The sequence below is a fragment of the Aedes albopictus genome, chromosome 3 (genome assembly GCF_035046485.1).
Source record: "Aedes albopictus strain Foshan chromosome 3, AalbF5, whole genome shotgun sequence".
Classification (NCBI taxonomy): Eukaryota; Metazoa; Arthropoda; class Insecta; order Diptera; family Culicidae; genus Aedes; species Aedes albopictus.
Genome location: NC_085138.1, coordinates 326,596,612 through 326,740,790, shown reverse-complemented (window position 1 = coordinate 326,740,790; position 144,179 = coordinate 326,596,612). Strand labels below are relative to the sequence as shown.

At 41.9% G+C, this 144,179-nt stretch overlaps 3 protein-coding genes across 3 annotated transcripts; 2 read left to right on the top strand and 1 right to left on the bottom strand.

Annotated features, from left to right (window-relative positions):
• Positions 1-34,380: 34,380 nt before the first annotated feature.
• Positions 34,381-86,358, top strand: LOC109623393 (substance-K receptor). The gene is made up of 8 exons (XM_029865302.2): positions 34,381-35,245; positions 68,558-68,643; positions 68,761-69,112; positions 69,225-69,346; positions 76,746-76,978; positions 77,072-77,172; positions 77,298-77,388; positions 85,321-86,358. The coding sequence occupies exons 2-8, from the start codon at positions 68,559-68,561 to the stop codon at positions 85,975-85,977; spliced, it is 1,641 nt and encodes a 546-aa protein (XP_029721162.2). The 5' UTR covers positions 34,381-35,245; position 68,558; the 3' UTR covers positions 85,978-86,358.
• Positions 60,432-63,762, top strand: LOC134284222 (uncharacterized). Its single transcript, XM_062842862.1, has 2 exons — positions 60,432-63,628; positions 63,684-63,762. Exon 1 carries the CDS (start codon positions 60,438-60,440, stop codon positions 63,339-63,341), a length of 2,904 nt encoding a protein of 967 aa, XP_062698846.1. The 5' UTR covers positions 60,432-60,437; the 3' UTR covers positions 63,342-63,628; positions 63,684-63,762.
• Positions 86,359-98,361: 12,003 nt separating the features above from the next.
• LOC109426876 (fatty acyl-CoA reductase 2-like) lies at positions 98,362-142,120 on the bottom strand. Its single transcript, XM_062842863.1, has 7 exons — positions 141,683-142,120; positions 124,985-125,356; positions 124,736-124,892; positions 124,122-124,527; positions 114,237-114,356; positions 112,727-112,990; positions 98,362-98,739 (listed from the first exon to the last, which is right to left on the bottom strand). The coding sequence occupies exons 1-7, from the start codon at positions 141,977-141,979 to the stop codon at positions 98,619-98,621; spliced, it is 1,737 nt and encodes a 578-aa protein (XP_062698847.1). The 5' UTR covers positions 141,980-142,120; the 3' UTR covers positions 98,362-98,618.
• Positions 142,121-144,179: the final 2,059 nt, after the last annotated feature.

The window sequence follows — 144,179 nt, the reverse complement described above, 5'->3', positions numbered from 1 at the left end:
CCTTCCGTGGTCTTTCGTGGCTTTGAGCTCTGGAGCTATGAATTCGTCCTTAGAGATTGTTCATAAACTACATAAAGCCTGTATCCGCAATAAACGAGACATAGAAGTACGGCAGTAACTCTATACTGAATCAATGAAAATTGACCAAAAATTAACTGAGAACTCTTTGATGTATGTTTATTATATGTGCAAAATTTCATAAAAATCGATGCATTACTTTTAACTGTGGATGAGAAACAAATAGACGTGGTTTTTAAGATTTTGTACAATCATCACCCATTTTCATTCGCATACAAGATGGTTCTTATCCGCTACAATTCAAAGTTCTGATAAAATTATGAAATTTCGTGACCAGTTATGATACTTATAGAGACACTTTCTTGCAAAATTTCATCAACTTTTATTATTTGGATTGAAAAATACTGGTGTTGATAGGGGATAGTGTTAGTGAAAATGTTTCATGTTTTTCATGTGCAATGTTTGCCCATTCATAACTTTTGAATGTCTCTGCCAATTTTCATGAAATTTTCATAGAAGGTAGTTGATTATGTGTATATTATGTCTGCAAAATTTGATGATTATTGGTGTAATACTTTCAACAATACAATCGATACAATAAGGTCTACTCACTAATTGTTGCCTGAGAGGCTAAAATCACGGTCAGCCCCAATATATGTTTCGACTATAAAATTGTTGATAGTGCATCGATTTTTTTGAAATTTTGCCTATGCAAGTAAAGTAGATTGAGAGGTATCTGTTCAAAATTTCAGCCATTTTCTTTATCGAGTTCGAAAGTTACAGCGCTGACAAGCTAAACCAGGGGCTGTACAAAATTTAATTGCTCGCGTTTTACTTTTTCATTGCTACAACAAAAGGTACTTCACCGATTCACATGAAATTTTGCAGGTGAAATGAACACATCTTAAGATATTATCAGGCAAAATTTATGCAATTTTATTGTATCTGTTGCAGAATTACAGCCATATTTCTGTGTACCGATTATTGCGGATACAGGCTTTAGACCAAATTTTGATTATCTCTAACACCCCGCCTTCCCCGTTGAGCTATGAATCCTTCTGAAATGCCCAAATCCCCTAAACTACGCCTGAAGGAAGGCTTAACAGCTCCTTCAATCAATCTGAAACCCCTTTACCTGTAAACCTCTGAAACGCTCCCGATAACGCGCTAGAACTAGCGCTAGAATGCCTTTGAAGCTTACCCTGAAACCACTTCCTGCAATCCTCTTTTTAATTCATCGGAAATCCCGTTTAGCTCTCCTTTAGTACACGCAGAAAAATAAATTGTAAACACAATTAAATTCTAGTTCAAATCAACCGATTTTTAAGTTTACTATAGCGACAAACTGATTTATAGTTTAAACTGAACTGTTCTATTGTTTGATAATACAAATATTTTCATTTCTCGAAATTGTTGACAGTTTGTCAAAACAAACAGAGATGTGGTATTTTCAACATGAAATAATGGATTGATTCAAACGACTGCACTTTTGCCACTAACAAACCCGGAATGTGATTGTGTTGGTGACGGCAGCAGCTGCGTCAGTTCGGAAATCTATTTTTAGAGCGTCGGTAAGCGGATGGGGAGGAGAACGACTAAAAAAGCCAAAAATGGCGAAACCGATCAACTTTTTGTGGATGCTGTCGTGAGTACCTGCGCGTTATCCATCACGGCCAAAGCTGCACTTGGAAGTTGGCGTGATGGATTTACTACACCTTCTTCGTTGTGGCGATGTTGGGGTAAGCATTTTATAGATGTGTGAGTGCTTTCGGACCATGTTTATGGTTTTTATTTTGTTGAAACAAATGAAATTTTTGACATTATATGAAATGATGGTAATCGGTTGTTTATATCGATAAACACTAAATGAAAACAATTAAATATAACTTTGGAATAAGTAAATTCTCAGTTTGACAACCAACCATGCGTTTCATTGTTTTAAACAAGCGCCATTTTTCTGCGTGTATGAGGGTCATTTGCGATCCAAACCGCACACTACTTCAGGAGCTATACCTAACGTAATAGGAAGGTTAAACATCTCATGAAACGCCCTCGAACCTCTTCCTCTTAGGATCTACTGAAACTCCTTAAAAATTACTCAACCCCTTAGAAAAACTAAACTTAGTATGATAAAAAAATATATATAAAAGAACGACTTAATTATTAAAGAACCCCTAAAAAAACATCAAAATTCAAGAAGCAAATCTCGTTCTCGTGAACTAATAACCTAATCTATGCACACAATTCATGTTTTTATGATCTGTACACCCACGCTCAATGGTAGTTATGACAAGAGATTCCAGTGTACATAGTGTGTGGTGCGCTACATTTTGTGTCAACGGGACTAGGCTGTTACACTATGTTGTCGCCCAATGATACAGTTAATTCAAGACAATCATACAAGAGTGATAGTTATCGAGTGTCCACTTAAACGTAAGTGCAATAAGCTCGAGTTGTTACTACTTTCAAGCCCTAAATAACTTGAAAGCAATGAAATTTATACAAAAAACTGTATTCTTTTTCATCTCCGCGACAGCTTTCAACAAGACGTTTTATTCAAACAGACAAAAAATATCGGAAATATAAAAGGGACCAATTTATCGATTGATTGCATCCGAGATAAGCATTTTCTACTTAAGTTACCCCAGGCGAAAAGAAAAACATCGCGCTCCGATTCTCGTGTGTTAATCCGCATGGAAAACATTGCTCTTCGTCGTCGTCGCCGTCATTTGTTTACAAATCGTGGATGAGATCGTCTGTCTGCTCTCGCCGTTCCTTTCCGGTGGATTTTCTCCGTAGGACCGATAAAAGGAATAGGTACATCGTTCTGTTCGGATGCTGGCGTTTGGTTTTGCTATCGCGTAGTACCGTCCAATAGCCAGAGATGCCAGATTTAGATATTTGTCTGAAGTGTACGGATTTTCTTGGATTCGGAGATTATGCTCGAGTAGGGATCCGTCCACTAAATACTAGGCATCTTACTGAATGGCGCCTCCCACGTCAGATTGCAGGCTAATGTAGGGAAGGGAGAAAAAGTGACGATGCAATCGTCTTTCCACGGCAAACCGTGGAGTCCATTGCATTTGCGCAAGTGTATGTGGAAGTTGCACCGTTTGGGAAATGGTTGTTTGGCAAAGGTTCACGTTGGTGCGTGGATGCCGTTTGGAAATAGACTGTGGATTGAGATTACTGTGAAGCTGTCTCGCACAGTTCGCAGTTTCGACTGACTTGAATCTTTTATCATTGCAGATGTTCAATTCAACAATCTGGGACCTCTGCCGAAAATCAACCAGAGCAGGCATCGCCGCGGGCAAATATTGTCACGTTTGGTATTGTATAATGTATATTCTTGTTGTTCGAGCGTAAACAATTTTTAATTAGAGCTGCACTTCGATCAACATATGTAGATACACATAAGTTCACATCTTCGCAACACCACCGCGCGCATCCGAAGAGACCCTCATCGGCCTTTTGTCTGAGCAAACTAAAAAAAAGCAGATGCTGCCTCGTGTTGCTTGCATATCGTGAACAAAGCTTGACTGCTTGCTGGGTGGCGTCCTAATCGGCTTACGTTTGTTTGCTGATTAGTTCGAGAGTTTACTCTCGTTACCCGCGGACCGACCAACTTTGCCGGCAGCAAATACCGAAGCAGAAGCAGGCTTATTCAAAAACTAATTCACTGAAATAAACTCGACTGACATTATTGCAACACTGAGAGCTATAGCAGTCTATATCACTGGAGTCGGTTCAGGCCGGTGCCGAACGATAAAATCAATATTGTAAGCAATTAGAAACTGTATATCATCGCTCCGGATGGCAAGCTCGCGAACTGCCGCATGAGAATGCAATTAGAATTAAGACCGTGGTAATACGAATAAAGTGGATCGTTATACCGATGCGATGGGATTGGTTTGCTTGGTTGTGACTTTCCAACTCCGTTTGAGCTTTACTGATAATGTGAATTTAAGCGATATCTTCTTGTTTAAGGGATAGATAGAAAAAAAAAACATCAGTGTTTTCCAGTTAGCTTTGTATGTAAGGCTTTGGATCGACAATCCCATTCCAGTCGGGAACTTCTATCGTCTTCCCTTGGCATATTTGTATCATGGGGCTAGCTTCAAAGTACAAAAATTCATGCGATAGCAGGCAAGTAAAGCCCTTCAATTAATAACTATGGAAATGTTCAAAGAACACTAAGTTGTAGAGAAGCAGGCCAAGTTCCAATGTTTGATTTAATCTGGAACACAACTTCCCGGGCATGCCCAACTGTGGATGCCATGCGATCTACTATGTCTATTGCATGCAGCAGCCTTCTTGACGGATTTAACCTTCACGGATTGACACAAATCAATCACGTTTACAATCAGAATCGACGACTCTTAGATTTAGTTCTCGTGAACGATGCTGCCATCGGAAACTGTTCGCTTTATGAGGCACATGATCCCCTTTGCGCTCTGGATGAAAATCATCCTGCTCTGGAGCTTCACGCATATCTACCCAGGCTCCTAGAGTTTGACGATATCTCGCATCAACCCGAGTTTGACTTTCACAGAGCTGATTTTGACAGACTGAGCGAACAACTTCTTCGGTGTGATTGGCGAGTTCTGTTTGCGACAGATAACATCGATGATGCAGTAGATAGTTACACACGAATGATCGAAACCATATTGCCTGATTATGTTCCCTTGCGCAGACCAGCTTCAAAACCTCCGTGGGGTAATTTTCGCCTGAAAAACTTGAAACGTAAAAGGTCAAAGGCCCTTCGATATTACTGTAGATCTCGCTGTGTAGTGACCAAACAGACCCTAACAAGAGCAAGCAACGAATATCGTCTGTATAATAGGTTTCTCTATAAACGTTACACAAGGCGACTGCAAAGTAACTTCAGCAGAAACCCAAAACAATTTTGGAATTATGTAAAATCAAAACGCAACGAGACAGGCTTGCCCACAGAAATGTTCCTGGGATCATCGTATGCGTCTTCTGCTTCGGAAAAATGCAATCTCTTCGCTAGTCACTTCCAGGGGGCATTCAACGACAAAACAGCTACTGATTCTCAGATCGAAATCGCATGTAGAGATACTCCCCTTAATGTGTGTGAGCTTTCAGTCAACAACATAACTAGCAAGTTGCTTCTGCGATCAATAAAATGAAATACTCCACTGCCGCTAGCCCCGATGGCATTCCAGCTTGTGTACTGAAAAGATGCTGCAATGCTTTAAGCCCCGTATTAGCATCGCTCTTCAACATGTCTCTTCAGCAATGTCGGTTTCCGTCTAACTGGAAGCTCTCCATTATGTTTCCCGTGTATAAGAAAGGAGATAAAAGGTGTATTGAGAACTACCGCGGAATCACATCATTATGTGCCAGCTCGAAAGTTTTCGAAATCGTCGTCAAAGATATGCTGTTTGCTGCATGTAAACATTACATATGTACCTGCCAGCACGAATTCTATCCTAATAGATCTGTAGCGACGAATCTTGTCAATTTCGCTTCACACTGTATACGGACGACGGAAGATGGTCATCAAACTGATGCGATATATACTGATTTTAAATCTGCGTTCGATCGAGTGGACCACAGCATACTGTTGAAGCGACTAGAGCTTCTTGGCATGTCTTTAGACTCTATTTCTTGGTTGAGATCGTATTTGTCGAACCGGAAACTTTGTGTGGTGATTGGCTCGGAAACTTCAACTATATTTACTAATTTATCTGGCGTACCACAAGGAAGCAATCTCGGGCCGCTGCTGTTTTCACTTTTTATCAATGATCTGTCTCGTCTGTTACCTCCTGGATGCAAGCTTTTCTTTGCCGACGATTTAAAACTCTATATGACCATCAGAAGTTTAGATGATTGTCTAAGGTTACAGCATTTGATCAACACCTTTGCTAACTGGAGCTCTATCAACATGCTTACCTTGAGCATTAAGAAGTGCAATGTGATATCTTTTCATCGAAAACTCAAGCCGATAATCTACGATTACACCATAGATAATTTGAAATTAGAGCGCGTTAATCACGTACGCGATTTGGGTGTTTTATTGGACCCAGACTTCACCTTTCGGATCCACTTTGAAGATGTGATTTCGAAAGCGAATCGACAACTGGGGTTCATATTTAAAATCTGTGACGAGTTCAAGGATCCGGTGTGCCTACGTTCACTGTATGGCACCCTTGTGAGATCATTGCTGGAGTCTAATGTTGTCGTTTGGTGCCCATATCAGACAATTTGGATCAACAGAATTGAGGCAGTTCAAAGAAAATTGGTAAGACGTGCTCTTCGTTCCTTGCCTTGGCGTGATCCTGTAAACCTGCCACCGTACGAGCAGCGGTGCCGCCTTCTTGGTATTGATACCCTGGCCAGCCGGAGGTTTGCTCAACAAGCCGGATTTGCTGCGAAAATTCTGCTGGGAGAAATCGATTCACCTGAGATTTTATCGCGACTGAACATCTACGCACCCGAACGGACTCTACGACAGCGTAACTTCCTGACGACCGAAGGCAGCAACACGGTTTATGGCCAACATAGTCCGATTAGTGCCGTAACAACTGCATTCAATGAAGTATTCGATTTGTTCGACTTCAACCTGTCTGCTTAGGCATTCCAGCGAAAGGTTCAGCAGCGGAGGCATCGTGAGCTGTGATAGCATTATTCGACATTGGATGCAGCGAATTTGAATACAGGCGAGAATCTGTCCAAATATGTTAACGTAAAAAGCTTATCTACATACATGTTTTTTTATTTTTTTTATTTTCAGTAACTGCTTGAGTGACCTGTTGTTTGTAATGTTTTAATAGTATGAAATTGTTTGTATTATAATGTAGATCCTTGTAAGTCAATCTCTGTAATGTTTGTCGAAAAGATACGGGGTTTTTATGCCTTTTGGAGACTGGCAATCACTTTTCATGGCCAACTCCAGGAGGCTTTTCCCCACCAACTTCATTAAGACACGAGTCAGATGAAACGAATAAAGAATAAATAATGTGAACCCTCTTCTTCTTTTTGGCTCTACGTCCCCACTGGGACTTGGCCAGTCTCACTTCAACTTAGTGTTCTCTGAGCACTTCCACAATTATTAATTGAAGGGCTTTCTTTGCTTGCCGTTGCATGAATTTGTGTATATTGTGAGGCAAGTACAATGATACGCTATGCCCAGGGAGTCGAGAAAATTTTCCCGACCGGAAGGGAATCTAACCCACCATCTCTGGATTGGCGATCCATAGCCTTAATCACTACGCTTACTGGATACCTAATGGGAACCTAGGCCTATGAAATAGAAACCTATAGAAATTGCCTTTTCATTAATTTTGAGCTAGGGAAGATCTCTAACACCGGTACGGTACCGGCGGTACACGGTACAAGCTGGGGTGACTGCAGCAATCGGATGTCGACTAAGCATACGCACAGAACCTCGAGGTAACGTTGCAGAAGAGGGCGGAACAGCAGAAGAAGAAGGGTAAAGCGCACGTGGCGGAATCTGGTAGCGATGTGGCCTTCATGACGGTGGACGATGAACCAGCCGGAGGTGAATTCCGTTCTATCCTAGATAGGGGCTGTTCATAAACCATGTAGACCTAGTTTTGTCCACTACGAGCGATATTCCTCTCTTAACAACAAATTCACGAACCTCGTAAAGGCGAAGAAACATGGTTATTGGAGGAATTTTGTCAACAGTTTATCACGGGAGACGTCAATGGGGACTCTCTGCGCGTTCGGAAGATGAATGCGCAACGCGGTATCGGTTAACGAGGATCGGGAAAGCTCACCTCGATTGATTTCCGACTTCGCAAAGAAAGTCTGTCCGAATTTGATCCAAGTACAAGCGAGTATTCGTCAGCATCCACCCGAAAGGAATACGATGGACTCGCCCTTTTCGATGCTAGAATTCTCGCGCTTCTGTCATGTTAAAGCTCTGTCCCAGGAATGGATAGAATAAAGTTCAACTTGCTCAAAAGCCTCTCGGATGTCGCGAAGATTTTTTTCAATCTATTCTTGGAGAGCAACACTGTTCCGGATGACTAGAGACGAGAGAGGCTTATTGTCATCCAAAAGCCCGGGAAGTCCGCGTCGGATCACAACTCGTACCGTCCAATTGCGATGTTGTCGTGCCTATAGAAGCTTCTAGAGAAGATTCTCCATCGACTCGACTCGACGGTTTCCGCAGAGGCAAGGGTACGAGCGATTGTCTGGCGCTCAAAAAGAGCAAATAGACTCAGTATTTTTGGACATTGCGGACGATGCCGTGGTCTCCATCACCGGACCAGAGGCGGAAGATCTGCAAGGACCATTGTAAGATACCTTGGACAATTTGTCTGCTTGGGCTGTAAAGCTGGATATCGAATTCTCTTCGGAGAAACCTGAGTTAGTTATCTTTTCTAGGAAGCGTGACCCAGCTGATCTGGAGCTTCAATTCTTGGATAAGGAACTCACTCAAGCTCTTACACATATGTATCTAGGGGTTTGGTTCGACTCTAAAGGCACCTTGGGAAAGCACATTAATAATCTGTATCAGAAGTGCCAACAACGAATCAACTTCATTCGTACACTCACTGCAACATGGTGGGGCGCCCACCCGGAAGATCAGTCCGCCGCAAAAACACATATTTTAACATTTTTTTTTACAATTTTTCCGGGGCTTCATTTATGGCGTAATTAAACAAAGGAAAAGTGAGTTTAATATTGCTTTTTTTGCACCGTATTTGCCCCCCCTGCAGAATTTTTTTGTCACACCACAATATGTTCCCACCCGTTTCAGCATACATTGGTTCGTTTCGCTTCTAGAAATTTTAAGCGTCGGTTACACTTTTTGGGTAGTGCATGGAATAATCGGTTTGTTCACTTGCTAATTTTCTTGGTGTTTGACGTGTGAACAAATATTTTAGACGATTGAACATTTGCACGGTAATCTATAAAGCAAAGCAAGATGCAATACATGTATTCAAGGCGCATATTCTTCCCTAGCCGCTTTTACCTAATGTCCTTCACTTTTGCCCATCTGGACCACCGTGAACTTGGGGTTGACGTCGCATGGTCACATTGTCGCAATCTACACTCTACATACCAAACACCCGGCTTCTCCCATTGTCGGTGATTCCGGAAAGCCCTCGGAAACTCGCTGTTACAGGTATCAGGTATCAGCAGGCCGGCTAAAGAGGCACGTTATCCTCCATTTGGGACATTTGTGCCATCGCCAAAATAATAGCCTATTTCATCATCTACCTGAGGGAAAAGAAAGGAAATAAGCATAGGGATGGAGATAAGGACAGGTAGGAAAAAAGGAAAAGTACCCTGGAAGAGGATACTAACGAATAAGCGTACCACAACGGGTTCAAACAGCGCCCTGAAAAGGGCACTGTAATAACGCATAAAGCGAAAGAGAGCCTATAGCTCTTTACCACAGCGGGTTAAGAACCACAGAATGTCCTGAATATTCAGGTCTCTGAAGTCAGTTTCACTTAACCTTCCGTAACTCGCGCGGTTGACTACCTGCGTCAGCACCACGCTAATGCTGAGTACAAAAAGCGAGATTTTTTCAACGTGTTGTACAAAATACAACAGCGCGATCGCTCGAGGGTTAATAAGTGTTTACCGAATACTCGGAAACGCAGTTGCGCAAAAACTGGACAGTTACATATCAAATGATACGAAGTTCCATAGTCGGATTCACAGCTATCACATGCAAATGAATCAGTTTGCTGAATATTCGCCGTGTGATAGCTAAGGCGGCAGTGGCCAGTCAATGCTTTGACCAAAATGCTGCAATTCTTCTTTGACAGATTTGTTAGATACTTTGCCACCCTTGGAGATGGCTCAGTACAATACAATTTGGTTTGACGACATGACTCCAAACTATTCCAGTATTGTCTGTGTTGAGTAGCAGCCCAGGTGTGAATCTGAAGCTTTACCCAACACTTCGATATCGGAATAGCTGGCTCAGGGCCAATGAAGTCATGTGATGCTCCAGAGCGAGCTAACTCATCAGCCAATTCATTTCCAGCGATGGAAGAATGGCCAGGTACCCATACAAGGTGAACAGCGTTGGCTGAATTCAGCTCCTCGATTTGAGTTCGACAAGCGATAACTATCTTCGACCTTGAGTTGGCCGAAGCAAGTGCTTTAATAGCAGCCTGGTTATCTGAACAGAAGTATATTACTTTGTCTATTACGTGCTGCTGAAGTGCTGATTGCACTCCGCACATAAGAGCAAAGATTTCGGCCTGAAAAACGGTGCAGTGTCTACCAAGTGAATAAGACTGATGCAGCCTTAGCTCACAAGAATAAACACAAGCACCTGCTCGACCTTCGAGAAGGGAGCCATCAGTGTAACATACGATGCTGTCTGAAATATTTCTCTCCAGATAACCAGATGACCACTCTTCTCGGGAAGGGAATTTCGTGGAAAATGTCCTATATGGAAAATTACAAACAATTGTCCGTGTAGCCGGCTTAGAATAGCACTACGGATTACCTGTTCCGGGGGTAAAAGTCCACCAAACAGGTAACCCCAATCCAAGGTGTCAGGCTGAGGGATGAATGGTTGATGGAGCTTAAAATATGCTCGATCTTTAACGGAGCCCGCAGCGTGAGTAGATCGCCTTTTTGGGTTGCGTTGCGGTGAAAGATCTACCAAACCGAAATCTAGTGTCGTCCTATTTTTCAATTTTGAAATATGTGTTCTGGTAATTGAAGGCATTACAGTATTTAGTCCATTGCTACTGGCGTTGTGATGACTTCCAGTCTTTGAATAAAACTAAGTTTACCAACTTTACTTTGCATATAGTTGAAACCCTCACCATCTGAGGCTAAACTTAATGCAAAGGAAATCAAATTGGGTTAGGGATCTATGTATGTACTAACTCTTCGAAGACTGGAAAGTGCTAGTACGCAAGGAACATACTAGAATCCTTATTACTGAACACATGTTCCATTATTGGAATGGTATTGCTGCTAATGTTAAAACCCGGGTCTTCTTACTGGGAAGAATTTAGCGGTAAATAAGGGTGATGCTAGGGTTCCGATGCATGGCCAATTATCAGTGCTAAGGATACGGGTAATGTCACAATAGATCTAAAAACTGGTCGCAGTGACAGACCCGAACAGGAATAAATAATTAAAAAAAGATCACTTGGAGTAAGGACCACTTTGTCCCAATTCACCAAAAGTGGAAACAACTAGGTGTGTGTTGATCTGCGGTTCACAGGAGTTTCCTCTAGTAGACCGAGTACACGTAACCAGTAAGTGCAAAAAAGTGCTTCTTGTTTAAGATGAATGTGAAGTAAGGCAACGTCAAAAAGAACTTCGAGCGCTGCCGTGGGAGTTGAAGAGAACACTCCAGACATCGCCATTAGGTACATCCTTTGGAGATTGGTCTGACTTTGAATGGACCGTTCTCATTTCGCCCTTTTGTCGGCACACAAGACATCCATAGGCCAATATTGGCCGAACCAAAGTTGTGTAAATCCATTTGATATAGGGGAAATTACCTTTTCTCGGCCGTTTTGTTCTCTTCGTGTTTGGGGGTTTTTTGAAACCTATTGAACTCAGAGTTGGTCTCAAATCCTTCCCAACTAAGCTGAATTATATGGCCAACTTTCAGCCAATTTGGCTGATAAAAACCCCCCATGACGAAGAGAACAAACCTGCTGATAATACCCATTGTCACCCTACTTGGGTTTTAGATCCCAAGTTGTACCAAAGGATCGCCGGCGATGCCCGAAGGCCATACAAGCTTTCTTGATTTTGTACTCAATGTGAGGTGTCCAGGAAAGCTTGGAATCAAGAATAACTCCAACGTACTTTATCTGTTCAGTCACATCGATTTCAGAATCAAAGAGACGCAAAGGTCGAACGCCATTACGGTTTCGCCTTTCCGTGAAAAGAACAATGCAGTAACAAATTTTGAAAACAACGTATAATCAATGGTGTAGCATTGATTATACGTCGTTTTAAAAATTTGTTACTGAATGGATGTTTTACTCGGATTTACCGAAAGGCCATATTGGCGACACCAACCCTCAACTACCTGAAAGGCGGTTTGCATCAGGTTGAAAAGTGTGCTACATACCGACTAACAATGTTAGGTAGTCGTCGGCAAAACCATAAGTAGGAAAACCGCTATTTTTGAATTGAATCAATAGCGTATCCGCTACGAGATTCCACAAAAGTGGTGATAAGCCTCCCCCGCTATGTCGAGAAGAGATGTCAATTTTTGAGCATTGGATGAATCCAATTGGAAATCATTGGAGATATACCATGACTCCGTGCGGCTTCCAATATTGCAGCGAAAGGCACCCTCGATATCTAAGAAAACACCCAAACAAGATTGCTTTTGAGCGAATGCTTTCTCGTTATCGTAAACAACCTTGTGTAAAAGTGGATTGGGAGGGTTCGACTGAATGGGATAGTTATGCTACGTAACCGGCTAAGCAGTCTCTTGATGAAATCAAACGATGTTATTTGACTTTGCCCAACGTTTCGACCACTTTTTTGGTCTTCAGAAGACCAAACAAGTGGTCGAAACGTTGGGCAAAGTCAAATAACATCGTTTGATTTCATCAAGAGACTGCTTAGCCGGTTACGTAGCATAACTTGTGTAAAAGAGTCACAGTGGACTTAGTAGATTGGCAGGCATATTGGTTCATATGAGGAGGCACGTTAGCCAGATGAACATCACAAATGTGATGATCCACATTGCGTTCTAAGCGTTTCAGAAGAAAATGGGTCAAATTGATAGGTCTGAAACTCTTTGCTTCTGCATACGACGCACGACCCAGTTTCGGAATGAACTTTACAGTAATATCCCGCCAAGTTTTGGGAATATACCCTGTAGCAAAACTACAAACAAGTATTTTTTCTGGTAGGCCTTGCGAGCCGACCTGAAAGCCTCCGATCCAGCCGAACGTCGTCTGTCCCAACTCTTTCTACATTGTTTCCTGAGCTTCGGCAGATCCGAGTTCCGCTAAGGGGTTCACCTTGTGGTCTTCACAGACCGTAGAGGGCAAGCTTCTTAAAAAACTTCTATGACGAGGACGGTTGTAGTATCAACGACATCATCTTAATCACTTGAAGTATCAATAGATGGTGAGTATCCATGAAAATTGGCCATAATGAAGAGATCCCAGTTGGTTGACCGGGAATTCCTGAAACGCAAAGTTTGCGAAGTAACATTTAAGTGTTCAAAAAAGATGTAGCGATGATCAGATAAAGAATCTTCATCTGACATATGCCGATTGGTCAACTCGTGATCAATTCTGTTAGAGCAAAGCATTATGTCTAACACTTCATCTCTAGCAGATACAATGAAGGTTGGGCGGTTGCCAATGCTAAATAATCCAAGATCTGTACTACTTAAAAGAACTCCATCAAACTGGAACCTCTCAAGTTAATGTCTGAGCTGCGATATGGGAGCAATAAGCATCACTACCAACAATTAGCGCAAGGTCTTTGAAAGTGAAGTACGCGATGACTTGTTTGAAAGCATCTGTAGGGGATGGTTCGTCATGCGATAAATACACCGAACAATAGACGTATTTCCTGTTCAGATTTCCAACAGAAACATCAATTGTGATAGGACATACAGCTCTGGTGGTTTGTTCAGAGATGAGTGAATCAACGATTGCGCTGTTGATAAACACACAGGCTCGAGGCATGACACGCGAGATTGCCATTTCATTGTACTGAAAGTAGCAAACACCGGGTTCACAAGGTTTTCTAGATAGAAATGATCCTTACGGAAGTAAGAGTCTTAGACTAAGGCCACTTGGGCTGGACCATTTGGCATAAGTCTGCAAAGTTTGATCGTTGCTGTTCTTCTATGCTGTAGATGGATCTGAGTTATCCTAACCGTAGCCTCAACCTAACTAGGTAAGATTAAACTCTTTACAATCACAGCACAACAAAGAACAGCAACAATAAAACCAGATCAGTATTGTTTAAAAACCGCCAAAGGTGGGAAAACATAGAATGCACTGTGTAAATCGCATAATGCGAAACCATATAGGTGAAAATTAAAATAAACCAACAACATCTTCATAATCCGACCCTTATTTAGCCTCAAGTTTGAGACTAAAGAAGAGCAGATGATTGTCTCGGAGAAACACAAGGTACACTACGCCATTGTTCCGGTTAGCCCGGAAAGGGCAAAATACGGTGGAGGGCACCCTGGTACTCCACAGGCTGCGTTAGGTTTTTATTAGACACCCCTAGCCAATCATTCCTAGGCATGATAAGCATATAGCCGCATCCCACCATGAATTAAAGGTCACCTGTCAGAGGACTCTTACCACCGAAACAGGCGGCCCGTAGTGTTATTCTTAGAAAATTGAGACAATCGCTACCTACATTACACAGCTATCTAGGCTGATCGAGAAAAGAAGTTAATATTGTTGATTAACTTCATACGGGCTCGAACAGCCAGCGATTCCCCCATCGAAGTAAAAATGGCATTCAACGTGGAAGGTGGGTAGCTACATGCACAGTTCACAACGTGCTTCACGTACCAGGGCTATGCACGTTGAATTGTTGAATATGTATGACAGTTTCTGTAAATTCGTGGTTGCGAATCAATGGGAGAACCAGATACTGCATGATTTTGTAAACGTGGAACGCGGCAGAAGTTGAAGTACTATGTCGTTTCTTAAATGAAGCAATGTTGAATACAATTAATTACATGAATGAAAGTCTGAATGTCTGAGTTTATGAGGAAAACGGCTGTAAACAATGTGTAACATTCTTGTATAATGTACGCTGAACTTGAATGATTTCCCGAAAACAATTTGCTCAAGGACTTATTGACCGAACCTACCGCTGTGTAGTAGGGTGCGGATCCACTTGGGCTGGGACTGGTATAATAGGTCGTTTTCCGTTATAACTCAGCCGATATCAAACTAATTGACTATACATTTTGTACACGGCTTGATATTATAAGTATAAGTAAGAATATGTCAATTGCCTGAAACATGACTGCGTAACAGCTGCAAACTGCCCAAAATAGAAGCCCTCCCAAGATGGTTCCCCTTCCCTACATAAATTTCTTCCAAAAAATTTTCCTAATACACTCTACAAATCATAATTGAAGATCCCACCACTATCTTACTCCACTTTTACCCTTCACCTTGCCTGATGGAGACGCACCTTCCACACCCAACACTGTGAATGGGAAAATAAAGTGCAGCCTTCGCACCGTGACGGCCTGCTGTCGCCACCGTATCGGAAAAGCATACAGCAGTAAAGACCGCAAACTGTGCGTTTCACTATCCGAAAGACAAATATAGCTGTTAATTAGACAATGTTTATGTTAGTCCCGGTCTTCATCTCTCTCTCGCTGGTGCGCTACGACAACAAGCACAGTGTGCGTGCGTATACCATCTGTTCCGGTCAATTCCTAGTCTGGGTTTTGAAAAGATCCTATGGTTTTCTACAGATTTTAATGGTATCGGGTCGGAAAAAATTAAATGCGAATAGGAACGCAATGTGATTCAGTGCTTCAGAAGAATAAAGATTCTAAATTCTCGCCTTTTCTATAAATGATTCGAGCCTGTTGAGAATTGTTAGGATGTTTTGTCATGTTGACCTAGATATACTTTATTTCTTCAATGGCCACCCGAGATGGGTTTGGTTGCTGGTGGGGCTGCTAGCTGGTAAGAATACTGCGCCATTGATAGCAATGAGCAGATGTCCGAGACGAAGTCTCATTTTCAGAAGGATGATTGCACATTCAAATGCCATGTGTTTCAATATAGGTCTTGATGTTTAAACTAATAATTGAAACACGTTATTTCGTTAGGATATATAGAACTTCTGATGACAGTTCTTTTTACATCATTTTAATAAGCAAACGATTCAGTTCTCTCTTTCTATAAATGTTGGAATCAAATGAATACAAAGTTCAGGGATGAGAAATGGTTCTGTTCTCCTAATGTAGGATTTCCCACGAAAATGGCAACCTAAAGTAAAAGGAAGTGGGTGCGCACGATGACTGGTTGCGTGTTACGTTATCCGGTGGAAAAGGCTGTGAAAATAATTCTTATTGATATTAAAAGGATCACGCTCGATTTATAAAAACGTAATTTAAGCAAAAGCAAAAATCGAGAAAATTTTCATTGCAATATTTGCGATTTTCGATATTTTGGTTGCTAAAATGTTGACCCGATATCATTTTTTACACTGTTTTGTTTTCTTCTACACCTTTTTATATACTTTTCCATCCCAAAGTTAAAGATCTTATCATAAATATCATAGAGCAGATGCATTCATTTGAAATAAATTCAGCAAATTATAGTTCGAGCCTAGCCTTGTATTCAGCTCGAAAGCATCATTTCAATCATCTTCACCAAAACAACGTGCAACACGATGACCAAAAAAAAGGTGACAACTAAATACTCAATTAGCAGAATGTTAATCGATATCGATCCACACGCTTTTTTTTCAGAATTCTTCAGATGTGGATGAAATTTGTCACTTTCTTGTCCCATCAAACACGACACTCACTCGTGCCGCAAGCACGAAAGCGAGCATCATAATCGATAAATTTTGATCTGGTTCTGCTGTGCAGCAATCGGTAACATGTCCATGGGAATTGAATTAACCAATATTTTAATGTTGCTTCAACACCTGTCAATAGAATGCCTCCTGAAAACTGCTAGTACAAGTTTCGATGTGAAAATTTACGTTGAAGAGGATCATTGGCGTAGCTAGGGGGGTTCCAGAAGTGCCTGGCACCCCCTAGAACAAATTTGGCACCCCCTAGAAATTTTCCTTGTGCCACCTAAAATTTAAAACTTATCACAATAATTCTAATATTTTTAATGGTACATTTGAACAAAACTTAATCACACCCGGAAATACTTATATACCTGAACAATCAACAGACTTCTCCATGGATTAATCCAGTAATACCTCTATCTATTCTTACAGTGATTTCTCTAGGCTTCCTTTATGGATTCCTCCCGATATTTCTTCAATAAACTTCCCTTAGAATTCTCCAGGCAGTCCAGATCGGGTTGTACATACTTGAAATTTCTGCAAAGATTGGTCCAGCAACTTCTCCTAGGATTTCTTTGGCAATTCTTATTTTGATACTTCTCGGAATTCTTCTAGGGATTCCTCTAAAAATGTCTATTGGGATTCCTTCAGGAATCCCTGTTGGTATTATTCAACACTATCTTCCTGGGATTCTTTCAGAAATTCCTCCGGTGATTCTTCCAGAAATTCCTTCAGAAATTTTATTCAGAGATTCTTCCAGAAATTTCTCATGGAATTCCTCCAGGAGCTTATATTGGTCTTCCTCTGGGAATTGCGGCTAGGATTCCTAAAGCAACTCCTGCTGTGATTCTTCCAACAATTTCTCTTAGAAATCCTTCAAAAATTCTCACTGTGGTACCTTCAGGTATTCTACTAGGGAAGTTGTTCCGGAAATTCTTTCGAAAAACTTCCCTTCTTTTTCTAAAAATCCCTTCGATGATTCTTCCCTAATTTTTCTACAAATCCCTTCGATGATTCTTCCAGAGATTTCTTGAATGATTTATACAGGTCTTCCTCCAGAGGTTCTTCCAGAAATTCCACTGGGGATTTATCCAAAAACTTCTATTGGCCTTCCTCCATGAATTCCAGCTGGGAATCTTCAAGCAATTCTCATTAGAACTCTTTCAGAAATACTGGCATACTGCAATACATTTGAGAAATCTTTCTGAGATGCCCATAAATTCCAGAAATTCCTCTTGCAATTCCATCAGGGATTCCTCCATTATACTTCTACCAATTCTTTCCAGGAGAGCTCTAGGTATTCCTTCGAGAATTTATTAGGGGAACTTCTCTTAGGAAACCCGGGCATTCATGATTCTAGTATATCTGTAGAAATTATTTCTGTGATAGCTCCTGGAGCTCTAGGAATTCCTCCATATATTCCAGCTGGGATTACTCAAGCAATTCCTGCGGTTATTCCAGTTATTCTTCCTCCAGAAATTTAAACTGTGGTACTTCAGAAATTAATAACGGATTAATTACGGAAATTAATTACGGATTCTTCTAGAGCTTTCTCCTGGCTTTTTCTGGGATTTTTCCAGGCAAACTTCCTGGATTTCTTGCAGGAATTCCTTTGATTGTTCTACCACGGGTTTTCCAAGGACTCGTCCAGGAATTCCTTCATAGATTTTATCCAAAGATTCTTCCCGAAATTCCTTATGGAATTCCTGAAGAAACTCCTTTTGGCCTTCCTCCAAGAATACACCTTCTCCTGCGGTTCTTCCAGCAATTTCTCCAGAAATTTTTACTATGATATGCCCAGAAATTCTTCTAGTGATTCCTATACAAATTGATCCTAGCATTGTGCCTGGAAGTCTTCCGGGAAATCTTCCTGAGATTCCTTCAGGAATTCCTTCTGCGATTCCTTCAGGGCCTTCACAATAGATTCTTCAAGAATAGCTCTACCGGTTCTTGCAGGAACTTCTCTAGGTATTCCAAGGTTTTGATCTTTGGATTCCCCCAGGCATTCCTGATGGGGATTCTCTAGAAATTCCTGTTTAGTGTCCTCCAGCAATTCCTCCTAGGATTTTTGCTGAAATTTTCACAATGATACATCTCAGAATCCTTATAACACCTTCTGCTTTTTTTTCTGTGATTTCTTCAGAAGCTCTCCGCTGATTTTTATCCAAGAGATTTTATTCAAGCATTCTTTCATAAATTTCTCATGGGATTCCTCCAGGAATTTCTCTTGGTCTTCCTGCAAGAATTTGAGCTGGATTTCTCAAGCTATCCCTGCTGTAATTCTTCCAGCAATTCCTCCTAGGACTCCTCCATAAATTTTTACTGTAATACCTCCCGGAAATCTTCTAGGGATTCTTCTAAGAATTTCTCCAGGGATTTATTGAAAAACTTGCTGGGATTATTCAAGGCAATTTTCCTATGAGCTTTGCCTTCGGTGTATCCTCCTGGAGATCCTAAAGGATTTCATTTCTGGGATATCTCCAAATATTTATAATTGTTTCAGCAATGCCTCCTATGTCTCCTCCTAAAATTTTTGCTACGATACCTGCAGGAATTCCTCTAGGGATTTCTCCTGCCATTCTTGCTGGAATTCTTCTTGGCAGTTTTCCTAGGATACTTACAGAAATGTCATTGATTCTTCCAGGGGGTTTTCTAAAGACTCATCCAGGAATTCCTCTAGAGTTTTTATTCATGGATTACTCTAGAAATAATCATGGTATTACCCACGGAACTTCTCTTGGCCTTCTTCAAGGAATTCCAGCTGAAGGAAACTCAATATAAATCTCTTGAGGAGTCCCTAAACGAGTGTCGGGAATAGTAGGAATTTCAAGAGAAATGCTAGGAATGTACGAAAAACCTTGTAATTAATTAGAAAGCACAGAATGTTTCTAATTGACAAATTGAGAGATAAATAAAAAAACGCGTTCTGGTGGGATTTGAACTCACGACACCGTATTCGCTAGACCGCAGTATGGCTATTTCTTTGAGGGCATGATTGTTTTTTTTTTTAATTTCTGCGGTCGTTTCATTGGAATTGAATCAGCAGTTTCATTGAATTTTTTTTTTCTAGAATTTCAATGGCTATTCCTCTGAAATTATTTCAGCAATTTCTTTTTCAATTATTTTGCAAATTTCTCAGGCAATTTTATCGTGATTACTTTTGTTATTTTTATGATTTAATTGTAGTTATATTTATTGCTTCCGAAAATGGCTGAATTGGAAATTCAGAAATTCAAAACTGGGCTTGCACGAAGAAAGTCCTATGAAATTCACGAAAAACTTCCTGTCAAATTGCCGGATAATTTTCCATTACATTTGCCCTAGAACTTTCAAAGCAGTTGGCAAAATAATTCATATAAGAATTACAAGTAAAACTCCTGAATAAAATTTTAGGGCTTTTAAAAAAAATGGTCAAATCCAATCTCAAAATAAATTGCTGAAATATATTCTATAAAAATTTGTACAAACATTCACAAAACAATTTTCAAAAAAATTCTTCAAGAATTTCCCGAAATCATAAAAGGATTTTCTGAATAAAATTTAGAAACAATTCCAAAAGTAATTGCCGTAGCATCACTATGACAGAATTTTTAAAGAACCGACAACTTTTTTTCTTCAAATAAATTCTCGAAGGAAATCTTTGAAAAATTTGCCGAATCAATTTTCAAAGGAATTACCGAAGAAATTCCCAAATTAATAAACGGAGTTTTCAAAATTTCCAAAGGAATTGCTGATGAAATTCTCAAATAAATTTTCAACGCAAGTAACATCAGAATTGCCGAAGGTTATTACAATCGGAATTGCTGCAGGAATTCCTTACATAATTACTGAAGAATCCTAGAAGAAATTGTCTAAATAATTTTCATTAAAATTATTGAAGTAATTTATAGATAAACGAATTTCCGAAGGAGTTTTCGAAGGAATTGGCGAAGGAATACCGAATAGTATAGATAATGAAAGTCCAAAAAATCGACGATAATCCCAAAAAAATAGAATGACTTGCCGAAGACATTTCCAAGAAAAAATGTAAGGAAGTTCCCAGCGTCATTGTTGAATGAATTACAAAATAAAAGAATTCCCAAAAGAATTGCCTGAAGAGTAATTGAAGAATTATAAAAAGCAAATATCAATAGAATTGTTGACATAAACAAAACAATGCTTGAAAGACTACTAAAAAATTGGCGAAGCAACTCCCTAGAAAACATTGAACATGAAATAAACAAGCCAAATAAATTCCTAATGGAATTGCTGAAGAAATTTCCAAAGCAATTTTCGATGAAAGTTTTCAAAGGATGCGTGAAAGGTGTTCAGTATCAAATTCCAAACGTTTTACCAAAAAAATTCTTAAAGAAATTGCCGAAGGAGGTCCAAAGATATTACCGAAGATATTTGCCAAATCCAACAATTGCTGGGAGATTTGCAAAAGAAGACTTAATTGAAATAAATTGCAAAACAATTTCCAAATAAATTACCAGGAATATTCCCTGATTACCAAAACACAAATGTCTTGTATTATACGTACAAACCAGACACGATTATTCAAAATGTACGAAGCTGAAATTTTGACTGATTACAACAATGTTTGTTTTACGTAATAAAATTTTGAGCTTTATACACAACTCCTTCCACCAGATATATTAGACACATTCTACGGGCCCCGTATCATCAATACCAACTTTTCAAAGTTGAGTAATGACATATTTGACATTTTTATCACATTCTACATTACTTTTGTCATCCAAAAATGTATTCGACATGATATTAGTATGACAATAAATATAAATTGAACGACAATTAAGATTAACATTAAAATCGTGATTTTAAGTCTTTTAGGCACACTTTTCATCCAAACTAATGTATTTTAAACACCAACACACTGATTTTACAAAAGTATTCCATCATTTGTAGATAAATGTATGTAGATTTTTTAGCAAAAAAAGATTTTGAATCGGAAGACTTTACAACTTTGAAATATGGCTGATCATAGTATGGGTTTTTATTGCGTTGTAACGTCACGAAAAATCAACATTTTTAAATTTTATTCAAATACGGAAAACTTTACAAATATGAAATTTTGTATGCTCTTTGTACTCGAAAAGATCTTTCAAATGAGCTAAAAAAAAAAAAGAAAATCGGTTCACGGAAGCCTGAGTTTCACCTGGTTGAAGTTTGCGTTGTAACGTCACGAAAAAAAGTTCTGTGGAAAAGACCAAATCTTTCTGGCTTGGACGGCTTCTGAATTGGACAAACGTAGTTCTATATTCAAAACAGTTTCGTTCTCGTTGTGTATGAGCTCTTTTTCGAGATATCGTTTATAAATTGCGTACCATTGCCGACTAATAAACTACGTAGATTTTCGAAGAACGGGGGAGATGGTGTTTGGCCAAAATCTACGATGTAATTGTACTGCAATAATGTAAAACCTTTCAATCGTCATCTAATACCACTCAAACCGAAAATTTCTGTAATATGAGTGGCCAACAGGCGAAACACTGACGAAACTACAAAGTTATTGAGTTGGTCAAAGACTTACAGTTGATGGACAGTTTGATTTAAAATTCCACCAACAGGCGGCGCTAGAGAACTTACAAATTTTAAATTTCATACATCTCAGGATCCCTTTTACATAAAAATACGATTTCTTCGGTAACGTTGTTTGGTAAGTAAAGGACTTGCAGTTGATTTACCAATAGATGTGAGATTTTGCCATTAGAAGACGTTAGTTTCCATTTTGCAAAAGCAGGCAAGGGGTTAGAATTTCTTGAAAAGTATTCTACAAGCTGGAGATTTATTCACTTTGGACATATTGTATTCAAATCAAATTGTAATCAAAGATCAATATATAATTCTTAACTCTCAAAATTTAATTTGATTTGATTCAATTATTCCTTAGATATAAGAGTTAATAGAACACAGTCAAAAATATGATTCTGCTTAAAGCGCTCCATCTTTGTGTAGAGCTGACCAACCAAGTCCAAAATTGTAGAAATTACAGATAACAAGATGAGGAACTATTAGTCAAAATTTGAGAATTTTTGATATATTTTATAAAAAGTTACGGCTTGTTGAATGTGTTTTGGGTAATTATTAAAAGTGGCATGCCTTTGAAAATTTGCAACTGCTACTACTGTGTGGCAGAAATTAATACCATGCGGCTATTAAACTGAAAGTCTAGTGATCTACCAAACAACTTGAATGAAGCAACCATCTTTCCAATTAATCACGATCCTAAGATAAGTAAAACTAATAATGTGTATGCCCTCTAGCGCCTCCTAATCATACGACCCATCAATTGAAAGTTCTTGACCAGCCAAACAATTTTGTCGAGGACACCAACTGTCTAAATAGTTAGGATCTTGAAATATATGGGATGGAGATTACGTCAGTGTTACATCTATTTTTGATATAACATGAATCACCGACAAACAGACGTAACACCTACGAAATTGAAACTCATATATCTCGGGACTCTAATTACTTAAACTTTAGACTTTTAGAATGTTGATGTCTTTGGAAAAGTTGTTTATCTTGTCAAGAATTTTCAGTTTAAAGGCCGTTTGGTTCATGTTTCTAACTGACTAATGGTAGTTGAAATTTTGAAAAATAATGCACTTTATATTTATTCAAAAAATATTCAACATGTAACTTCTTATAATGTGTCCAAAGATTTTGCCAAAAAATAGTTGCTCAACTAATCAAAATTTGTTGAAAACTTTTTGGAAAATTCTAAACTATTGTAAACTTTTAATAAGCGTCGCCCAGTGTGTCTGAATCTCACATCAAATAGTAAATCAGATGTAAGTTTTTGACTTATCAAACAACTTTGCCAAAGACACTAACTCTCTAAGTAATTATGACTCTGACATATATAGGATGGATTTTTTTTGTCAGAATTAGGTCTATTTGTCTCTGGTTCACAGAAATTGATGCCCCTAAGTGGTATGCAGATCCTCAGGTATGTCTTTGGTTCAATAACTGCTCGCACATCTTAAAGCGTTTTTAATTGAATCAATGACATTGCATAAATTATTGAAAAAATGTTTAATTCGACGGCGTGATTAGTTTTATGCTGCAAAATCTAAATATTTGGCGGTGCGAAGTAATGACTATCAACGGTTTAGTCTTTGAAACAATATTAGATGAATATGGGTGGTACTAGGCCGAAGATGGGTACCATTAACCTTCATGAAGGAGTTTTCATACTGCTGATAGCAATAACTTGGCCCTCCGAGCCATTTATCACAAAACGGATTTTTAATAGAATAAAGTTGCTCTTGGAGCAGTAAAAATAAAGCAATAATATATTCACAAATGCGGACAATTTTGTCTGATTATTCTGATTCAAAAATGATGCGCATTTTTGTGACGTTACAACGCGAGCAGAACCCTGTTTGAAACTGAACGGGCGTTGTAACCTCACGAAATGTAAAAGTCGATTATCCAAAAACGAATCCGAAATGTATATGTTTTATTTCACTGCATTGAAGAACAAACCAATAAATTTCAATGGTGGGAGAAATTTTCAGTTTAAAATAAAAATCCGAGCAAATTTTTCAAGATGTTGGTTGCGCGGTAGAGGGGGTCGAATTCTAGCTCGTTGTAACGTCACGCTACAAATACGCATTTTAAACAAGATTTTCCAATGAAAACTAAATGTTAAATAGGTCAAACCTATCGGAAATTTTACAAGGAATCTGAATATGATAAAATATTTTGAGGTTTACAGTCGTTTTTATGAATTATAGTGAAAAGCCTGACTACGAATGCGTAGAAACGTTGTAACGTCACGGTAGAATGTGCCTTATCTCAACGGCGTGATGAGTTATATGCTGAAAATTTTAAATATCTGGCGGTGCGAAAGCGCGTTAGTCTTTGGAACAAACCTAGAAGAAGATGGGTGATACTAAACCAAAGATGGGTGCCGGTGTCATTAACCATCATGAAGGAGTATTCATACTATTGATAGCAATAACTTGGCCCTCCGAGCCATTTATCACAAAACGGATTTTCAATAGAATAAAGTTCCCTTTGCAGCAGTGAAGATAATGCAATGATATATTCACAAATTCGGGTAAATTTGGCTGATTATGCTGATTTTAACATGATGTGCATTTTCGTGACGTTACAACGCGAGCAGAACCCTGTTTGAAACTGAACGGGCGTTGTAACGTCACGAAATGTAAAAGTCGATTATTCAAAAACAAATCCGAAATTTAAATGTTTTATTCCATTGAATTGAAGAACAAACCAATAAATTTCAATGGTGGGAAAAAAATTCAGAATATCATAAAAATCCGAGCAGATTTTTTAAGATGTGGGTAGCGCGTTAGAGAGGGTCGGATTCCAGCGCGTTGTAACGTCACGCTACAAATACGCATTTTGAACACGTTTTTATAATGAAAACTAAATGTTCAATAGGTCAAATATATCAGAAATTTTACAAGGAATCCGAATATGAAAAAATATTTTGCGGTTTACGCTCGTTTTCATGAGTTATAGAGGAAAATCTGACTACGAATGCGTCAAAACGTTGTAACGTCACGGTAGAATGTGTCATTATGAATTAATTCGAAATCGTAATTTGGTGCGAGCGCCAGCATCCCGAAGAGAAAAATCGAAGTTTGCTCGCACTAAATTCCGGGTTTCAGTCCTGAATATGCAATTTTAAGTATTTATAACTCTTTCTTGTTCTTGAAAACTTTTTTTACAAAAAGGATGTCACAATGAATACAAGTTACATGCAAATTTGTGGATATTTTATGGTTTCAGAGATTTACACTTGCTCTGAAAATGTATTCTTACGGACCTGACTATTTTCAATCCACTAAACAAAGGGGTTGTCTCGATGATTGTTAAGTTCAAACTGAAAATTCAAATTCCATGTATTATACGCAATCAAGTTATCAAGTTTTCAAACCCCTCACATGGCGGGGAAAGTGTTAAATTTGTACAACGGTTCGAATTTAAAAAAAAGTGTTCTTTAAAACATAGTACGTTCAAATTTGCGGGCTATTTTTTTCGCTACGCAGTATATCATCATTTCATGAAAGAAATTGAGGATGGTTCAGTATATCCTTTTACGAAAAAGAAGCAAAACAACCTGGAAGCCACTGAAACTGGCACCCCCAAGGCACCCCCTAGGAAAAAATCCTAGATACGCCAATGAAGATGATATAGAATGGTCTCAGTAGTTCTAATTACAGACTGCATTGATTGTTTGACCCAATGCTACTTTATTGAAAAGTACAGTCAATCAAGCCTTGAACTAGTACTCAATAGTCCGATGTTTTGTACGTAAATTCTGTCCTCGATGACCTTTTCAAACATCTTCGTATGACAACCATGAATGTTGGCCAACAAAATGTTTGCTCTCTCCGTTAGCTACAATATCGTCGAACTACGTATCCTACAGATCAATCTAATCAAATTAGCACGATTCAAAAACCCTTCACAAACGATGACGAATAGTTTGCCCTCCACTAACGAAATATTGATGTTGTGGGCTTTGGGGCTGCCAAACGGCGAGATGACTACAAAGAAAGGAACGCTCAACTTTACCACGGTCATCACTGCTATTTTCCTCACGTTTCTATGAGCCAAACGAAGGCAGCAATCGACAAACAAGAACGATGCACACAGTTCATAGTGTAGTCTAGGTCGTCCGGACGTGGTGTATGTCTTCCACATACGTGTAGTTTCTGCCGGTGGTGGTCGGAATACAGCATGCAAACGGCAAATAGACATGGGGGAATAAAGAGGTAAATACCTTGGTGTGATGTTAACTATGCCTTTCACGTGGATCCAGTCGGATAGTACGTTCGATTAGATTATCACTACGAGTCGGGAGAATTGTCTACCACAAATGCACCTTCTGCACTATTTGGAATCGAGTGATACGGTTTGTTCGTAAACCCGTAAGATTACTAACGATTTCCAGTGCAATAGCATGAATTTGCTTACCGCCCCCTCACAGTTAGAAGGCGATACTGTTCGTCGTCTTACTGGTGTTTATTGTGATACCTTGTTGTCTCCCTTTAAAATGGTGCGGTTGTCATTTCCACTACTTGACGGTCGATTCCAATGATACCGTATCATGCTGGCTTCAATCTGTTTAAAGTTACGATGGACAACAACATATCTTCCGCATCCCGTACAAGCATCACGTGAAACAACCTAATCAGCTTCGTTGGAAAATCGCGTTCTATCATTATCTGCTATAAGGGCTGATGCAAAAATGACGTACATATACCTACTACACAGAATACTGCATTGATATCTTTGTAGAGGTTCGACTGGGAAGATGACCTATTTCTCGTGGGATTTCGGCTTTCAGTCAAAGAAAAGCGTTGATTTTCTTATCTCATCGCCAACGTTTCGATCCAGATGTTGGGATCTTCTTCAGGGCCTGCGGTTTATTTGTTTAATTAGGAATGTTTTACAAACTACATCTAGACTACACTTACTCGAAATTAATCAATTTGTTTGTTCCCGTGTACATCTCACGGTTGATTGTCGCGTTTTGATTTGGCACTGCACAAATCTCACTGTGGATTGATATCAATAAAAATATGATGGGCCTGCAAGTTGTGCGCTTAGAATTTTTCTTTATCGATCACACGTCTATCGTAGCTTTGACTAGTCTGGTTATCTTCCCAGGACAGCCTTTTTCATTCATGATTTTCAATAGCTCTGTACGGCTCTCAAATGGTAGAGTGTTTAGTTAGCCAATCTACCGCAACATGGCGCTAGTGTGCATTTAAAATTGGACATTTTTAAATGTTTATCTCATGATCCAGACCCCCTTAAATGTGCATGTCTTCAGGAAAGTTGTTCAGATGACGACTCATGGCTCTCAAATGGTTGATTGTTTAGTACGCAATTCTACCGCAACGTGGCGCTAGTGTACATTTTAAAAAAGAGCTTCTTCACTTGTTTTATCTTATGATCCAGACCACCTAGAAAGTTCGTGCCTTTAGCAAAGTGGTTTAGTGGACTCATGGCTCTTAAATGGTGGAAAGTTTAGAACGCAATTTTATCGCAACGTGGCACTAGGTGCATTTGAAATAGAACATTTTTACATGTTTTATCTCATTATCAAAGCCACCTAGAAAGTCCATGTTTTCAGCAAAGCTGTTCAGCATACTCATGGCTCTCAAATAGTGAAATATTTAATACGCAATTCGACCGCAACGCAAACCTAGTGTGCATTTGAAATATAATATTTTCACATGTTTTATCTTATGATCCACACCCCTCAGAAGTTAGTGTCTTCAGCAAATTTATTTCGAGGTTCCTTTGGAAGTTCCCTCTAGGATTTTTCCAGGAGTTTCTCCGAAGATTCCTAAAGAGACTCCTTCAGGACTTATTTATGGGATTCTAGGTTTCCTCTAGGAGCTTTCAAGTTTCCGGTATTGCTCATGAGATTGCTTCCGAGATTTCTTCAGGAGTTCCAATTTTCCTTAAGGTATTTGTTCTGAGATTACTTCAGGAATTCTTTCTGAGATTCCTCATGGACTTATTTCTGAGATTCTACCAGGAGTTCTTCTGCGAGTCCTCATGAGGTACCTCGATCTCCTTTAGAATTTTCTCCAGGGATTTCTTCCAGAATTTCTCCATGAAATCTTTCTGAAATACTTCCGGAAGTTCCAGGATTTTTTTTTCAGGAATATCTTCCAAGACATCTCTAGAAATTTCGTTTCCGGTTTCCTCATTCCGAAATTCCTCCAGGAATTCGTTCCGAGATACATCAAGCAATTTTTCCTTTAATCCCTCCAGGATTTCCGCGATTCCCCCAAGAGCCCCGGGATACTTCTGGCCTCAAGTAAAAATTCCACTGCTGGTTGGCTTTGTTTTACCTAACGGTAATGATTTTTTTTTCATCCCCTGTTGGGGAAATTAAGCCACTGCGTCCAATAAGCTGAACTTTTGTGACATTTCCCGTTTTGATATTCGCATCTAGCCAGCTAATTACCATGTGTCAAGTAATCAGCTACTGCCACGACGCGTCGTTTCCCAGTCAGGTGCAATGGAATTGATAAACTCCAAGACCTTCCCAGGTTCTGCAGACCAGATCTCACTGGGTTGCAAGCAACCACTATTTAGAAATCTTTGCCTGCGCGTGTATAAAGCACCACAACTGCAAAGCAGATATTCCGAAGTTTCACGTTCCGTATTACAGAAACGACAGTTATCACTCTAAATCTGGCCAATATTTTTCAAGTGATACCTGCTCGGGCAGTGTCCAGTTACTAGGCCAGTGTATTGTACATAGAGCTCTCTTGTTGAGCTCCAAGAGCTTTTTGGTTTTATAAGCATTTGGTGTTATAAATCGTTTTGACTGATTGAAATTTTTGACATCCATCCAATTGGATATCACCCTCTGCTCAGCCCAGCATTTTAGGTCCATTTTAATTGTACAGTTTGATATACCACAGAATGGTTCTAGGCCAGCAAACTGTAAATTGGAACCACTTTTAGCAAGCTCGTCTGCCATTTCATTCCCTTCAATGCCACAGTGACCTGGATTCCAGTATAACTTTACTGAGTTTCCTTGTCACAGCCTGCGCAGTGAAAGAATGCATTCCCAGACAAGCTTTGAAGTACGTTTGTAAGCGCACAACGATTTTAGTGCAGCTTGACCATCTGAGAAAACACAAAAATTTGCATATCTGTATTTTCTCTCAAGGCAGATATTTGCGCATTTCAAAATAGCAAGAATCTCTGCTTGAAATACCGTAGGATAGTGTCCTATCGCCACTGATATTTGTATTCCAGGGCCGTAGATTCCTGCTTCCGTTTATATTCCAACTTTTGAGCCATCTGTAAAGAATTTGATTGATCCTTGACGAACAGTGGGACCTCCGACTTCCCAATCTACGCGAGTTGTTTCGTGCATCTTGTAGGGAACATCATGGTTCTCCATGGGTTTCATCCAGTCTTTAATTATTTTCATTACTGGCCTATTTTGGAAGTATTGTGAAACGCTCAGGTGACCTACAAGATCACCTGGCATAAACTTTTCAACTCGTTTAAGTCGCAGCAATTCCCTTTCTGCTTCTAATCGCACGTACTCGTGCAAAGGTAGCAGATTGAGAATCGCATCTAAGGGGCTGTCCATTAATTACGTAAGGGTTTGTGTGGGGAGGGGGGTTTGAGAAATCTTACGCGCGATACAAAAATATTGAGGTTCTCATACAAAAAATCTTACATGGGCAGGGGGAGGGGGTGTCAAAAAATCGAGAAAATCCCCTTACGTAATAAATGGACAGCCCCTAAAGCTTTTGATGGAGTGCTGCGCATCGCTCCTGTAACAGCAACGGACGCAAGACGTTGAATTTTTGCAAGCTTTGATTGCGTGGTAGCCTCCTTTGTTTTCGGCCACCAAACAAACGAAGCATTCGTCACTTTTGGGCGGATTATGGCAGTATAAATCCACATTATCATTTTTGGTTTCAAGCCCCCCTTTCTGCCAATAGTTTTAGAGCATAACCAAAATGCACGTGTTGTCTTACCGATCACGGACTCAATTTGAGCATTCCAGTTCAGTCTGGATCCGGAATCAAACCTAAGTATTTGACTCGATCACTAGGATGAATTTGTATCCCTCCAAGCCGAAAAGCTTTTAGGTTGATCTTCCTTCTCCTAGTGAAAGGGACAACCACGACTTTTGACGGGTTGATGCTAAGGCCCTCCTTAATACACCATGAATGTGTATAGTTTAGGGCCCTTTGCATTCTCTCCGAAACAGTTTCGTCATACTTTCCTCTCACTATTATGACTATATCGTCTGAAAAGCCCACAACTTCAAGACAACTGAAGAAAGGCTAATCGGTCTATATGCTTTCGGATGCGTCTTGTCTCGCTTCCCCTTTTCGGTATAAAGATAACTTTTACAAGGCTTTATTTTGATGAAACATAATGCCATCTCAAACTAGCCTTGAACATCTCAATTAGTGATGGAACCAACACCGCTTCTCTGTTTTAAATCAGTGCTGGAAATATCCCATCAACTCCTGCAGATTTAAAAGGCTGAAAAGATCTTATCGCATTTCCCACTCTGGCCTTCGTGAAGATTTCATCAGCCAAATCTGAGGCGGTGTTTACTGTACTATTTGACTCCGTTGAGTTTATACTAGGACATCCTTCACCTTCCAGAGATATAGTACCATTGGAATCCACACTTTAAATTCAAAGTTTTGATAAAAGCTCCATCGTCACGCTTCAGATTTCCCAATTCATTTGCATGATCTTTTGCAAGCGTTTTTTGTAGTCTAGCAACTACAGGAGTACTGTGTATGCTTTTACATGTCAGCACCCAAGTTTTTTTTTTGGATTTTCGTATTTCGTTGTTGTACTCAGTCAGGGCTTTCCTATACTGAGTCCAATCTCCGGTTTGTTTCGCTCTATTGAACATTTTACGAAAAAATTTTCTTGGGCGATCCAGTTTAAGGTTCATGGCACGTCTCTAGTAGAAGACGATTGTATGGTGGGACAACTGCTGTTAAAGGAATTGATGATACTTTCATTTACTCTTTGAGAAAATGTTTCCAACTTTTGGGTTGAATCGATAGTTTCTCCCATTGTAAATGAATACGAATTCAACAATTCTACATAATGATCCCAGTTTATCTTCCTGGGATTTCTAAATGCAGTTCTAGAATAATCTCCACCGCTCCAATTGAAGATTATTTGTTTATGATCAGATAGAGAAATCTCATCTGAGGACACGTGCCAGTTTGTGATCTCGTCAAAGATTGCAGCATTGCACAGTGTTAGATCCAAGACCTCTTGCCTGATTGCATTTGAGAATGTAGGTTTATCACCATTACAGTAAGGACCCGATTTTGTCAGCCCCCTTTTGCGACAAACTTTTTGCTCTCATTGTCTGACGGTCACATTTTAGGTAATTTATTAATATTTATCATCAAACTACAGCTGAGATGCAGAACATAGAGGAATAAAAAGTTTGAAAAACTGTTTAAGTTTTTGAAGAGAGCAAAAAATGTGTTCCGAAAAGGGGCTGACAAAATCGGGTCACTTATGTATTGCAAATGTCTATATTGTTCGAAGACAGATACTCTAATAGTGACTCACCTCGACTGTTAATATCCGTACTACCCCAAACCATGTGATGCGCATTGGCGTCACAGCCAATGATGAACGATTTGTTGTTTTCTTTACAGAATTGAGCAAATGATGCGATGTCAGGAGGAGGTACCTCAGGAACATCACCACAAGCTGAAGCCACAGCGATCTCAGTTTTACCCCTAGTGGTTGGTACCTCTACCATGACCGCAACAATGTCCCTTCTGATAAACTCTGTAATAGGATAGCATTTTAACGTTTTACGCACTAGGACAGCAGTTCTTGGAGAATCTTGTTGTTCATCATAAAATAGTTTTCTATTTTGTGTCAGAACACCAAGAATATTTCGTTTATTGGACCATGGCTCTTGAATAAGCGCCACTTCCAGTCTTGGCTTTAGGACATTTCCCCGAATTCCATTACCCCGAATTCCATTGCCCCGAATGACATTACCCCGAATTCCACAACCCCGAATGATCCATTACCCCGAATTTCATAACCCCGAATGGCCCAATATCCGAATTATTTATCCGCAAGCCTACCTCGAGACCCGCCATGGGTAGTTAACCGCACATCAAGTGTTTCACCACATTTTCAACAAAAATTTTCCTTCTCTGAGCATATGTTGTTCTTTGTGACCTTACTACCAAAGAACTTTCATTCAAGGAAATTCTACTATGCGGTCATCACTTATGTATCCTTCTTTCAACTTGAAACTTGATGAACTTCATGATTTTCCTTCGTATTGGAAAATACGAAATTTATAATTCAGAAAAAAAATATTCGGGGTAATGGGTCATTCGGGGTAATGGAATTCGGGGAAATGGGTCTTTCGGGTAATGGAATTCGGAGTAATGTCATTCGGGGTAATGGAATTCGGGGAAATGTCATAGAGTCCTTAATTCCTGTCATGAAAATATACATTTACCCACTGGGTGATCTTACCGCCAAAACTCGGTTGAAGTCCCTACGTTGTATTTTCTTTCGTCGTTAAATTGCAGTCGTTTTCTCACACCAAACAATGCTGACGGCGTTCGAAAGCTAGCATGCACCACAGGTAAGTTGTTTCTTTTCTTCCACAGGTTTCAAGATTTTCGGAGCGTCGCATGCAGGTAGGTATAGTCCACAGAACACAATGAACACCACAAGTATAACGAGTAACTACACAACTTTTATTCTTCTTCAGCTATGACACTTAACAAATTTTGTTCTGGGTAACTTTTATTGGTTCTTCTCAGGTTCTTCTCCTGCGGTTTGCACCCGTTGACTGGCAAAACAAATCTGACCCCGAAAATCACTTTTGCTTTCCTACTGACCTGCATAGCGCAGCTGATCAAAACCGGGCCGAGTACGATCGGATCGGATCGGGCCAGCGTTGCCAGAACATCGTATAAAAGTTGCACAAACCGAACCGGTTGTACGAGAGCCGCGGTGAAATTCTAAACAAGTTATGTCAAATCCGATCACCCACTTTTGTTACGCCCCGGAATTGAGACTTAAGAAAAGTAGGAGACCAATAAAGGTCCCTGCGTCATTGCTCCGTTTAACACAGTAAGGGAAAAATACTGTGGAGGGTGCCCTGGTACTCCACAGGCACCGTTAGCAGCTAGGTTTTAATTAGACCCCCCTAACCATTCAGCCGCTTGACACCATGAATTAGGGGTCACATGTTATTGGACTCTCACCACCACAGACGGTCCGTAGTGTTATTCTTAGCCAGTTGAAGGAACTGCTACTGACACTACACGGCTATCTAGGCTGATCGGGAATAGAACTTAATATTGATGATCAACTTCTTTCTAGCCCGAACAGCCGGTTATGATACAAATACAAATGATTTTATTAGGAGAGGGGGCAAATCCAAAGTCATTCTGGAACTTTGGAGCCTTGATGAACTAGCTATAATTTTAAGGTTTCAGCACTGATCCATGTACCTACGTTGGAGCCATGGGCTCAAAAGAGGGTCTGTGTGCTATACTCAAGGGGGTGAGGGGTAGAGAGCAACTGATGAAAACGAAACTCCCGGAGCTGGGAATCCTAAAGTTTAATCTGTCAGTGAAAACGAAATTTTAAGTTCCTGCAAACCAGTTTTGCTATACCGAAATGTCAATTATATGAAAATATATCACACAACTTCTGCATTGCGCAAAATAAGGAGCATCTGACTTGATAGGCAAATCGGATTAATGTCCCACGAAAAATCAACAATACAAACAAATCCTCATGCATAAATATCATATGCTTGACCGGTGCCTGTATCACCTGGAGGCAAGTCCCGCATAATATCCGGTGCTTTCCCTAGCGTGGGATGTGCCCATCATAAACAAACAATAAATCAGACTCTAGAAGTTTACTCTACGCTGACTGGAAGTCCCAAGCACGTGCTTTTTCGGCTACCGCTCTCCCGCATTGGAACGAAGGTGTTCTCCTCGGCTCAGGCTGCGAATGGAAAATCTCCGGCCCCTACTCTCAGCAATGAGCGAAATGCATTTTCCAACCTCTCTCGCCGGATGGATGGCGGGAAAAGTCAAAGGGAACGTTCAAAAATTACGTCCAACATTTGGGGGAGGGGGGGGTCTAGAAAAGTGTGACAGTACATGTATTGGGTATAGGAAAATTGTGTGACAGAGGGGGAGGGGGGGTCTAGAAATCCCGAAAAACGATGGACGTAATATTTGAATCTTCCCAAACCTGTCTGTTCTGTACCTCCTACCACATTTCCATGGGAAAATGCGAGCAACGGAACGGCTGAACTTGAACGTTCCCGGTTTGGTAGTGTCGTTGTCGTCGTCGTCCGTGTCAGTTTTACCAGTTGCTTCCGTTCATTCATGAAACTGGCCGCCACATAGTCAGTTGAATCCCGACCGGCACCGCGTCCGGTAGCACTTCTAATCGCTCCCGGTTTCATCCGATTCGGAATCTTTACCTATCTTTAGCCCTATTGTGGGTTTAAGTAGGTTTCTACTTAAAACATTAAAGTGATAGTGCCAGTGTTTGGCTAGATTTTTGGCAGATCTGGATATGGTACGATAACTCGCAAGTTAATAGCGGAGGAAATTTATCCACCCCAAGAGTGCGACGTGATGCGAATGTGAGATAAACTAAAAGTCCATGTGCATCGGGCAGAAGTTGAAGTGGTTTCATCGCTGGTTTGCAATTACCGTTTTCTATTGAATCTCGTTTGATCTGGATCTACCAAAGCGGATTTCAAGTGGTTGATGGTACCGCTCCCGGCAGTTGTAACTTGTGTGCGACGAAATCATGGAAAAGGATGTTCTACCAATCGGAAGTGACGGCAAAAAGTGTTTATCTGAGTTTACGAGAGGAGGATACACGGTATCAGCGGCTACAGATCTCGAATGGAATGGTGCAAGTGTTTCACCGTAGTTTGCTGCTTTGAAGATTGAAGTTCAGTGGAGTGAAATTGTACAACGAATAAAACCAATAAATCAGTTGTGAAGAATGAGATGAAAAGCTTATTTGATTAGTAAATCGAAGCAAATTGGCTGCTCTGTGAAGTGGATCAGTGATCGTTTTGCCTGAGTATATTTGAAAGAATTTACGAACCTGTACCAGTGTACCTGCTCCGAGAGAGTGGATTATCTGTTGGTGAAGCTTATATTTAGCATCGACAAAGGAATACCAAACCAACTTGAAGGTAATGGTTCAAACTAATTTTTGAAGAGTTCGACGTGTGAGAGGGTTTTATGAGTGCAAGCAGTGTGGAGCAACAAATAACCGACGTGTTTGATTTATAGAATAGGGAAAAGTCAAGGCTCATCATTCCAATAACTTAACGACGGAATATTGGACAAAACAGGGATTACCGTGAAATATTGAGGGAATGTTTGAATTAGTCATAAGTGTCTTAGGCATAACTACAGCCTAAGAAAACATATTTCTACAAAAATAATGAGAGAACTGACGAATGTCGTCAATATGTCAAATGATAGTTTGGCTTCCCATTTTGCAGGAAAAATGTGGACAAAGAGCCAAAACTCTTCTAAGTATTTATTACTGTGTGGCAATCCAAGGAACCCTGTTGCAGTTGTGGATGAATCATGCTTTCACTTCTCACTATTTGCATGCAACTTGGAATAATAAAAATTCTTTCAAAGATTCCTTCAGTCATTTTTCCAGGAATTCTTTTAGAAATTTTCTTGAAGATTTCTTCAAAAATTCCTAAAGTGATTTCTCCTAAAATTTGTCCAAGTATTCCAAGTCCATGGATTTCTATTAACATTTATCCATTAATTGCTTCAAAAGTTATTCCAGGTAATCGGCGTTCTTTTTCAGAAATTTAAGAAATTTCTCCAAGAACTCTTTAACGTTGGTTTTTATGGGTTCCTTCTAAAACTCCACCAGGAGACATTTAACCAATTCGGGCTAGGGATTTTTCGGCAATTTCTCCAGGAATTCTTTCGGAATTTCTACAGCGTTTTGCTTAAGCAATTCTTTCAAAGATTCTTTCAGAAATTATTCCAGTGGTTTCTTTTGTAAAATTTTCAGAGGTTTCTTCAGGTTTTTTGAGTTCACCAGAGATTTGTTCATGTATTGGGATTCCATCGAAAATTCTCGCATGAATGTGCCCAGCAATTTCTTCAAGGATACATCCAAAGAACCCTGCAGGCATATATCCAGAGATTTAATGAAATTTAAATTTTCTGAAGGAATTCCAGGACCATAATTGCCCATACAATTTCTAAAGTAGCAATTCCTAGATGCAGGCTTGTGCACAGAAGTGGCGCCAAGGGAGGGGTTTTCCCCAATTTCGGCAAAAGGCGGAGGGGCGCCTAGTGTCTGTAAGGGGGTGGAGCGTCGGTAAAGGGAGGGGGGTTAACACCCAAACACCCCCCCCCCCCCCCTTGTGCACGGGCTTGCCTGGATGAATGCTCAAGATAATACTCAGGAGAATATCTGAAGAAACACCTTAATATGTACCCCATAATTCTCCAAAAAAATACCATCACTACGTAGACTCATTTTTGCCATCTCAAACCCCCTCCCCCTCCGAAGACTTTTTTTCCAAACAAAAATTTAAAAATTTGTATGGATCGTAGAATTTGGCCAGACCCCCTCCCCCCTACGTAGACTCTGTTTATGGACAGGTCTCAAGGGAAACCCTAGTAAAAATCTGCAAATAATTTCAAGTGGAAAGTACTTCTGGAGTACATCTGAAAGAATTCGCAAAACATTTGCAATTTCTGATGGAATTGATTAGCAAAAATCCCTTGACTACCTGGAGAAACTTTCAATCACAGTAGAAATTAGAAGAATAAAATGAAGGAATAAAACATGGAAGAACTCTGGAAAGAAAAAATCCTTGAGAAGTGCTGTGGAATATATTTGGGGTAATTGCTGCAAGAGTTGTTAAGAGAATATTTGAAAAAAAAAAATCCTGTATGAAGGACAGCAAATTCAAAGCCCTGGAGAATACCTGAGGGAACTGTTGAGGAAACCCCTGGAGGAAGAAAAATCTGCTGAGAATTTTCTACAGGAATTTCCAAACAAACGCCTAAAAAATTCCTGAATAAGTTGTTTCTGCAGGAAGCTGCAGGAAGAAACGCTTTAGAAATGTATAAAAAATCAAAAAATCTTCGTAGAAACTCCTAAAATTGCATTTTTTTAAAGCAACGTTTTGTTGAATTCCTGGAGAATCCCATGAAGAAATTCCTAGCAGAATTTCTTGATAAATTTCTAGAAAATTTTGCAAAGAGATACAAAAAAATGGAAAAAATCTGACAATATTTGTGAAGAAATTTCTTGAGAAATGTTTGCACAAATACATGTATGAACAGTATTGAACACAAACATGGACTTATGTAGCAATCCTTGTAGGAGTTTCCAACACAATCCATTAAGAAATCCCAGGAGGAATTTCGGAAGGAATTTCAATCTTCAAGATAAGTCATTTGAGAATATTTTTGAGAAGCTGCTGCGGATACTCCAAGAGAAATTCCTGCAAGAAATTCTAGAGGAATCCCTGGAGAAAATTTCAAAGAATCACATAGACGGGGTTGCACTCCGAAGTGGAATCTTTAAAGGAATTCTTACTAAAACTATTCTGAGAAATCCTCCGAGAATCTTCTTTTCTGTAAACATTCCGAGAATCTTCTTTCTGATTTATACATCAATACCTCTTGATAACCACTTTAAGAACACAGAAAAAAATATTCATGTTAAATTCAGCGAGAAATCATGCACATAAAGGGAATGCTAGAGTTAGTGCACTTTTACATGACATATAATGTAAAATTACATTACCATCGTGTAAATTTCCGCCAACCATCACGTAAACCATCATGGACTCCAACCGGTTACGTGACTATTAGTGGAAATTTACACGATTGTAACGTAATTTTACATGATATCTCATGTAAATATGCACTAACTCTAGCATTCCCTTTATGTGCATGATTTCTCGCTGAATTTTACATGAATATTATTTTTTCTGTGAACATCAGTTTATGCCACAAAAGTTCAGCTTATTGGACGCAGTGGCTTAATTTTTCCAACAGGGAGGAAAAAAAAACAAAAAAAGAACATATTCCGGCTAAGTGAACTACTCTCGGAGAGGTTTTGCAATCCACATTAAGAGTAGCAATAAAACTGTTTCAAAACCTAGTTGAACAATTTTACATTCTCGAAAAGAGGTTACCGTCAAATGGGGTAACTTGCAACACTTTCCGACTTTGAAGCAATATCATTGAAAACCTAGACATTTGAAACATCCTGTGAAGCATCGTGTACGCTAATTACCCCGAGTAGAATAATATGCAGCACTTGGTTTACCAAAATACGTTGCCACCTAATCAGGAGATGCGAAATACATGCTTGTTGCAAGTTTCCTTATCTGTGGGGTAACTTGCAACATAGGACATGAAGCTAAGTTAGCTATCATTAAACAGCACCAACATTCTTGTATTTAGTCGTTTTGTAAATTTTTGATGTTATGCATGAAACATACCATGAAAAGATGTACACTAACCAATTGACATATAATTTTTCATGAAAGGATTGATAGTTATTGCAAGGGAGAGTATATCGTTTAGCAACTGGTCTCACGTCCCTCAAACACAAAATATATATGATTCTCGTGACTTAGCACTCATTACAAAATGTCAACAATGATTATTGTCATTTCTTGAAAAGGTAGAGTGAGTCATCTTCAAGCAGTTTTCAGTTTGAAGTGGTGTTTGGCAATTTCAGCTAAATTAACATGATTGAAATACACCTATTCTACTTTGTAAATGCCAAACTCGCTAATTTGGGTATTAAACTGAAATATTTTACTCCATCTAGGTTCAGAATTGATGTTGGTGGTTGCTTTACAGCGTTCATAAACAAAAATTGAACTTTTAACATGATGAAACATTATTAAAACTTCAAAATGTGGTATTTCCCAACAAACCTTCGAACGTGTAAAAAAATGTTAAAAAAGAATTGTCATTTGAAAATGAACGCGTTACGTAATCAACAAATGATCCATTTCGGTTATTTCTGCCAAATATATCGTGAAATGAAGATATATAATAGAAGGTTTCGTCAAATTCAACTGTTGCAAGTTACCCCATAGTGGTTGTCGAATATAATAATGATTTTTTTGCATTACTTAGTCGATAAGTTTATCAAACTTTTATCGTTTAGCTAAGCTTACTATTAGGTACCCTAACTGCAAGCAAGGTCATCAGACTTATCGCACTTAGCATAAGGGAGAGGTCAAGCACGATTTTCATACTTGTTTTTATGGATAAAATGAGCAATCCGTTTTAACAGTGTAGCTAAACCGTAAACAAAGAAATAAAGCTAATTTTTATACTAAATCGATCTTTGATACACATAATCTCTATAACCGAAATAGTAGGGCATACTAGTTTTCATTATTATTAGAAAATGCTTCACATTTAGTGTATGTCATCGTGTTGCAAGTTACACCGCTGTTGCAAGTAACCCCGTTTGACGGTATGATGATTGTTGTTTTTTTTAACTAAAACTATGACAGCTCAAGATGCAGAGAAGCTTCTTTGATTTCACTTAAAGTTCAGGAGGATACATCATTCTTATGTAAAAAGCGATCATTTCAAAGTAACATTTTAGTAGCTAATGTGTTCGTAGACTTATGCGCATTCAATTTTACCGTGAATATTGGGATTGTAGAAACATAAAATTAATGCGCTTCAAAAATGGTGAAAATTATCATCTTGAATGAAATAAATCAAACTGTTAATTTAGTAAAACTTTCTCGAATCACAAGAAAACTCAGCTGAGAGAGGTTATTTATATGAGCATGTTATGGAAATGGCGGCATACTATCAATTTGTTGCTTATTTGAGCAAAATTAACTATTTTCTATTCACGTCAGTTAATTATTCAATATGGCGACGACCATAACTAGCGAAAATAAAACGAAAGCAAGTTTACTTTTATGATGACCGTAATAAATCTATCAGTGTCGTAGTTTCTGCTTTTACACCAACAGATGTCGTTACTAATCGAACGGATCGCCATCTGTTGAGAGTTAGAACAGTTTTATTGTGGTAATAATGAATGCCAGAAGGTTTACATATCGGAGAGTTTTGTTTAATCTTAAAATCTGGCTTTATGGTTATCTTCAAGTATACTATAAAACATTTCATCACAGGTTTTCATAAAAGTAGTCATAAATCTGTGAATTTTATTTTTTGCTGTTATAGAACCCTAATGGAAATCAAACAAAACCAATCAGCAATGAAATTGTAACTTGGGCTTGGAGAATTTTCTAGAAATTTTAAGGTGAACTCTAGCTAAACACATAAATATAATTCCAGCAAGAATATCCTTTCCACGATAGTAACAGAAAAAATGTGAAATAGTAATGCATGGAGGGGGCTTTCCGAAAAAATAAATAATTAGGTACAATAGGGTAACTGTCGAATTTTGGAACCCTAGAGGACATTAGTTTGGATTGAAGTCGAAATTAAACGGATTTTGAGGATTTAATACATATCTATGATGTTAGTGCGATCGTGGAAGCCTTCACTGTCCGTTAAAAATACCCATAAGATCATTTCTGATTGAAAATTTAATTAGTATTACAGATTTTTAAGCATAGCTTTTACTGGCTAACATTTTAATCACTTGATTGCAAAAACTGTTTAGCAGAACTTTGTGGTTTTAATGCGCTAGAATGATAAACGGTTTTGTTTACATCGGCAAGTTTCCTCAGGACCACGTTCTATTTTCGTAAACATGTTGCGACACTGCGCTGATGACGACATTAATAAAAACAATTTCAAGACACATAATGATATTTTCTGTTAGAATATTAAAACAAGCTGCTGTTAGTGGTGGAATATAAGTGCTGCCAGTTTTATTACGTCGAGTTTAAGACACATCGATAATCAGAATTGACTAAGTTTAGCCTAAATTTAAAACATACTCATCATAACATCTTCCCTTTCTTATAAAAGCACACCCTTACTCATCAAGTACATAATCATTGAACCTCAATGGACGCCTGATTGGTCGACTTGGGCGCCCTGTTGCTACAGTCAGTCGCTCACCTGATCGTTTCAGTCGACTTGCCTCTCCAGACCGTATTGTAGATGTCCCCGGTTTGATAACACTAGTTTACAAAATTAAACGAAAGTCGTGAACTTCTGTCAACGACCAAAGTTTTTGTAGTATAATTAAGCACTGATTTCGGAACCGTGCTTCAAAAAATTTTAAGTAGAGCAGTTTTTAAGTTTAAGCTCAATATTGAGTTTTACAACCTTTAAAAATATTAAATTTATCAAAATTCAAATATCTTGCAATTTGTTCAACCAATTTCAAATCTTATTCCATAAATTAAAAGCTGAATACAATACCATTCGATCATCTGAATGCAAGTTTTGCGTCAGATTGATAAAATTCGAAAAAAATATATAAAGAAATATATTTCTTTCAATAAGAAAAAAACAATCTAAAAATTCTTTCTCAACGTTAATTTGACATTTCATATGTAGGCGAGTTACAGTAAAAAAATCAGCTCAATCAGAGCATTGATTACGGAGAATGAGATGTGTGAAGTGAGCGACGTTGCTTAAAAATAGAACAAAAGTCGATTTCAAATCATCAACCTTGTATGGAAAGTCGAGAAAAATTCCCCTCTACCGTAATTTTTTTTCTTCGCGTTTTCGAACTCAGGGCATGATTCTACACCAAAAATGATCATCAGCTTACCGAGTTCAAAAATGCTGTAAACTAGTGTTTGTAATCGGTGTTTTGAATTCAGCAGGTGTACTAGTTGCCGAAGGTCCTCTGGAAACTATCGTCACCCGTACACCTAAACCTTATTTTACGTCAACTATTGACTTAGCGAAATAAAATTATATTGCCAATATAATTATCAAAAAACACATTTTTATATTTTTGTACACTTCCTCTAATCACGGAGGTGTTTTAAAATTATAAAAATGTTGAGTTTGCTCATTGTCTTGGCAGTAGAATTTTTTGTCGCTTAGCCAAGCATGGACGTAAAAAAAGGACGAGGTGTACTGTATGTTCGCCCTCCGATGGTCGTAGACTGTTCCGTTGACACTCCACAAGACAACGAAGCGTGCGCATCTCTGACGTACTTCCGGTTCCTGCGATAGCTTGTTCCGGCTTCGTTTATCAGGTAATCTCGGTCGCTTAATACATCGTCCACTTTACCTTTCGCCCACTCCGAAGAGCTTTCTGGTCTCAGCTGCACGTACACCTCTTGACCCCTTACTAACGATGGTATATTTTGTGCCTTTCGATCGTGGTGAAACTTTGATTTCACTTTACGCAAGTCGATGTTCTCACGGATTCTATCTCCATCTATCGGCATGATCATCAGTCGTTGTATCGGAGCAGGGAACAGTCCTCTGGAGCTTCTTCCCAACAGCTTTTGTATAGGTGAGTATCCGTCTGCCTGTGGTGTATTACGCCATTCGAGAAGATCTACCAAATGTTTTTTTCCGTCCTGCAACGCTTTTTTAATTAGATTCTTCGTTATTTTGATCGATGACTCCGCCTTCTCATTCGCCTCGTGATGATAAGGTTGAATGACGAACTCCGCAGTTTCTCATGAAGATTTGCTATTCCTCACCGGTGAACTGCTTGGCGAAATCAGTGATAACTTGACGCGGAATGCCCAGTCTGCTGAAGTCCCTCTACGTGCACTCCACAATTGCACCCTTACTCTGTATGTTCAAAAAGTCAACTCAAAATAATTTGAGTAGTGGTCCACGGTTACCAGAATTGTCAGCTTCTTCCAGTTTTGCGAAATTTCTCCGATGTCCATGGATACCACTTCGTAAGGAAATTCCGGAACAACCGAACTTTGCATCGGTATACACTGTTAGAAAGGCTTGAACTTGTTGCAAACGTCGCATTTCTTCTCGAAGTTCCAGATATGGTCCGTCATGTTTGGCCAGTAGACTACTTCTCGAGCTTTTCAGAGCGTCGCCTGCACTCCCTGGCGGCTATAATGCAGCATATCCAGAACCAGTTGTCGACTTTGAGCTGGGACTATGATGAGATCACCTTTTAGTATCACGCCATTCTGCATGACGAGTTCGCGGTGGTAGGGGAAAAACGGTTTAGCACACTCCTCATCTTGGCATTTTTCCTTAGGCCACCTGTTCACGATATACTCCTTCAATGCGCAGCACTCCGCGTCTTGCCCTGTTGATCGCTGGGTGTTCAAAAGTAGATCTTCATGCAGTTCCACGACGGTTTCGAGTGCATTGATTTCCTCAATCGACTTCCAAAGATGGTCCGCTTCTCCGCAGTCTGCTCGTTGATTCGTATTTATGTTCCGAAACAGTGTGTCCGTACTTCACATTTAGGCCGTACCTTTGCAGACTGAGAAGCAAACTTTGCACCCGTTTCGGTACCTCTAAAAGCGGCTTCTTGAGGATCGCCTGCAGAGGCTGATGATGTGTTTCCACGGTGACTTGTTTGTTTCCGAACAGATATTGACCGAATCTCCTGCAGGAGAATAGAACTGCAAGGGTCTCCTTCTAGATCTGTGCGTATTTTCGTTCGGTCGCAGTGAGCGTTCTGGATGCGAACATGATTTTGTATAAGCACCGCCCCTAATGCATAGCTGCTGGCATCACACTGGATTGTTGTCTCGGTCTTCGGGTCGAAAAACTTCAGCGTGGTCAACTAGAAGATACAACCTGGAGGTGGAGGGTACTAAATGTATAGGGGTCCAAATTATATTCACAGAAAAAAATATGTAATTAAAATTCAGCGAGAAATCATGCACATAAAGGGAACGCTAGAGTTAGTGCACTTTTAAATAAGATATATTGTGAAATTACATTACCATCGTGAAAATTTCCGCCAACCATCGCGTAAACCATCATAGACTCCAACCAGTTACGTGACTATTAGCGGAAATTTACACGATGGGAACGTAATTTTACATGATAAAATTTTGCTGATTTGTTCAGTAAACTCTGCTGATCACCAGTAACGTTTTGCTGAAATTCAGCAAACTTTGCTGAAAGTACAGCAAAAAAAATTGCTGGACCCTTCAGCTCGGCAAAATTCAGCAAAATATTGCTGAAAGCGTTTGGTGTGCACAACTTTGCAAAAAGTATCAAAGTCTATCTGAATATACATATGGGAAAATATTTTGCAATCTCACTTTTTGGTGGATTGATCATTTAACAATATGCGCATTGTCTACTGTAGATACCTTTTTCAAAATAAAACAATGTGCCTTGGTGTTAACCTGTGTTAGCCTTCCCTTCTCGTGTGATAAGTAATTAGGCATGAGAATCCGTATTAAACCCTTGCGCCGTTGTCTACACTGCCAAAGGTTTTGTTTCACTTAGGATACTAATTAAGGACGAACATGATGGCGGAGACAATATATAACCCTTCAGGATGTGCGCCGTTGCAAAAAGTACAACACTACCGAAAAACCTCGCTCGTCATATACAGCGCGAGCGCGGTGCAATTTCAGGATAAAACAGACATGCGTCTTGAAAGGTTAACATTGTTCTACTGCTTTCAATCTCAGTTTTTACCGCATATTATGTACTAGAAACTTATCATTGCGTTTGCTCACTTGCTGTGGATTGATTTTGATCCACTTCAGGGGAATTTAAATACCATCTTGAAACTGAGTAGTAAAGCCACACTGGTGGCGAGACCATCGATTTATGCAAATCTGATGATGGCTGAAAGTCAGTAGGCCGAAACGTTATTAATCGTGTTTTAGTGTGTTGCAATCTCCGAACAAAATCAACAATCCCTAAATATACAGCTCAACGGTGACCAAAACCGTTAAGCATAAAGCGAAGAGTGACCAAAATACCGGCCGCTGCCCAAGTGGTTCGCTACCCTACTCTAAGTTCAATATCAATACTGTAAGAAACGCGCGGCTATTTTCGTGAGTTGGTCGGTTTTATCAGTAGGGAGATGGGGTCGCAAATATTGAATGCGGAGTCAGAAGCACGCAATAACTTTCGTGGTAAAGTCGGGTTTCACGGTTAATTAAACGATCTATGTGGTGACGCGTTTAATTTCGAACGGCAGTTACTATCGTGACTAAACAAATCATAATCGGGATGAAGACCGTGTCGTATGTTTTCATATAACTAGAGTATCATATCACCTACCAAAGGTGGCTCCATGACCCACACCTTACCCTACCCTACTAACAAATACTCCTTCCCGAGACAACTGTGGGGATGCTGTGCATTCCACGGTTTCTAGTAACAACGGTTGTCGAACTAATATGCCTTCCCTTTCCCGATGACCGTAAGGACGTGGCCGGCGCCGTTATTGACTTTAAAATATTGAACTCTCGAATTGTGCTGATTGAGAGTGTGTAGCTAGTCCCAAGCACCATTCATTGGATCTTTGTGCAACTTCGACTGTTCTGGTCAATCATGGAGTAGCAACTACGATGTGTACGGTTATCTTTGCTTTTTCTTTGCTTGAAAATGGGATCCACATGCTTAATAAGGGAACCAATACCCAATTTGTAATAGAAATGTATTCACTGTATTCTAGATGGTGAATCAAATATAGTGAACCAATTTTCATTACAAACGTTTGTGTTTGCTTTCAAAATTTCAATGATGACGTTGATATTAATGACGACTTCTTCAACATTAAGCTTTTATCAAGCGATTACATACTGTTTCCCCTTCTTGAATCCATTATCCCAGATTAGGAAGCAATATTCGGATTGGATCATCATTCATTCTTTTCACAATATCTGTCCATTTGTCGTATACATTTAGATGGCAGAGCAGACCCTACTCTACTGCTCGTGTAGTATGTCTACTACATAAAAGCGATTTCCTCCCTCCAAGCTCCAACAAGACGTCCATCGCCGCGCCGCAACTGACAATGAATGAAGTGATTTATGTACTGACGTACGACATGTGCTTCTTGTCTACTAGGTACAGTCTATATTTAGGTTGTGGTGACAGTCGAAATCATAATAAAAAGCAGCCTACAAAAAAGTATAAAAATATGCCCATCATTAGTGTATGTCTGAATGGGTCTGAATGAGCAGATTAGGAATTGAAGCGTCATTGAGAAAATTGGACTATGTACCATAGACACTCTTTGAAAAAAATATACATTTTCACATTTTCTCAAGTGAGCAGTCGCACTGAACATAGACTAAAGTGTACCTACAAGAAAGCTTGCGTGCCGTACACAGCACTAGCACGGTGTTGGGTGACCACACGATTGGTCGTGGGTGTATTTATTCTTCTCGTTGGCTTAAGTTTCTGGACCGACCGGAAAACCCGTCACCCTTAAGCTGTTAGTAAACAGGGTCAAATATGTGTCCAAAAAGAAACCAAATGCTCAAACATATTGTTTGTTTCGATCGAATTTTCATTAGTGTAAAACTGATGTTGTTTCTTGAGTTCATTCGTTGTCAAATATTTGACCCTGTGTACGTCAGGCCTTGGCATGGTCTTGCTGAATACCCGTTCGCTCACCGCATCGTCTATAAGGCACCCTGCCGTTTGTGTAATCTATTTAACAACATTTTTTATCTTCCTTAGTGTTATCTGTCATTTGTGAAAGTCATGAAAATGCAAGTAATGTCAATTGTGTGTAATAAAATCATTTTCCATTTTGTTATAAATAAGAATGCATCAGTCTAAAATGAATATCACGCAAAACAAAACAAAATTGCCGAAAAAACTGATATCTGCTGAATGGAAATAACACCTGCCACTGTTTACCGACCGAAACACATTTAGCGAAGAATTTGTAGGTATGCTAACCGCAGATTGAATGAAAGATGCTCTCACCGCATTTCATTACTCTAGAAATCACTTTCGCGTTTTCTGTAAACAGAGTGAATGGGAAGAATGTAAATCCTCAAGCTCATAACGAAATCAAACGTTTTCAATCATCTTGGTTTCTACGGAAATGAAATTTCCGCAAGGAACTTTGGTGCTACCAACAATAACGAAAAGTGTCTTCATCATGAATGTCTTCAAAACTTCCAAAAACTTTCCAATTCAACCATACCATTTTGGGAATCTCAGCTATAAAGTATGAGAAATGTGCACAATAGTTTGTTCCACATGCCACACTACTGAGGGAAGAGAGTTCCTGCTGCAGCATGCGTGGCCGCCGGCTGGTCTTTGCTCTGCCAAGCGTGGAATGATCTGAGGGGGTATCCGGTTGAACTTATTTTATGATTTGTATACACATATTTCCATGCAAAACTTTTTGAAAATATTTGTGGGTTGGTATACATCATGAGTTTAACTGCTCAGTTATAAACAGTGGGTTCGGGCTTCTACTTGATCTTCAGGAGCGAAGTGTGTGTTGTAGTACGCTGCTAGAAAAAATGTCTTATGTAAGATTTGTTGAACCTGAAATACACACCCGATTGAAAATTTGGGGCCAACCGCTCAAAAACATGTATTTTTACGCCAATCTCCGCCAATTTACGTCCAAGAACCTAGATCTCATTCAAAAGATAATAAGTTAAAGAAACTTTAAACATGATTTGGGTGAAACTTTTTAAAAAATATTTATAAAATGTTTCTTAATACAACGTTATTAAACTGCAAGCTGTATTATAAGCGAATAATGCTGAAATAAAACTATTGTTTAACTCTTGTTCGCCCAAAAATTAAAACCTATTCGACATGAACCGTTCTATTAGCAGGATCAAATGAATGTTTATTCAATAACACTAGTTTACGAAATAAAACGAATCGAAATTTTGATGCATAATTACGTGCCAAATTCGAGACAGATTCTCAACAAATTAGGTAGGACAGCATTTTATTACGTATTACCAGAAAATCGAGATATAGAGTTTTTAAAAATATGTAATTTACTAAAAAAAACAAATATTTTGCGTTGCAGTTGATTAATGTTCATTTTTTTAGCATGAATATATATCTGATTATGATATGTTTCGTTCTTTCAGATCTTATATTAATGAAGCCAATATTACCTTTTGATAGTCAGTACTTGACTTTTGCTCGAGCAAGAATAGCTCAAAAAATGCTCTAGATATCCCTTAAGAATGTATTCATTTACATGCAATTGTTAGAAAAATTCTCCAAAAATTCCCGATGCTCGCCAAGTCACGCTCCACCTGGTCCGCCCATCGTGCTCTCTGCGCTCCACGCCTTCTTGTGCCAACCGGATCCGTTGCAAACACCAGCTTTGCAGGGTTGTTGTCCGGCATTCTTGCAACATGCCCTGCCCACCGTATCCTTCCAGCTTTGGCCACCTTCTGGATGCTGGGTGCGCCGTAAAGTGCAGCGAACTCGTGGATCCGTCCTTCTCCGTCACACACCGTTCTCCTGCACACCGCCGAAGATCGTCCTTAGCACGCGTCGTTCGAAAACTCCGAGTGCTTGCAGGTCCTCCTCGAGCATGGTCCATGTCTCGTGCCCGTAGAGGACCACCGGTCTTATTAGCGTTTTGTAAATGGTGCATTTGGTGCGTGGGTGAATCTTTTTCGACCGCAGCTTCTTCTGGAGCCCGTAGTAGGCCCGACTTCCGCTGATGATGCGCCTTCGAATTTCACGGCTCACGTTGTTGTCAACCGTCAGTAAGGATCCGAGGTAGACGAATTCCTCCACCACCTCGAAAGTATCCCCGTCTATCGTAACATTACTACCCAGACGGATCCGGTCGTTTTCGGTTCCGCCTACCAGCATGTACTTTGTTTTTGAGGCATTCACCACCAGTCCGACCTTTGCTGCTTCGCGTTTCAGGGTGTACAGCTCTGCCACCGTTCCAAATATTCTGGCAATAATGTCCATGTTGTCCGCAAAGCACACAAATTGACCGGGTTTTGTGAAAATCGTTCCCCAGCTGTTGAGCCCGGCTCGTCGCATCACACCTTCCAGAGCGATGTTGAATAGTAGGCATGAGAGTTCATCACCTTGTGGCAGTCCCCGGCGAGATTCGAATGAACTGGACAGTTCACCCGAAACCCTTACGCAGTTTTGAACACCGTCCATCGTTGCCTTAATCAGTCTAGTCAGCTTCCCAGGAAAGCCGTTTTCGTCCATGATTCTCCATAGTTCTGCGCGGTCGATACTGCCGTATGCCGCTTTGAAGTCGATGAACAGGTGGTGCGTTGGGATCTGGTATTCACGGTATTTCTGGAGGATTTGCCGTACGGTGAAGATCTGGTCCGTTGTCGACCGGCCGTCGATGAAGTCGGCTTGATAACTTCCCACGAACTCATTCGTTTTAGACGACGGAAGATGATCTGGGATAGCACTTTGTAGGCAGCATTCAAAATAGTGGTCGCCCTGAAGTTCTCACATTTCAAATGGTCGCCTTTTCTGTGAATGGGGCAGCTCTGGTAGCTGGCCGACGCAGACAGGTGGCCAACTTTTTTGGGCCCATCTTGATGAGTTCCGCTGCGATACCTCTGTCTTTATCCCTGCGTTGAGCTTCTGATAGAACTTCTGTGTTTCTTGGGAACGGCACAGCAGTTCCATTTCTTCACACTCCGCTTCTTCCAGGCGGCGCTTTTTCTCCCGGATGAGGCGGGTCTGCTGTTTCCGCTTTTGTTTGTAACGTTCCACGTTCTGCCGAGTCCCTTGCTGTAGCATTACCGCCCTCGCTGCGTTCTTCTCCTCCAAAACCGTTCTGCACTCTTCGTTGAACCATTCGTTCCGTCGATTCCGTTCCACGTACCCGATGGTGCTCTCGGCTGCGTCGTTGATGGCTGCTTTCAATATACTCCAGGAGTCATCTAGAGGGGCCTCATCGAGCTCGCCCTCGTCTAGCAACGCGGCCTCGTGATTGTGGACGTATGCTGAGGCGACATCCGGTTGCTTCAGTCGCACTAGGTTGTACCGTGGCGGTCGCCGGTACCGTACATTGCACAATGGACCATGAACCAAATTTACGAGGAAAGATGCATGCAGCGCCTTAAAATGATTTTTTAGACAAATATGGACTTCTACAATGTTGTTCCTAATAATAAGGTCCTTTTTCCAATGTACATGAAAATTAGGGTGGTCCATATTTTCACAGAAATTGGAAACCAAACTTTTTTATTTGCAAGAATAGCTATATACATTCTTTGGAAAAGTTGTAGATCTATCAATTTTGAGCAAGTTTGCTGAAGACAGTTTTTATGTAGCTTTAAAATTGACCGATCTAGAGATATATTTCTAAATTGCTTAGGGTGGTTCAAGAAAAACCGGTTTTCTGGCTCAAACTTTTTCAGTTTCAATTTTTTATCAAAGTTGCCTAAGAAACACTTGTAGAGCTTTTGAAAACGCATCGTTTCGTGCGCTGAGACGATCGTTATCTCTTTTGGTTTAGAAGTTATGAATGTTTTTCTTCAAAAATCATAGTTTATTCAAAAGGCGATATTACGGGTTGGGGCAAAGATAAAAAATATCTTTTTCAAGCATTCAAAAGAAGAAATATTGCTATAAAACATATCAAAAAATTAGAGAGGTGTTATTTTTGTAACTCGAGAAAAAAATAGTAGAAAAGTGCTTATTTTTTCTAGAAAATCGTCAATATCTTTTGAACGGAATGACGTAGCAACATTCCTAGCGCACGAAAATGTGCGTTTTTGAAAGCGCACAATTTCGTGCGCTGAGAATGTTGATACGTCATTTCGTTCAAAAGATATTGACGATTTTCTAGAAAAAATAGGCACTTTTCTACTATTAGGTGTTTGTGGTTTTGTGACAAAGTGTGACGATAGGGGGTAGGGGTTTATGATATGCTACGTAGCTTTCTACTAGGCCTATTGGAAAAAAATATTTCATAATTAATAAACTTTTTACTTGCATTCAGTATTATTATCCAGTAAATAAAAAAAAATGCATGATTTTGTTTCCATTCACATTATTGTGAATAACAAATAATGGAAATAAATGCCGGCTTCATTTCGTAAGACACGCAGCTATCGGACGCAACAACTGTATCTGAGAAAGTGGTTTTGAAATCCTGCGCAAAGAATAATATATTGTATTTGCAGACAAAAATCAATTTCGCTCAAATGCTTCTCAAGACCAATAGTTTTCTGCTTGCTATAGAGGGCACTGCACGCCGCTAAGGTTACAAAGGAAATTTTTTCTAAGCTTTTGGCATTACGGCAAGATTCTAGGAGTTCCTTATATAGTTTCTACAGGACTTCCTCGAAGAATTCATCCAACAATTTCTTAAGGAACTCCTCTAGCAACTTTGTAAGGAATTTCTCATTGTGTTCTTTATAGGTTTCCCGAACAGGAGGAGGATAACATTTCCACAGGAATTCCTACTGGAAATCCCTGAAAAAAAAAAACTCCTGAAAACATTTCAAATGGATCTGGAGGAATCTCAGAAGGAATCCATGAAGGAACTTCCAGAAGAATTTCAGAAGGAACTCCTGGAACAATAATGAAAGGAAATAGAGCAATTTTAAAAGATACTTATTCCGTGAGGAGTACCTGGGGCAATTTAGAAAAAATAATTGAAAGAATCCCGTAAGGAATTTCTGAAGCAATCCCGAAAATAACTTTTGGGGAATCACAAAAGATTATCTTTATATAACTCCTGGTGAAATGTAAGAAAGAAAATCCTGGAGGAATTCCAGAAGCAACTATGGGAGGAATCCGTAAAGGGATTCCTCGCAGAATTTTAAGATATCCTGGAGGAATCCTGGATGGAGTGAATAGAGGGATGCCGGAAAAAGTTACTGAAGGAGTCCCGGGAAAAAAAGCCTGGATAAATCCTACAAGGAAGTGCTGGAGGAACTGAAAAGGGAGACAATCAAAAATGGGAATCCCAAAATAAATTTCTCTAGGAATTCCAAAAAGAACTGCTGTAAGAATTTTAGAAGAAACTCCTGCAGGGTCCTTCGAATGTCGTGGTGAATTTTATTTAAATGAAATCAGTTTGTTATTCTTAATAGGTTTATTAGTGAACAAACTAATATCTTCGGAAGAGCTTCTAGGCTAACATGGTATTGGGAGCTTCAATTTCCGGTTCTCCGACATCAAGCAGAACGATGGGTGGTTTATTGAGTCATTAGCTTTGGTGATAATCTCCACTGGTTGCACCTATGGTCTTGATGTATGTCGGCGATCTGAACCTGGCAGTCGGCAATGTTTTCTTGCTATTGTTGTTTTTTCAAAATATTTTGTTAAAGGGGGGGGGCGTCGTTTAACAAGCTACGTCATTTATAGAGGGGGGGTGTCTGAATTTATGACGAAATACTTCGAGGGGGGAGGGGGGTAATAAATATCGCTCAAAAAAAGCTACGTCATTTATGAACGCCCCCTAATCGATTTCGCTACAATATATCGTTCAAAGAATCGGAAAACTGTCTCTTTTGTTGCGAATTGCAACAGTTTGTTTCTGGATTTCACACAGAAAAGACTTATTTATAATTCCCCAGGGATTTTTCCCAGAATTTTTCTAGGGAATGCACCAGGAATTCCTCTAAGAATTCCTTCATGAATTCATCCACAAATTTTATTTTGTCAACATTCCATGGACGAAACCAGCAATATCTTTCGGAAATTATTCTTCCGAAGAGCTGGCTACGCCCTTGCCTTCATCCTGCAGGATTTGTTTTTTTTTTTTTTTTGGTGAAATTCAATACTACCACAGAAAGGGAAGAGTAAGGATAGTAACTACAGCCTTCACGGTTGATAGAGCCAGTAGCGAGCGATGAGAGAAATTGAATAGAAATTGTAATTACCAGAGGCCCTTTGGGGAACTTTTTTTCTCAACTTCTATTCATCTTCTCTCGTTGTTCGCTTGCAATTCTATCCACCGTATTATTTCCTTACTCTCCTTACTCCCTCCTCCTTTGAGCAGTATAAGATTTCACTGAAAAATAAAGCCAATCGTTCCTAATTATAATGATTCCTCTGGAAGTAGTTCAATGAAGCTGCATTTCGTTCTAATGACTGTGGACTTCTCGTGTAACACAAAACTGAGCAACATGTTCTGTCCGTATGAGAAGTTAATGTCTTTAGAAAGAAAATAAATAAGAAGGTAAAATTTAATGAAAACCAACATGGTTTGTTTATTAATTTGATGTCAATCAACATGATGGAGTTCTGTGCATTGAGAGTAGTTAAAAAAATATTTGAGTTGGTTTAATTGGAAAAACGAAAAATTGTGTTGGATGGAAAGCGATGGCAAAGCAATGTAAAACATGAAGCAGTATATGCGTTCCATATTCACTTTGTGCGTTATACATTGTACAATCGGTTGTCTTATTAGACGCTGCCACCCACTTATCCCACCGTAACTACCAAATGGTCATTCAACGAAGTTTTTGGTTTGTGACTGGGCTGAGTGCAGGAGAGCTAGGAAATTGCAGTGAGCGCTGACGATGAATAACAGACCCAACTGTATATTATTAAAAAAAAAAAAACAAAACCGTACATCAAAAACGAACGGATTCTGTGCAAGTTGGTGGTTACATGGTGAACGTGTTGAGCGAATTTCAGAAAACTTCAAAGTGCATCGTTTCATTGAATTTTTCTTTCTCTGAGCAAACCTCAACTGATGCAAGCCATAATGGAATAAAAAGTCTTTTCAAATTTCAAATAGAGCTTCTGCTGCTGTTGAAATTCGGCTCGTTTGTTGTTTCCCATGTTCGCGCTCTGGCGCTTTTCAGACAGAGCTCAGTCAGCGTACACGCAAACTGTTACTAATTGAGCCATCAGTTATTCCTGTTTCCAACGGAGAAAACACTTTTTATTTGCAGGAATTCTGTCGATTTCAGCAAATCAAGCGAGGATAGGAGAGCATGAGGTAAAACGAACATCAGGCAATTAAAATGTATGGAGAGGAGATTCCATTACATATTGCTTAAGGGGGAAATTAATTTGGATTTTCTAACACATGCTTGTAAAATTTTCTCAACATGTGTGAGTTTTCAGCTGAAGATGAAGAAATGCTCGAATTTTTACCACTATCTGATATCGAGTTATTTTAAAATTTGCTTAATCGCTGGCTCAGGACGCTTTCCTTTCCATTGAGATCAAAAAACACATCATTATCACAATATTTCACTGCAAAACTGCTATTTTATGAACTGTGCGCTATTTGATTATAATTTGTTATATGATAAAAATAATCAAATACCGGAGAAGAAGGAAATGTACCCAGGATCGCCTTAAACACTTAATTCCTTTTTTTTTATCTTAATTAACGAGATTTTTATCCCGAGACTAGTTAATCTTCAGACGGGAGCCAACGTTTTACTACATTTTGTGAGATTGTCGAGTCACGTGCTTTAAACATCACACCAGCGCCACTCCGCTTAGTTGATTATCACGATGAATCATAAATAATAATTCATAGTTTTTTTTTTATTTAATATAGTCCCTTGATTGCATTTTATACATTCCGATTTTATGGATATTTTGCCTTTTTTTATTTTTTTTTAATGTTTGACGACTAGAAATCATTACGGTGGCCCACACATATATAAAAAACAAAAATTTCGAAAAATACCAAGTCTTACCTCCTAAAAAAGTTCTTTTGGACTCCCAGAAGCTACGTTAAAAATATGCACAAAAGCAGTCAAGTCAAAGGGGCCCTCAACAGGCTTGAAGTTTGTATGGGAAAACTTGGCCAAATGCATGCAGAAACCTTAGGTTTTCAATTTTTGCCGCTAGGTGGCGCTGTAAGCGTTTAATGATTATGATCTAGATATGCATCCTAGAGAATTGGAATCTTAGAAAAAAAAATGGTTTGGTTTGGTGTGTACTACATTCCAAGAGAGCTTCCATAAATAATCCCAAAAAAGTGATGAGGTATTTAGGAAAAGTGACTTGGATTGGTCTGTACTACATTTTTACGTCTTCAGTTTTGGTCTAGACCTGATTCATATGATCTAGATTAGTTTAACGTTTCGATTTCATTCTCTAGTTTTCTGGATATGCATTATGAGGGGGCTATAATCTTCAGCACAATGCGCTGGATTGATTGGTACTACGCTTATTAGCCTTTGGTTCAGGTCTATATATGCTGTAACTCATGTTGATGAATCTACGATATTACCCGGAAACTCATTACTGGAATGCAATTTACCGCAATACCATTTACCGGAATGAACCAGTTACCGGAAAACCATTGCCCGGTCAACAACATGTACCGGATTATTTTTCTTTATTTATGAGAACATGTTTGTTTATTTTTTTATTTATCATTTTGGATTTAATTATCTTTATGTACATGAATACACTGGAACCTCTTTTTATACACATGGCTGGGACTGCATAATTTAACAATGTGCATAAATTTAAAAAGGCATAAAAAGAGGGACATTTATGCATAAATTAAGTTTGGGCTTTAATTAGAGAATCTAATTCGTGAGAACAGGTCTTGCTCCTGGACAGCTGAAGTGGGACTAAGGGGGTTTCCAGAAGCTTCCTAGAGATCCCAAAAAGGGGGTTCCAAGGGGCTTCATGGGCGTTTAAGGGGTTGTTTTGATTTTTTGGTGTTTTCATGGGATTACGGGGAATTCTGGGGTATTTCAATAGTATTAAGTGGGATTCAGGGGCGTTCCAAGGGGCTTTAGGGGCAATTCAAGGGATCGCAGGAGCCTTGCAAGAGGTTTTAGGGGCGTTTTTAGGTATTTCAGAGTCTGCTCTGAAACTTCTTGAAATGCCTCAAAAATCCCCCTTAAACCCCCGGGGACTCCATGTAACGCACCTAAGAGGCTTCGAACTCCTCCGTAAGGGGCTGCAAACCCCCCGAAAACTCCTCCGTAACGCTACCGTAACGCCCCTTGAACCCGCAAAAAAAGCTCTGAAACGTCCTGAAATGCCTTCAAAATCCCCATTAAACCCTCTCGGACGCCATGTAACGCACCTGAGAGGCTCCGAACCCCACGAAAACTCCTCGTAACGTTTTAGTAACGCCTCTGCATCCCGCCGAAAATGCTCTAAAACGTCTTGAGATACCTCCACAATCCCCCTTAAACTCCGTCGGACCCCATGTAACGCACCTGAGAAGCTCCGAACACCCCGCAAAATCCTCCGTAACGCCTTTGAATCACGCCAAAGATGGTCTGAAACATCCTGAAATGTTTCAAAAAATCCTCCTAAACCAAAAACTTCTAAAACGCCTCCGTAACACCTCTGAAACCAGCCTTAATTGCTCTGAGATTTCCTGGAATGACTACGAAACCCCCTAAAGACCTATACTCGGACCCCATGTAACGCAAATGAGACCTTCGGAAACACCTAAAAACGAAACTGTAACCTTCATTTGCTTTCCTCTGTAAACACCCCTTGGCCGCCGTTGCAAAAGTTCCCGTTATTATGAAATATTCTTATGCACAATATTTGTTGACTGCGCCACGTTGGGGTACCCGACGAGCCCCAAGAGCCCCACTACGACTACTACTACCTGCGGTACTGCTCGAACGCAATCACACCCTGGCATCCAACAGGGGAATGTCGGTCGTGCGAACAATCGTACCAAGGTCAAAGATCTACGATACTGAGAGAAAAACAATTGAAATTGACGATAAACAAAGTGTGCCGCAAATCAAAGTACCACGAATTCGATCTTTAATTTAGCTGTTCCATCGTTTTATAGTCTGTAGAATCCAGTATATTTGCTACATTGACAGCTAAATCCTACTTAACATAATTATTGAAATACGTATGAAATTGAACTATAACTAGACGTAAACTATTCTCTAATAAGTTAAAAACACTTATTGAAAAGAGTGCGGAGGCTACAATTAGTTTGCCATCTCTTCATTGATGCGGTGACGAATCACCAAAAGTGAGTATGAATGACCTTATCTGTAGGACCGCAAACTAATAATTGTCCATCTCAGGAATTTTGTAATTTCTTCCACGACTGAATTATCGGAATAAAATTCACAAAATCTATCGATTCGTCTATCGCCCAACAATTTACAAAATTCTTTTGCGGCGAATTGTATGATGTCTGGCAAGGGATCAAGAAGCGAACCAGGGAGGAACGGATCCACTGAGATGTTCACCAATCGCCAGGAAGGTGCAACTAGTGCAGCGGAATTTCCAGCGGAAACAGTAATCGTACCATCGGATGACATCGCAGCGAGTGCCTATATCAATAGTCCCATTGTCGCTAGTGCAGCAAATGTAGCAGCGGTCGCGACGAGCGAAGCAATGGGAAGGATGGACCCTGGAGTCAACGTACTGATCAACTGTCCGGCAGATTCGGTAAAGGCAGGAAATCCCCCTCCTACCTCTCAGGTAAATGTTGACGTTGCCAGTAAGCTAAATACCAAAGGTGCAGTGCCGAAGCGAGCGACTTCCACTGCTGAGCTAAAGAATAAGTCATTATCTCTGTCAAACATCCGCGAAAGAGCCATTCTTGTCAGGCGAAACCCGGTACGTCGCGCGCGTGCAAATCGGTACAAAAGTTGCGAAGTGTGTGCAAATAGTGATAACAGTAGAATGGTGCAGTGTGATGGTTGCGAGAAATGGTTTCACTTCTCCTGTGTGGAAGTTACGGAGGGCATATCTGAAATCAGTTGGATTTGCCCGTTTTGCTCAGTGGAAGATAACGAACAACATCAGCAAACCCCAGTTAACGATACCCAAACAGCGATGCATTTTAGTAATCCACCCCCAAAAGAGAACAGCGATAGAACATCTTGCGGAAAAAAGAGTAGTAAGAAGAGCGTACAACGAAGGATGGAACTGAGTCTGCAAAAACTTGAAGAACAGAAGAAGCTGGAACAAAAATTTCTGGATGAGAAGTTCAGAATCTTGGAACAGATGGAGAGTGACAGTGAATCGGAGATGGAAGATATCGAGAAGATGTCAAACGTTTCTAAGTGGATCCGTGATACGGAACGATGCGGAGCAGCCCAAGATTCTGGAGTCGTAGAAGAAAATTCGCTGGAGGAACAAGGAGCTACCTCCGGACTCGCCGAACAACTAGCATCAGTTGGCATCCGGCAAGTGAATCAGCCACCGTGTTCACAAGGGGGTCGACGTAACACACTGCCGGCTTTCGTCCCTGGCCAGCGTTCTACGCCACAACGGCAGCCAGTATCTCTTCACATGAATCCTACGTCTACACGTTTCCAGATGCCTCCGACGGCCTCACAAAGACTGCGCCACCCTGTGCCATCTTCGACATTTGGTCAAAGGCAACTCGAACCAATTTCTGCGGAGGAGTCTGTCTGCGTCCTCAACCGGAGTCAGCTAGCCGCGCGGCAAGCGGTTTCTAAAGATCTACCCGAATTCGACGGAAACCCAGAAGACTGGCCACTCTTCTTCTCGATGTACACCTCATCGACGCAGATGTGCGGCTTTTCCAATGAGGAGAACATGCTACGGCTTCGTAAATGCCTTAAAGGCAAAGCACTTGAGGCAGTGAAATGCAGGTTGCTCCATCCCTCAAACGTAAGCGGAGTACTCTCGACGCTGAAAATGCTCTACGGCAGGCCAGAAGTTATTGTTCATGCAGCAATTAGAAAAGTTCGTTCACTACCACCTCCCGAGATTGACCGTCTAGAAAGTCTCGTCAATTTCGCACTCACCGTCGAAAATCTGGTGGCGACAATAGAGGCTTGTGGAGTACAGGATTTCATGTACAATGCCTCGCTCAAGTTCGAGTTGGTCGAACGACTTCCAGCAACGCTAAGACTAGACTGGGCAAAGTACACACGAGGAAACCCTGCTCCAAATCTCGGGGATTTCAGTTCCTGGCTCTACTTCATGGCAGAGGACGCCAGCTCAGTCATGCAGACATCTACCAATGTTCCACGAGGTCGAGTCAACAAAAAAGACAATTTCATCAACGTACATTGTGAAACCAGTAATGATCGATCGGAATCCCCGGAAGCCCATACAAGCAACGTGCATATCCAGTCACAAGAACAGCCGAAGGAGTGTTTTGTGTGCAAAGGAGTGTGTCCGTCGATTACGAAGTGCAAACGGTTTGCTGAACTGAGTTACGAATCAAAGTGGGCAGTCCTGCGTGAGGCGAAACTGTGTCGTAAGTGCCTTCGAAAGCACAGCGGCACGTGTCGACAACAAAATAGATGCGGAGTCAACGGTTGCACTTTTCTGCACCACCCTATGCTACACAATGACAAAACATAAGTCTCCAGAAGCAATCCAACAGTAGAATCGGCTACCAACACCATTTGCAACGTTCATCAAGCCCAGACGAATGACGTTCTGTTCCGGATCGTCCCTGTGGTACTCTACGGTCCATCAAAGGTAGTTCAGACATACGCTTTCATCGATGATGGATCCGAACTTACGCTCATGGAAAAATCTCTAGCCCAAGAGCTCGAATTACAAGGATCCCCCAAGGCACTCTGTTTGAAATGGACTGGCGATACAATAAGAATGGAGAACGAGTCTCAAAGAGTGAAAGTGGAAATTTCACCCACTAGAAATAAGGCCCAAAAGTATAAACTGGCGGACGTTCGAACTATAGAGAAGCTTAAGCTTCGTCCACAAACATTGATAGCTTCCGAGGTTCAGAAACGGTACAACCATCTTGTTGGAGTTCCCGTCGATTCCTACACCGAAGTAAGTCCCCGCATCCTAATCGGCCTAGACAATGCGCAGCTAGGACACGCACTGAAGAGTCGAGAAGGAAAATCATCCGAACCGATAGCTGTCAAAACGCGTCTAGGGTGGATTGTGTACGGGAACTGTTCATCCAATCTTCGATCCGAAAACTACGTTAACTACCATGCTGTACAGGTGTGCGAATGCAACGAGAATACCGATGAGAATCTCCACGCAATGATGAAAAGTTATTTCACTCTCGACAGTATGGGTATAGTGAAGCCTGAAAAGCTAGTCCTGCCTACCGATGACCAGCGTGCTATTGAAATGCTAGAAGCGAAAACATTACTCAAAAAGGGCCAATATGAATCCGGTCTTCTCTGGAAGTACGAAAACGTGCGACTTCCCGACAACAAGAAAATGGCTCTCAAGAGATGGGAGTGCTTGGAGCGGCGAATGAAGAACGACAAAGCTTTATCAGAGGCACTCCGTACGAAAATGGCCGAGTACGTCCGGAAAGGATACGCTCGAAAGTTAAATAAAGAAGAGATGATGATCCGACATCCACGTGAGTGGTATCTTCCTGTGTTTCCCGTATATAATCCCAACAAACCAGGGAAACTAAGACTAGTCTGGGATGCAGCAGCTAGTGTTCATGGAATCTCCTTGAATTCAGTGTTACTGAAAGGTCCCGATCAGTTGACTTCTCTCCTGTCAATATTGATTCAGTTTCGAGAATTCCGGTTCGCGGTATGTGGAGACTTACGCGAAATGTTCCACCAAGTTCTGATGAGAGAAGAAGATCAGCATAGCCAACGATTCTACTGGAAAGAAGATACAAGAGACGGCGCTCCGGACGTATACGTTATGACGGTGATGACATTTGGCGCTTGCTGTTCGCCTGCGACCGCTCAGTTTGTCAAAAATCTCAACGCAATGCGATTTGAACATCAGTATCCAGCAGCTGTTGGCACCATCGTGAAAAAGCACTATGTGGATGACATGCTTGCCAGCGTCGAGACAGAGGAAGAAGCTACACAGCTGGCACAAGACGTAAAGCATATCCATGCCGCAGGAGGATTTGAAATGCGTAACTGGCTATCCAACTCGACGACCGTCTTGGAATCCCTGCAAGAAGCTGCACCCACCGAAAAGAACCTTGGAGAAGAGAGCGTCACAGAAAAGGTTTTAGGACTCTGGTGGAATACGACAACCGACTGCTTCACCTTTAAGGTGTCTCCTCGATACGACGAGGACCTACTGACCGGACGCCGTCGACCCACTAAACGCGAGGTACTAAGAACACTTATGATGATATTCGATCCACTAGGGTTCATTTCACACTTTCTCATGTACCTGAAAGTACTGCTGCAGGAGATTTGGAGATCTTCGGTTGGCTGGGACAGTCCCATAGAAGAACCACAATTCCAGAAATGGCTGACATGGTTAAAAGTTTTGCCTGAGGTTGCTGGAGTTCAAATTCCAAGATGTTATAGAATAACCGCGAACCTAGACGGATCTTGCAAAATTCAATTGCACACGTTTGTTGATGCGAGCGAGAACGGTTTTGCTGCCGTCGTGTACATTAGGTTTGAAAGGGTTGGCTTGGTAGAAACTGCTTTCGTTTGCGCAAAAACCAGAGTGGCCCCACTGAAGTTCCTTTCTATTCCCCGTTCTGAGTTACAAGCCAGCATCGTCGGAGTGCGACTAGCAAACAGCGTCACGCAATCACTATCAACTACGATCACTGGTCGGTACTTCTGGACCGATTCTAAGGACGTCCTCTGCTGGTTGAACTCTGATCATCGACGATACAGCCAGTTCGTAGCATTCAGAGTGAGTGAAATATTGGAATCAACTGATGCAAAAGAGTGGCGGTGGGTGCCAACAAAACAGAACGTGGCTGACGAAGGTACCAAATGGGCACGTCGGCCTGGCCTCAGCAGCTCTAGCCGTTGGTTTCGAGGACCAGAATTTCTTCGAACATCTGAAGCAGAATGGCCTGTAGTGCTACGTTATGGGACGACGGATACGGAGCTACGAGCACACCTGCTAACGCATGTTCCCATGGTGAAATCTATTATAACTCCGCAGAACTTCTCTAAGTGGACTACAATGGTTCGATGTACGGCTTTCGTTTTCCGGTTTATCTGCAATTCGAAGCTGATGGTAAAAATGAAGCAGCGAACCAGTGGACCACTGATGCAGCCAGAGTTAGCAAGAGCCGAAAATTTCCTTCATCGGCTCGCTCAAACAGACGAGTATAGCGACGAAATTGCAATCCTCCTCAGTAATCGCCGAAATGAGACAATGAAAACGATTCCAAAAAGCAGCTGTATCGCCTACTTCTGTCCCTTTCTCGATGGATCCGACGTTTTGAGAATGCGGGGCCGGACCGGAGCATGTGAACTGATCGACTACGACGCAGTAAATCCTATTATCCTTCCTCGAAATCACCACGTTACGTATCTGATTGTGCTTCACTATCATCAAAGGTATCACCACCAAAATCATAATACCGTGCTAAATGAAATTCGTCAGCGGTACAGGATTCCTCGCCTCAAGTCCGTATACTACAAAATACGGAAGCAATGCCAGAAATGTATGAACGAAAGGGCAACACCGCAACCTCCTCAGATGTGTGACCTGCCGCCATCACGTCTGGCTGCCTATTCTCGTCCGTTTACGCATATGGGGGTGGATTATTTTGGGCCTATTGCGGTTTCTGCTAACCGAAAACGCGAGAAACGCTGGGTAATGATAGCCACATGTTTAACCATCCGCGCCATACACTTGCAAATTGCACACACTCTAAGTACCGATTCTTGCATAGTCGCTCTACGCAACGTCATTGGTAGGAGGGGGACACCGGCGGTCATTTATAGTGATCGAGGCACTAACTTCCAAGGCACTTCCAAAGAACTGCAAGCCGCCGTGGAGAGTCTGGACCATGAACGGATGATGGTCGAGTTCACGACGCCTCACACCAGATGGAGCTTCAACCCACCAGCCTCCCCGCATATGGGCGGAGCGTGGGAGCGCCTTATCCGAACCGTCAAGCAAAACCTCTTCAGGCTGTTACCAGGACGCACAATATCCTATGAGGTCCTTGAGAATCTACTGATTGAAGTAGAAAACGTGATAAATTCTCGACCATTGACCAATATTCCCTTGGAAGACGACGATTCTCCAGTGCTGACCCCAAATCACTTTTTGTTAGGATCGTCTAACGGTCTGAGGTCATGGACACCCTTCGATGATTGCCCTGAATCACTTCGTCGTTGCTGGCAGCTCTCTCAGGCCTTAACCAACCGATTTTGGAGACAATGGCTTCGGGACTATCTTCCATCCATAACTCGCCGAACCAAATGGTTTGATCCAGTAAAACCCATCGAAGCTGGAGATATTGTCGTCATCGTTGATCCGAACTTTCCGCGTAACTGCTGGCCGAAAGGACGCGTAATTGCTACGAAACCAGGAGTTGACGGTCAAGTAAGGTCTGCAACTGTGCTGACAGCTACTGGAATCTACGAACGTCCAGCCTTGAAGCTCGCCGTGCTAGACGTTGGCGTTTGTAAGAACACGACTCAGGATGACCATCGGCGTATTCCGGGGGGGAGTGTTGACTGCGCCACGTTGGGGTACCCGACGAGCCCCAAGAGCCCCACTACGACTACTACTACCTGCGGTACTGCTCGAACGCAATCACACCCTGGCATCCAACAGGGGAATGTCGGTCGTGCGAACAATCGTACCAAGGTCAAAGATCTACGATACTGAGAGAAAAACAATTGAAATTGACGATAAACAAAGTGTGCCGCAAATCAAAGTACCACGAATTCGATCTTTAATTTAGCTGTTCCATCGTTTTATAGTCTGTAGAATCCAGTATATTTGCTACATTGACAGCTAAATCCTACTTAACATAATTATTGAAATACGTATGAAATTGAACTATAACTAGACGTAAACTATTCTCTAATAAGTTAAAAACACTTATTGAAAAGAGTGCGGAGGCTACAATTAGTTTGCCATCTCTTCATTGATGCGGTGACGAATCACCAAAAGTGAGTATGAATGACCTTATCTGTAGGACCGCAAACTAATAATTGTCCATCTCAGGAATTTTGTAATTTCTTCCACGACTGAATTATCGGAATAAAATTCACAAAATCTATCGATTCGTCTATCGCCCAACAATATTGGTTCTGAGTAGCTTTCCCTCTTTTTATGCAGGGCATAAAAAAGGTGCATAAATTAAAAGTACATAAAAAATAACATGCATAAAAAGAGGTTTTAGTGTAATCCCTTTCTTATTTTGCAGTATAAGAGCTAATGAGAGTAGATGATCTGCCATTGAAATATCACGACTCGACCGAATCGCTTGTTTGAGCTTCTCCTCTTTTCTTCTGAAGCTTCTTCATTCGACTAGTGCAGACAGTGCAGTGATGTCATCTTGTAGATATCTTAGGAACTTAGCAGATGCTGACTGTTCCTCCACCTTAAAAGTGTTAAGCACAGCATAAAATTTCAAAACATTCCCGCCTTCTAAGAGAGAAATGAATTTATTGTGGTATCCCTCGATGGCATCAGTGGTGCGTGGTAGGTCTAACAGATTGTGCCGCATTGACCAACATTTTGGATAGAACCGTGGAATTCCTCGTCGGTCGTCTGATCGCATTTTACCCAATACATAGTTTTTCTCGACATGATCGATAAACGGATGCATCGATTGAGGTGCACTTACCCTAATGTTTAAACGTCAGCTGCATGGTCGCGTAGTCGCCGGCTGAGAATAGGACTACTAACCCCAATTCAAGGTGTCAAGCGACCCGTGCTGAGGAATGAGTGATCGAGGGATGCTCAATCTTTATAACGGAGCCTGTGGGGTACCTGGGCATCCCCTACAGTAAGCTGTCTCTTACCGCGTTAATGCAGGGCTCTGGCGTGGTGAGCATTCTTTCCCGTGCGACTCGTGGGATGTAAACATGAAATCTAACAAAAACCAAAATCAGAATTCAGGTGGAAGTGGAAGCTTCGCAAGAAGCGGGTTGATGAGGTCTACGACAAGGAGAAGTGATAGGTGTTGGGAGCTGCGTACGCAGCTCAAGCGTGGGTGCTCCAGTCCACTTCCCGGCAAGCCAGCCGATGGAGGTGATGGACGGAGCGTGGTTGTTGAGGGCCGTCAATCAAGAAACCAAAGGACGGTCCGCAATAGAGGTGGCTGAGCAGCAGCTTGGCAAAATCATCGACTTTGCGTCCACTAAGTCGAATATAAGCAAGGACCTGAAAATGGCCTTGCTTCGACTTAGGGTGTCGATCGACGAGGCCAAGCAGGAGCACGCGGGACTCGCGTTGCTGACTGCTGCAGCAGCGGAGCCTGCAAATGAGAAAGTGCCGAAGCGACTGCTCGCGACAAACGGGACAAGCAATCGCAGAAGCGGGCGAGGTAGCCGTCAGGCGAGAAGCTGTCTGGCGGTGCCCGCAAAGCCAGGCGGTGGGCCCTCAACAGCCACAGAGCAGGGTGATCCAAGGGGAGGACCCCCCTTGGACGAAGGTAGAGCGGAAGAAGAAGAAAAAGTCGAATCCGCAGGTAGTAGCGCAGGACGCCAAGCCAAGGCGTAAGAGGGCAGGTGCCAAGCGCGAGAAAGGCAACGCGATCGTCATCAAGACGGAACAATCCAAGTACTCGGACGTCTTGAAGACGATGCGAAGCGACGCCAAGCTTGAGTGTCTTGCAGCCGACGTACGCAGTATTAGACGTACTCATACGGGCTAGATGATACTGGAGTTGAAGCGCCAGAAGGAACACAAGAGCGCCGCCTACAAGAGGCTGGCAGAAGAGGTCCTTGGTGAGGGTGTGCAGGTGAGGGCTCTGACACATGAGGCGACTCTGAAGGTCAAGGACATTAATGAGATCACCGAAGTGGAAGAGCTCGTCACGGCACTGCGGCAACAGTGCGATGTGCAGGTGGCCGCCGCAGCCGTTAAGCTACGGAAAGGGCCAGCAGGGACACAGATAGCTTTGCTTCAGGTGTCTGGAACCAGGACACAAGTCGTGGGACTGCAAAGGCCCCGACAGGCGCAAACTGTGCAGGCGATGCGGCGCTGAAGGTCATAAGGCCCAAAGCTGCACGAGCCCGCCCATCTGCATGATCTGTACCGGGAAATCCTCGAACAACAGATATCCGATGGATGGTCCAGGGTACCCGGCCTTCAGGAAAGCCGCAGTGAACAACGAATCACAGTGCAGGTAACGCAGCTGAACCTGAACCACTGTGAAGCGGCTCAGCAACTGATTTCTGAGTGGGAGACGGATATTGCCATCATATCGGACCCATACCGAGTATCCGCCGGCAACGGTAACTGGCTCGCGGATGGGACCAGAAAAATGGCGGCGATATGGACGACGCGTAAATACCCAGTCCAGGAGTTGGTGTCTACTACCTACGAGGGCTTCGTGGTCGCCAAAATAAACGGGGCCTTCTTTTGTAGCTGTTATGCGCCTCCGCGGTGGCCGATCGAGCGGTTCACGCAAATGCTGGACCGCTTAACGACCGTGCTAAGGCCGGTGGTAATAGCGGGTGATTTTAATGCCTGTGCTGTGGAATGGGCAAGCCGTTTCACGAACCAGCGAGGTCAGATCCTGCTAGAAACATTGGCCACCTTAGATGTCGACTTGGCTAATGTCGGTACCAAGAGTACCTATAGTCGAAACGGAGCGGAGTCAATTATTGACGTGACCTTTTGTAGTCCTGGCTTAATAAGTAGCTCGAACTGGAGAGTAGATGATGGCTACACTCACAGCGACCACCTGGTGGTTCGCTACAGTATCGACTACAACAACAGCAGACAGCGGATAGAAGAAGAGGCGACTAGGCCAAGGCCAAGCTCTCGCAGGTGGAAGACATCATACTTCGACGAAGGAGTATTTAGGGAGGCGCTCCGCCGTCAGATAAAATACAAAGGTGCCAACGGAATTCGTCCACAGTATTAAGTGGCAAATCTTGAAAATAGGCCTGAAACATAAACAATTTTAGTTTTATTACGAACTTTTTGAATGCACGTTGAACTTACCGGCGTGCTATTGTGCTCTAGCGCCCCTCCTAATCAATTCTCTTACTAGTTAACTGTTAACATAAACGTAAAAGTTTTGATAGGCTTCAGAAGTTAAATTATGCCATAAAAACATATCTGGTGAGTAGAGTCGGAACCACTTTTCATCCTAAACGCAGTGATGCTTCGAGGCAGCACCAACTTCTCAAAAGGAAAATATCTACCACGCCCATACCCCGCTGCCGGGTGTTGACAACCAGCGGCAAAGTGCCATTCCGTAGAAGAAAGAAGATGCACATTCAGGAAGCGATACAGCTTCCATTAACCTAACCACCAAACAAGTTTTCCATCCTGCAAATGGAACTTGCCAAAGTAGGAGAGTACGTGTTTGGATTGAATTTTCCGGATAGACACGTGTTGTTGCGGCACTGAGGGTGAGCTTGAGTACCACGACGATAAGTGATAATTGGATTTGCCGGAATGCTCCTACAGGGACTAGACGAGTGCCGGTTTTTCTCTTTTTGCGACGAAATTTTTGATGTGGGTTTGTGTACTTTTCCAACTTCAACGGTCGACTGGGTTTGCTGACTGCGGGGTAGACCGGCCCACATTTGTATGGCGAGAAAGAAAAGTTGGAAAATTTCACGGGGCACCCTCTAGAATCGTGCCTATAGATGAGAAGAACAATCAGTGAAAGATTCAGCTCAATCGGTTTGAAACTGAGCTGGCGCAAATGAGCTGAAGGTTTGTATGGGATTTTCAGTCCAAATATATGGGAAATTGGATGACCTACAGTCTCTCACTCAGTACGCCGGTTCAGCGAGTTCGATTTAGCTCAGAATTGAAAGAATGGTAGTGGATACCCTAAGGAACAACTTTGTAGAAGACCATATCATGATAAAACTTAATTTAGTTGCGGTTTCAGCTAACGAAAGCAGGATGAGGACATCTTCCCCCGTTTACTCTCGGTTGTTACATGCAGCACGTGTTTGTCGGTCGAAGCTTGCGCGCTACATCATAGGCAGCTATGTAATTCTTCATTGTTTCGATACCCGCCCACGTGCAGGAGCAATTGAAATGAAGGACAACACAGCCGCCTATGATGTAGAGCGCAAGTTCCGAACAGCAAACACGTGCTGCATGTAACAACCGAGAGTAAACAGGAGAAGATGTCCTCATCCTGCTTTCGTTAGCTGAAACCGCAACTAAATTAAGTTTTATCATTACATGGTCTTCTACAAAGTTGTTCTTTAGGGTATCCACTACCATTCTTTCAATTATGAGCCAAATCAAACACTTTTAACCAGTGCGCTGAATGAGAGACTGTAGGTCATCCAATTTCCCATATATTTGGGCTGAAGATCCCATACAAACCTTCAACTCATTTGCGCCAGCTCAGTTTCAAACCGATTGAGCTGAATCTTTCACAGATTGCTCTTCTCATCCAAAGGCACGATTCTAGAGGGTGCCCCGTGGAATTTTTCGACATTTTTGTATTTGGGCCAGTCTACTGCGGGGGCTTTTATGGTATTATTCCGGTCATTTGATGTGTTTTTCTGTATCTTGATATTAAGTGTCCCAGGAATGATATAATTGCGCTTCTGAAAATAATGTTCATATCACAATTGTTGGATTCCTGTAAGTCAAATGTAGCAAATATTTCATGGCTTGGCAACAACCTGTTTTATTAGTATATTTTCAACGATTTCTCAGCTAACGGATTACCAAGAAAATGCTCATAAATTACAATGTTGAGAAGCAGTACTTTGTCTGAGATGCTGAAATCGAAAATAATACGCTCCGACAAGCTCTTATGCACAATGTGCACACAAAGCTCTCATATGTGCGTGCATTCAGTCTAGTTGATAAAGACAACCTCATACCCTAGCTCATATACCTTAATATTGTCCATAATCCTTCCGTCTTATTCTCTGTTGCAGCATGCGAGCTGTGGACGGCATCGCCTTCCATTATGCAAACAACAACACACTCAACGGCAGCGACGTGGAAATCGTCAAAGAGCAAGGTAAGTTGCCGACCGTCAGCATCAGCTCAGCACTTGGGCTTCGAGCGAGCTGATTGCGGTAAGCACCATCCATCAAGGGAATCAATTTCAACGTTCTCTCATCCACCCCCACCACAGATGCGCTCTATGACGTCCCGGTCGGGTTGGTCGTGCTGTTGTCGATATTCTACGGAACCATCAGTATTATAGCTGTGATAGGCAACTCGCTAGTGATATGGATCGTCCTGACGACCAAACAGATGCAAACCATCACGAACATGTTCATCGCGAACCTGGCCCTGGCCGATGTCACCATTGCGGTGTTCGCCATTCCCTTCCAGTTCCAGGCGGCCGTGCTGCAACGGTGGAACCTGCCGGAGTTCATGTGCCCCTTTTGTCCGTTTGTGCAACTGTTGAGTGTGAACGTGTCGGTTTTTACTTTGACGGCCATCGCCGTTGACCGACACCGGGCCATCATCAACCCCCTCAGGTAACGAGTTTTCGAGTTTTTGAGTTTTGACCTTTCCGAAATGGAATCAAGTTGGTCAATCGATAATGAAATCATGCTTTTAACTATGCAATTTGTAATTTGTTTTCAATAGGGCACGTGCATCGAAAAACATTTCCAAATTTGTAATCAGTGCCATCTGGATGATGTCGTTTGCGCTGGCCGCCCCAACCCTGTTCGCACTGCGTGTGGTTCCCGTGTCGATCGTTAGCCTTGGTAAGTGTTATTGTCCAATATCCACAAGGATGATAAGGCGCTGTTTATAAACTACGTAGATTTTTTAGGCAATTTAAGACCCCCCCTCCCCTCTTAGACTTTTGTCCATACAAAATTTTCGAAATTTGTAACTGCGTAGACTTTGACCAGAACCCACCCTCCCCCTAAGAGTCTACGTAGTTTATGGACAGGCCCTTATTGCAACGCAAAGGCCTAAAACATACTTTGATTAGAAATGTAAGGAATCAACTTTGTAAAAATACTAAAATTCCATACACTCTTTTTGGGTTTGTAGGCTTTTTGGAGCATGCCCATGCAAGGGCGTAGCCAGCTTTCCGAACAGGAAAGATGATGAGCACTTTAACCTTCACGTACCCGACCCCCAACATCTCATTTTTAAAATACTGGCATTTCGTCAATTTTCATCCAACTTTTTTTAAGTCGCCCTCAATCGATCATAAATTGGTGCAAGTTTGTTACATCCAAATGGCCATGCAATATCCGGAACCATTCCGGAGATATTCCAGATTGTCCTGGGGTCAGGGAGGGTGCTGAAATGGTTAAAAATGATTATTTCGTTTGTTATTGTGTTTGAACTATGATTTTCACGGAACTGCGATAAGCAGATTTGAATAAGTCCATCCGGATCATCGTGACAGCTGACAGGTTCCGCAGGGGCCTCATTAGGGTCACTTCTGGTTTTTATCCAAAACATGTCGTGCGACATATCAAACTTCATGATTTCGAATGACTGAGTCAGAAACGATACCTTGAAGTCTGTATCAACTGATATGGCCACCCCGGAACATCTAGCATAGGTTCCACGGGGGTGACATCGGGGACATTTCTGGTTTGCAACTAAAACATGCCGTGCGACTTATCAAACTTCATGATTTCAAGAGAATGGGGCTGAAAAAATTGACTGAAGTATGAAGCAACTGATGTGGCCGATCCGGAACACCTGAAACAGGTTCCGCGAGGGCCTCACAAACACAATAACACACCAAATAATCACTTTTGGTCATTTGGCAAAACAGACAACTCCCCCACCCCCTGACCCTAGTACAATCCAGAATATCTCCGGAATGGTTCCGAATATTACATGACCACTTAAGTGTAATAAACTTACACCAATTTATGATCGATTAAAGGCGACTTAAAAAAAACGGATGAAAATTGACGAAATGCCAGCATTTTCAAAATGAGTTGTCGGGGGTCGGATATGTGAAGGTTAAGCAAGCGTCTACTGGTTTGTTTGTTTTTTTTTTTTTTTATATTTGGTTCTGAAACTATATGTTTTCAATCAGAAGGTTTAACACTCTGGTAAAATTCTAGATTTTCCTTGTGCTCTGGAAAGAAATTGCAGTTTGAATTTTCAGTGAGATTTACACATCAAATGCAGCAGTTAGTTATTTTGGGTCTTGTTGTCCATCAAGTAATAATAAATCCCCATCAGATCGCAGTTCGATAATGGAGATACTTCTTCCGAAGAAGCATTTAGATTTTGAATTATTTTATAACGTTGTTATGGGAAAGAAAAGGAGGTTTTGTGCCTTTGTGAGAAAGATTTCAAAGTTGCGGAATGAACTGGATTTGAACTCTGGTCCGCTGATTGAGAGGCACGTACTATACCTCTCGGCTGTATCACCGAGTTGTGAGTGAGACAAACGATAAATGTAAAACTGTTTCTACCTATCTGGTCAGATAGGTTTGTTGACATCTTGTGCAACCAACTCGAACTTACATGATGGATGTAAAATTGAGTCAAATTTTCCATTCAGTAATGAAATGTTTACATACGTTGATTGTTTAAATCACGTGTAAATTCCTATTTTTTTAAGAGTGTAGCAATATTATCCATATCATCCGCAAAACAGACAAATTGGCCAGATTTCCTGAAGTAACCCAGCTGTTTAGCCCGACTTGTCGCATAACACCTTCCAGAGCGATGTTGAATAGTGGCAAGAAAGTCCATCACCTTGGCGTAGTCCTCGTCGAGATTCGAATGAACTTGATTGTTCACTCGAATTCCTTACGCTGTTCTGCACACCGTCCCTCGTTGCTCTTATCAGTCTGGTAAGCTTCCCGGGAAAGCTGTTCTCGTCCATGATTTTCCATAGCTCCGTGCGGTCGATACTGTCGTATGCCGCCTTGAAGTCGATAAACAGGAGGTGCGTTGGGACCTGGTATTCACGGCATTTCTGGAGGATTTTCCGTACGGTAAAGATCTGGTCCTTTGTCGACCGGCCGTCGATGAAACCGGCTTTACTTTAGGTGGCGGAAGATGATCTGGGATAGCACTTTGTAGGCAGCATTCAAAATGGTGATCGCTCGAAAGTTCTTACATATTAACTTGTCGTTTCTTGTGGATGGGACAGATTATCCCTATCTTCGACTCCTCCGGTAGCTGTTCGGTTTCCCTGATCTTGGCTACTAACCGGAGCAGACAGATGGCCAACTTTTCCGGGCCCTTCTTGATGAGTTCTGCTGCGTTACCATTCTTCTCAGCCGCTTTGTTGTTTTTGAGCTGGTGGATGGCATCCTTAACTACCCTCATCGTGGGAGTTGGTTCGTTCCCGTCCTCTACTGCACCAACATAGTCATTTCCTCCGCTACCTTGATCCGCCGTGCCTACATTCTCTTCGTCATTCAGATGCTCGTCGAAGTGCTGCTTCTACCTTTCGATCACCTCACCTTTGTCCGTCAAGAGGCTCCCGTTTTTATCCCTGCAGATTTCGGCTTGCGGCACGTAGTCTTTGCGGGATGCGTTGAGCTCCTGGTAGAACTTACGTGTTTCTTGTGAACGACACAGCAGTTCCATTTCCTCGCACTCCGCTTCTTCCAGGCGGCGCTTTTTCTTCCGGAAGAGACGGGTATACTGCTTCCGCTTCTGTCTGTATCGCTTCACAATCTGTCGGGTTCTATGCTGCAGCATTACCGCCCGCGCTACGTGCTTCTGCTCCAGAACCGCTCTGCACTCCTCGTCAAACCAATCGTTTCCTCGACTCCGTTATACGTACCCATACAGCTCTCGGCTGCGTTGTTGATGGCAGCTTTGACTGTACTCCAGCAGTCCTCTAGAGGAGCCACATCGAGCACACCTTCATCTGGCAACGATGCCTCGAGATTCTGCGCGTATGCGGTGGCGACATACGGTTGCTTCAGTCGCTCTAGATCGTACCGGGGCGGCCGCCGGTACTGTACATTGTTGTTTTGGGGGCAGTTTAACCATCACCAGGTAGTGATCAGAACATGGATCGGAGTCGATATTAGCGCCACGATAGGTCTGACGTCGATAAGGTCGGAGAAGTGCCGTCCATCAATCAGAACGTGATCGATTTGCGATTCCGTTTGCTGTGGTGATCTCCAGGTGCAACGATACGGGAGGCTGTGCTGGAAGAAGGTGCTTCGAATGGCTATGTTCTTGGAGGCGGCGAAATCCATGAGGCCTAGGCCATTTTCGCTGAACTTTCGAATCATCTGTCCTGCCCTTCTACGCATAGTTGAATTCCTCCTCCTGGCCTTCCTGAGCGTTTTGATCTCATGGTTTGGGCAGCGGTCGTACTCGCTTTAGAGCTGCGCGTAAAATGGGTCTTTGTCATCATCAGTGACGGAGTGAGGACTGTGAACGTTTATTATGCTGATGTTGAAGAATCGGCCCTTGATCCTCAACCTGCAGATTCTTTCGTCGATCGGCCACCAACCGATCACGCGCCTCTGCATGTCGCCCATCATTATAAAAGCTGTTATCAGCTCTCGTGTGTTGCCGCAACTCTGGTAGATGGTATGATTACCGTTCGCACCATGGATCCTGCCCAACACACTTCCTGCAGCGCTACGATTTCGAACCCGTGGTCCTTCAGCATATCGATGAGTATGCGGGTGCACCCGATGAAGTTGAGAGATCGCTAGTCCCCTTTCTTCGCTGTGGTCGTCGCCGTTGGTATCGGTTCGCATTCTTCTCTTGTTGATTTTTCCGTGCTAGTCTTTTTACGGCTGGCTCGCAGGGCCTGACACCAACCCACTAACCCAGGGTGCTGGGCTTTCCTTCTCGGAAGCTACGGGTTTTGCATTGACGTTTTCTCCAACTACATTGCTAAATAGCTAGGCTCAAACGCCAGTCTTCGCCGGGGGTAGTGTTTTTAATGGGCGCCCAGTAGATAATATTTTACCTGAGTTTCCACCCCCACAATAAAATCTAGATTGAGTTTAAATAAGGGCGAAAGAAACATGAGAGAGTTCTCATGTTCGACTCTCTCTTCTGCAAAATAAAGTGGCAAGATGCAAATTCAATCGAACTTGTTTACACTTAGACGCTAGATTGCATCGCAACCTAGCGATTTATGACCAAAAAGTGCAACCATACTTGCAACTTGTCACTTTAATTTGAAGAAGAGAGAGTCGATGAAGAGAACTCTCCCATGTTACTTTCGGCCTTATTTAAACTCACTCTAGAAATTGTAGTTATAATCCACGAAACACTCAAATTGAAATTGAAATTGAACAAATAAAAGAGAATTCTCTCGTCATTATGTTTGTCAAAAAAATCTACTGCAGATCTTACGCGAGAGGCATAACATAGGCTCTAACTTACAACCTATCTCTTATGCGCCCGTATGCACTGTCCATAAACTACGTAGACTCATTTTTAGTCATATCAGACCCCCCCCCTCCTTCCCCAACTAGACTTTTGTCCATACAATATTTTTAAATTTAGCATGGACCGTAGAACACCCCCCCCCCTTTCGAGTATACGTGGTTTTTGAAGGCCCCATGAAGTTGATAATCAATATTAACTTCTTTTCTCGATCAGCCTTGATAGCCGTGTAGTGTCTGGAACGGTTGTCTCAATAGGCGAAAAAAAAAACATTTTTTCATAAATGTCAATTTCTTGATTTTGCTTTGGCTGACCAAACCATGTGGGAAATTACACTGTTGAAAATGCTTTGACATCCATGTGCACAACAGAACACGTGCTCGATGAACAAATTGAGATTTGAAATTATGAAAAGAAATCCACGTACTCCGGTGAGACTCGAACTCTCGACTCCCAATTCGCTAGACGGGCGCTTCTATTCCTTCAAGCTACGGAGTCACTGGACTATCTCCGTCGCTAGCAGGCCTAGAACTGAACTCGATTCCACAATCGCACATGGTTATCTTCTTTTCACAATCCAAACCCCCTTCGGATGGGATGGATGAGATGATGGTTTTGTTCGTTGCAGTTTGTTGAGACGAATTCGGTAGCACGTCGGGATTGAGGATTGAGCCTTTGAAGGTTGCTTGAAGGGCGCGCTGGATTTCGGGCGAACTGGTTGGCCTGATTGCAGAGCAAAACTGCAAGACTCGACAAACTTAAAGAAGCTCTGAAGATCGATGTTTGCTTTATCCATTTCCGTCATCTCTTGACACCACAACTGCTTCGTATCTGGATCAACCTTTTTGCTCAAGATGAATAGGAGTCATGTGTCACGGTCTGACCTATACATTTATTCAACGAGGCTTGCAGATACAAAAAAATCAAGTTTTGCAGATGAATCTTGAAGAGAGTTCCTGAAGAAATCCCGGAAGCAGTTTCTGAATGAATTCCTGAAGAACTTCCCGGAAAAAATCCGGCAAGATTTTCCAAAGGAAGAAGTTCCTGAACGAATCCACGAAGGAGCTCCTGAAGAAATTCTAGAGAAAATTCCATAAATTTTTAAAGCAATCCCAGAAATAGTTACCGGAAAAATCCCAGAAGGAGCTTCTGTAAGAATTCCGAAGAGGCTGATGGATGAATACTGAAAGAAGTTTTTGTAGGATTCCTGAAAGGATCTTATAAAGAATTTCTCAAGACAACCAAGAAGGAACTCGCATGAAATTCCTGGAAGGAAACCCAGGTGGAATTTTGGAAGGAGCTTTTGTAGGAATTTTGAATGGAATTCCTAAAACCGTCCCCGAGAAAACTCCTGGAGGAATTCCAGGATAATTGAGGAATTCCAGAAGGATTCCCGGAACTCCTTGAGAAACCTCGGAAGAAATCCCTTGAAGTCCCAAAGAGGATCCTAGAGGGAACTTCTGTAGGAATGCCATAACAATCTCAGACGGAGTTCCCTGAAGAACGAAATTCTAGACGAATTCTAGAATAAATTTATGGAGAAACCACAGAGAAAAAAATCCCGATTGAATCTCTGGATAAAATAGCTGGAGAAATACTAGAGGGAGTTCCTGGAGGAATCTCAGTATTAATTTCTGGAGAAATTTCAGGAGGAATTTTGAAGGAATTTAGTAACTTGTGATGTCGTCTCAGAAGGTATTTCTCAACCTTCCAGGACGCGCGCCATCAAGCAAATGAAGCTGCACCGCGCTCGTGCTGTATACGAAGAGCGAGGTTTTTTGGAAGTGTTGTACTTTTTACAACAGCGCGCGCGCTGAAGGGTTAAGAATTACAAAAAAAAAACTCTGGAAGAATCTCGAGAGTATTTCCTGAAAGAATCCCGGCAAGAGCTCTTAAAGGAATCCCAGATAAAAGCTCTTTACGAATCTCAGTAGAAATTCCTTGAAGAATCCCAGATGGAAGAATCCTAAATAAACCCCCGGAAGAATCTCATCAAGAACTCCCTGGGAATCCAACAAGAAACTCCCGCAGGGGCCCTGGAACAAATTTCTAGAAAGACCGAAAGAATTTCTTAGTTAGTTCTTAGTCATAAAGTCATTAATCAGCACACTTTCATATGTTGAATTCCTCACGAAAATTCCTACATGGAAATCTCTTAGGGTTTGTCCTGGTTTTTTTTCCAAGAAATTCGAGAATTTCATTAAAAGTTTGGGTAACTGTGTTGTTGAAGTTACAAAAAAATACCTTAACACAGTTACCCAAACTTTCAACCAAACAGCAGTCAAGAAATCATAATACCCACGCTGTTTGCATCATTTCATTGCAGATATGGAGAAATGATTATCACACCAGACAAAAATCCAGCACACTACATTCAAACTAGGACTTCACTCATTCCGTCCTATTAATAATATAAAAATGACTAAATAATATCCTAGGAGACTTTCTGAAAAAATTCTGCTTAGGTGCTACAAAGACTTTACTCTTAAAAATGTATGTGAACTTTTTCCGAAGTTTATCAAGCTTCTTAAGCAACCCTTCAAGAAAGAAGCTTAACTACTAATTGATAATCTCGCAAAATCGTGCAAAAAAAAACTTGTTTGTAACTAATTTAACGCAAAAATACTATTGTGCAAATCAGAATCAGGACCAGAGATTTTTTTTAAATTTCAAAACACTGTATCAGTCAAATTCTCTGCCCTTCTCTTGCTACGCCCATGCGGCAATGTACGTTGACCCAACTGAACTTCATTCATTCATTCATCACTCAATGAGCTTGATTTGGCCTCCCCCAACCAACAGGTGAAACCAACGAAACCTACATCAACATGACGAAACCATTCTGCCAGGTGGTCAACTTTGAAGAGTCCGAAATGCTGCTCTATCGATACATCCTGACGCTGGTGCAGTACTTTGTGCCGCTTTGTGTCATCAGTTTCGTGTACATTCAGATGGCACTGAGGCTGTGGGGCTCGAAAACGCCAGGGAATGCACAGGACTCTCGCGATATGACGATGCTGAAAAACAAAAAGAAGGTACGTATCTGTGGCGTTGCACGGCATTGCACTGTTTCATAGTTGATTGATGTTTAATCAAATATCTCGTTCTTTCGGGGGTCTCTGACGCAGGTTATAAAGATGTTGATCATCGTAGTAGCCTTATTTGGCATCTGTTGGTTTCCGCTGCAGCTGTACAACATCCTACACGTAACATGGTCCGAAGTCAATGAGTAAGTAATTTGAGTTCGTAGAAGTTGCTTTCGGTTCGTTTAAAAGAGTGATGTTCAAAGAGCTTTTGCATTATGCAAACCAGATCTGACGTTTGATTTCTTTCCGCTCTTGTGTCTTTCGATAGGTATCGATACATCAACATCATTTGGTTCGTTTGCGATTGGTTGGCTATGAGCAATAGCTGTTACAATCCGTTCATATATGGAATCTACAATGTAAGTATCACCATGGTTTTATTATCAAGATTATTCCCAAGAAACATTCTGATGACCAGTAAGTCCCGTAGAGGTTTTAATAACCATCATTAAAACTAACAGCTTTTATTTTGGTTTTATGATGGTATCAAGAAGTTTTTCTAACCTATTTGACTAAAATATGTTACTTGGGTTAACGTAATTACGGAAAAGCACATATTTCGGTACACATGTCATCCATTTCAAATTACATACATGGATTTTAAAGTTCAATCGAATACATCCGACGTCTTTGTATTTACGTACGACTGATAACTGTTAAAGTTACAGATACTGGATGAAGGACTGCCCGCAATCGAGGTGGCTGAGCAGCGCTTTGTAGGATCATCGACTTTGCGATCAAAAACGATCAACGATCAAATCTGACTATACATGTCAATGGTTGCTACTCCGTGATTGATCTGAGCTGGTACCAATTGCACTGAGATCCAAATGAATAAGGGCTGGGACACTCCACTTATTCTCAAAGTGCAATTGGGAGTCAGTTGGGAAGGGAAAGGAATGTTAGAGTGTGCTGATTGTTGCTACTAAAGACCGAGATCACCTCTGCATCCCCACAACCAGCACGGACTGGGGTATTTGTTAGACGGAAAGGATGGGAGATCTGGGAGTCACCGTTGGGTCGGTGATGCGATCCATGGATAGGGTGTTATTTATAGTGTTCGTAAGGTGATAGATTGTGTGGTGAATGAGGTGAATAAGGTCAAGCGGCACAGCACGCTTTGGTTGCATAACTTGTAGACGTTATACACACTGTGCTGTGAGTGGTAGTTGGAAGGGAGGGAAACGACTTTTTTCCAATTCGTTTCTGGTTCTAGCGATGGCTATGAACATATGAATATACATGAGTTGTATATGCAGAGAAGAGAGAGAGAGTGAGGAAGTGGATAGAAAGATACAAAGTAGGATGAAAAGGGACGGGCCAGGGATTGAACCCATGACCTTCTGCATACGAATCAGAAGCGGTAGCCACTAGACCACCAAGCCCGTCGCAGCAGCTTGGTAGGATCATCGACTTTGCGTCCACGAAGTCCAACATTAGTAAGGACCTGTAAGTCGTTGGACGATGCCAAGCGGGAACACGTGAGACTCGCGAAGACTGCAACATCGGCGGAGCCGAAAAGGATACAAAGTCTACCCAGTCGGAGGTCTTCGCTTTCGTAGAGAGTCCCAAAGGTGTGGTGGATGTTACTACTCGTGATAAGCACTAACAGAAGGTGGTGAGAAGCTGTGTAGCGGTGCCCGCAAGGCAAAGCGAATACTAACTCCGACGGTCGGCAGTAATGTCAGCAAGTCGGACTCCAGCCAGGTGTCCCGGAAATCTGGGAAGAATGGGCCTGAAAAGGCTAGCACGTCCAGGAAGGATGGGAACAAGGGGTTACGACCATCGGTAGGCCCTCAGCAACCACAGAGTAGGGTGAACCAAAAGGTGGACGAAGGTCAAGCGGAGGAACAAGAAAACAAAGCCGCAGGTAGAAGATGCTAGGGACGCCAAACCAAGGCGTAAAAGAGTAGCTGCCAAACGTGAGAAGGCAACGCACTCGTTATCAAGACCGAACAGTCGAACTACTCTGACGTCTTGAAGGCGATGCGAAACGACGCCAAGCTCGTGGTTCTAGGAGACGACGTGCGCAGTACGGGTGAGATGATCCTGGAGCTAAAGCGCGATAAGGAGCGCAAGGGCGCCGCCTACAAACATTTGGCGGAAGAGGTCCTCGGCGAAGGGGTAGAGTTGAGGGCTCTCACACTAAAGGCGACTCTGAAGGTGAAAAACCTAGAAGAGGTCATCGAAGTGGTAGAGTTCGTCATGGCACTGTGACCTAATTGGTTTAGACAGTGACGAGTTGCTAGCGGTGCTCTCGCGTGCGTGTGAGAAATGGGAGGCCACTGGTGGACCGACGTGATTGCGGATCTGCGCCGCGCCTGCCTACGGGCTAGGTGGCGGATGCTGCGAGCACAATCTGGGGAAGAGTGGCACAATGCGTGACTCATCATCACCCACATCATGTTGGAGCAATAGAGGAGGTGGTGCGTTGACTCGGATAATGGCTAGGTCAGATGCGGTACAAGAGATCGTCCAGGGGTTCGGAGTTGGCTTCGTAGGCCATGCCAGTGCCCTGCAGTCGAAATCGACCCTTACAGCGATTAAGTGGCCGAGGAGAGGAAGGTCTGGTAGCGTTGCTGTCGTGGCGTCGGTCTACTAGGTTGGATCCGAGCTCACGGTAAGGGCCGGGGCAGGTGGAGACCCTGCTGTCTGCAACCTTCTGGTGCATCTGATAGGGCCTGAAGGGTAGTAATACCCTTCCTTACGGACAGGTCAGATCGGGTTGCACGTGGGCGTCAGTTCTTGATGTCTGTTGAGCAGTTAGGCGCGGGAGGGGTTGACCCTGCCCGCCTTCCGAGGACAAAGGGAGTGGTGAAGACTACTCGGGAAACTGGCTAAGCGCCAGCATGCTACCGTGATAGAAGCAATACCTTCGTGGTGGTTCCGGAGAGACGTAGGGTTTGGCAACCATAGGAATGTGATTAGTGGGTACGAGGCTTGGTACGAGGAGAGTGTAGTCCTGGCTTTTACTATTGTAGTAGAAGACGGCCTCAGCCGCACACTGTCCTATCCTTGTTATTAGGGTGTCTGTTTGCAGATTATCCCCCTATGGGGATATTTCTCGTTAGTGCCGGGCTGTTCCGGCCGATCCTGGCGAGTGTCAGGTTAGAGCGCTCGTTGCCGAGGATGCCGCATTGACCGGTGAGTATGGTTCTCAACGAAGTCACCAAAGACCGTTAGGACTTGCTGTATATAAGGGCACCGGTTGTTCGGATTTGCAAATACAAAGAGGGTGTTGCAAAGTAGTACACACTTAAATTAAATCGCCGACCTCAGCAAACGGATTGCCGAGAATCCAACAGCCGAGATTCCGGTAATAATTTCTACTGAATCTCGGTAAAAGTTTTACCGAGATTTCGTTAAAACTTTGCCGAGATCTCGGTAATCCAACTTTTTACCGAGATCTCGGCAAAGATTACCGAGACTTGGTAATGGTTTACCGAAATCTCGGTAAAATTGTTACCGAGAATCAGCAAATATTTTACCGAGATATCAGCTGTTGGATTCTCGGTAAACCCACAACCTGAATGAGGTATTAAGTAGCCCTACATAAGAGGTTAAATTCCTAAAATAATAACTGGTGTGTATTCTGTGCATAACGCGTGAATAATGACATCAGGTATGGCAATACCTAAATAATAATCGACGATTTTTTCCATACAAATAGCGATTTTTCCATAATAATTATTAAATAATACCTCAAGCAGTCCTCAACACCAAACCAATAACTCGTTGAGGTATTTCATGAATACCTTACTTACTTACCGGTCAGGCTAAGGCCGGGGTGGCCTCTTCTGTACATAGTAGCCGCCTCCATTCCACTCGGTCCATGGATGTTTGTCTCCAGTTCCGCACTCTGCGTAGGGTCCGCAGATCGTCTTCCACTTGGTCGACCCACCTAGCTCGCTGCGCTCCACGTCTTCTTGTACCGGTCGGATGACTCTCGAGACCCATTTTAGTCGGGTTGCTATCCGACATCCTGATGACGTGACCCGCCCACCGTAGCCTCTCGATATTCGCGGTATGGACGATGGTTGGTTCTCTTAGCAGCTGATGCAGCTCGTGGTTTATTCGCCTTCTCCAAGTCCCGTCTTCCATCTGCACTCCGCCGTAGATGGTACGCAACACCTTCCGTTCAAAAACTCCAAGGGCGCGTTGGTCCTCTGCACGTAGGGTCCATGTTTCGTGCCCATAGAGGACGACCGGTCTAATCAGCGTTTTGTAGATGGTTAACTTCGTGTTACGGCGAACTTTGTTCGATCGTAGAGTTCTGCGGAGTCCAAAGTAAGCACGATTTCCTGCCACAATGCGCCTCTGAATTTCTCTGCTGGTGTCGTTGTCGGCGGTCACTAGTGAGCCCAAGTACACGAATTCTTCAACCGCCTCGATTTCATCACCGTCGATATGAATTCGGGGTGGCGGGCGCGGTGATTCCTCCCTGGAGCCCTTTGCCATCATGTACTTTGTCTTCGACACATTAATGACTAATCCGATTCGCCTGGCTTCACTCTTCAGTCGGATGTACGTTTCCGCCATCGTCTCAAATTTACGAGCAATAATATCAATATCATCGGCGAAACCAAGCAGCTGAACGGACTTCGTGAAAATCGTCCCACTCGTGTTTATCCCCGCTCTTCTTATTACACCCTCCAAAGCAATGTTGAACAGCAAGCACGAAAGACCATCACCTTGCCGTAACCCTCTGCGAGATTCGAAGGGACTCGAGAGTGTCCCTGATACTCGAACTACGCACATCACTCGATCCATCGTCGCCTTGATCAACCGTATCAGTTTATCCGGGAATTCGTATTCGTGCATAATCTGCCATAGCTGTTCTCGATCGATTGTATCATACGCCGATTTGAAATCGATGAACAAGTGATGTGTGGGCACGTTGTATTCGCGGCATTTCTGCAACACCTGGCGGATGGCGAACATCTGGTCCGTTGTAGCGCGTTCACCCATAAATCCAGCCTGATATTGCCCCACAAACTCTCTTGCAATCGGTGATAGACGGCGGCATAAAATTTGAGAGAGTATCTTGTAGGCAGCGCTCAGTAGTGTGATCGCGCGGTAGTTCCAGCAATCCAACTTGTCGCCCTTTTTGTAGATGGGACACACGATACCTTCCATCCATTCCTCCGGTAATACTTCCTCCTCCCAAATCTTGGTAATGACCCAGTGTAGTGCTCTCACTAGTGCTTCTCCACCGTATTTTAGAAGCTCGCTTGGTAGTTGATCTGCTCCAGCGGCCTTGTTGTTTTTCAACCGGCCAACCTCCTCCTCAATCTCTTGAAGGTCAGGGGCCGGAAGTCTTTCGTCCTATGCACATACTCCTAGATCTGTTACCACGCCACCTTCGGTACTTGCAACGTCGCCATTGAGGTGCTCATCGTAATGCTGCCGCCACCTCTCGGCCACCTCACGCTCGCTCGTGAGAATATTCCCGTGATTATCTCGGCACATGTCGGCTTGTGGCACAAAGCCTCTGCGCGAGCGGTTCAGCTTCTCGTAGAACTTTCGTGTGTCCTTAGCGCGGTACAGCTCTTCCATCGCTTCGCGATCTCGTTCTTCCTGCTGGCGCTTCTTCATCCGGAAGACTGAGTTCTGCCTGTTCCGCGCCTGTTTGTAACGTGCCTCATTCGCTCTCGTACGGTGTTGCAGCATTCTCGCCCATGCTGCATTCTTCTCGTTTTTCAACTGTTCATATTCGCCGTCGTACCAGTCGTTTCTGTGATTCGGAGTCGCGAAGCCTAGTGCTGTAGCCGAGGTACTACCTATGGTGGATCGGATGTCCCTCCAGCCATCTTCAAGTGTAGCTACGCCATGCTGCTCTTCCGTTGGTAGGGCCACTGCTAACTGCTGTCGCGTAGTCTTGAGCCACTTCTACGTTACGAAGTTGCACGATGTTGAGCCGCGGCGTTCGACTTCGACGCGTGGTGATAACTGTCGAAAGTTTTGAGCGCATGCATACAGCGACTAAGTAGTGATCCGAATCTATATTCGCACTGCGGTATGTGCGGACGTTGGTTATATCTGAGAAGAATTTACCGTCGATTAGAACGTGGTCGATTTGGTTTTCTGTTTGTTGGTCAGGTGATCTCCAGGTGGCTTTGTGGATATCTTTGCGGGGGAAGAAGGTGCTTCGGACTACCATACCACGGGAGGCTGCAAAATTAAGCATCGCTGGCCGTTATCATTAGATACGGCGTGCAGGCTGTTTCGCCCGATTACCGGTCTGTACGTTTCCTCCCTTCCTACCTGCGCGTTCATGTCGCCGACAACGATTTTCACGTCACGCGGCGAGCAACCATCGTATGTTTGCTCTAACTGCGCGTAGAACGCTTCTTTCTCGTCATCGGGTCTCCCTTCGTGTGGGCAGTGGACGTTGATGATGCTGTAGTTGAAGAAACGGCCCTTAACTCTCAACATGCACATCCTTGCGTTGATCGGCTGCCACCCGATCACACGTTGTCGCATCTTGCCCAACACTATAAATCCTGTTCCCAGTTCATTGGTGGTGCCACAGCTTTGGTAGAAGGTAGCCGCTCGATGCCCGCTTTTCCACACTTTCTGTCCAGTCCAACAAAGTTCCTGCAACGTCACGATGTCGAAGTTGCGGGGATGTAGTTCGTCGAAGATTATCCTGTGAAACCTAGTGACTTGCAATTCCATGATCCAAGTTTCCAATCGTAGTCCTTATTTCGTCGCGTGGGTCTTTGCCGATTGTATCGAGTCGTATTTTCTCCTATGTTATTCGCAATGGGGATTTTTACGGGTGGCTTATTGGGCCTACGCCAACACTCCTGTCTCGCCGGAGGGCCATCGTGCCAGTTCTGTCTAACGTCCCAACCAACACTGGGACGAACACGCTGATGGGGCTACCACCTTATATCTAGCTGGGCGTGGTGAAGCGTTTCTTACTCAGCCGCTGGATGCCAGAACAGACGCTGTTTGAGCCGCACCTCCTTGGTGAAAAGACGCTCGGATCGTACCTCCTCAATCTAGCTGAAGTCAGAAGGACAACAGAGCCCAGGCTGCACTACCAGCTAAGCACACAACTCTTAGCTGGCGGTCTTTGTCATCGCTTGACCCGTGGAAGCATGAGGTAGGAACTTGTGAGGACCAGAGCTATATTGGACGCTCTCCTTATCGACTCACCGTTTTGCAGCCCATGAATACCTATAAAATACCAAAATATGTTATTTTCAATACCTGGATAAGTGACCAATACCTTGTCTTGGTATGATACCTGACTTTGGTATGCTCCAGTTATGTGGCAGTTATTCATTCCTGCTCGGGTAGGGAGGCCATACAGCAAATAATTGTGTAATATCCAAGTGCGTAATTTTTGACAATGTATCCATTTTCGAGCGTAATTTCACTCGGTTACATCGTTTTCCAACAATTATCGTACTCACCATGGACACCCTGGTTGGCACCTGAAAGTATCAACAAATCCGTTCCAGCAGAAATCTAGAAGCAGTATCATATTTATCTTCCACCTCCTAACTCGGCGAAATAGCCAAGAGGTAAGGCATGTGCCTCACAAATTGATTGTGAGTCACAATCCATGGATCAGTTTACGAATCCATGTGAATATTTTACTAATGATTCAACTATCGATCCAGTTCTAGCGATTGCTAGACCCACTGTCAAGCTGCGGCGACTAATTTGTCGCGTGGAAAGGACCCGTATTGAACTGATGAAGTCAACTCGATGTTCTACCCTATCACCGTCTCTGTAGTAGGTGTGATATATGAAGGAAGAGAAGGAAATGCGATTCACTGACCTGAATTCGTGTTCTCTAAATCTAGATCAGTATCAGATGTGCTACAATAATTCATAATCAGCCGCTGAATGCCAGGACAGACGTTGTTTCAGCCACACATTGCGTTCCAGATGAACAGACGCTCAGCACGTACCTCTGCAATCTAGCTGATGTCCAAAGAAGAGCCCCGGTTGCACTATCAGCTAAACACAATACTCTTGAATGACGGTATCTGCCATCGACTGACCGCAACTTAAGCCTTGGCTCACTACTTTGCTGCCCACTTTGGACAGTGTCACTTTTGAAATTCGTAAAAGTCCTTGAAAGCTTTGCCTTTCGGTATCACGTAAACCTGATTTTTTTGGTTAAATCTACGGTACGGTTGGTTGTGCAATATCTTGCTTATTCAATTTCACTCCTAATCGCCGATCCGACCGTAGAGGCGATGATGGTGCTTTGCAAATACTAATTATCATTTCATTTTCGTTTCTTTATCATTCATCTATCTTCCACCTAGGAAAAATTCAAACGAGAATTCCACAAGCGCTATCCCTTTCGTGGGCGACACCAAAGCTACCACCAGGACCAGTTGACTGATAAGACTCTTTCGATGTTCACCCGCGTCAGCTCGATTCGATCCAGCTACGCAACGTCATCGATCCGGAACAAGTTCTACACGAGACCCGGTGGTGCCAGTGGGAATAGCGGAATCCACACCGGAGGATACAGTGGCGGAGCTTTCTACCAAAATCACAGTCCCCACCAGCAGCAATCGTACAAATCCACTAATCTGAACAGTGCCACTGGTTATCAGCGAAATAACACTACCGATAGAAATACCGGTGGGAACGTTCACAACGGCACCACCGCGTGGGATCCAAAATGTTGCCCATGTCGGCAAAATTCGGCGAAGAGTTTATCAACACGGACGTCGTCGTCCGTTGCTTGCCCGTATCGAATACCGCTGCCTGCTGTATCGTGTGATGGCGACAGTGGCAGCGAGGAAGGAGGTGGATGTAATGGCACGGGAGGTGGTCATAGTCCAATGATAAACAGCGATGAAAGACAGCTGCTCCGGGCAGATAATAATCGTTTAAGTGCTTCTCTGAGAGTCGAGGACATTCCCTTGGACCATCCACATCCGGACAGCGCAGATGACGAGAATGGCGTTTGAGCAAGATGGGAGATTGGAGCTGACATGTGCTGGAAAATTCGGCTGTGGCCCGGAAGCAACGATATCACTTGTGTACAGTAACAATTAACCAGACTTGAACAAATTGTGCAATTAGGCCCGGTGTGTGAACCGCTTTAGGTATGTGAAGCGAATGTTGTGTTTTTTGAATTTTACTGCTGAATCGTGATACAAATGTCTTATATGTATGTTATTCATAAGAATCTTCCTGTCGTGCGACTTGTTCAACGATGTCATCGAAATGAGAAGTGAACCAAACCAAACTCGAATCACCTATTTATTGAAGTTTTATTCAATTTCCGTAATAACGAAGCCAAAGAGCACAAAGTATAGGGAAATAAAGTTTACTTGTATTATGATGAATTTTGAGTTGTTTCGATATGATGACAGCCCAGGATACAGGAAATTGAATTTTGTGCAATTGGATGACTAAGGATGAGGTTTTTGAGGCGAGGCGAATTAAAGGGCACCCACAATACGCACATTTATTTGTTAAACATCGCATTTAAGATAAGGCAAAATCATCAATAATACGCCACAATAATTGATTTGCGGCTGCCACTCTCCATCGTCATTGGGCTGCAAAACGGTGAGTCGATAAGGAGAGCGTCCACGGGTCAAGCGATGACAAAGACCGCCAGCTAAGAGTGTGTGCTTAGCTGGTTGTGCAGCCTGGGCACTGTTGTCCTTCTGCCTTCAGCTAGATTGAGGAGGTACGACCCGAGCGTCTGTTCATCAAGGAGGTGCGGCTCAAACAGCGTCTGTTCTGGCATCCAGCGGCTGAGTATGAAATGCTCCTCCACCGGAAGCAGCCCTATCACGATGGATAGGGTGTCTTAGGCCAACAACCTACTGTTTCCGAAACCCAAAAACCGTTACAGAAACCGAAAATTAAAGATTACGAACTAATTCAACGGCAACGACTTTTAGAGCGAAATAATGTACAAGATTTGGAACTTGTAATGTATTTACTCTAGCCCAGGGTTAACTGGTACAACTAGCCAATGAGGCATGCTGTATGAAGCTTGAGATCCTAGGGCTGAGCGAAGTCCGTTGGCCGATTTTTGAGAACACAGATTGGCGTCTTGTCAAATTCTGCTATACTCTGGCCTACGATGCGAATACGCTCCTTGTTACCGTGGAGTTGGTTTCCTGCTCAGCACTCAGACCTACGCTGCGCTCATGAAGTGGGAACCTATTAATGAGAGGATAATAGTCAGATTCAGAATACGGGTTCGAAACCTTAAAATGATCCAATCTTACGCGTCAACCGATGCTGCCGAACTGCAAGACAAAGGGAACTTTTACAGTCAATTGAGTGCTGTGTCAGTTGACAATCGCTCTTCGTGCACGACGAACGTCTTTTGTAACGCTCTTAATTGTCTCGTGGCTCTACTTGCATCGATGCAAGATGGCACAATCCAGGAAAAACACATTGGTAGTAGCTGGGAACAGCTTTCATCGTGATGGGCGACATGCAGAGGCGCGTGATCGGTTGGTGGCCGATCGACGAAAGAATGTGTAGGTTGAGGATCAAGGGCCGATTATTCAACTTCAGCATAATAAACGTGCACAGCCCACACTCTGGAAGCACTGATGATGACAAGGACGCATTTTACGCGCAGCTCGAACGCGAGTACGATCGCTACCCAAGCCACGACGTCAAGATCATCATAGGAGATTTAAACGCTCAGGTTAGGCCAGAAGGAGGAATTCAGACCGACGATTGGTAAGTTCAGCGCCCACCAGCAAACGAACGAAAACGGCCTACGACTCATTGATTTCGCCGCCTCCAAAAATATGGCCATACGTAGCACCTGGAGATCACCACAGCAGACGGGATCTCAAATCGACCATGTTTTGATTGACGGACGGCACTTCTCCGACATTATCGTGGCGCCAACATCACCTCCGACCACTATCTGGTGATAGTCAAACTGCGCCCAAAACTCTCCGTCATCAACAATGTACGATACCGGTGACCACCACGGTACAATCTAGAGCGACTGAAACAACCGGATGTCGCCTCAGCATACACGCAGAATCTCGAGGCCGCGTTGCCAGACGAGGGCGAGCTCGATGAGGCCTCTCTAGAGAACTGCTGGAGTACAGTGAAAGCAGCCATCAACGACGCAGCCGAGAGCACCATCGGGTTCGTGGAACGGAATTGGCGGAACGAATGGCTCGACGAAGAGTGCAGAACGGTTTTGGAGGAGAAGAATGCAGCTAGGGCGGTAATGCTGCAGCAAGGGACTCGACAGAACGTGGAACGTTATAAACAGAAGCGGAAACAGCAGACCCGCCTCTTTCGGGAAAAAAAGCGCCACCTGGAAGAAGCGGAGTGTGAAGAAATGGAACTGCTGTGCCGTTCCCAAGAAACACGGGAGTTCTATCAAAAGCTCAACGCATCCCGCAACGGCTTCGTGTCGCGAGCCGAAATATGCAGGGATAAACACGGAGGCCTCTTGACGGACGGACGTGAGGTGATCGAAAGGTGGAAGCAGCACTTCGATCAGCACCTGAACGACGTGGAGAACATAGGCACGGGGGCCCACGGCAGCGGGGAAACGACGACGCCAGTGCAGCGGAGGACGGAAATGAACCAACTCCCACGCTGAGGGAAGTTAAGGATGCCATTCACCAGCTCAAAACCAACAAAGCAGCTGGTAAGGATGGTATCGCAGCTGAACTCATTAAGATAGGCCCAGAAAAGTTGGCCACCTGTCTACATCGGGTGATAGTCAGAATCTGGTAAACCGAACAGCTACCGGAGGAGTGGAAGGAAGGGGTAATCTGCCCCAATCACAAGAAAGGCGACCATTTGGAATGTGAGAACTTCAGGGCGATCACTATTTTGAATGCTGCCTACAAAGTGCTTTCCCAGATCATCTTCCGTCGTCTGTCACCTAAAACGAATGAGCTCGTGGGACGTTATCAGGCTGGCTTCATCGACGGCCGGTCGACAACGGACCAGATCTTTACCGTACGGCAAATCCTCAAGAAATGCCGTGAATACCAGGTCCCAACGCATCACCTGTTCATCGACTTCAAAGCGGCATACGACAGTATGGACCGCGCTGAGCTATGGAGAATCATGGAAGAAAACGGCTTTCCTGGGAAGCTGACTAGACTGATTAAAGCAACGATGGACGTTGTGCAAAACTGCGTAAGGGTTTCGGGTGAACTATCCAGTTCATTCGAATCTCGCCGGGAACTGCGACAAGGTGACGGACTCTCATGCCTACTCTTCAACATCGCTCTGGAAGGTGTGATGCGACGAGCCGGGCTCAACAGCCGGGGAACGATTTTCACAAAATCCGAACAATTTGTGTGCTTTGCGGACGACATGGACATTATTGCCAGAACATTTGGAACGGTGGCATAGCTGTACACCCGCCTGAAACGCGAAGCAGCAAAGGTCGGACTTGTGGTGAATGCCTCAAAAACAAAGTACATGCTGGTAGGCGGAACCGAAAACGACCGGATCCGTCTGGGTAGTAATGTTACGTCCACAGTATTTTGCCCTTACTGTGTTAAACGGAGCAATGACGCAGTGGACCTAATTTGTCTCCGGGATAATCGGCTACTTTTCTAAAGTTTCAATTCCGAGGCTTAATAAAAGTGGGTAAATGTATATTTTCATGACTGGAATCAAGTTTGTACAGGTAAACCTTCATCACGCAAAAGGTGCTTCTGCTGTGTTGAGTCGAAGGTTTAAAAAAGAAGGACTGGAAGTGGCGCTTATTCAAGAGCCATGGTCCAATAAACGAAAGATTCTTGGTGTTCTGACACAAAATAGTAAACTATTTTATGATGAGCAACAAGATTCTCCCAGAACTGCTGTCCTAGTACGTAAAACGTTAAAATGTTATCCTATTACAGAGTTTATCAGAAGGGACATTGTTGCGGTCATGGTAGAGGTACCAACCACTAGGGGTAAAACTGAGATCGCTGTGGCTTCAGCTTACTTTCCTGGTGATGTTCCTGAGGTACCTCCTCCTGAGATCGCATCATTTGTTCAATTCTGTAAAGAAAACAACAAATCGTTCATCATTGGCTGTGACGCCAATGCGCATCACACGGTTTGGGGTAGTACGGATATTAACAGTCGAGGTGAGTCACTATTAGAGTATCTGTCTTCGAACAATATAGACATTTGTAATAATGGTGATAAACCTACTTTCTTAAATGCAATCAGACAAGAGGTCTTGGATCTAACACTGTGCAACGCTGCAATCTTTGACAAGATCACAAACTGGCACGTGTCAGATGAGATTTCTCTATCTGATCATAAACAAATAATCTTCAATTGGAGCGGTGGAGATTATTCTAGAACTGCATTTATAAATCCCAGGAAGACAAACTGGGATCAATATGTCGAATTGTTGAATACGCATTCATTTACAATGGGAGAAACTATTGATTCAACCCAAAAGTTGGAATCATTTTCTCAAAGAGTAAATGAAAGTATCATCAATTCCTTTAACAGCAGCTGTCCCACCATACAATCGTCTTCTACTAGAGACGTGCCATGGTGGAACTTTAAACTGGATCGCCTAGGAAAATTTTCTCGTAAAATGTTCAATAGAGCGAAACAAACGGGAGATTGGACTCAGTATAGGGAAGCCCTGACTGAGTACAACAACGAAATACGAAAATCTAAAAGAAAATCTTGGGTGCTGACATGTGAAAACATAAACAGTACTCCTGTAGTTGCTAGACTACAAAAAACGCTTGCAAAAGATCATGCAAATGAATTGGGAAATCTGAAGCGTGACGATGGAGCTTTTACCAAAACTCCTCGTGAAACTTTGGATTTAATGATGGAAACCCATTTTCCACGTTCGGTTCTAAGTGTGGATTCCAATGATACTATATCTCTGGAAGGTGAAGGATGTCCTAGTATAAACTCAATGGAGTCAAATAGTACAGTAAACACCGCCTCAGATTTAGCTGATGAAATCTTCACGAAGGCCAGAGTGGAAAATGCGATAAGATCTTTTCAGCCTTTTAAATCTGCAGGAGTTGATGGGATATTTCCAGCACTGATTCAAAACGGAGAAGCGGTGTTGGTTCCATCACTAATTGAGATGTTCAAGGCTAGTTTGAGATTGAATTTCGTTCCATCAAAATGGAGACTTGTAAAAGTTATCTTTATCCCGAAAAAGGGGAAACGAGATAAAACGCATCCGAAAGCATATAGACCAATTAGTCTTTCTTCAGTTTTGTTGAAGACTATGGAAAAGGTTTTGAAGGATTTTATCAATTCTTCTTACATAAAAGAGCATCCCCTGTCTGACTTCCAGTTTGCTTATCAATCTGGTAAGTCAACGGTTACGGCACTTCACTCGCTAGTAACAAAGGTGGAAAAAACGTTCTCAGCAAAAGAAATAGCTCTATGCGCCTTTTTAGATATAGGTTGAAGGAGCATTTGATAATGCTTCCTATTCATCTATGAAGCGTGCCATGGAGAATAAAAACTTCGACCAATGTATCATACATTGGATTCATACTGTGCTTGCAAAAAGAGAAATCACCTCTGAGCTGGGAAGTTCTTCTATAACAGTAAGGGCAACAAAGGGTTGCCCTCAAGGAGGAGTCCTCTCACCACTAATGTGGTCCTTAGTTGTAGACGATCTTCTAAGAAGCTTGAAGGAAAGAGGTTTCGAAGTTGTGGGCTTTGCAGACGATATAGTCATAATAGTGAGAGGAAAGTATGACGAAACTGTTTCGGAGAGAATCCAAAGGGCCCTAAACTATACACATTCATGGTGTATTAAGGAGGGCCTTAGCATCAACCCGTCAAAAGTCGTAATTGTCCCTTTCACTAGGAGAAGGAAGATCAACCTAAAAGCTTTTCGGCTTGGAGGGATACAAATTCATCCTAGTGATCGAGTCAAATACTTAGGTTTGATTCTGGATGCCAAACTAAACTGGAATGCTCAAATTGAGTCCGTGATCGGTAAGGCAACAAGTGCGTTCTGGTTATGCTCCAAAACTATTGGCAGGAAGTGGGGCTTGAAACCAAAAATGATAATGTGGATTTATACTGCCATAATCCGCCCAAAAGTGACATATGCTTCGTTTGTCTGGTGGCCAAAAACAAAAGAGGTTACCACGCAATCAAAGCTTGCGAAAATCCAACGTCTTGCGTCCATTGCTGTTACAGGAGCGATGCGTAGCACTCCATCAAAAGCGATTCTCAATCTGCTACCTTTGCACGAGTACGTGCAATTAGAAGCAGAAAAGGAATTGCTGCGACTTAAACGAATTGAAAAGTTTATGCCAGGTGATCTTGTAGGTCACCTGACACATTCCACGCACCTCTACGCCAAGGGTGTGAAATATCAAAGTGATTGTTTCACCCCAAGCTTTCCAGCATATGAAAAAGGGTAGATTAAATCTTAGGAAAACCATTTGTTTTACTTAAAATTTGACTGGTTACGTATTTAAATAGCTAGGTGAAGTAATAGCATGTTATGTAAGAAAAAATAATTTTTTCATTGATAATTTTCAAATATGCCTGCTGGCACGGTAAAGTTTGAAAACATAATAACTATTTTTTTATTAATGTAGTATAATAACGTATATTTTATACACCCAAAGGACACTTTTCATAAAAAAGGGTTTTGATATGTTTTAAGCACTTTTTGCAATAGCCGCAATTTGATGGTGTCCCGTTACGAAAATAGTATATTTGTTGTAATAGCGAATTTATTACTAGCTTTAGAAAAATGATTTTCAGGATTCTTATAGTACTCGTGGAGACCTTTCTTCCAACATATGGGTTACCTTCATCGACGCGTTATCTTAGGCGTTACAATGGGTGCGTAGATTTGGTGTCCCGTTACGTAAATTTTAAAGACATTCATAAGTGGATAAATAAGTTTGGTTTGATCAAATATTTAACCAAAAATCTGTAATCATGATGAAATGATATTATAGAGTGTATATATTTTCATTATCCTTCTTGGTGTAACGCCCCTACTGGAACAAAGCCCACTTCTCAGCTCTCCACGGAAACTACGTAAACAAAGGGCAGGTATTCTGGTGGATCAGTATAAAAAGTGATATTTTTATTAAGTTTTGTGATAACAGCATACTCTTTAAAAGCTATAACCTTTTCAACATGTCCTATGAATTACCACCATGATGTATAAAAAGGTTTTTAGAATCACACAGCGTTCAAAACTTGAAGATCCCGAAGTGATGGTTGGCATTCCTTCTTTACCCCATTCATCACCGTATAATTTACTTTTATGACGACAAACTTATTTTGAAGCTTATGTTCTTATTGAAAAAAAATGTAAAATGCATCCCGAAAATGGCGTAGCATTACTTTTTGTGATGTCTTGTCGTTTTGGTTGACAACTTTTTTTCTTCTCGAAATCCATTTGTTTGTATCGTTACTGGTTGTCGTTAGCTAAATATCAACGGAAAGCCCCCACAATCCCATCCCCTCAAAAAAAAAAAAACTTTGTTCTCTCTAACCTCGACCAAACGGTAAATTCAACGGTTCCCCAAAACTAACATAGAATAAAAGAAAAATGCCCTTTAAAATGTAAAATTTATTTCAACGAAAATTGGCTCCTTTATTCCCAAGGCACATGAGCCTTCCAATAAAGGATTAAAGCAACATGCGACATATGCTTGAAAAGACTGTGTTGGAAGAATGTACTAAGATATCATTGATTCTTCTTCGGATCATTATAATGTAGAATGTGGAAAAACCGAGAAGATAGATACGTCGCACAACCATAGTTTTGGAGATACAATTAAACTTCACGTACCCGACCCCCGCTAACTCATTTTCTAAATGCTGGCACCCTCGATCGATCATAAATTGGTGCTTATTTATTACACTCAAATGGCTATGTAGTATCCGAAACCATTCCGGAGATATTCCGGCTTGTACTGGGGTCAGGGGATGGGGAAGGGATCTGTTTTGCCAAATGGCTAAAAGTGATTATTTCGGGTGTGTTGTGTTTGAGAGGCCCCCGCGGAACCTGCTCGAGATGTTACGAAGCAGCCATATCAGTTGATACATAGGGTATTGGTTCCCTTGTTGAGCATGTGGCTCCCATTTTCATCCTACGAAAAACAAAGGATTGAAGCGCTGTTTGTTTTGTTTCTTATTTTTGTGTTTTTTGTTAGAAGTGAGCACCCATGAAAACAAAAAGAACGCAATCAATCGGTGCCGTAATCGCTTGTTTTCGAATGGGATGAAAATGGGAGCGTGAGATTACTGATGGAACACATACCCTACTTAAGTCATTTTTTTCTATCCCAATTCTTTCGAAATGAAGATTGATACGTCGCTCGGCATGTTTTGGTTACAAACCAGAAATGTTCCCGATGACACCCCCGTGGAACCTGTGCTAAATGTTCCGAGGTGTCCATTTAGTTGATACATACTTCAGTCTATCCACAGATAAACAGACGTAACACCTAGAACAATTTTCGTGAAAATCATCGCCCAGTTCACACTACTATCACCTGGTGGAAAAGTTTCAAGAAACACTGCGTTGTACAATATCGTCAATAGAAGGCGCTAGTGTTAAACGTCAAACGCAAATAAAAACGATGTGCCCGCCTTTGGTTGTGAAAGCGACAACTATGAAGATATAGAATGATCGTTAAAAGCATCGTCGATAGAAATTTCGCCAGTGTTACGTCTGTTTGTCTGTGGTCTATCGTTTCTGACTCAGTCATTCGAAATCATGAAAATTGATATATCGCACGGCATGTTTAGGTTGAAAGCCAGAAGTGTCCCCAATGAGGCCCCGCGGAGCCTGTCACGGGAATCCGGATGGGCCAACTGATTAAAATCTGGTTATAGCAGTTGTGTTTCACTATTCGCTACAAAAATTTCGTTGAAAATCGATGGTTCAAACACAACAACATACGAAATAATCACTTTTGGCCATTTTGACAACCCCCTGACCCCAGCACAATCCGGAATATCTCCGGAATGGTTCCGGATATTGCATGGCCACTTGAGTATAATAAACTAGCTCCAATTTATGATCAATTGAGGGTGACTTAAAAAAAATCGGATAAAAATTGGCGAAATGCCAGCCTTTTGAAAATGAGTTGTGGAGGGTCGGATACGTGAAGGTTAAATAAAACTCGAAACAGGTTCCCAGGGCCCATTCCGATGGCCACCATAGGGCCAGAGTGGGTTTGAAGGACTATTGATGTCCTGCTGGACAGCTACTATCTGTCTGAAAAATATTGCCGAAGACACCAACATTCTATCTAGCAAAGCATTCAATCTACAACTAGATGACTTTAGCCGTAACGGGACACCATTTGCAAAACACTGTTTTCACGCGAGCGTAACGCTGCGCTCCCAAAACTAAATCAAGAATATTTCCAAAACTATACATTTCTCAGTAAAACTCACTTCGGCAATCTTGTTCACATCAATCCAAAGAAGAAATGTCTAGAAGACTCTATTATTCAAAACTTCATAACAGAGCTAATATACGCATTTCAGATTGAACATTTTAAAAAGAAGATTTCTGCGATGGTGTCCCGTTACGAAATGTAACATGTTATATAAAGTAAATTGGAACTAAAACCCCATAGAACAAGTATTGCATCAGCAAGTACATCTAATAAGCTTGTTATAAAACCTGTTAAACCATATGATCATGAACATTATAATTGATTGCAGACGTCATTTGTTCACGAAAGTTAGTTCCTCGCGGTGTCCCGTTACGCTGGAATGTGTCACCTGAGCATTTCACAATACTTCCAAAATAGGCCAGTAATGAAAATGATTAAAGACTGGATGAAACCTGTGGAGAACCATGATGTTCCTTACAAGTTGCACGAAACAACTCGTGCAGATTGGGAAGTCGGAGGTCCCACTGTTCGTCAAGGATCAATCAAATTCTATACAGATGGCTCAAAAGTTGGAATGAAAACGGGAGCAGGAATCTACGGCCCTGGAATACAAATTTCAGTGGCGATGGGACACTATCCTACGGTGTTTCAAGCAGAGATTCTTGCTATTTTGAAATGCGCAAATATCTGCCTTGAGAGAAAATACAGATATGCAAATATTTGTATTTTCTCAGATAGTCAAGCTGCACTAAAAGCATTGTGCGCTTACAAATGTACTTCAAAGCTTGTCTGGGAATGTATTCTTTCACTGCGCAGGCTGTGCCAAGGGAACTCAGTAAACTTATACTGGGTTCCAGGTCACTGCGGCATTGAAAGGAATGAAATGGCAGACGAGCTTGCTAAAAGTGGTTCCAATTTACAATTTGTTGTTCCAGAACCATTCTGCGGAATATCAAACTGTACAATTAAAATGGATCTGAAATGCTGGGCTGAGCAGAGGGTGATATCAAATTGGATGGATGTCAAAAATTGCAATCAGTCAAAACGATTTATAACACCAAATGCTTATAAAACCAAAAAGCTCTTAGAGCTCAACAAGAGAGCTCTATGTACATACACTGGCCTAGTAACTGGACACTGTCCGAGCAGGTATCACTTGAAAAATATTGGCCAGATTCAGAGTGATATCTGTCGTTTCTGTAATACGGAACGTGAAACCTCGGAACATCTGCTTTGCAGTTGTGGTGCTTTATACATGCGCAGGCAAAGATTTCTAAATAGTGGTTGCTTGCAACCCAGTGAGATCTAATCTGCAGAACCTGGGAAGGTCTTGGGGTTTATTAATTCCATTGCACCTGACTGGGAGACGACGCGTCGTGGCAGAAGCTGATTACTTGACACATGGTAATTAGCTGGCTAGATGCGAATATCAAAACGGGACATGCCACAAAAGTTCATCTTATTGGACGCAGTGGCTTAAATTCCCCAACAGGGGAGGAAAAAAAATACGATAGACGGGGATACTTTCGAGGTGGTGGAGGAATTCGTCTACCTCGGATCCTTACTGACGGCTAACAACAACGTGAGCCGTGAAATTCGGAGGCGCATCATCAGCGGCAGTCGGGCCTACTACGGGCTCCAGAAGAAACTGCGGTCGAAAAAGATTCACCCACGCACCAAATTCACCATGTACAAAACGCTAATAAGACCGGTGGTCCTCTACGGACACGAGACATGGACCATGTTCGAGGAGGACCTGCAAGCACTCGGAGTTTTCGAGCGACGCGTGCTAAGGACGATCTTCGGCGGTGTGCAGGAGAACGGTGTGTGGCGGAGAAGGATGAACCACGAGCTCGCGGCGAACCCAGAATCCAGAAGGTGGCCAAAGCCAGAAGGATATGTTGGGCAGGGCATGTTGCAAGAATGCCGGACAACAACCCTGCAAAGCTGGTGTTTGCAACTGATCCGGTTGGCACAAGAAGGCGTGGAGCGCAGAGAGCACGAAGGGCGGACCAGGTGGAGCGTGACCTGGCGAGCATTGGACGCGACTGAGGATGGAGAGCGGCAGCCACAAACCGAGTATTGTGGTGTACTATTGTTGATTATGTTTTGTCTTAATGTTGTTGAACAAATAAATGTATGTATGTAAACTGAATTTCATGGATTATCCTAACATGAATCTTTAAAAAAATGTATAAGATAGTGTCGGATTTCTCTTAATATTATTAAATAAAAACGTAACTTTTTCGATTCCAATTTATTTATTTGAAAATGACATCTTTCTCGCACACACACGATCGAACAGATCCGTTCACCATTTCAATCGTCACAAAACTGACACCTCCCGCCCGCGATCTTGTTTACGGTCTCGCTCGTCACGCTTACCCGACGCCAAGCCCGACGCCGTCATTATCGCGTTTGAGATGGATTCTTCAAATCTACACTCTTAGATCCATTTAGGTATATTATTGGCAAACACGGGGAGAATTGTTCAGACAATTTTTGTTAGACATAAATATTTATTGTTGGATATAAAACTACTGATGAACCTTGTTGTAATTACAAACCAAATAATGTTTAATACAGATACCTTATTCCTACAGATAGGAACCATAGAGTAATGGTTTCTTCGGCAAACGTGCTTCAAATAAGTCTTTTCACAACTTTGTAGAACATTTTGTAAACGTAAATAAAACTATTAAAATGCAATTGTTTGGATCAGCTAAACTAGAAGGGCCACCCTAATTTCACAATGATGAAAAAACGACTCTGGACCCATTGTGCAGTGCAAACGCATAAAATAGACTCTCTAAATAGGGAGGCTGTTCCATCTGTTAAACAGGGTGCTCCCAATTTGATCCTACTCAAAATGCTCTGTTTGTTTTGTTTCCTAATTTGGTTTTTATTTTGCTTTATGAGTTATTGTATGAAAACAAAATGAATGAATGAATGATTGTGACGAAAAGATATCAAAAGGCTTTTCTTTCTTTAAACCCAAAAACCAATTCATCCGTGTTGTTAAGGTTATGTAATTCTGCATTAAGCTGCTCCAATTTCATCCTATTTGCAACTTCTAATTAATTCAACCGGTTCGAAATAACCTTGTTTACCAATCCATCGAATAGATTCTGTAAAATTAAGCCTAAACCAACCGAGACGATGATGACGATGATGATGCCACGCCACGGGGTGATAATTATTTGAATTAGAAAACACACATACGCGAACCCGCGTCGCGTGTACTGCCTGGAGCGGATGGATGCTCGCTCAAGCTACTGTGCTATCAGGATGGCGAACAAATTTCCGAGGACGAACTTGGACGTCATCCGGGTGAAACGGAGGCAAATCCAAACCCAGACCAGCCTCTGTAGCAGCCGCTGCATAAAGTGGATCCTGCCGGAAGAAAGATGAAACAGCGGAAAACGTTAATGGAAGTGAATAAATTTTAATCAGAGTTTCCGTTGGGTGTGAGTGGCCTCTGTGTGAGTGTGTAAGCTGTTGCGTTGTTGAGTTGAATGGTGATGGAACAATATTGCGGTGCTTTGAATTGGTTGATGGGGAAAATGATGAAAGTAGCTCTACGTTTATGAATTTTAATTTTCTTAAAATTGGGGATAACTTAGGCATAACAAGCTATCCTGTGCCTTTTAGGAAAATGATGCATACGATAAAGTAATAAGATTAAAGGAGTATATGTTTAAGAGTACATATTTTCATTTTTGCAGTAGGTATATGAAGCATGCTTTTCAAGACACATTCTTGTTACCCCGCGTCTTCACTAGACAGATATGTCTTGCCATTTTGCTGCCAGAAAGAGAAAACGTAAAAGAAATGATCAATACCGCTGTTCTCCATGCAAACGGCGAGAGAACACTTCTGTCATGACACATGTGTCCAGAAAAAAGGCAAGACATTTCTGTCTAGTGGAGACGTGGGATTAGCTGAAACCGCTTTCAACTTCCAGACTCACCGTTTTGTTCATTGATTTCAAAGCTAAGTATTTTGGGCAAAAAAGCCTGAACATGTTTTCGGCGAAATTTTATTTCGGTGAAACGTACAACAGCTCTCACTGCTGAAGTGGCTCTCTAGTAAAAACTTGGATAAGATCATGAATGCGGAGGTATCAGGTATCAGAAGGCCAGGTCCACTTATCCTCCATTTGGGATTTTTTTTAGCCCATAAACACTTTCTTTGTTTTTAAAACATTTCATCCAGAAGTCTTTTTTTTTTAGTCGAGGGTAATAGTTGTGCTGAGAAATGCATGGTACCTCCCCCTTTTCATCCTTCCCTTTTTGATGGTGGCTGAACATATGTTTTCTGTTTTTTTTTAATTCTACATGTTTTTGCTCAAATTTGATCGTGTTGCTAATTATCAACAGTTTCACTGATCCTTGATATGCAATGTATTACCATCGTGGTCTGTTGTATTTTTTTATTCCAGAGCTATTCCAAGTCCTCCAAAGTACTATGAAGTTTGTGTCACAAATCCAACACTCTAAGTCAAATTTTATACACGATGAATGATCACAGAACATAGTCAACGGTACTCAAAAAACCTCATAGCACCGCTAAAAAAATCATGGTACGTGAACTGGGTGATCTAGGTCATCCAAACTACACTGGAATTCAACTTCTTAAGATCTACTGGATCTACTAACATTTGTGTTTACACTGTTCGAGAAATTTAGTCACGTTGATGCCCATTAGACCTAGCAATGCTACGATCAACTTGATATTGTGGTAGTTGGACATTCCGTGAAACACAAATGGCCTCCAATACACTTTGAAATTTGGGTTACGATACCTACATACTGTATCATGCTTTAATTGTTAAAACTATTCGTAGAATGGAGTCTATACTGTTGATGGAGCCTCAGTTAATCCAGGCTTTCCAAACTACTGTGGAATTTAGACCATCAAGGTCTACAAACTCTTCTCTTGTTTCTCTTCACTCTATCGGAATAATTCTTTCACGATTGTGTCTGTTGCACCTCATAATATTACGAGTATCTCTAAATGATGCTAGTTGGGTGTTCACTGACATATAAATGGACCCAAATGTATTTTGAAGTACGGGTCGCAATATCTGTAAATTTTTGGATATTTTTACTGTAGCGGACTCTCGCGCTACTTTTAGAGTCTCAGAGTGCAATTATGATAGCTCCTCCAGGACTTTCTCCAGGAATAACTGCTTATTCATCAAGGAGTTCTTTCAGAAATTCATCCAGCAATTCTTCCAGGGATTCCGTCAGAAATTTCTCCACAAGTTCATGCCGAAATTCCTCCAACAATTCTTACAAGAGTTCTTCCTCACAGGGATTCCTTCTTAAATTTCTCAAGGGACTCGTGGTGGAATTTCTCCACAGATTTTTCAAGGGATTCCACCTCGAATCCTTCCAGGGATGCCTCCAGAGATTCCTCCTGGATTCAACCAAGAATTCATCCAGGGCTTGCTCCTGGAGTTTATCCAAGAATTTCTCCATGAAATCCTGCACGGATTCATCCCAGAATTCCGCCAGGAAATCCTACAGGGATTCCACCAGGAATTCCTCCATTTCTCCATGGAACTTCTTCAGGAATTCCTCAACTTATTCCCAGAGATGGCATAGATACACTGATAAACAGCTCTGCGTACACACACATCTTCAATAAAATGTGCGCCGCTTTGTTTTGCTATGAATGTGAACCGGCAACAAACACACATCGTGCAGCCGTAAAACTTTGCGTGAGAGTGCGAATGTGTAAGTTGCCACACCAGCTGCGTGAGACGTCGCAGAGCTCAAACTTCTTCTGCGTGAGCTTCGCTCATTTCTAGGATTGTGCTACACATCTGCGCTGTCTGAGCTACAAGTTGTAGGTTCTCGGCAGTACAGAGTAGCGCAGCGCTGCGATGTGAGCTGTGTGTTAGACTGTACTTTCTCTTGCTTTCCTCAAGGGCGTAGCCAGGGGGAGGCAGGGGGGGGCCGTGGCCCCCCCCTGACCGATCAACTATATTCTAACTTAACTGAAAAACTTAGATGATCAGAGCTGTTTTTGACTAGTAAAAATAAAATTCTCCTGCATCCTCGTATTTTTTTAATGTATGCAGGAATTCCTTCGGAAATTCTTGGAGGAATACCTTCGAAAATTCCTGAGGATATTCTTTCGGAAATACCTGGAGGAATTCCTTTAGAAATTTCTGAAGGAATTCCATCCAAAATTCCTGGAGGAGTCCCTTCGCAAATTCCTGAAAGAATGCCATCGGATATTCCTGACGGAATTCCTTCGGTAATTCCTGGAGCAATTCTTTCAGAAATTCCTTGGACAGTTCCTTGGGAAAATCTTGGATGAATACCTTCGGAGATTAGTAAAGGAATTCTTTCAGAAATCCATAGAGAAATTCGTGAGGAAATCCTTAGGTGAATTCCTTACGAAATTCCTGGACAAAATAATTCCAAACTTCCTGGAGGAATGCTTTTGGAAATTCCTGGAGGAATTCCTTCGGAAATTGCTGGACGAATGTCATTGAAAATTGCTGGAGGAATTCCTTCCGAAAGTCCTGGAGGAATTCCTTCGGAAAGTCGTAGAGGAATTTTTTCGGAAATACTTTTTGGATTTTTTTTTTTGAAAATTCCAGCAGGATTTCCATCGGAAATTCCTGGAGGAATTCTTTCAGAAATTTCGGGAGGAATTCTTTCGGAAATTGCTGGACGAATTCCTTTGGAATTCCAGGAGGAATTCCTGGAGGAATTCTTTCGGAAATTCCGGGAGAAATCCCTTCGAAAATTGCTGGGCGAATTTCATTGGAAATTCCAGGAGGAATTCATTCGGAAATTCCTGCAATAATTTCTTCGACATTTACTGGATGAATTCCTTCGGAAATTGCTGGACCAATTCTTTTGGAAATTCCTGGAGGAATTCCTTCGGAAATTCCTGGAGGAATTCCTTCAGAAATTCCTAGAGGATTTTTTTCGGAAATTCTTTTTAGATTTTTTTTTGGAAATTCCTGGAGAATTACCGTCGGGAATTCCTAGCAGAATTCCTTCGGAAAATCCTGAAGGAATTCTTTCGGAAATTCCGGGAGGAATTCCTTCGGAAATTCCATTAGGAATTCCTTTAAAAATTCCTGGAGGAATTCTTTCAGAAATTTCGGGAGGAATTCTTTCGGAAATTGCTGGACGAATTCCTTTGGAGATTCCCGGAGGAATTCATTCGGAAATTTCAGGAGAAATTACTTTAGGAACTCCTGGAGGAATTCTTTCAGAAATTTCTGAAGGAATTCCATTGGAAATTGCTGGAGGAATTCCATTGGAAATTCCTGGAGGAATTCTTCCAACATTCTTGGAGGAATCCCTTCGCAAAATCGTGGAAGAATTCCTTCTGAAATTTCTGGAGAAATTCCATCGGAAATTCGTGAAGGACTTCGTTCGGAAATTACTGGAGGAAATTGCTGGACGAATTCCTTTGGAGATTCCTGGAGGAATTCATTCGGAAATTCCAGAATGAATTTCTTCAGGAATTCCTGGAGGAATTCTTTCGGAAATTCCGGGAGGAATTGCTTCGGAAATTCCTGAAGCAATTCCTTCAAAAAATCCTGAAAGAATTCCTTAAAAAAATCGGAATTCTTGGAGGAATCCCTTCGCAAATTCCTGGAAGAATTCCTTCGGAAATTTCTGAAGGAATTCCTTCGGAAATTCCTGATGGAATTCGTTCGGAAATTCCTGAACGAATTCCTTCGAAAATTTCTGGAGGAATTCCTTTGGAAATTCCTTGGGGAGTTCCCTCGAAAAGTCTTGGATGAATACCTCCGGAAATTTCTGGAGGAATTCTTTCAGAAATCTATAGAGAAATTAATGAGAAAATCCTTGGATGAATTCCTTAGGACATTCCTGGAAAAAAATCATTCCCAATTTCTTAGAGGAATGCTTTTTATGATTCCTGGAGGGATTCCTTCGGAAACTACTGGACGAATTCCTTTGGAAATTGCAGGAGGAATTGCTTCGAAAATTGCTGGAATAATTTATTCGGAAATTACTGGAAGAATTCCTTCGGAAATTACTGGAAGAATTCCTTCGGAAATTCCTAGAGGTATTCCTTCGGATATTCCTGGAGAATTTTTTTCGGAAAGTCTTTTAGGATTTTATTTTTGGAAATTCCAAGAGGAATTCCCTCGAAAATTCTTGTAGGAGTTTCTTTACAAATTCCGTTAGGAATTCCTTCAAAAATTCCTGGAGGAATTCTTTCGGAAATTCCGGGAGGAATTCCTTCGAAAATTGCTGGACGAATTCGTTTGAAGATTCATGGAAATTCCTGCAGGGATTCTTTCGGAATTTCTTCGGAAATTCCTGGAGAAATCCCTCCGGAATCTCTTGGATGCATTCCTTCTGAAATTCAATTATTTCGGAAATTCCTGGAAGGATTGCTTTAGAGATTCTTGGAGAAATTTCTTAAAAATTCCCGGAGGAATTCCATTGGAAATTCTTGGAGGAATTCCTTTGGAAATTCCTTCGGAAATTCCTGGAGAAACTCTTTTGGAAATTCCTGAAGGTTTTTTTTTGGAAATTCCAGGAAGAATTCCTTCAGAAATTCTGTCGGAAATTCCTGGAGAAATTCCTTTGGAAATTTCCAAAGGAATTTCTCCATGAATTTCCGATCTAATTCCACCAGGAATTTTGCGAAAGAAATTCCTTCAGGATTTTCCGAATGAATTCCTCCATGTGTTTCCGAGAGAATTCCTCCAGGAATTTCTGTGGCAATTCCTCCAGGAATTTCGGAGGGAAATCCTCCAGGAACTTCCGGAGAAATTCCTCCAGGAAATTTCGGAAAAATTCCTCCTCAAATTTCTGGGGGAATTACTCTAGGAATTTCCGGAGGAATTCCTCCAGGAATTTCCAAAGGAATTCTTCCAGGAATTTTCAAGGAAATTCCTCTTGGAATTTTCAAAGGATTTAATCCTGAAATTTCCGAAGGAATTCCTTCATGAATGTCCGATGAAATCCCTCCATGAATTTCCGAAGGAATTCCTCCAGAAATTTTCCGACGGGATTCCTCTACGAATTTCCGAAGAAATTCTTCTAGGAATTTTCAAAGGAATTCCTCTCGGAATTTTTAAAGGATGTCCTCCTGGAATTTCCGAAGGAATTCCTCCATGAATGTCCGAAGGAATTCCTCTATAAATTTCCGAATGAATTCCTCCAGGAATTTTGCGAAGGAATTTCTAAAAAATTTTACGAAGGAATTCTACATGAATTTTCAAAGGAATTCCTCCAGAAATTTTCCGACGGAATCCCTCCACGAATTTCCGAAGAAATTCCTTGAGGAATCCCTCCTGGAATTTTCGAGGGAATTCCTGCAGTAATTTCCGGTGTAATTCCTCCACGGATTTTCAAAGGAATTTCACCTGGAATTTTCAAAGGAGTTCCTGCCGGAATTTCCGAAGGAATTCTTTCGTGAATGTCCGAAAGAATTCCACCAGGAATTTTCGAAAGAATTTCTCCAAGAATTCCTTCACGAATTTCCGAAGGAGTTCCTCCATAAATTTCAGAAGGAATTCCTCCAGGACTTTTGCGAAGAAATCGCTCAAGGATTATCTGAAGGAATTCCTCCATGAATTTCCGAAGGAATTCCTCCAGAAATTTCAGGAAGGAATTTCTCCAGGTATTTCCGAAGAAATTCCTCCAGGAATTTTCAAAGGAATTTCTCCTGGAATTTTCAAAGGATTTTCTCTTGAATTTTCAAAGGAATTCCTCTACGAATTTCCAAAGAAGTCCCTCCCGGAATTTCTAAAGAAATTTCTTATGGATTTGCTTTGAAAAACCTCCGAAAATTTCCGAATGAATTCCTCCAAAAATTGTTGACGGTTGTCCTCAAAAAATTTCCTTAGGATTTTCTCACATAATCCCTAAACGTGTTTCTGAAGGAATTTTTGAAGAAGTTTCTCAAGTTTTCATAGGAGTTTCGCAGTACATTTTTGAAGGAATTTCTTGAGGAATTTCCGAAGAAACTTCTCAAGGATCTTTCGCTGGAATTCCTTCAGGAATTTCGTCAAGATTTATAAAAAAAAAACCGAAAAAAATCCTCAACGAACTTATCAAACAATTTCTCACAAAATTTCCGAAGGTATTCCATAAGACATTTCAGACATATGTTAAAAAAAATCCAAACGAACTCCTTTAACAATTTCCGAATTTTCCTTATCAAGGCATTTTTGAAGGAACTCTTCAAAGAATTTCCAAATGAGTTCCTCTAGGAAATAAAAAATCACAAAAAGCATTTCTTCAGGAATTTTCGAAATATTTTTTTCAAGGAAGTTTTGAAAGATATTTAAAGAAATACCTTAAGGAATTTCAGAAGGGATATCTCAAGAGACTTTTAGTGATTTTTTTTTAATATTTTCGAAAGAATTGCTTCAGGAATTTGGGAAGGAATTCTCACAGAAATTTCCGGATGAATTCCTCCAAGAATTTTTGAAGGCATTCCTCAAGGAATTTTCGGCAGAATTCCTCACGAAAACTCCGAAGGAGTTCCTCAAGGAATATTCTAAATCTATTTCAAAGACATTCCTCAAGGAATTCTCGAAGAATCTTCTAAAGGGAATCGTAGAAGAACTCTCGAAGGAATGTCTTATGGAATTTCTCAAGGAGCTTTATAAATGAAGGAATTCCTCATGAAATTTATGAAGAATTTGTCAAGAAATTTCAGGCGGAATTCCTCATGGATTTTCGAAATAAATTCCTGAAATTATTTTTAATTGATTCCTTTAAAAATTTCCGAATGCATTCCTCTAGCAACTTCCAAAGATATTCCTCCAGGAATTTCCGAAGGAATTCCCGTAATTCCGAAGGAACTCATTAAAAGATTTTTCGAAGAAATTTCTCCAAAAATTTCTTAGGGTATTCCTCAAGGAAAGGAATCTTAGTTTGATTGGAATTATTGAAAGAATTCCCGGAGAATTTCTTAAAGTATTTTCTGGAGCTTCTCAAACGGATTTCTGGTGGAATTAAGAATAATATTGGTAAAGAATTGCTTGGGAAATTCTCAAAAGAATGCATGGTGAAATTCGTAATAAAACTTCTGGAGGAATTATAGAAGAAATTTCTGAAAGTATTCCCAACGGAATTACTGCAAGTTTTCCGAAGGTGATTTCTTCTGGAATATCTACATTAAAATTACCTGGAAAAATATAAAAGAAGTTTCTGGAGAAACTGCTGTATAAATTCAAATTCATGATGGCATTTGTTGAGAAATTCCTGAAGCAATATCTTGAGGAATTCCTCAGGATTATAATCATATATGATTCTTCCATTGAACCATTCCTGTTAATCACCCATATTTCATACGTCACTTTTATTTTTTTTTTTAATGATGAAGTATTTGAACTCCTTGTTACTGCAAAGTGGTTTTTAGTATAAGGATGCTCGCCCTCCTCTGGCCGAAAAGCTGGCTACGCCCTTGCCTGTGCTCACCGTCGTGCGTGACGCGACAACGATGCCGAGCGCGTGCAGTCGGACCACACAGAAGATAATTGGTTACACGCACTCTTTCTCATCTGACATGCTGTGTGTATTGTATTGTATATTGTTTTTATTTTCTCACTTAGCACTCTGAGGAGCATGCCATCTCTGCTTATTCCTCCAAGGATTCCTATATAAATTCTTTCCGTAGCAGCTCCAAGAAATCCTCTAGAGATTCGCCCAAGGATTCCTCCAACGAAATCCTCCAGAAATTCTTCCAGGAATTCCACCAGTCATTCCTCAAGAAATTCTTTCACGGATTCCTCCAGGAACTCCTCCAGGATATATTCCAGAAATGCATCCAGCCTTCAGGAAAACCTTCAGGTAATTCACCAGGAATTCCTTCTGGAATTCCTCCAGGATTTTTTCCAGGAATTGCTCCTGGAATTCTCCGGGAGTTGTTACAAGAATTCCTCTAGTAATTGTTCCAAGTAATACTCCAGGAAGTCCTATAGGAATATTTCAGATATTCCTCCAGGAATTATTCCAGTGATTCCTTCAGGAATTATTTCAGGGACTCCTCCAGTAATAACTGCAGGAGCTCCTACAGGAATTACTGCAGGAATAACTATAGGAATTCCTCCAGAAATTCTCTAAGAATAATTTCAGGAAATCAGTTTTCGTGTAGGAATTCTTGCAGAATTTCGTGAAAGAATTCTTCAAGGAATTACTGGAGAAATTCTTAGAGAGAATCTTGGTGGAATTCTTGAAAGAAGTCTTGGGGATTTTTCTGGAGAATTTTTGGCGGATGTCTTCGAGGAATTCTTGACTTTGAAGTGGAATTGCAGGGGTGATTTCTGTTGATATTTCTGGTAGAATTTCTGAAGGATTTAGGAAAAACTCTTGATTGTATTGAAACATCTGTGGAGGAATTCCTAGAGGAGTTTATAAAGGAATCCCTGGCCACATTATTGGAGGATTTTTTAACAGAAGTATTGGAGCAGGTCTTGGAAAAATTCTTATTAGAGATGGGGGAGAATCGACTGTATTCTGTGCAACTCGGATTTTGACGGCTACGCAGTCTTGTTAAATCAAAACGAGTTGTTATCTAACCCGACGTTTCGACACTTGGATGACTTGGAAGACACCATCCAAGTGTCGGAACGTCGGGTTAGATAACAACTCGTTTTGATTTAACAAGACTGCGTAGCCGTCAAAATCCGAATTCTTATTAGAGTTCCCGTAGAAATACTTGAAAGAATTTCTGTGGAAATTCCCGGACGGAATTCTTAGCAGAAGTTTTAAAGGAATATCTGGAGAAGTTTTTGGAATTTTTTTTGGAGAAATTCTTAGAAAAATTCCTGGTGGGTTTCAAGGAGAAATTCTTAATAAAACTCTTGGAGTAGGGTATTGTATCATTTGGGCAGGTGTATCTATTTTGGGCACTTGCTGCTATTACTTATCCAATTTCAAACCGATTGATTTGAATATTTGTACAGAGTTATGTAGTGAATAAGGTTTGATTCTGAGTAATTGATTGGAAAATATTGAGCGTGCTTTTAGGCAGTACTAGAATGGCTGCCCAGCATTGATGATTTTGATGAATAGATGGCAATATATGCGTACGCTTGTTTTGCTACGGATAGCCGCACAATGAATGAAAGGGAATACCACGATAGAAGACAGAAAAAAAAAAGAGATGGGTTGACTGACTGCCAAGCTCATGATGGCCAGAGTGTCTGTGCAGGGTTTGAATGGACACAGAGAGCGAATGGGAGAAGTGAGATAGAATGTCGGTGAGTAAAAGCAAGGTATTTACATATTCTAAGGTAGTCTTAGATGTCAAAACTGGCTGAGCGGCCATTATTTTTTCACCGTGAGAAATTCTGAAAACAAACACCCCCCCCCCCCCTCCCCCCTCAGCAAATTCCTTTGAAATTTGACTTCCTCTGCTTTTCCCCACAAACTAAACGACCTGCTTAACCTTCCATTATATAAAAACCTTGAGTAAAAGTGTATGTGAGAATGGAACGGCGATAGATTTTGAGTCAGGCTTGAACGAAAACAAGTTTGGTTGTTTTCTCATTCTGTTGGTGATTTTTGCGATGGACGGACGCGTGTAAGAAATTCTCTTATTTTTAATTCGGACAAAATAAAAAACGAAAACAGGTGCGTGTGAGAAATTTTTTAGAATTCGGACGCAAAAAGTAGGGTTAACTACAAATTACGTTCCTAACTCTATACAAAATTTCAAATCGGTTTGAAATTGACTTATTTATAGCGGCAAGTGCTCAAAATAGGTACACCTGCCCAAATGGTACAAGACCCTAATTCTTGGAGAAATTATTAGAGGATTTTTGGAAGAAGTCTTGGAGCAGATGCTGCAGGCTTCCCTAAAGGAATTCTCGGAAAAATCCCTAGAGTTTTGTCAGGAGTATTTTCTTGAGGAATTTCTGGAGGTTTACTGAATAAAAAAGATTCATGAGGGAATTTCTGGAGGATTTTTTGGATGAATTCTGAAAGCAAATTCTTGAAAAAATACCTGAAGGTATTTCTGATGAAGTTCCAGAAGAAATTCTTCGAGGAATTCTTTGCAAAAGACTCCTGGTAAAATTGTAGGGGAAATTTCTGTAGGATTTTTTGGAGGAATTCCTGGAAGGATTCTTGGTGGAATTCCTGAAGATATTTTAAGAGGAATTCCTGGAGGACTTCCCATAGCTTCAGGGGAATTTCTTGAGGATTTCCTGGTATAATTCTAAAATGAATATATTATTGAATTCCTGGAGGAATTATTGAAGGAGTTCCAGGAGGAATTCTCGGAGTAATTCCTAAAGAAGTTGCTGTAGTAATTTCTGGGCGAATTTTTAGCGTAATTCTTTAAGAAATTTATCTTAAGGATTCTTCGAAAAAATCCTAAGGACGTTCTTGGAGGAATTTCTTGAAACATTATCGACGAATTCCTGGAAGAAATTCTGGAGCAAAGCCTGGAAGATATCTCGGTGGAATCTCTGGAGTAATTTTTGGAAGAACTTCTGGAGAAATTCTTCGAGTCTTTTCTGGAGAAATTCCTAGAGTTTCTTGAAGGCATTCCTTGAGGAATTTTCGGAGGAATTCCTGGAGAAATTCTAAGAGAAATAATTGGAGAAATTTTTGGAAGAATTGTCGGAGCAGATCCTGCAGATTTCCCTAAAAGAATTCTCGGAGCAATCGCTAGAGTTGTGCCAGAAGTATTTTCTTGCAGAATTTCTGGAGGTTTTCTAAAGAATCTTGGAGGTATGAATGAAGGAATTTCTGGAGGATGATTTAAATGAATTCTTAAATCAATTTCTTGAAAAATAACTTAGAGGTATTTCTGGCGAAATTCCTGAAGCAATTCATAGAGAAATTCTTTGCAGAAGTCTTAGAGGGACCCCTGGTGAAATACTTGGGAAAATTTCTGTAGGAATTTTTGGAGGAATTCCTTGTACAATTCCAATAATAATTTATTAAGGATTTCCAGGACGATTTTCCGTAATAAATCCTGAAGGAGTTCTTGGAGTAATTTCTGGAGGAATTTTTGGCGTACTTTCTTAAAAATTTTTTGGACGATTTTTTGAGGAAATCTCTGAAGGTAATCTCTTAAAGTAATCCCAGTAATCCCAGGAATATTTTCTAAAGGTTTCCTGAAAGATCCTGCAGATATTTATGGAGGAAGTCTCTGAAGGAATTCCTTGAAACATTTCTTGACGAATTCCTGGATGAACTTCTGTACAAGAGCCTGAAAGAAATCTCGGAGGAATCCCCGGAGTAATTTTTGGAAGAACTTTTGGAGAAATTTTTCGAGGCATTTCTGGAGTAGTTTCTAGAGATTCTTGGAGAAATTCCTTGAGGAATTCTGGGAGGAATTCCTGGAAGAATGCTGGGAGAATTGCTTAGCAGAAGTATAAAAAGAGATTCTTCGGGGAAGTTTTGGCAGAAGTTTTAGAGAAATATCTGGAGAAATTCCAGGAGGAATTCTTGAAGAAATTCCTGGTAAAATTCCTTCAGGTGTTCTTGTAGTAATTTTTGGTAAAATTCTCAAAGGAATTTCTGGTGGGATTCATTGAGGAATTATTGGCGAAAGTCTTGAAGGAATTTTTTGGATGAACTCTTTGTGAAATTCTTCGAGTAATTCCTGGAAGAATTCCCGGAGGAATTCTTAGAAGAATTTCTGGAGGAGTGCTTAACGGAATTTCAAGAAGGATCCCTGTAAGCATTTCTGTAGTAATTTCGGGAGAATTTCATGGAGAATTTTCTTGAAAAATACACGAAAAAATTGCTGGAGAAATCTCGGAGCAATCCCAAGATATTTTTTTGGAGTAATTCCTAGTGTCACATACATCAGCTCTCGGGCACCGATCCTCTAGCAAGGCAATGAGAACACACGGTTGGTTCATTCAGCCTATGTGTTCTCATTGCCTTGCTAGAAGATCGGTGCCCGAAAGCTGATGTTTGTAATACTGCACAATGGTCGGAAAAAGATAAAGTTCGGCCAAAACTCTTTTTATGTGTTTAATCGAAGTTATAGGTTGCCTAGATATGTTATATAGTATTTTTAGTGTTTAAAAAGGGGTATTCAAAAATTACGTAACTTCAATAATTTTAAAAACGGTAAAAATCAGTAAACCCCATATTTTTTGGGTTTTTTGTTAAAAAATCAATTCGAATTTAAATAAATGATCATCTTTCGATCAAATCCAATCAAGTTTGTTCAAAACGTGTGAAAAATGTGGAAATATAAATTTTATTTCAGTAAAAAATGGAAAAATAACGTAAAATATATGAAAAAACATGACTTTTTTAAATAGCTCTAATTTGAAAAACTGCAAATTTCTGCAAAATATTTAAACGTTTTTAGGCAGCTCTAAGCATGATGTTTAAGATGTACTATTCGAAATTGCGGCGACACGTGACGACACGAACTGTTTTTTAACTTAAAAATTATTAAAATTTCTAAGGTACAATATATGAAAATTTGAAGAGTTTTGTGACATATTAATTTTGCACCATACGTGCATTCAAACAGTCCAATAACACGCTTTCATATGCTGGATAACTTAAAACATATATTCCATTCTTAAAATATTATTATTTTACTTTTTTCGAATAATTCATTTTTCAATTTTATGACTTAGGCCACTTTGGCAGTGAAAATGTCATTGAAATACAAAAGCTGGTATGCTTTTAATTAAGAACCATAAAACTACAATACATTAACTTTGTTATAAGGTGAAATAAAGTTTAAAAATATCAAATTCGTTTTTCGGGAGTTTTGGCCGCCCATTTGTATGGAGCCCGACCAATGTGCACTGTAAAGAACTTCGGTGTTTTTTCAAATAAAAACGGATAAATTTGATCCTTTGCGTTCGTGCTGTTGCTTCGTTTTGATGATCCTTTCATCGATCTATACATATTGACAGCACGGGTGCAAAACAGAAAACAACCGAAGATTGACATACACAATCACACAGTGTACAGGGGTTCCCAAAACATTATTCACGTAACACCTAGAGTAACCCCTGGTGTAATTCCTAGGTAAATTTTTAAAGGAATTCCTGGAGGAACTAGTACGCCTTGAAATATTGACATCTATGAAAGTGGTGTTTATTTTTCCAAAACAAAAAACTTTCTCGAAGAAACCAATTCTCTATAGTGTCATTGTCAAAATTCAGACGCTGGTACCAGCTTTACTTATACTATTACAAAAGATTAAATAACTCAAAAACACTCAAATATAATACATTAAGTTATCTAACAAAACTTAAACATACTTTGATATAATTGAGTGAAAGTATTTTGCAAACACTAAGAATATATAAACATGATTATATCACAATGAGTTTTAAATATCATGATTTGTTATAATTATGTAAATTTTTTGTAACAATTTTCTAGTTGGGTAAAGTCCGTAAACTACATTTTGTACCCACCTTCGGTTGGTCGCCGACTTCCTACATCCTCTAGCACTCCTGACCTGCTCCTTGAACCAGTACCGCCGGATGCCGGGAATGTACGTCCGAAAGTACTCCGTCCAGTTGATGGTTCCCATGTCGAATTCCAGCAGCCGAGCTTCTTCGCTGGACAGTAGTGCTCTCAGTCGACGTACATTCGCACTGCCAATGGTCCACTCACGGAGACCGAAGTAGGACATCAGTTCCAGGAAGTGCGTTGTCTTCCGTAGTGCCTTGCAGTAGCTGGGGGATAGGCAGATTTTTATCAAAGGATAGCACGAGTCTGACAGGATTGGCTGTCGGTTCAAATTGGACTATAGTGGGTATCCGTTCACTTAATTAGCGAACGGTATTTGCTCAGGTCTGGTTTCAAGTGAAACAAGCGAACAGTTATCGTAGCAACAGCATGACGGAAAAGCAAACCCGAGCTCAGTTTTCAGCTTTTAAATTTCGTCGAATTTTGGGACGATTTCATGTGCATATTTCCAATTATCCGTCAGGTTTCGGTAAACTCAGACAGTTACCCTGTACCGTAAATCAGAGGCAAATTAATTCGAGTTTTTTTGTGTTGATATTTTCAGAATAATGTTTTGTTCCACCAAGAAGATGACATTTACGACCGCTGCTTCAAAGACGGACATATAGTCGAAATTTGTTATACGCTGTGCCACCCACTTTACGCCCTCTGCGATTTCATTGTGATAGGTTATCGCGCCACTTGGGCGGTGGCTTCTATATTCGTCTGTTTTCCACTATAACTCAGTCAATTTTGAACCAATTGACTTGAAATGTTGTACACGGGTAGATACTATACCTATCTCACCGCATTCCAAAAATTGTGTCAATTGGTTCAAATTTGACTGAGGTTTTTGCGGAAAACAGACGAAAATAGAAGCCACCGCCCAAGTGGCGTGATTCCCTATTTTTTGTGTGCAGGTCGGGCATATAGTAAGCAAATTGCCTTTCAAAACTCAATTGGTTGAAAGACAATAGAGAAAATGTGTGGGTGTAAAGTGGGAGCTCTGAAAAAACGAATTCCGACTGTATTGATCATCATCTCTGATGAAGAACTTCAATTTAGTAATCCCGTTGAAAAAAGTTTTATGTTGAAGTTAGAACGATACAGATATCTTAGTACTAAGGCAATTGAAATACACGTGGTTGAAATGAGATTCAAACAATTCAGCTCCTATTTACGGTACATATCCCAAACAGAACCTATCCGAACAGCATTTCAATGACATAGAGAATGTGCGTGATGCAGCAGGGTTTTCGTCCCGAAACCATACGAGCCTTAAAGTATCCGGTCCCATATTTCCAACGAAATCACTGCATGCAATTTGAGAAAAAGCTTTTTGGCTAATAGAAGAATCAGGTTGTGGTGATTCATTTTGACGGTAGCTGTTTTGTTACCGGGAGTGTGCGAGCTCGAGCAGCCAAGTACAGATGTCATTCCGGAAAACGAAGCATTCGCTTTTTCCATACTTACAAGGGCTTTTTGTGCCGAACTCGGTGCACCATGTCCAGCAGCCGGGCCGGGATGGTGTGAAAACAAAATGACAATAGCCGGAACAGAGGTCGATAGGCAGTGATGCAGTAGGAGTATTTCCTGAAATGATATTGAGATTGTTTGAGGTGATTATTTGGTTAAGGTACACCGGGGCAAGTTGAAATGCGATGTTTTGAAATAGATTTCAATACAATTTGGAAATTTATCCTTCGCCAAAAGATTGTTTGAATCAAAAATTATGTATTACGGCAATAAAATTGTTTATCATCATTAGAAAACATCATGTTAACCCGATGTTTCATGTTGCCTCATCCGTTTCAACTTGCCCCGGTGTACCTTATGTATTATTTAAGCCTAAGGTGAAAAGTTATACACGGAATCCTGATAAATTTTAATTTCAGTTACGCATCGCTTTCACAGTCCAACACCTGTGTTAAACATTAATGTAATCTCAGTGCTCAAAGTTTCTTAACATGTAGGTATAGTCACAGGGTCACAAAATCCTGCATTGTGATACACTTCACAAATATATTACATTTCAGATAAAGAATGGATTTAGTAATTTCATTATTTGAAATTATTTCAGCACATTTCTCTTTAGGTGTTATTTTTTTAAATCAATTTAACTAGTAATATGACCAACAAACATTTTTGCTGTACAACAGAGAAATAAGCCGCTCTTCAGCTTGTTTTTTTATTGTTTTGTCTGAATAAGCTGTTATTTAGCTGTCATTGTTGCTTGGTTACACATAAACCTCTGATTATGCACCTTTTCCATGCTCTGTGTGCATAGCGTCCATTATATAGGTCGGACTTGATGATCCGGAGTCTGAAATTCAGATTGAATATCAATAGAGGTTGGTTTGTACAAATATTTTTTCGCCGGATGTTAGTTTGAGAAGCTTCAGACATGAGCATGACTCCGGAAAATCTAATCCTACCTGAGCTTTGTAAGTCAATGGCTCATCAGTGCCTCAGTGGTCTTGGCATGGAAACTTGTCAAAAAGACATGATACTCCAACTCTTAGGCAGTAATCTCATTGGCCTGCTTGTGATCACCAACATTGACTCGAAGCTTATCCGAACCATCTTTGCACAGCTTATCTTAAAAAAAGTATTACTCATATTGTAATATTGGACAAAGATTACCAATAAGGTAAATCGTGATTGGAATAAGTATTTTAACCCTTTGGAGCCGGAGGGGTCAATATGACCCCGGCGATGACACCGAGCATAACAAACGTGTTCGAAGCAAGCGAAGTTACGGTAGCTATGGCTAAACAATCCGGCCCCAAAGGGTTAAACGTAATTCCTGGCCATGTCCTTGTGACAGTTGAAGGATGGGAAAAAATGATGAGTAGTACACATACAGAAGGAGTAGAGGACTCTACGTCCTCTCAGGCCTAGGTTTCATGGGATATTGGGTGTCGTTAGTGAAAAAGTCAACGTTTAGGCACCATCAGTGGTGTCGTCGGTGTCATTACTCCAAGTTACTCACTGTGTAACCAGATCTTGATATTAAATTGGAAAAATTCTTGGAGGAATTCGTGAAATAATTCTTGAAGGAATTCCTGGAGGAATTCTTGGAGGAATTCCTGAAGGATTTCCTGAAGGAGTCCCTGGGGAAATTCCTGGAGGAATTCCAGGAGAAATTCCTGGGGGAATTGCTGGAGAAATTCATGGAGGAATTTCTGGAGAAATTCATGGAGGAATGCCTGGAGAAATTCCTGGAGGAATTCCTGGAGAAATTTTTGGAAGAATTCCCGGAGGAATCCCTGCAGAAATTCCTGGAGGAATCCCTGGAAGAATTCCTGGAGGAATCCCTGGAGGAATCCCTGGAGGAATTCCCGAAAGTAATTCTGGGAGATTTCCTGAAGGTAATTCTGGAGGAACTGCTGAAGGAGTTCTTGGAAGGATCCTTGCAGGAATTCCTGGAAGAATTCCTGGAGAAATTCCTGGCGAAATTCTTGGAGGAATTATTCTAGGAATTCCTGGAAGAATTCTTGGAGGAATTCCTGAAGGAGTTCTTGGAAAAACTCATTGAGAAATTCCAGGAAATCGTGGAGGAATTTTTGTATAATTTTATATTTATATTATATACTAGCTGTCCCAGGGCCCATATAGCCGAGGCGGTAAACGCACGGGTATTCAGCATGACCATGCTGAGGGTGACGGGTTCGATTCCCGGTCGGTCCAGGATCTTTTCGTAAAGGAAATTTCCTTGACTTCCTTGGGCATAGAGTATCTTCGTGCCTGCCACACGATATACGCATGCAAAATGGTCATTGGCAGAGGGAGCTCTCAGTTAATAACTGTGGAAGTGCTCATAGAACACTAAGCTGAGAAGCAGGCTTTGTCCCAATGAGGACGTTACGCCAAGAAGAGAGAGAGAGAGACTAGCTGTCCCAGCACACTTCGGCCGGCTTGGTGGTCTAGTGGCTACCGCTTCTGACTGGTATGCAGTAGGTCATGGGTTCAATCCCTGGCCGGTCCCTTTCATCCACTTTGTATCTTTCTATCCACTTTCTCTCTCTCTCTCCTCTCTACATATACAACTCATGTATATTCATATGTCCAGAACCAGAAACGAATTGGAAAAAAGTCGTTTCCCTCCCTTCCAATTTCCACTCACAGCACAGTGTAGGGTAAGAAATCAAACTTTGAACTAGTCAAATTGTAATCTTAATTTGAACCATTTCGAAATTCATTAAAACGACGTACTTTTTAGACAAATATTGTCCCGAAAAAGATATTAAACAGCATTCCGTAATATAAACTGATAACATGGGCTTTAAAAGCATTGAAAAATGCGTTTTTGTCGTGGAAAACAGGCAACTGAAAAATCACTGTGATTTTACCCATTTCCCCCTAGAGAAAGCACATTCTCGGTGCACTCGTACAACTCATGCATTGTATCACACGCAATATATGAACACGTCAAATGAAAGCTTATTTATCGTAGAATCGACCAACCAAATAATATTCCGCATTATTTGTCATAAAATTATCAAGTTTAAGTAGTTTTTACTTGGAGAATGTTATCTTAAGTTGAACCATTTGTAATCTAAATTTGAACTAGTAAACGGGGGTGAGCTTGCAGTATTGGCCTGCAGACTGCGCTAGTGGTTGTTTTGTTTACTCTTGGGGGATGAAAAATTCCAAATTTAGTTTCCAAGTTCCTGAAGAGTTTAGAACATTCTTAGTTGAAATTCCACTGCCTAATGAAAAATAGTTATGGGAAATAGCAGATCCAAGTGTTTTTCTATTGTTCAGCACGAAATTGGCTGTTTTGGGAGGTGCTCGAGCTGCTGCCGCTAGTAGTTCAAATTAAGATTAAAATTGGTTCAAATTTTGATTACGATGGTTCAAATTAAGATTAAAATCATTATTGATGAATATTGCAATTTTTCAATGAAATTCGGTGCAAATACAAACTTTTTACCACTTAACAGAAAGCTTATACCCGTGGCTTTCACGTACATAAGATTTTGCCGTAGTAAATTATTTCCATGTGGGAGAAAAAATCACTCAAAATTTGCGCTACTTCGGAAAGCCGCCATTTGGTTCAACTTTTGATTACCTACCCTATATAACGCCTACAAGTTATGCAACCAAAGCGTGCTGTGCCGCTTGACCTTATTCACCTTATTCAGCACACAATGTATCACCTTACGAACACTATAAATAACCCCCTATCCATATCCATGGATCGCATCACCAACCCAACGGTGACTCCCAGATCTCCCATCCTTTCCGTCTAACAAATACCCCAGTCCGTGCTGGTTGTGGGGATGCAGAGGTGATCTTGGTCTTTAGTAGCAACAACCAGCACACTCTAACATTCCTTTCCCTTCCCAACTGACTATAAGGACGTGGCCGGCGCCGTTATTGATCCAAAATGTATGAGCTGCTAGAATTGCACTTTGAGAATAAGTGGAGTGTCCCAGCCCTTATTCATTTGGATTACCAGCTCAGATCAATCACGGAGGAGCAACCATTGACATGTATTGCGGATTTTTAGAAAAATTTCCACTCTGCGGTAGCCGCCGAGTTCTACCGCAGCTGTCAAACCTACCGCAGGCTTGAAAATCATCCTATCATTGAAACTGAAGGCCAAATCAAAGCATGCTTGCAAGGTGAATCGAACTGAAAACCAACAACAAACAATGATCATTGTCGTATCCAAGGCTATCCAAGGCATCGCTAGGGCTCGCTAGGGTAGATCGGTGATACCTCAGTGAAAATCAGTAGTCTGATAGCTACGGTAGCTTTTCGCTCTACCGTAAAAAGGAAAGTTTTCTCTAAATTAGCAATATAGTCAGATTTGATCGCATTGATCGTATACTAGCTGTCCCAGTACACATCGTTCTGCCTGCCTACTATGTTTTTTGATATGCAGTTCTGATGGAAAATAACCCGCAAAATGGAATTTCAAAACTTCCCGTTTTTGTTGCTTTCCCGGTCGATTTTCGCAATTATTTTTTTCGTACGAACACTTCGGAGCCCTGCACGAATGCAAGTGAGAAAAATTATTTGCTTCCGTTGACCCATTCCCGAGCCCTTTCGTGACATAAAACACCATTTCATTTTTATTTATAAAGATTTTATATAACTTTATAATTTTTATACTTGGAGGAACTCCTGGAAGAATTCTTGGAGGGATTCCTGGAGGAATTCCTGGAGGAACTCCTGGAGGAATTGTTGGAGGAATTCCTGTAGGAATTCTTGGAGAAATTCCTGGAGGATTTCTTGGAGGAATTCTTGAAGGAATTCTTGGAGGAATTCCTGGAGGAATTCTCGGAGCAATTCTTGCAGGAATTCATGGAAGGATTCCTTGAGGAATTCCTTGAGGAATTCCTGGAGGAACTGTTGGAGGAATTCTTGGAGGAATTCCTGGAGGAATTCTTGGAGAAATTCCTGAAGTAATACTTGGAAGAATTTTTCCTGGAGGAATACTTGAAGAAATTCCTGGAGGAATTCGTGGAGGAATTCCTGGAAGAATTCCTGAAGGAATTCTTTAAGGAATTCCTGGGGTAATTCATGGAGGAATTCCTAGACGATTTCCTGGAGGAATTCGTGGAAAAATTCCTGGGGAATTCCTGGAGGAATCCCTGGAGGAATTCCTGGAGGAATCTCTGGATGAATTCTTAAAGGAATTCCTGGAGGAATTACTGGAGGAATTCTTGGAAGAGTTCCTGGAGGAATTCGTGATGAATTTTGGGAGGAGTTCTTGGATGAAATCTTGGAAGAATTCCTGAAGGAATTCCTGGTGGAATTCGTGGAGGAATTTTTTGAGGAATTAATTCTTGGTGGAATTATTGGAGGATTTCCTGATGGAACTCGTGGAGAAATTCATGGAGTAATTCTTGGAGAAATTCCTGGGGTATTTCCTGGAGGAATCCCTGGATGAATTCCTGGTGGAATTCCGGGAAGAATTCCTGCAGGAATTCTTAGAAGAATTTCTAGAGAAATTCTTGGAGGAATCTCTGGAGGAATCCCTGGATGAATTCTTAAAGGAATTCCTGATGGAATACGTGGAGGAATTCCTGGTGGAATTCGTGGAGGAATTCCTGGAGTAATTCTTGGAGGAATTACTGGGGTAATTCTTGGAGGAATACCTGGATGAATTCCTAGAGGAATTCCCTGGAGAAATTCCTGCAGGAATTCTTGGAAGAATTTCAGGAGGAATCCCTGGAGGAATCTCTGGAGGAATCCCTGGAGGAATCCCTGGAGGAACCCCTGGATGAATTCTTAAAGCAATTCCTGGAGGAATTCTTGGAGGAATTTCTGGAGGAATTCTTGGAAAAATTCCTGGAGGAATTCGTGAAGGAGTTCTTGGGGGAGTTCTTGGACAAAATCTTGGAGGAATTCCTGAAGGAACTCCTGGAGGAATTCCTGGAGATATTTCTGGAGGAATACCTGGAGGAATCCCTGGAGGAATTCCTGGTGGTACTCGCGGCGGTATTCCTGGAGGAATTATTTGAGAAATTCCTGGAGGAATTCTTGGAGGAATTCTTGGAGGAATTCCTGGAGGATTTATTGGAGGAATTTTTATAAATTTTTGGAGGAAATCGTGGAGCAATTTTTGAAGGAATTCCTTGAGAAATTCCTGGAGGAATTGTTTGAGAAATTCCTGAAGGAATTTCCGGAGAAATTCCTGCAGGAAATCTAAGGGGTTTTTTAAGAAGAATTCCAGGAGCAATTTCCGGAGAAATTCTTGAAGTAAATCTTAGAGGAGTCTTAAGTAGAATTCCCGAAGGAACTCCTGGATGAATCCCAGAAGAAACCCCTGAAGGAATTTCAGGAAAACTCTTGGATTAATCTCAGAAGGAACTTTTGAAGGAAACTCGGAAGAAACTCCTGGCCTAAGTAACACACTTGTTTAAGAAGAGTCACGGCGGCGCAGGTTTTTGTTGTGCAGAAGCCACTGTGGCTTACTTCTAACAAATAAACACTTATTTGTTGGAAGTAAGTCACAGTGACTTCTGCGCAACAATAACTTGCGCCGCCGTGACTTTTCTGTGACAAGTATGTTACTTGGGGGAGGAATCGGAGAAAAAAACTCCTGGATGAATCACGGAAGGAAATGATTCACTGAAGAAACTACTGGAGAATTCCCAGAATGGGGGGATCCCGAAAGGAATTCCTAGAAGAATCGCGGAGGAAAATCCTGTAGGAATCTTAGAAGAGGAAGAAGAAGGTGGAATCCCGTATATTATTTCCGAACCAAACTTGGAAAAAAATCAAAGATTAATACCGAAAGGCAAACCTCCTGGAATCTTAAAAAGATTTCTCGCTGGAACTTCTGGAGGAATCCCGTGGAATTTCTGGAGAAAAACCAGAAAAAAAACGGCAAAGCGGAACGGCACAACGGCAACGTTAGCTTTAGTACAGTTATTCTGCTTGCCGATCTTGCCGTTTTGCCATTCACGTTGAAAAATAAATACAATTTGAGTAATCCAAAAACCATATAAGGAGATGAACAACATTGTTTACAGTTAATTGATGGATTAGTTGTCGATTAAATCTGTGAGATATAAGATGTACTGCATAAAGCTGTGGAAAGGAGATTGATCACAGCAGGCGATATAGCGCATTTGAATGTGATGCGAACTGTCAAGCGGACAATGCTAGCATCCCTGCTTGCGTAGCAACAACTCCAGGCGTCACCCAACCGCGTTCACTCTTGCCACTTGCGAACCGACGTCAGCCTGGGTAAGTTGTGTGTGCTGCACGTGAGGGGTGATTCCTTCCCAGTGAAATACCAAACTACACATTGGCGAATTCCTGCCAGTTTTTTTTTTTTCGTTTAATTGAGGAAATGGAACCTATATTTTTGCTGGGAGGAATCACCCTTCAATGTGCATGCATTAGTGAACAAGTGAGGGAAACACAAAACTCATATGTGAAAAGTGGAAGTTCGGTGTGATATTTTTCGGGGACGTAGCTCCCGCTGGAGCATGCCTGCGGAAAACTATTTGTGCATGGGCAATTATTGACGGGAAAGAGTGCAACAAAAGAACAAATGCCAGCAGCGCTATAGTGATCGAATTGTTTTGTTTTGTGCTTACAGCGTGTTGTTTGTCGTGGAGGAAGACTCCCGGCAATGTCCGCTTACGAAAAGCTAGATAAGAAAGATCCCGTTGTTTTGCATCGTGCAAATGTCGGATCGGAAGCTTACAGCGTGTTGTTTGTCGTGGAGGAAGACTCCCGGCAATGTCCGCTTACGAAAAGCTAGGTTAGAAAGATCCCGTTGTTTTGCATCGTGCAAATGTCGGATCGGAAGCTTACAGCGTGTTGTTTGTCGTGGAGGAAAACTCCCGGCAATGTCCGCTTACGAAAAGCTAGGTTAGAAAGATCCCGTTGTTTTGCATCGTGCAAATGTCGGATCGGAAGCTTACAGCGTGTTGTTTGTCGTGGAGGAAGACTCCCGGCAATGTCCGCTTACGAAAAGCTAGGTTAGAAAGATCCCGTTGTTTTGCATCGTGCAAATGTCGGATCGGAAGCTTACAGCGTGTTGTTTGTCGTGGAGGAAAACTCCCGGCAATGTCCGCTTACGAAAAGCTAGGTTAGAAAGATCCCGTTGTTTTGCATCGTGCAAATGTCGGATCGGAAGCTTACAGCGTGTTGTTTGTCGTGGAGGAAGACTCCCGGCAATGTCCGCTTACGAAAAGCTAGGTTAGAAAGATCCCGTTGTTTTGCATCGTGCAAATGTCGGATCGGAAGCTTACAGCGTGTTGTTTGTCGTGGAGGAAGACACCCGGCAATGTCCGCTTACGAAAAGCTAGATAAGAAAGATCCCGTTGTTTTGCATCGTGCAAATGTCGGATCGGAAGCTTACAGCGTGTTGTTTGTCGTGAAGAGAGAGTCCCGGTAATTTCCGCTGACGAAAAGCTAGATTAGAAAGATCCCGTTGTTTTGCTTCGCGCAAATCTTGGATTGGAAGTTTGCATCGTCTTGTTTGTCATGGTAGATAAACATTGGCAATGTACGCAAAAACAAAATATTAGAAAAATCACGTACTTTTGATTCGTGCAAATGTGGTATCGAATGGTTATAATATATTATTTATCAAGGAGTGTCTCAATGTTGGCTGGCCAGAAGAAGGATTATGTTAATGCAGTTTGTTTTCTGTGACTAGTGTTTCAATGAATGGCAAGGCAATAAACTTTATCTATAATGTATTTTATCAGATATCTCGAATTTAAACGATGGTGCAATGGGATAAATTTGGGAATAAGATTAAATAAAGACTCAAAGAACAAGATGTTTTTTTCTGGATCACCCAGTACCAAACCGTAATTTCTTTTAAATACTACAAGTATAGAGGCTTGCATTACCAACATAACTAACGAAATGAGATACAATTTGTAAGCATTGCCCTCAAAATTATTTCGCGAGCAAGGACGGCTGTATCGAACGACCCCGAACGAGAGAAAGAGATAGAGAGATGATGATGACGTCACTGTGCAAGCTCCCGTTGCTCGTCGGAAAATATCATTCCCACAATTAAGCACTGAAATGTTCGATCTATTTTGAAAAAAGTAGCGGCAACATAGTCAGAATGGTACCTCACAATGAAACTGTATTCGGTAGCTTCATGGCAGCAATTACAACGTATGCGATGATGTAATATAACAGTAACTTTTTGCCCGTTGTGATGATTTATAGATTCCGACGCAAATGATTATGTTCATTTTCAGCGTAGGTGCGTTATAAATGTTTGCTTACAATGCAAAATCATCACCAAATGTGTACCTAGCAACACAGCGTAAAATATTCACCAGGACGCGGTCTGGTTTTATATCTGTGGGCCCACGCAACTAATTTTCGCGCAGGAGTCTAAACAGGTGGAATCTCCGCAATATGTTAAATCGTTGTAAGTAAACACTCCAAATTGAGATACGGAAACTCATTTTTTTTTGTTGAAAATGTGTAAAACTTCTTTAGAGTAGAAGGAGGATGTGAGATATAAGATGTACTGCATAAAGCTGTGGAAAGGAGATTGATCACAGCAGGCGATATAGCGCATTTGAATGTGATGCGAACTGTCAAGCGGACAATGCTAGCATCCCTGCTTGCGTAGCAACAACTCCAGGCGTCACCCAACCGCGTTCACTCTTGCCACTTGCGAACCGACGTCAGCCTGGGTAAGTTGTGTGTGCTGCACGTGAGGGGTGATTCCTTCCCAGTGAAATACCAAACTACACAAAATCGATTTTTGCAAGATTTAGTTATTCTGCTTGAAGTTAGATCATTTTTAAAAATTATAATGTTGCCTGTCACGAGCATTTTATTCATCTCCTGTTGTAGTAAAGTAGTATAGACAGTTTTGGTAAACCTAAAAAATGTTCAAATACTTACCACACGAATTGATGAATTCGGCTCTCGAAACCAATCGAACACATCGCCATGTAACGTCCCCAAGTAAGACTTTGCTCTTGGTACATATAATTGTAAGTTGGCACGATATCCATCACTATCGATGCATCACCTATCACCACCCGATCAGCATACTTTTCTGCTTCATTCACGTCTTCCACTGATCCATCTGGGTTCCACCATTGATAGTCTCGACGTCTCACCATAATATCATACGCGGCTACGATCATTGCATTCACACAGTAATCCACCGGCACCAGATTGGCCCGTTTGGACGCATCGCCCCAGATGGTGTGGATGAATCCCTTAACGGTCCACATGCATAAACCCGTGGGCCCGTTCAGATTGTCCGTCCAACCCGGGAGCGGTTCTCGGTAGGTGGAGATTACTGTAACGAACGGTGATCATAAGTATAATCGGCAATAATAAAGTCGAGCGACATTTTGCTCCAAAAAATATTATGTTTGTTCTTCTAACAACATTACTTATAACTGTTGTGGCTAAAATTTAAAGTAAAATAACAAATTTAATAACAAAAGTGTTTAAAAATCAAATCCATTGTAAATAACTTTTAAAGAAATTAAGATTCCACCCACCTATAGGAGGACGAAAAATCCCAATCGGGAGTTGGGAAAACTCATCGCGTATCATAACTTCCGCACACTTTTTACTAAACGTATACGTATTTGGCATCGGTCCCAGGCAGCAATGCTGAAATCGATCCATTTCCTGATCGGTCAGTGTGGTGCTAAGCTGAAAGAACAATGAAAAGCTTAGCAAACAGTCCTGCCCGCGCTTAAGCTCCAATAAAACGTTTATTCCCATAGTTCTATTTGGTCACCAACCTGAAGTGCCACCTCCTGACGCAGCGGAAGGTCGTCGTAGATCCGCTCCTCAATTTCCACCCGATTGCAGTTGGAATACAGCGTCGAAACATGCACCACCGACCGCAAGCGTTGCATCCGTTGAGCCAGCTGCAGCACCTTTCGTGTCCCACCGACGTTGGTGCTCAGCGCGTTTCGAATGGTTTCGTTGAATTTGACCGAGGCCAGCACGTTGAAAATGATTTCCGTTTCCTGGAGCAACCGCTGCTCACTGATAGATGATTTTCCATCACCACATAGCAGCGCTTCGGCATCCAGATCCATTTGCACGGCTTCTAGCTTGCCGAACAGTTGCACCTCGGACGGATAGATAGTTCGTACTTTTTCGAAGACCTGGAAAACGAAATAAACTTCCCATCAGAATGACACCTTTATTGATTCATTTGATGCTCGATTGAACACAGGTAATCCAAAGGTGTATTTACTGATTGGAATCCATACAATGACGTGTGTCGGGTTCTACGTATTGATTTCTATCACTGGTACTGTTCATATCAGTATCTTCATCAGAATACGAGAGAGAAGATTGAATTTCTTTGAATACCATTACTTTCAATTCAAAACTGAACAATTGCTGCACTTGACATCCAGAATGATACAGGGAAAATCATCAATAATTGTACATTTTTGCCTTTCTCGTACACTAAGTGTACTGGAAAGGCTATATGTTCACTCCAAAAATGACTTTTTGATAGAAGGTCCGGAGGGTCGAGTCACCAATCAACTCAGCTCGACGAATTGAGGTGATGTCTGTGTGTGTAAGTGTGTGTGTGTGTGTGTGTGTGTGTGTGTGTGTGTGTGTGTGTGTGTGTGTGTGTGTGTGTGTGTGTGTGTGTGTGTGTGTGTTTTTTTTTTTTTTTTCCTCCCAACCTCCCAAGCAGAGAAAACCGATTGGAAAAACTCTGCTACACCTTGACGCCTCGATCCCCCTGGTACCACTGATATGCGACTGCTTCAGGGGGGGCAATGCGCTCATGCGCTCTTCTGCTATTGTGCTCATGCACTTTTTGTCGCTTCTAAATTTGTTATTCTAGTCATTCTCGTTTTCGTACCTAACCTATCGCCATTCAGCGACACAGTTAGTACAAACATACACCAAATTTGTTATTCTAAAATTAAATTTGTTATTCTAGTCGTTCTCGTGTTCGTACCTAACCTATCGCCATTCAGTGACACAGTTAGCACAAACACACACCAAATTTGTTATTCTAATACCACCAGCAAGTACTTCGGATCATACTGAGTTTCTCCGAGGAACGGTGCCGTTTTAGCACTCCAGTTTTTCGCGCACGACTCGGATAGTCCCCGACGGTGGATCTACCCTACGCCGACAAAGACTTCCCCGGCAGTGGAACATCTTCCGAAACCGTTTCTTCCCGGACAGGTGCCGAGGTCTCTCCTGCGATTCCGGTTGGAGACTGGCTTCCGGTTCACAGGCGCCCCGACGACCAAGTTCCGGTGCTTCTCCGCGATATACTCGGTCTAGTCCCCGGCGGTGGACGGACCTAGCCTACTCCGACAGAGAAAGACCCCGACGGTGGAAGTTCTCTCGACACCGATGTTTTCATCCCGACCAGTAAGGTGCCGAAGTCGACCCGGCGATTCCGGTTGGTGGTAGACTTCCGGTTCACCGGCGCTCCGACGACCAAAAACCGGTACTACGCAACGGACGACTCAGTCATGTCCCCGGCGGTGGATCAAGCCTACTCCGATCGCGTTCCGGCGCTCTCTGGTCTTCGCGCCACTTCCTTTGCAGCGCGGACAGCATCCTCGTTACTGCTCTGTCGACAGCGTTCCACGTAGCTTCGTCGCGACACATTTCTTCGACAATGTTGTCGACTGTCAGGCCGCGCATATCCCTGCGCATCTTCGAGAACCTAGGGCATTCGAAGACGACGTGCGCCGGTGTTTCCTCCACGTTCACACACTCCGGACACAGAGGGGAAGACGCGTGACCGAATCGAAACAGGTACTTCCGGAAACAGCCGTGCCCGGACAGAAACTGCGTCAGATGGAAGTTCACCTCCCCATGCTTCCTGTTCACCCACGCCGACACATTTGGAATCAGTCGGTGGGTCCACCTTCCGTTCGCCGCATTGCCCCACTCTTGTTGCCACTTCACCAACGAGTCCATTCTAGCAGCTGCTCTCGCATTCCTTACGTTACTCCGCCGATAGCACTCGACGTCTTCCTCTAGGGTGATGCAGATGGGCATCATCCCAGCGATAACGCATACAGCCTCCGACGAGATTGTTCTGTAGGCACTCGCGACTCTCATAGCCATGAGCCGGAACACACTGCCCAGCCTTCCACGGTTTCTCTTCGTTTTTAGCGCCGGAGCCCAGGCTGGCACTCCATACCTAAGTATTGAGGTTGCAACATTTGCCAAGAGGCGCCTCCTACTGCTTCTTGGACCGCCCGCGTTTGGCATAATCCTCGCTACTGTGTTAACCGCCTTCGCCGCCTTTTCGCAGGCATAGTCAACGTGCGCGTTAAAGTTTAAGCGGTCGTCGACCATCACGCCCAGGTGCTTCAACGCGCGCTGCGATGAAATTCTCTCCTCTCCGATCGTGATCTCCAACCTTTGCACTGCTTTGTGGTTACTGACTACGAGCACTTCTGTCTTGTGATGGGCTATCTGCAGCTTCACTCCATTCATCCATCTTTCCACTGTGTCGATTGCCTCCGATACCAGCACTTCGACTTCATCGATTGATTCGCCAGTTACCGCTAATACAACGTCGTCTGCGAACCCCACGATAATGACACCTGCCGGAAGCTTCAGTGTTAACACATCGTTGTACATTGCGTTCCAGAGCGTAGGGCCAAGTATTGACCCTTGTGGAACACCTGCTGTCACTCTAAACGACCTCTGCCCTACGTTGGTTTCGTACACAAGGACTCTATTCTGGAAGTAGTTCCTTATAATCCTACATAGATAGTCGGGGACCCGCATATTATGCAGGGCTACGGCGATAGCTTCCCAACTGGCGCTGTTAAACGCGTTTTTAACGTCTATCGTTACCATGGCGCAGTAGCGATCTCCTCTCCGCTTTTGTAAGGATGCCCTTTCCGCCATCTCAACGACGGTCCGAATTGCGTCAACCGTCGATTTTCCCTTGCGGAAGCCGAACTGCATCGTGGACAGCCCTCCCTCACTTTCGGTATACTCGGTCAGCCTGTTAAGGATAATCCTCTCCAGGAGTTTTCCGAGCGTATCCAACAGACAGATCGGCCTGTACGATGCTGGATCTCCCGGCTGCTTTCCTGGTTTTGGCAGCAGCACTAGTTTTTGGACCTTCCATATATCCGGAAAGATGCCTTCCTCCAGGCATTTCTGCAACACTGACCTGAACATATCGGGATACTCCAGGATCGCTGCTTTCAACGCCACGTTGGGGATTCCATCCGGACCGGGAGCCTTCTTCACCTTCAATGCTTTCGCCACGGCAACGAGCTCGTCGTTCGAGACCAGTCGGTTTACGTCAAATTCCACATCGCCCTCGCTGTACGGCGTAGGTGGCCACGTTGTTGTATCGTGTTTTGGAAACAAACCCTCCACGATACCCTTCAGTTTGTCTGGGCACATTTCGACTGGCGTCATTGGGCCCTTCAGCTTTGCCATTATGATGCGGTAGGCATTTCCCGAGGGGTTAGCGTCGGCTTCCTGACATAGCTCCTTGTAACAGTTCGCCTTGCTCTGCTTGATAGCTCGTTTGAAGGCAGCTCTAGCTTCACGGAACGCAACCTTGCGCTCTTCTCTATCGGCCGCAGTTCTTGCCCTCTGAACTCGTCTCCTAGCTCGGAGGCAAGTCGCACGAAGGGTGCTGAGCGTCGCATTCCACCAGTACGCTGGGCGTCTAGCGTTCCTAGGTTCAATCTTCCTCGGCATTGCTGCATCACATGCCGTTGCTAGCGCTTCCGTCAACCACCCTGGGTCGAGGTTTGCCGCATCGCTATTTGGCCGAAGTGCCTCGATAAAAGTCTCCTTGTCGAAGTCCTTCGTCTTCCACTTCCGCTCATAAGTTCTAGTTCTCTGTATGGACGTAGGAGCTCTCTGGCCTATCTTGTAGAGGATCGCCTGGTGGTCGCTGTGGGAGTACTCCTCACTCACCCTCCAGTCCATGTCTTCCATCAACGATGGACTACAAAATGTAATGTCGATGATGGATTCACGACCGTCTTTGCGGAATGTGCTGACTGTTCCTACATTGCACAGCTTTACGTCCAGCTTCGCCAGAGCTTCAAGTAGACTATATCCTCTTGCATTGGTTTGCCGGCTGCCCCACTCAACGGCCCAGGCGTTGAAATCGCCGCCGATGACTACTGGCTTACGTCCTACCAGCGTGTCAGTGAGTGCATCCAACATCCGGTTGTATTGCTCCTCGGTCCATCTTGGAGGCGCATAGCAGCTACATACGAAGACACCGTTAACTTTGGCGATCACGAAACCTTCGTAAGAGTTTTCCACCACTTCCTCTATAGGGAATCTGCCCATAACTTGTATAGCTGCCAGTCCTGCTATATCCGCTACCCAATTGCCGTTCTCAGGAGGAACCCGATACGGCTCTGCGATGATCGCAACATCGCACTTCGTCTCTGTTGTCGACTGCCACAACAGTTGCTGTGCGATGTCGCAATGATTCAGATTAATTTGCGTTATCTGCATCATTGTTGGCCTGCCTTCGCCTTTTTGTAGGCCGGGCATTTATAGCCTCCCGTCCGGTGGCCATTTCCTTCCTCCGACTTGCACAGCATGCACTTGGGTTGCTTCGTGCAGTCTCGAGCAACGTGTCCGTTTTCGCCGCAGTTCCAGCACCGTTTGGACCTATCTGGACCCTTGCAGTGTCTTGACTGGTGACCAAATTCCATGCACCTGAAACACCTCTCCATTTTCTTGGTGACTCGGGGAGCCAGTCGCAGCGGGCACACCGCCCATCCGACCTTGATCTTGCCGGCTACCGCAATCTTGTTGGCCGCATCTACTGGAAGTCGGATTGCCGCCGTCTGGGTACCTGCAAACGATCTCCTGATTCGGATTGTCGCCGGTACTTCCAAGTTACACTGCTCGGTCAATGCGACTCTCAGCTCTTCCTCAGTTGTGACCTCGTCCAAATCCTTGACCTCGAGCACTGCCTCCTGTGAAAGTGCTCTCACGGTGGCCTCGCTGCCTACGGATTTCGCAATGAGCTCCCGGTACTCTGAGCTCTTAATCGCCGGATCTTTCTTGAGCTCGAACAGCATCTCTCCTTTCTGGGTGCGCCTGGTCTTTACCACGTTTTCACCCAACTCTTTTAGCTCCGGGTCCTCCCTCACTTTCCTGAGGAGCGCAGCGTACGTCGTCTTGTCCTTCGCCTCGACGATCAGTGCATCACCCTTCTTCCTCTGCCTAGGGGGCCGGCGATTTTCTTTCTTCTCCTGTTCCTTCCTCTTTTCTTCCTTTTTCTGTTCTTCCTTCTCCTTTCGCTTCTTCTTCTTCGCCTGCTGACTCTCCACAGTGCGCCATCCATCATCTCTCCGATTGCTGGCGCGCTCCCGTTCACTTCTTTGTTTCTTCGGGACTTCCTCTTCTCCTGGCGTATCTCTGCCTCTTTTCTCCGAGCGAGTATTCCGATGGTTCTTCGGCGTCTCCATATTTTCGACCGTGGCTCGTTGCTGCTGCCGCTGCGTAGCTGCTGCAAGATCGTGTTTAGTCGCTGCCAATGCGCTCTCTACCTCATCCGCTCTCTGCATCACGCTGTGCCATTCTTTCACAGCAGCTCCGAGAGCCCTCCTAATCTTCAACACCAAGTCCTTGATGTCCTTGTGCACGTTGTGCTTTTTGTCGACGAACTCGTGTAGGTCATCCGTCAAGTTCTTCGCCGCAACTACCTTCGGCTGTTGTTGAGGCTGTTGTGTGTGTGTGTGTGTGTGTGTGTGTGTGTGTGTGTGTGTGTGTGTGTGTGTGTGTGTGTGTGTGTGTGTGTGTGTGTGTGTGTGTGTGTGTGTGTGTGTGTGTGTGTGTGTGAGTGTGTCTGTGTGTGCGTGTGTGTGTGCGTGTGTGTATGTGTGTATGTGTGTGTACAAAAAATTCACATCACTTTTTGGCAGTAAACCTCAACCGATTTTAATGACCGACGGTTCATTCGACGCGGCATATAGTCCCATTGTTTCCTATTGAAAATGGTTCGGATCGGTCCAGCCGTTCCGGAGTTATGGCCATTTGGGTGTTCCGGACCGGTACCCCTGGGAGGGGCCAGACATAAAAATTTAACAAACCCATGCATGCGACACATCAAACCAGTAGTGTTCCGGAACCGGTTCCACAAGTCCCGCCGGAAGTGGTAAAATATAAATTTGAATATAACTCATTCATGCGACTAATCAAACAGCGGCATTTTGGGTAGCCTGATGAACGGTTAGCTGGAAAATAGTATCCCCAAGTAACACAGAAAACATCTTTGAAAATTGATTTTGAAAAAGATGTTATAGTACAGTACTATAATCGTATCTGAACACATCTTATGTTGAAATCATGTTTTATCTATGTTTGACAAAAACAAGTTTCGAAAATAAATTATCAACATTTCCTCAAGTTAGAATGACGTAAATTTAACGTTGATTATACTAGATTTTTGAATCATCGTCTGCTTCAATTAGATATGTTTTTTAAAACATTAGCAGCACATAGTTAAAACCTTTGGTTTTAAATATGTAAACAACACGTTATTTTTAAGTATAAAACACGTTAATGTACAAGTTAATAAGTTCACAGTATCTTCTTGAACGTCACTGTCTTGAATATTACATGAAACATATTTTACATATAGAATACACGAAAATTAAGCAATAATAGCATCCAACACTTATTTTTCACCTTGCCATTTGCTTAACAGCTAAACACAGGTAGGTATAGAAATACTCTTTACAATGGTTGGCGACTGTGGAAACCACTTTAGGCGTGAATGGATCCGTAGAAGGAATCAACCGTTTTTAACTTCACTTCAATGTCAGCCCTACTATCACATCACTTTCGATACTTACGTGGCGGCTTAATTGCACTAAAAAGCCCAGTTTCAACACAATATTTGCCCCCGCGAAATATTTGAAATCAATTCGTTGTAATTGGCACCGTAAACTGCACACTGAGTTTGTTATTGTTATACTCATGTTCAAAATAGGTATCAAAAAACAAAAAAACCCATCCATTGACAAATGGATGTTTAAAATTCGTTGCAACGATGTTTTTTCAATGTATTTTTAAGGTATTCGAGAAACTTGTTATTGAGATGTCCATAAGATGTTATTTGAATATATTTCTAATATTTTGTATTTTCTATATCAGGCCATGGATTACAGTGCCTGCTAAAAAGTTTCACATTATAACACTTCAGCCGTTGATTTATCTTATTTTTTTCTCCCAATTATTAATTATCTGGTATTATCTGGGATATTTAAAACGTTGATTGAAATAATAGTTTTTCGTTATCGAGAGGGGTTAAAAATTCTTATTCTAAAAACACATCAATACAACATAAATGAAAATAGCATTCCAAAACTTCCCGACGGTACTGTGTAAAGAAGCCATGTTTGAAAATGTGTTTTAAATTCTCAAAAAAACCAGAGGAATGACAAAAACCTCCCTACTTGTTTCAAATCCTATGGAAAGCGCATGAATTCATGAAAAGTGAATATGTTAACTTAACCATAAATTTTTATTGGCACATAAAATTGGGTCATAGTAACCAAACATCTAGATGGTAAATTACAAGTGAAATGAGAGGCTTAAAAATTATTTTGAGCCATGACAAAATAGCACCAAAGTAGGTGTCATATTTATTTACATAGTGTGTGTTTGATAATTTATGATTTCTCTGCAAGCAAAAGGAAGTATTTACGATGTTCGCAGAAAACATGTTCAAGACTTAATTTTATGTTATAATAATGTATTGAAAAACATCTTTAGTAACATCAAAGATGTTTTATAAGCCGCCATTTTTTGCGCTTTTTCGGTGATATAAGTGTACGAAAATACGTTTTCGATATTTGGAACAAAACATTGGCGTTTGTATGAAACATGTAACATGTACATTATTATAACAAGTTGTGTTGCTTGGGTCAGACCATATCTGAACCGGTAGTGTTTCGGAATCGGTTCCGGATGTCCCGCCGGAAGTGGCCAAATATAAAAGAGAACCAAATCCATGCATGCGACACATCAATCAGCGGCATTTTTGATAACTTGATGAACGATTAGCAGGAAAACAGCATCAGACCATATCTGAACTGGTAGTGTTCCGGAACCGGTTCTGGGTGTCCTGCCGGAAGTGGCCAAATATAAAATTCAACATAACTCATTCATGCGACACATCAAACAGCGGCATTTTCAGTAACCTGATGAACGGTTAGCAGGGAAATAGTATCAGACCATATCTGAACCAGTAGTGTTCCAGAACTGGTTCCGGATGTCCCGCCGTAAGTGGCCAAATATAAACGAGAACCAAACCTATGCATGCGACACATCAAACAGCGGAATTTTCGTTAACCTGATGAAAAGTTAGCTGGAAAATAGTATCAGACCATATCTGAACTGGTAGTGTTCTGGAACCGGTTCCGGATGTGCCGCTGGAAGTGGTCAAATATAAAAGAGAACCAAACCCATGCATGTGCCACATCAAACAGCGGCATTTTCGATAACCTGATCAACGGTTAGCAGGAAAACAGCATCAGACCATATCTAAGTGGTAGCGTTCCGGAACCGGTTCTGGGTGTCCCGCCGGAAGTGGCCAAATATAAAATTGACCATAACTCATTCATACGACACATCAAACAGCGGCATTTTCGGTAACATGATGAATGGTTAGCAGGGAAATAGTATCAGACCATATCTAAACCGGAAGTGTTACAGAACCGGTTCCGGATGTCCCGCCGGAAGTGGTCAAATATTAAAGAGAACCAAACCTATGCATGCGACACATCAAACAGCGGCATTTTCGATAACCTGATGAACGGTTAGCAGGAAAACAGTATCAGAACACACCTTAACTGGTGGTGTTCCGGAACCGGTTCCGGGTGGTCCCAACGGCAGTGGTCAAATATAAAAGAGAACCAAACCTATGCATGCGACACAGCAAAGCGCGGCTTTTTTGATAACCTTATGAACGTCGATCTTTTGGGTGGCTTTTTCAGTCTTTATGTCGAGAACGAAATGTTTCCTACTCTCCCGACGTTTCGGCCGAAGGGTTTTGGCCTTTCTCAAGGGTCGTAGTGTCTATCGTCTCCCGTGTATATAGTTGCCTAACCATTTGTGTTTGGCCTGCCTTTTCATTACCGTTACCAGTGCTGTGAAGTCCAATCAAAGCTAAATAGATTAAAAAACACTTAAAAAACAACAGGTAATGAAAAGGCAGGCCAAACACAAATGGTTAGGCAACTATATACACGGGAGACGATAGACACTACGACCCTTGAGAAAGGCCAAAACCCTTCGGCCGAAACGTCGGGAGAGTAGGAAACATTTCGTTCTCGACTTAAAGACTGAGAAAGCCACCCAAAAGATCGATCAAACATCCAGTCGAAACCCTCTTGAAACTCAAATTATGAACGTTAGCAAGCAAATAGGTTCAGACAAGACAGGGTGTTAGGTTCGTGAATGCAAACTTTTTAAGGAGTGATAGAGGATCATAAATGGTGAAAAAAAATGTGTACCCATATGGTCAAATTTCAACCGTTACGTAGTAATAGAACTTAACATGTTTTTGACTTTGCTTGCCTCAAACTGGCTACAACTTGAAAATGGTTAAACTTATTGCAGCTTTTAACCCTCATTCGAAAGTTCATTAAATTATCTACTTCAAAGAACTTTCAATCATATTGGTTTAGTTAAATAACTTAGTTTTCTAAAGCCAATAAGCTCGAACGAATTGTTATTTATTTCTTTTGGTAAATTATCTTTTAAAAATGCGTAATAAATTTGAAATTTCTTTTAGAAAATTCGAGGCCACTGTTCCGTTCTACAACTCGTTCTTTGACTTCAAACGTCTAGCTCCTCTCGTGTTCTTGTTATTCCGAATTCAACATCGTATTTCAGATCATGAATTTGCAACTGTAAAGGTAAGCACTTTTTTGCACACTGTGCCGCTGGAGCTAGCGCACGCTGAAGCCAAGGGCTGAAAGTCTCTCTAATAAAGACAAATCAATCAATCAATTAGCGCACGCTGATATTAGCACATTTGCCCAAAAGTACACGCAGCAAATCCCTGAGGAAAGGAACAGCCGCGTTTTTTTTGCTCCCCTTTAACTCCATTCTGTTCCTTTCCAAGAGGACTTGCCGCGTGGAATTTCGTGCAAATGCGCGTTTGAAAACATTACAAAGGCCGCGCTGTGTATCATTCAGCACACCACTCAATATATCATTTTGCACCACGCACACAGTCTTGATCACCTGCCGAACCACAGCCGCTGTGCGTATGAAGTATAAATACAACGCCGCCGATGCACAGTGCAAGAAAACAAAGGTTTGCACTCACGAACCTAACACCTTGTATTAGATACTATCAATAGTTTTCCAGAACCGGTTTCGGGTGTCCCGACGGAAGTGGCTAAATCTGAAAGTGAACCAAACCCATGCATGCGACACCATAAATCAAGGCTTTTAGGTAACATGATGAACAATCGACAAGACAAAAGTCTCAGATCTGCACTACGGAACCGATTCCGTCTGTCCCGCCGGAAATATAAAATGTAAAAGGGTATCAATACATGTGTCATGTCAAATGATTTATTCGGTAACCTGATGAACGGTTAGCAAGAGAATAGTCTCAGTAGGGTGTCTCGTCATAAGTGGTAAAATATAAAAGTGACCCAAACCTGTGCATGCGACACACCAAATCGCGGCTTTTTCAATAACCTAATTAACTGTTTGTCAGCACAAAGTCTCAGACGCACATTTGGGAGAACCGGTACACGCAAAACAAGAAAAGCTACCAAAAATTGAGATATGCCTTTTCTACCAATTTATGTATTAAAAACGTACAGAAAATGAGATAAATCATAATCCATTCGTTGTATTAAGATGCGCTACACGGTTCCATAGCTTCCATACCACTACACACAAACACCTCCATTCAAACCCGAGAAGTTGAACCGGGTTGCGTCTAAAAATAACTTTCGCTTCGCTGCTGAGCTTCGCGTCCTATTGTCTACATGGAATTTTCCACTTGCAAACAGCAACCTGCTGGATGCGGGCTTTTCAGTGCACAATGGGTCTAGAGTCGTATTTACGAAGACAAAAATGTTTCTGCCAGGTTCTGTCATTTCTTTTTTTTTTCATTATTGTGAAATGATTACGGTCAATCAAGTGTGGCTTATCCAAAAATCTGCTGATTAATTATTCTCTATACAATACACCAAAACCTCCATTTAGGTAATGGGTCGGGACTGCCTAAATAGAATTTTTACCTAAATGGAATCATTACCTAAATGGATTCAGTTCATTACCTAAATGGAGTACAAGGTTGCAAAGAAATTTAACTAGGGAGAGTGACTCGAATAGGAGATTTAAAGATGGTCATGCGGAGTTTCAGAGAACTTATAAGGGAGTTTATGTAGGGGAGGGGCTTCAGGGGCGTTTTAGGGGGTTTTGGAGGGTCTCAAGTGAGAATTGTCATGCAAATGACTAGCTGGGCACGGAACACAAAAAACCCTGAAAAATTCCGCCAGACTGAAAAATTGTTGAATGTCGGGTCAATGTCGGGTAAATTTTTATCGTATGTTGGGCCACTGTTGGACCAACATCGAACAACTGTTGGGTCTATGTTGGGTTTGGAGGCCAAAATAAAAACAGGTGAATGATAGGTTAATGTCGGGTATGACGTCATCAATCTTAAGTACTCCAACTGTTCTGAACACAACCAAATTCTATTTAGGTAACGTTACCTAAATGGAGGGACCTAAATAGATTTTACCTAAATGGATCCTACCTAAATGGAGGTTTGAGTGTATCAGAATGTCTTACAAAGTTAGAGCAAATTTTCAAAAATAAAACATTCGATTGATTTGATTGATTTATTCAAGAGACTTTCAGCCCTTGGATAAAACATTCGAATCATTAGAACTTTTCGAAAAGTTTTCAATAAATTGCAACTTTTTTGCCTTTGGTCATATTTTAGTCGAGTCCAACGATACATGAAGACCAATACATTAGTCACAAACTTTCAAAATTTAATTTAATTCGGTTCGTTTAGTCCTACGGTACAGTAATTTGATAAACGGAAGTCAAAAACTAGTTCTTCGTTTAATTGCTACATCTCTGGATCAAGTGAACCGAATGAAATGCGACATTGCACAATTATGACTAATACATAGCTCTTTGAAAAACCTTTGACTTGACTAATTATTGACTTGTTTATTACTTCACGAAAAAATATTAATCATTTGAATGATTTTGCAAATGTGTAACTAGCGCCGCCTAGTGGACCATTAACTGTAAGCCCTTGACTCACTTAACAATGTTGTCGAAGACACCAACTTTCTAAGTGGTGAGAGTCCTGAGTTATATGAAATTTAGAATTTGCCGTTTATTGGTAGAATTTCTAATTAAACGATCCATCACCATCCATCATGGCATCGTAAATAAAATTATTAGAAAGCAGATTTTTGAATCAGTTTAACCAGACGAACCACCCTAACATAACAATAATAGGGAAGAGGGTCAACAATTGAAAATAAACTTTCTAAAACACAATATGTGTCTAAAAACTTAAGGATGAAGCATAAACAGTTTTGTCTTCGCAAATACGGCTCTGGGCCCATTGTGCAGTGTGGCGGCTGTATCACTTCCATCACCAAGCCACGTTTGTGTTGATCATGATGGCTTTCAGCCTCTTGTCTATTCATGTGCAGTTATAGCCGTGCTGGTTAGAGCGCAGGATACTGTGTATCACCATGATTGTGTCTCGGCTCGATTCCCGCCGCCGCCCGTATTTCTTTTTAAATATGTATTGGTATTTGATGCCGCCGCTGCTGCCATGATCAGTCCAAAAATAGAACAAATAATGAGAAACCAGTGCGACAGAGCACACGCACACATGCGAAATTTTCCTTTTCCAGATTCTAGGAAGCCAATACAATTTTTGGTGTACTGCCACCTACCAATTTTTGTATTTGCAAGGCCCTAATACAATATTTGTATATGTTGCATACCCAACTGTATTAGAATCTGCCAATCTCAGGTTGCGTGTAGTGTTGAAGAACTGGTAACAAGTTCCCCGCCAGAAATGGTAAAATATAGAAGTAAACCAAAATCATGCATGAGGCCATTGAATACGTCACGATCCTAGGGGAGAGAGGGTTGTTAAAGTGTCACAAGCAATGTATTAAGTATAGGAGGAACCCGTACAAAAGGGGCAGGGGGATCTTCGAACATTCCTAATTTCAGCGTGACATACCTAATGGATGCTCCGCATGGAACACATCAATTCGAGGCTTTAAGCCAGCCTGATAACCAGTTGACAAGAAAATAACCACATACAATATTTGGGACAACCAGTAGTGTCATGGAATCGGTTCCAGGTATCCGCCGATCAAAAGTGGAATTGAACCAAACCCATGCATGTGGTACATCAAATATTGGAATTATGAAAGTGAACAAAACCAATGTTATCGATAAATCAAATCTTGACATTTTTAAAAGCCCGGTAAACGGTGGGTAAGATTAAAAGTGAAGAAATGGTCAAAGTTTTCGTATATGCAAGAGAATAAAATTGTGACCAAAGCAATCTCATCAAATCACACCATTTCAAATTCCTGTGGTGTTAATCTAAAAAGGATGGATCAACGTGTTATGGGAAAATTATAATTTGATCGCATCAACACTGAATAAAGTTTTTCTAATCTCCTTTTGCGTCTAAAATTACTGTGCACAATTTGGTCCATAAGGAGGTCAAATTTTACATGAATCGTATTAAGCGTTATACACTTATTCTCAGGATCGGCTAATGTCGACGTAAAGATCATGAGTACATATTCGACTAGAAAGGCACTATCACCACTAGGTGGATTAATCTAGGTTTTTGTATTCAGCATTGGCGTAGTGCTGACGAAGGTGCTCAAGCGCGCGAGTTACGGCAGGTTTATGTATGTTTAAACAGTTATTTTCTCCTAAAAAAATAACTTTCAACCTTCATTGAACCACAATCCTACTGAACTGAACTTCTATGAACTTGAAAGTTGCGACAAAGTTCCGAGTAGCATCTTAAGCAGCTTTAAAATTCCGTGAAGTTCAGATTAAGTTCCGAATGGAATTTTCTAACAATTAGCCTTGACGGAACGTGTGTCCGAAGCTCCAGCAAGGCTCATCGTTAGCCTCTTAAACAGCCAGAAAGTTCCATTCGGAGCTTTATCTGAACTTCGCGGAACTTGAAAGTGCATTTTGCCATTAGAAGCGGAAGTTTTGGTTACTGGGGTTATGATGGGTCGAAGACAAAGTACATGATAGCAAAGGACTCTAGGGAGGAATCAACACGCCCGCAACCCCGAATTTCTATCGACGGTGATGAAATCGAGGCGGTTGAAGAATTCGTGTACTTGGGCTCACTGGTGACCGTCGACAACGACACCAGCATGTTGCCGGGGCCCGTGGCGTAGTTGGTCATACGTTCGCTTTATATGCGGATGGTCATGGGTTTGATTCCCAGCCCCGGCACTTGCAATTTTTCGTCAGTTGCTCTTCCCCCAAGAGCGGCTGGCACTGACTCTCTTCTGAGCTCCATGGCTCAAACGGATCCGGATACCTGGACATCGGCGAACTGCTACTCATAATGGACCCCCAATCGGACTGGACAGGAACAACGGCCATCCATCATCCTTGTGCTCATCCTTCTACCATGTATAGAGTAGAAAAGTGAAAGCAGAAGAAAGGCAACTAGTTCGATAAAGTAGAATAGAATATACATCCAGGCGCTGTACAAAAATGTAAGTGCAGCCGTCAATTGAAATCGCTCACGTAGTGCCCTAGTGGACAACAGAGCTGTAATTAGGTTAAGTAATTAAGAATAAAAAAAAACGACACCAGCAGTGAAATTCAGAGACGCATTGTGGGAGGAAATCGAGCTTATTTTGAACTCCGATGAACTCTACGATCGAACGAAGTTCGTCGTCACACGAAGTTAACCATCTACAAAACTCTGATTAGACCGGTAGTCCTCTATGGGCACGAAGCATGGACCCTACGTGCTGAGGACCAACGCGCCCTTGGAGTTTTCGAACGAAAGCTGTTGCGTAGCATCTACGGCGGAGTGCAGATGGAATACGGGACTTAGAGAAGGCGAATGAACCACGAGCTACATCAGCTGCTGAGAAAATCAACCATCGTGCACACCGCGAAAATCGGGAGGCTACGGTGGGCGGGTCACGTAATCAGGATGTCGGATAGCAGCCCGACTAAAATGGTTCTCGAGAGTCATCCGACCGGCTCAAGAAGACGTGGTGCGCATCGAGCTGGGTGGGTCGATCAAGTGAAGGACGATTTACGGACCCTTCGCAGAGTGCGGAACTTGGGACACACAGTCATAGACCGAGTAGACTCCTACGTACAACAGAGAACTCTCAGGTCTCAGTCTGACCGGTAAGGTAACCCAAGCAACACACATGTTATAATAGAGTTACGACAGCGCAAGTTTTGGTTGTATAGAAGTTTATTTTACGTAATTCTAACATTGTGTTGAAATAACGTAAATTAAACTTCTATACAACCAAAACCTGCGCTGTCGTAACTATTATATAACATGTGTGTTACTTGGGAAGGTACAGTAATCAAGTGTGTTCCAGAAATATCAGTAAATCTGGCATATGCATACCAGTACTGTGGCTGTGGTCATTTTTTGGGAGACTCCGTATCCACCACCCCCCCCCCCCCCCCCACCCGGTCTATCGTTCATACAAAATAATTTAAATATGTGTATGGACCATGGTCTTTGCCCGAACAACCCCCTACCCCAACCCCATCACGACCACGTGGTTTATGGATGGCCCCATGCAGAGCAGGCAAGACATGTCTACTGTTGTAACTCAGTAAAACACAGTGTTAGAAGGTTGCAATTCTTGTGAGTACGTGTAGAATTGAAAACTTCAAAGACATCCGAAAATTGCTCTTCGTTGAAACATATTGACGATATCTGGCCTAGTTATTAGGATAATCGTTGATCGTACAAGGAATTTAAAATTCTGAACATAAACGAGTGCGGTTCCTTTCATGTCTAAGAAGCATGTTCATCTCATTCTACGTTGAACAAAAAATCCTGAGCAATACTCACAGCGGCAACAGCACGTTCCTCCAAATAAATTGAGTTTTCCCCATTTAAATTCCATCTTACTGCCATTTCCTTCATTCTTTCTATCCCGCGGGGATCATAACTAACTATTGCAGTAGCGCACCAATATATTCGACATTCATCGCTTTTATCCATCCATAATTCAAAAGCTTTTGGCATCCACCGTCCAAATAGTTCTCTTCCTTCACACAAATTCCAACCCATCACGTAGATTCAAACTTTTCGACACCAACCAGCACCATAACGCACACGATGAGCACAACATGGAAGACCACCAACGGTGCCATGCCAATAAAGCCACGACAGCATCGCAGCCAGAGCCAACAGCAGCACCTAGTCTAGTACCTACCGTATCCTGCAGCAGCTTCACCAGCCGCTCCTGGGCGCTCATATCGTCCTTCCGGCGGATCAGCAGGAATACTTTCTTCACATCCAAGCAACGAAGCACCTTTTCGAGCAGTATTTTTCCGAGAAACCCCGTTCCACCGGTAATCAAGATGGTCGCGTCTTTGTACATAGACAGGATATGACTTTCTTCGCTTCGCGGTTGGCAACATTCCGCCAGTAGTGGTGGAGCGCCACAACTTGCGAAAGCGTTTCCAGGAAACGACGACGACGGTGGTAGTTTTGTGTCGTCGCTCGACATGACCTACTAGCGCAATTCTGTGCCAAATTATTTCCCAAATTGAATGTTATTCAACTGTTTATTCCGTTCCGCGGAACGTTAAGTACCATCACGAACGTCTCGAACAGGACTGAGACTGCTCTGGTGGTGTCGGAAAATGTCCCGCTGGCTGTCGTACATGGTGGATGGGGACGATAACAGGTGATTTTTTCTCACCGGCAGTAGGTAATTGTGGGTTGGTTTACGGACTAGGCCTAATCGAGGTCTTCCGATACAAAGTGGATACAAACTGAGTTCCACTTGTAGGAGAACTTTTTTTTCTGTCAGGAGCAATTCTCGCGAATTCATTGTCTGGGGTTGAACGATAGACCGTTCCGTTAGAGTTCTTATCTATGAGAAGTTGGGTTGTGTTTTTATTTTTCTTTCGAAAGGATAAGATAATCGTCTGGAAAGAGATATTCCTCGAAGGTTTTTAAAAATGGATTGTTGAAAAATCAATGTAGGAAAAAGGGAAACAGAGAAAGGATCGGCACATCAGTTTGCGACGAAGGAACAACAAACGGTAACCTTCTAGGAATGCCTTTTCCAAGGTTGAGGTCAGCTGTAAAAATATTTTGTCTACCAGCATCGGTGCATGAAAATAGCCACTTCTGGGCAAGGATGGAAATCTAGTGATCATGATCAGATTTCGAATGTGTCGCGGTCGAACGGCATCGCGCCATCATAGCAACAACGATAACATTTTGTCGTCAAGCATCATAACAAGCTTCGGTCCGAGAAGAATGATTCGCTCGGCATGTGCGGGCGCGATGCGATCGTTATCATGAAGTCGAAATGATAAATTAGTGATTTCATTCACTTTTTGAGCATTCTTGGTGATTTAACTTCCAGTTATGCTTATGAACGTATCATTTCGAATCATGAATGCGGCTTACGGGTGCATAAGTGGCAAACAATGTGATGAATACAATTTATCATGACTTGTAACATGATCCGATAACGGGTCATCACGCGATAAAGCATGCATCAGATGCTTTAATTGTTCTGTGATACGAGCACGGTGTGAGGCGTCGGCATCATGCTACCGCAAGAACAAGGCTATCTTGGATTATTCGTATCTTGTATCATTTATCGCTTGAAGTGATTTTCTGCCATCCTTGCCTGGCTTTCTATATGTGACCGGAAAAACAGGAAACTTATCGCCTACGACGAGTAGGGTAAAAGGGTATAATGCGCCCCACCGGGGCAAAACGCCCCCTTCATTTTCTAGCGATTCAAGCGCTTTTCGCATGCGTGATCGATTAGAAATCTTGAATATTGAAGAATAATTGCCATCAAGCTGATCCATTAGTTAATTGGTACAGAAAAGCAACGAAAATATCAAAAAGACTGAAATCGAGGCTTTTGGCGTAATATTTTACCTCTTGGAAACTGACTTCATTGTAAAAGAAGCTAGCTCTGTTCACTTGTGTTATTTTGCAACTTTTATGCAGTTAAACACTTGTTAAAAGACCCTCCTAGGATAAGCATGTAGTGGGATTATTCCCTGGGACAGTTTTATCACGGGGCTGGACGTTTTTCTTTTGGTGGGACGGGGCAATTTGTTTTGATAAGGCAATTTTTTTAACGTTTTCGAAAAACGTTTCAAAGCTTACATAGCCACCCCTCCAAAGGCATAGTTTGCATGCAACACTTCACTGACTTTAGGAACAACGATTTGCAGTGGACAATAGATGGAATAAGGCACCAGTTTTAGATATATTGCCATTTCTGCTTAGGGGGGGGGGGGGCATATTATACCTGTTTACCCTATTGAAAGTTTTTGTGCTGCCATCGGGCAATTTTAGTGTTCGGTATCTTTGCGGGTGTAACTGCATTGGAAAGTTTGTTCTTGATTGGTTTTCTATTTATATTATACCTGGAAATTGGGCTAGTTTAGGGAAAATTTGTTGATGTTGTTTTGTGACAGGCGTACAACAACCCAACTAAACATATTTTCTTGTGAACTTGGGCGGTAATCTTTTACTTTCTCAGGCTCTTTTGTATCGCGTGCGGCTAGCTATTCATTCACAGCTTTCACAGAAGTTCTTTGACTTCTACTGGTCTTCTTTCAAATAACTTGCAACTCGTTATTTCGTCATTTGCACCATTTTTCCACCAAAGGTCTTTTAGTGAAGATGTAAGTAGTAAAGCCTGTATCCGCAATAATCGGGACACAGAA

Excerpts from the sequence above, each read along its gene's own strand:
- LOC109623393 (XM_029865302.2), top strand. The coding sequence starts at position 68,559 with ATGCGAGCTGTGGACGGCATCGCCTTCCATTATGCAAACAACAACACA. Across the intron at positions 68,644-68,760 it reads GGAAATCGTCAAAGAGCAAG|ATGCGCTCTATGACGTCCCG; the intron begins GTAAGTTGCCGA and ends CCCCCACCACAG. Across the intron at positions 69,347-76,745 it reads CGTGTCGATCGTTAGCCTTG|GTGAAACCAACGAAACCTAC; the intron begins GTAAGTGTTATT and ends CCCAACCAACAG.
- LOC134284222 (XM_062842862.1), top strand. The coding sequence starts at position 60,438 with ATGACATTTGGCGCTTGCTGTTCGCCTGCGACCGCTCAGTTTGTCAAA.
- LOC109426876 (XM_062842863.1), bottom strand. The coding sequence starts at position 141,979 with ATGTCGAGCGACGACACAAAACTACCACCGTCGTCGTCGTTTCCTGGA. Across the intron at positions 124,528-124,735 it reads GATTTTTCGTCCTCCTATAG|TAATCTCCACCTACCGAGAA; the intron begins GTGGGTGGAATC and ends CGTTCGTTACAG. Across the intron at positions 112,991-114,236 it reads GTTCGGCACAAAAAGCCCTT|CTACTGCAAGGCACTACGGA; the intron begins GTAAGTATGGAA and ends CCTATCCCCCAG.